At 34.4% G+C, this 144,179-nt stretch overlaps 6 protein-coding genes across 6 annotated transcripts in view; 4 read left to right on the top strand and 2 right to left on the bottom strand.

The window, feature by feature from the left end:
- Positions 1-9,276: 9,276 nt before the first annotated feature.
- Positions 9,277-44,019, bottom strand: LOC150099606 (uncharacterized). The gene is made up of 6 exons (XM_090404205.1): positions 43,806-44,019; positions 27,207-27,262; positions 21,412-21,519; positions 17,176-17,211; positions 10,277-10,312; positions 9,277-9,526 (listed from the first exon to the last, which is right to left on the bottom strand). Exons 1-6 carry the CDS (start codon positions 43,900-43,902, stop codon positions 9,467-9,469), a joined length of 393 nt encoding a protein of 130 aa, XP_090260331.1. The 5' UTR covers positions 43,903-44,019; the 3' UTR covers positions 9,277-9,466.
- A 2,120-nt stretch (positions 44,020-46,139) lies between these two features.
- On the top strand, positions 46,140-74,270 carry LOC150099607 (uncharacterized). The gene is made up of 6 exons (XM_090403347.1): positions 46,140-46,266; positions 57,753-57,808; positions 64,162-64,269; positions 66,750-66,782; positions 73,373-73,408; positions 74,177-74,270. Exons 1-6 carry the CDS (start codon positions 46,170-46,172, stop codon positions 74,222-74,224), a joined length of 378 nt encoding a protein of 125 aa, XP_090259473.1. The 5' UTR covers positions 46,140-46,169; the 3' UTR covers positions 74,225-74,270.
- Positions 74,271-79,439: 5,169 nt separating this feature from the next.
- LOC150099608 (general transcription factor II-I repeat domain-containing protein 2B-like) lies at positions 79,440-80,465 on the bottom strand. Its single transcript, XM_090403470.1, has 2 exons — positions 80,327-80,465; positions 79,440-80,089 (listed from the first exon to the last, which is right to left on the bottom strand). Exons 1-2 carry the CDS (start codon positions 80,463-80,465, stop codon positions 79,440-79,442), a joined length of 789 nt encoding a protein of 262 aa, XP_090259596.1.
- Positions 80,466-89,537: 9,072 nt separating this feature from the next.
- LOC150099609 (uncharacterized) lies at positions 89,538-100,427 on the top strand. The gene is made up of 6 exons (XM_090404212.1): positions 89,538-89,660; positions 89,926-89,981; positions 97,277-97,396; positions 99,120-99,155; positions 99,811-99,858; positions 100,002-100,427. Exons 1-6 carry the CDS (start codon positions 89,570-89,572, stop codon positions 100,050-100,052), a joined length of 402 nt encoding a protein of 133 aa, XP_090260338.1. The 5' UTR covers positions 89,538-89,569; the 3' UTR covers positions 100,053-100,427.
- Positions 100,428-113,569: 13,142 nt separating this feature from the next.
- LOC150099610 (uncharacterized) lies at positions 113,570-122,291 on the top strand. Its single transcript, XM_090404269.1, has 7 exons — positions 113,570-113,647; positions 113,758-113,832; positions 114,109-114,164; positions 116,168-116,278; positions 117,146-117,181; positions 120,671-120,718; positions 122,116-122,291. The coding sequence occupies exons 1-7, from the start codon at positions 113,602-113,604 to the stop codon at positions 122,173-122,175; spliced, it is 432 nt and encodes a 143-aa protein (XP_090260395.1). The 5' UTR covers positions 113,570-113,601; the 3' UTR covers positions 122,176-122,291.
- Positions 122,292-133,167: 10,876 nt separating this feature from the next.
- LOC150099611 (uncharacterized) overlaps positions 133,168-144,179 on the top strand; it is an 18,630-nt gene continuing 7,618 nt past the window's right edge. The window contains exons 1-3 of the mRNA XM_090404231.1: positions 133,168-133,489; positions 133,692-133,747; positions 136,318-136,428. Coding sequence (XP_090260357.1) covers positions 133,369-133,489; positions 133,692-133,747; positions 136,318-136,428 — 288 coding nt within the window. The 5' untranslated portion in view covers positions 133,168-133,368. The remainder of the gene's footprint in view (positions 133,490-133,691; positions 133,748-136,317; positions 136,429-144,179) is intronic.

Here is a 144,179-nt window from a genome sequence, read left to right on the forward strand (position 1 = left end):
GAAAGGTGAGTCATAAAGTGTATCAAATGCCTGCAGGATTTATCGTCCGAAGGAAATCAAACAACTTGTACGATATGCAGTATTATTCTACACTTAAAATATGCTGGCTTTTCAGAAACAACATGGCAACGTAGATCGAATGCAACACACGAGGAATGGAAATGCCTACTCTACAGGAAGAACAAAGAAACACACCTAAGGCAGTCATCGATGATGCGCCGATTATACCGCAGAAGAAACCAATAGATTCAAAAGCAATATATCTCTTCCTTACATAAGTACTGTTTCACATAAATTAGCAAAAGTTCTAAAAAAATACAATATCAGAACCTTGTTCACTCCACTTCCAAAGATCCGTTCCTTAATTAGCCACCCAAAACCTTGTCATCATCAACTCAAATACCCTGGCGTATATAAAATATTATGTGACTGCGATATTCCTTATTTCGGGCAGACAGACAAACCTGTCGTAATGCGTATGGAAGAACACATGAGAGACATTACTTACAAGAGTCAGCGAGCAAGTGCATTATCAAGTCATATCCTCTTCTCGGCTAATCCTAATGATGATAACCAAAGTCACAAAGTCTGCTGGGAAAAATCTACAAACATCTTCCGTTGCAGTGACGAAATTGAGAGAAAAATTGTGGAATCGAGAGAAATCATCTTCAATCCTGTTCATCTAAATAACAACTTAAGCTACAACCTCCCAGATAGTCATTCAGCTGTAATCATATACTGGCGTTCACGTGATGCAGCACGCACACACTCTCCCGACAATACAACAAATGAAAGAACAGCTTCAAATACAACTACAACGTTTTCATGCTAATTATGTATAAAGACTGTCTATGTTGTTCATAGTCTTTTAACCCTCAATGTTTAGTGTTTTTTCTTTTATAATGTCACCTGAAGAAGGCTGTTACAGGCCGAAACTAGTAGTGTGTTTATATTAAAACCTTTTTAATTAAATCTCGGTTCTAATCATTCATTTTTTTTTCATAAAACTATGTATGTTAACCGAGTCAATGATCATTCTGAACAGAATTGAACAGAAAAAGACAAAATTAATGATATTCAGAAATCCACTGACTCGACCAGTTGAAAACAAATCTATAACCATCCAACATTCACTTTCCAACATAAAAAACACGCAGAACAGCAAAACCACTACAATTACTCAAGTTGAAAGAATACGATATACCTTGGAATTTATTTCGATGATGTAGATATGAACCGGAATTGCCACATAAACCATCTACACGGAACAATAAGTGGCAAACTCTACAGGTTAAAAGACATAGTTCCAATACGCCTAAAAACACTAATATACAAAGCACTATGCCAAAATACACTAAGATACGCAATAACAAGGTATGCTTTCTGTGCACCCTACAAATTAAATATATTAATGTCGCTACAGTACAAAATGTAAAACTGATCTTTGGGAACAAAGAGAAAATCACGACCTTATATATATTGCAATGTCAGAACACAAAATACTGACAGCAAAACATTTATGTCACTATGCAGCTTTGCTAAAACATTATTTCGATGACAACTACAGGACAGTAAGAAATAAATACCGTATAAGAAGACCTCTGACTAATAATTATATCACATATAAATACAATAATCAGTACGGAAAGGCCAAGGGAAACTTCTACATCCCAGACATGATAAACAAATTACGTTTTGAATACAGAAACCGTACAAACTATTGTAGTTTGTACGGTTTCTGTACGTTTTCTGTACGTTTAGTGTAGCCTGAAATGAGCTCCAAGGCCATACTATGAACAAGAAACACGCACCCAAAATTCCATACAAATAATGAACCCAGTATATTCGTTCAGGCTTCCAGTTCAGCGACACATCAATACATTCCAAGTTATTGTGTGTGTGTGTGTGTGTGTGTGTGTGTGTGTGTGTGTGTGTGTGTGTGTGTGTGTGTGTGTGTGTGTGTGTGTGTGTGTGTGTGTGTGTGTGTGTGTGTGTGTGTGTGTGTGTGTGTGTGTGTGTGTGTGTGTGTGTGTGTGTGTGTGTGTGTGTGTGTGCGTGCGTGCGTGTGTGTGCGCGCGCGCGCGCGAATTTCTCAATCATAGATTTCGTAGCTTCCCAACTCAGCAAAATAAAAAAACCAAGAAATAATAACCAACTGGTGTCTTACTCAGATAAGCTTACATATAAGCTTCAAGGATGAAAGCAGAGAAATTAATTTTCATCCAAGATGTATCATATGTAACCAAGTGCATGTAATGTACGTGTCACATGTAAACCAAAGTATGTAATGTACTTATCACATGTAAACAAATGTATGTAATGTAAGTATCATATGTAAACAAATGTAAGTAATGTATCATATGTAATCAAATGTATGTAATGTATGTAATAATTGTAGCAAAAGTATACAAGATAGAGTGATTATATCTATTGATATTGTATATATAGAGTGTAAAATTGCAAAGAAAAATCTATAATAATCATCATTATGAATGTTATAATAATATATGTTGTAAACAGTTAATGTTGTTATCATTGTTTAAAAAAAAACTTCATGTACGAGAAAGTATTTGTTATGCATAATTGTGTTCATATAATGTATGTAATTTATCTGTGAAATAATAAAATGTTATATATATATATATATATATATGTTATATGAAATATATATATATATATGTTATTTATATATGTTATATGAAATATCATACGAAGTAGAAAACGTCATAAAATTAAAAACTTCAAAATTAAAAAAAAATTATTATTATTATTATTATTCATAAATTACTATTAATATTAAAAATATTCTTCCTCTTCTTCTTCTGTATATTCTATATTCAAAAATTCTGTATAATCCTTATTGTTAATATTAGAAGAACATGTGTTGTAAATACATAATATAAAGGCAAAAAAGTATTATTAATATTTTAATTGAAATCCAACGTAGAAAATGGCACTTATTACTGAATTCTGTAAAAAGTTGCAATGCTACGCAAGATGTTCATTGTATGTGTAAATATTTAGCAATCACTTTCTTGAAATAAAGGAAACAGTGCCATGTTGTCAAGAGCCCATACATGGACCTGCGGATTAAAAAAATATATATTATTACAGGCAACTCCAAGGGATTCTTATTCATCGATTGATGCCCTGAAAATCAAATCAAGAACTATCCATCATTTGCGCAGTATCTATCATAATTTTCTTCGAACTCATTCACAGCCATGAAATCCACAACAGAATCTGGTTGCGGATTCCATGTTAACTAAACTCTTGTCGGTTTCCAATGATAGCCTTAGATAACCCAGATATCTCCAATCTGTCCTCATGAGGATCATTCCATAGACCTGTTACTACCTTGTTACTCATCTCTCGATTCTCGTAACTTCCATCTCAATGCCAAGGAACACAGGTGACTAGATCTGCGCGCAATATTCAACATGAAATTTTATCAAGGTTCGAAAAAGAGGAATATTTACTTGCTTGTCTCTACTTGTCAAAGTATTCTTCAATAACCAAGTAATTCGATGAGCTGCTTTAACCACTTTTACTGTCTGTCTTCTCACCTTCAACGCCATATCCACGAACATCCCAAATCTCTGGCTTCGTCCTTTCTTAGAGTACAGTTTCATCAATGTGCTTTCTGTCTGATAAGCTTTTCATCTAAAAATGCATAACCTTGCACCTAGCTCTGTTTCTGTCTTTGTCCACATTAAAATGACATCCATTCTCCTTTACTGAGACCACCATCTAGCTCAATTGTCCTCTAAAGTTTTAACATTATCGCTATTCACTACTCTAGCCAATTTTGATAACAACTGATCAGCCTCTCAGAACCTTTCCTTATATCATTAATGTACAAATTAAATCCTTTCTTTTAGGGTTACACGGTGATCAGCATTCATTTTAAAAATTTTATGGAATTTACAACCGTGTTAAAAAAACTTTTTTTATTATCCCGACGTTTCGATCTTCACATCAAGATCATCACCTGGAGCGAACATAAGTATACAGAACAAGCTGAGTTACATCAATTAACTGTAAGCTAGAGAAACAATGATTCTATCACATGTTATTCTACTGGCGTGACCTCTGGTGAAAAAAAAAATTAAAAAAAAATAATAATAAAATAAAAAATAAAATAAAATAAAATAAAATAAAATAAAAAATAAATTTTTACATCAAGCTAAATTCTATTTTTACAATGACAGGAATAAATATTCTTTTAGATGGTTTTCTTTCAGAAACAGTTGGTGTCCTATTTTTAGTATTACAATTCTTATTTTTGATTTACAATACTGGATTTTCTACAGTCCTGTTTATAGTTGTTCTTGGTGAGGAAGGTCGAATATATACCTTCCAAATGTTTGGGATTTTTAAACCATCATTGTTGTTCAGATTGGGGTGGTTGCTGATAATCTCACAGGCTTCCTTGAATTTCCGTTAATACCATGTTCTAGTGTGATGTGGACAGCTGGTGGTTTTCCAGTCAATTCTGTGTAAGGTATTCAGGGCATGATCAGAAAGGCCAGCTTCACCATAATTATTATATTTAATGTGTCGTTTATGTTCTTTTTGTTTAATATTAGACAAAATTTTAGTATTAGACAATACTAAAAATAGGACACCAATTGTTTCTGAAAGAAAACCATCTAAAAGAATGTTTATTCCTGTCATTGTAAAAATAGAATTTAGCTTGATGTAAAAATTTATTTTTTATTTTATTTTATTTTATTTTATTTTTTACTTTATTATTATTTTTTTTTTTTTTAATTTTTTTTTCACCAGAGGTCACGCCAGTAGAATAACATGTGATCGAATTATTGTTTCTCTAGCTTAAAGTTAGTGATGTAACTCAGCTTGTTCTGTATACTTATGTAGGCTCCAGATGATGATCTTAATGTGAAGATCGAAACGTCGGGATAATAAAAAAAGTTTTTTTTAACACGGTTGTAAATTCCATAAAATTTTTAAAATGAGTACAAATTAAACAGTAGCGGCCCAAGAACAGAACCTTGTGTCACTCCTCCTGTCACAGGACTTCATCTGGACTCTGCCCGGGAATAAACTACGCTGTAATATTCTCTCCATTACCATCCTCTTTTCCATCTCAACATCCCTATATTCCACACCATGTGCTGCAGTTTATTGGTCATAATTTCATGTTGTATACTGTTCACAAGCTTTTGAAAAGTTCAGCGGTACCACTATAAATCCGTTACTTTATCCTGCTCAGCTCTCACTATATTATAACACGTGACCAAAGTTACTGATGCAAGATGTGTCCTTCACAAAACCGTGTTGCCCCATCAACATAACAGTATCAAATTTCTGTCTATTCATGCCGTATATTCTCTTGACCAACTTCTCCGATACTTTGGCAACATCTCCAGATATGATGATTGGTCCGTAGTTTGCTGCATCAGTCTTAGAGCCTTCCTTATGCAATGGAACTATATTCCCCTCTTTACACCGCCTATATATATATATATATATATATATATATATATATATATATATATATATATATTTATAAAAATAAATTTAACTGACTAGAACCCGAGAAAGTATAACAAAAACCTTTAATACATCACAACTAGTTTCATCGGTGATCCGACTTCTTCAGGTGAGAAATAAAAACATAAGACATAAAATAACACGGTAAAAAATGAACTTTACAGCTTAATAAAAAGCAGAATAATAACAGTCATATTTGAATAGGTGACCGCGTGCTACCGTTGGCATGAGTAGAATGTGTGCGACAGCTAATTTTTGAGCGCCAGTACTGGATTACTGCGCTATGGGAATCGGGTAAATTGTAGCTAAGATTATTGTTTAAATGTGAAGGGTCCAGAACTATTTCTTTTGATTCGATGATTCTTCTTTCGAATTCATCCTTGCAAATATATAAATTAGTAGTGCGTTCCCAATCAACTTGATGTGGCTGTTCTTCAAGGTTAGAGTTTGCCGAGAAAAGGACATGACTGGAAAGGGCGCTCGCTCGTGCTCTACTGTAGGAGATGTCACGTCTATGTTCCTCAAGACGAAGTGAAACAGATTTGTCTGTCTGGCCAAAATAAGGTCGACCACAGTTGCACAAAACTTTATAAACACCAGGAAAATGCAGATGGTTGTGTTTTGGTTTTGGTCGACTCAGAAAAGAACGAAGTTTTGGCAGCGTAGTATAGTCGGTCTTTATGTTGAATTTTTTCAGAATCTTAGCTAGTTTTGGGGTAAGAGTGCTGATAAAAGGCAACTGTATATGAGTGATTGGGTTGGAGTCATCTTCTTGTCGAGGATGTTGGCGTGGTCTCAAGCGTTTAGTGATGTTACGAGACGAATATCCATTATTTAAGAAGGTGTTTTTCAGGAAGTTAAGCTCTGTTTGAAGGTCTTCTTCTGTGGAAATGAGACATCTTGCTCGATGGGCGAGGGTGGAGATGATGCCCAGTTTCTGAGGTGGGAAGTGATGAGAAGAACCATGTAAATATCTATCAGTGTGGGTGGTTTTTCGAAAAATTGAAAATTTAAGACAGTCAGGAAATCTACTGATCTTTAGATCCAAGAAGGGGAGAACGCCGTTAACCTCTAGTTCAGATGTGAATTTAATGTTTTGATGTTGGTTATTTAAATGGTTTAGGAAGTTTTGCAGTTCCTCTAAACTATGTCCCCAAATAAGGAAGACGTCATCGATGTAACGTAACCACAGTTTAGGTTTCAAAGTAGCTGAGGAAATAGCTTTCTCTTCAAAATCTTCTAGAAAAAAATTAGCTAAGACTGGAGATAGAGGGCTGCCCATAGCTAAACCGCTAGTTTGTTTGTATATTTTCTCTTCGTAGCAGAAATAGCCGGAATTGATGCAGTGAGTTAGAAGAGCGAACACTTTTTTAGAAACCTTGTCCTTAAGAAGACTCAGAACTTCATCTGTAGGAACATTCGTAAACAAAGATACGATGTCAAAACTCACCATTCTGTCCGAGTCTAAAAGATTCAAATTTTTTATTTTTGAGATGAAATCTTCAGAGTTTTTGATGAAGGAAGAAGAATTGCCAACTAAATGTTTTAAAGAAGCTGCAAGATATTTAGACAGATTGTATGTAGGTGAGTCAATCCCTTCCACAATAGGTCTTAAAGGGGTGTCAACCTTATGGATCTTAGGCAAGCCGTACAACCGAGGAATGAGGGGATGGAGAGAGCGGAGAGATAGTCTTGTATGTCTAGGAAGTTCAGAAGTTGATTTCAGAAGATTGTTTGTACGGTTTTGAAGTTCTCTTGTGGGATCACTTTCTAGCATAGAATACGTATTAGAACTTAACAAGTTGTTCATCTTACAACGGTAGTCAGCTTTGTCTAAGATTACAGTTGCATTCCCTTTATCAGCAGGTAGGATAATAATGTCATTGTTGTTACGAAGTTGGTGTATTGCTTTCCTTTCTGTCGGCGATAGATTATATATATATATATATATATATATATATATATATATATATATATATATATATATATATATATATATATATATATATATATATATATATATATATATATATATATATATATATATATATATGTCCTCCTGAAACATACCTTTGCAAAGTGTCCACTTACTAATTCTTCTATTTCAACTGATTCGATTACCTCCCTGCTACGCCTTTCATTAATATCATTCTGCCATATACATTCTTCCTTTTACTTGTAAATTATCGAAAGAACGATTTGGATTATCTTTGGCTTGCCCTGCTAATTTCCTTTCATGCTCTGCTTTTCCATGATTTTAACTATGTTGAAAATAAAACGTCTAACCTACATCTAATTAACAACACAATACAATATAATTCTGACACAATTTTTAATTAATATTGCTATTTTGTTAAACAAAATAACGCAGCTATCGGAGCACTCCAAATACGCTCTTCCCCATATTATTATATTGTTATCTATTATATTATGTATATAATATAAGAATAAAAAATTTATTACATATATATATATATATATATATAATAAATTTTTTAACTTGGGGATATTGTATATTAGGATAACCAAGTTATCTTATAAACTTGGTTATTTTAACTCCTAATCCCAAGTATGCAAACAATTAAGTTTGCGCCTGAAACAAAGTTCAAGTCTAAAGATGTTACAACACCAGAGCAACTCATTGTAAAGTTGGATAAAGCGCTGATCACTGTTCTTAGTATTTTCCCATAATGTAAAGCACATATCACTAAAAGATGTATACTGCAATGAATTATAGGTGAGTTCACTACCCAGACCGTTTTCAACCTTTTTTGAGGTCTCCTCAGTGAGTAGCTAGACTGTAAATACCAAGGTAAAGTTGATAAGGCTCTGTATTACTAAAACCTTGGTATTTAGGGTCTAGGTACTCACTGAGGAGACCTCAAAAAAGGTTGAAACCGGTTATTGAATAAAAACTATTTGATAGTTTTTATTCAATAACCGGTTTCTATCTTTTACTGATAATAATTTTTGATCATACCAATCTGAGTCATTACCAGTATTGAACTATTTGTTTTTTGAAGAAAGAAAGATAGTATTTTTTGAAGAAAACGTGTAGAAATCTCTTCTTTCAGAAATTTCCATCAGTGTTTCCTAATTTTCACTCCTCTGTTCTAGTCCATATTTTGCAACTGCTGATAGATGTGCATCTGGTTGATGTGTTTCTGTCAGGAAAATTTGGAGGGATATGTCAGTCGAAGAAGGGAAATCTGATCATCTTTGGATAGCTTGCTATTACTGAAAGTTAGAGGAGCTGATATCAGCTCCTTCTTGCTATAGATCAGACAGGGATGAATTTTGGTGACGTGGAAGTCTAACAGGCTGTGTTTGCACAATTGAAATAAAACTAGGGGATCACAGTTCAGGGCATTGTCATAGTGGATTTTCAGGATTCTAACAATTGAATAATAAAACATTTGTCAATAGACCATTGACGTATCCTACCAAGATTGTAAAGATGTATCATTGTCATTTACTAGTTGGTGTATTGTTTCATAAAATGTATCCCTTTCTTCTTCTGTGTGGTCTGAGAGTGGTAGTTAAACTTGTATAATTTTTAATTCGTAATGTCTATTTATTTCAACATAGAGTTCTACAATCCTTTTTTGACGTCTTTGATCTCTTGTATTTGATCACTTATGAACGGCTAATTAAGAATACGATGCTTCCCTGGGATCTTGTATCGTCACCTTAACTATAGAGTAGATGACAATTCTTTGAATGGATATTTACTCTAAATAAAACATGAACACTTTTAAAAATAGTTTAAAACCAAAATCTGTATTTCTATGTAATATAAAAAGCAAGTAAAACTCTATAACTGCAACACTGAAATTAATGCGATAGAATAAGGGAAATTTTCATATAGCATAGCATGTATATTAAGGATTACATCTGTCATAATACATTGATATCATATACAAATACTCAAACGATAATCCTGTAGTCATTATTGATGGTTTTCTCTCTTCTTCGCAGGGTGTTCATCAAGCAACGTTTGCATGCACAGCTGTTAAAGCAAAATATAATTTTTCTATTATTTTATTAATCATTTAATTATTAGAATTAAAATAAAAGAGCAATTAAAATCAGATAGAAAATTATATTCGAATTAACCAATAAAAAGTTCTCATTCTTGTTTAATCGGAAAATTTGAAAATATATATTTGTCCATATTTTTAAGATAACCAAAAATAGTTCACTGTTATCTAATGTAATGGCACCCTATATAATGAAACCTTTAAATTGCGCACCTTAGTCGTAAATCATTATTTTAGTGCCCATCTCCAAAATGGAATAAATACATGAAAAGAACTTGTGTTTAATTAAATTAATAAATAGCCAAAGTAGCATTGTCCTTTGTTCTACGCATGTTTTTCAAAAAAATTGAAATAAAATAATTAGGCATCATTTTGGCATATTCTTCACATAATCCACAGCGCGAATATACCACTGGGTTGCAGAAACATTTCTTGGGTGGAAGCCAAATATATGGGGAGTGAGTCAGAGTTTAAATGGATTTAAATGGACAAAAATGTAATTTATCTATAAGAGCGGGTTATTAATTTCAATGATTATTATATACCACTGAGATGCGTTCTATGTTTTCAGTACTCAGTATCGAAATATAAAAGCAATGCCATTCGATGTGCTTTACAGTGTGTCGAAGTATGAGTGTTTGCTGGTGCATGCTCCCCCACATACGGCATGAATCTGTCATGATATTTTATTTAAATTAAAAACTTGCTGAAATACTTACCTCAAAATCTGGTTGGGTCTCATCCCGTAGGTTATACTGAAATTTTAAAAAAGAAATTTCAGTTCTATAATAGATCACTTATCTAGTAATCATAAAATTAAATAAACTACATTTAAACAATTAAATATTAAATATTCAACTTAAATAACTCAATATTAATAATTATAGACTAGAGTGAATATAATTAAATAATTTAGTTTTTATAGTAATTTGAAAGAGAAGAACAAAAACTCACTGCAGCTAGAATTCGAAATCAAAAAATCAAAACCATCTAACGACTTTTATTCCCTTATAAGTAGTAGGAAAGGCCGTTTTAGCTCTAATTCACTTTTGGAGGCTGAGTTGGCATTCAGAGGTAGCTGGCCCAAGGCTATATGATCAACTAATTTTAAGTTGCATGCAATGAAGAGGCGGTTAACAAGTGAGGGTGTCTCGTGGACTCTAACCCTGGCACAATAATTTAATGTTTGTAGGTTCTATAGTCGATTTTCTTGAGTTTACGGAACAAAAAACCCGAGTTTGGAAGAAAAACAAGCTTGCCAGAGATTGACTAACACGAGAACCGGTCGAAATAGGGATAAAGAAATGTTCCACTAGTCGGCAACTAGAATCGAACTCACGACGCTCTTTCTTCAGGTGGTTTAGAGCTGTGGATTGCAAACACCACTTCCACTGAGCTACACAGGAAATTGAAACCTACTGTATTTAAACCTACTTGTTTCTATAGAAGATAGTAGTTATATATATGATAATTGAATGATAACTTAAACAGACATTGGGAGAACATACAGCAGTAGTTGATAGTGTATATCACCTGTTACCTGATGTTGAATTAATCCCGTGATGGATCTTGAATTGATACATCTGGATCAATTTTCATTTATAACTTTCATTTATAACTGTGATTTCATGTTTTTTATCAATTGAAAATTTTGCATCACCCTTACTATGTCATCTCTTGCCAATCATGCAAATGAAAGTCTCTCTCTCTCTCTCTCTTTGTCTTTGTCTCACTCTCACCCTCTCTCTCTCTCTCTCTCTCTCTCTCTCTCTCTCTCGGGATCAGCTTTTCAAAAAGACTAAGACTTTATGGATTGCTATAGCAATAGATTCATCATCATCATCATCATGATTTTACTCGTTAATCACTGAACGTTTCTAGACTTTGAGTTATGCATTAAAAACTAGACCACTCCTCTCTTCTGAAGTAAAAGAAAAAGTATAAGCATGAATTTTAAATTGCCTAAATCTTTTCAACGAATTGAATGAAAATCCGATTGTTACTGAAAGCACACAACAAAGGCAAGCTAATGCAACTAGCTGCAATCTTTATAACTGAAGTTATTCTTGCAATCTTGTATATTTATCCAGCATTTGATTTTCAAAAAAAAAATGCCAAAGCGGCCTAAGGTAAAAATACAGCACAAACATGCTCAATGTCACAAATAAAATATTTCTAGACTTCAATCAATTCACTGCACACTTTTTAACAAAATCCTCATCAGAATTTCTGTGACCAAATAGAGTAAATTTTCTTTATGTTCAAATTGTCTTATAGTCTATTCGAGTACCAGCACAAGCTTATTCTGGTCTATTGAAAATAATCAATTAGTCCATTGAAAATGACTGTTAGACAGAACAGCTCGACTATTTTTCAAGCTATTTTTCTCTCTGTGTGTCTCTCTCTAGTTACAACCACGGTCATATCTCCAAAGGATAAGGTCGACTACTTAGCAGGTATCTTTTCCTTCAACTTTTTTAAGTATTACTGAAGTAATATTAAGAATTTGCGCTCAAGAACTAACACTTAATCTGTATCACCTTCAGAAGCTGTCATACCCTACTGTTGTCTCCAACAGCGGATCAGGAAGTTTTATCTTGGCTGTCTTTAAAATGGAAGACAGAATTATCCAGCGGGTGTAGATGACTCTCAAAAGTGATACAGAAAAATACCTATAACCGCTCTTACTCTACCTTGAAAATGATGAGTTACTTTGTAATCACTAATCTTTTACTACTGATTAATAATCACTAGTAATCATTTTCCGTCGTCTCTTCAACTTCCGAAACACAGGATTTCTCCACCACTCAAATCTTAGTGTAAATCTCCAATCTATCTAATCTTAAAGTATTGATTTAATATTCAGAGTGTTGTAACCAAAACTTCTCTCAGAACTTGGTTGTATCCGGAAGAGACCTCTTGACTTAACAGTTGACTCCCACCCCCTTTTCACTGACTCCATCACTTGCTTTTCCACGATGGCCTTGTTCTGTTTATGCCTTTTCTGTAGATATTTTCTCTGAAGGCGTTCTATAGGTCCAAGGGAGCAGCATCGAAAGTTGCTGGTCATCAGCTATATAAGGTTCAGTTACAAATTCATTCATGCAACTCGCACCTTTTTCATTCCATATACCTCGTCCGTTGGACAGTCTTTCTCATATAATTTTCCTGAATGAGCTCTAGCTACAAATACATACGCACACACAGATTGTGTGTGTATATATATATATATATATAAAGAATACAGAATTTGTGATAACTTCGTAACCTTTCATGAAATTATTTTCACAGTCATACAGGTGAGATGAAGGATTTTTGAAGGGCTCCAAGTACCTTGTTGCAAGCAAAAGAACGCTACGAACGATGAAAGAAAACAGAAAATTTCCAGACGGTATAACTGCCATATGGATTCAGTAAGGTGACTCTTGAAGACAACATCAATAAAAAGACTTGAAGCCTTTGAGATGTGGTTATACAGACGAATGTTAAAAATCCCATGGACACCAAAAACGTCCAATCAGGAAGTACTGAAACAAATGGGGAAATGAAACAAATGGAGAAAATAAAATACTTGAAATTGGAATTTTAGGAATGAGTGAAGTTAGTTGGCCAGGATCAGGCAAAACTCAAGTCAATGACATGACAATGTATCACTCTGGAAGTTGTGAAAACAACCATCAAAACGGAGTTGGAATAATAATAAACAAAGAGATCAATAAATCACTGTTGAGCTTCATCCCTTACTCAGATAGGATGATGTTATTAAAACTGAAAGGACAACGACTAGATGTTAATCTTATACAAGTCTATGCCCCTACTGCTGACAAGAGTGATACAGAGATTGAAGAATTTTATGATCAATTAAAAGAACTAATGAAAAATACAAAAAAGCATGATATTAACATAGTCATGGGTGATTTAAATGCTAAAGTTGGGAAAGGTAGAAGTGGAGATGTAGTTGGCGAACATGGACTGGGCACAAGAAATGAGACAGGTGACTGTCTTTTTCAATTCTGCCAGGAAGAGGAGCTAATAATCACAAACACATGGTTTAAGCTGCCACCTCGAAGATTGTATACTTGGCGATCACCACAGGATAATAATGGGAATATAGTCAGAAACCAAATTGATTACTTACTAATTAATCAACGATTTCAAAGTTCTATAAAGAGTACAGAAACCTATCCTAGTGCAGATATTGCTTCTAATCATAACTTACTGGTGGCAGAGTTACAAATTAGACTGAAAGCTATGCTTAAGAAACATCAACAAAATGGTTTGATTTGGGAAAATTAAAAAACACAGAGATAAGAAGCAAATTGAGTCAAGATCTGAATCAAGAGATGTAGACTTATCAAGAATGATGACATCATGAGCGTTGATGAATCGTGGGACAAATTGAAATCTGTCTTCATAGAGAAATGTACCAATACCTTATGTCCTAATAGAGTAGTAAAATAGAAAGATTGGATGACTGATGAAATTCTTTCTCTCATGGATCAACGCAGATCATATAAAAATCATAATCCAACAACATATACAGAGGTTCAGAAAATTATTAAACACAAGATCAAAAAAGCAAAAGAAATCTGGATGAATGAAAAATGTAAAGAAATAGAAATTCTACAGGAAAAACATGGCAATTTTAAAATACACAAAAAGATGAAAGAGACCTCAGGTATATATAAGAAAAAACAATTCTGTATTCTTCGAAACAAAAAAGGGAGAAATTATATCCAAAAAGGATGACAAAATACAAGAACGGGAAATATATAGAAGAACTCTTTACTGATGACAGACAGAACCCAGAAAATGCTTATGAACATATGGAACGTCCATGCATTTTAAAATCAAAGGTAGAATGTGCATTGAACTCAGCTAAAAATGGTAAAGCCCTAGGACCAGATAGAATACCGGCAGAAATAGTAAAGTTATTAGAAGGTGACAACATTAACATATTAGTAAAGCTATTTAATAAGATCTACGATACAGGCATAATCCCTCAAGACTGGTTACATTTGACCTTCATCATGCTACCTAAAAAAGTAAATGCGAAAACTTGTAATGACTATAGAATGATCAGCCTAATGAGTCACGTTCTCAAAATGTTTCTGAAAATAATTCAAAAAAGAATATACAGAAAATGTGAAGACACCATCAGTGATACCCAATTCGGCTTTAGAAACGGCTTGGGAACAAGAGAGGCCCTTTTCTGTTCTCAGATCTTATTTCAAAAATGTATTGACCAAAACAAGGTAATATTTATTTGCTTCATCGACTTCGAGAAAGCATTTGACAAAATCCAACATGTTAAAATGATTGTACTATTAAAAAGAATTGGATTAGATGGTAAGGACATCACGATCATTGAAAACTTATATTTGAACCAAAAGGCATCTGTTCAAGTTGATGACATTATTACAGACTCCATTACCATCAAACGAGGAGTAAGGCAAGGATGTGTGCTGTCACCTCTTCTTTTTAACATCTACTCAGAAGTCATATTTCAAAAAGTCTTGGAAGGAAGAAAGGAAGGGATTAGTGTAAATGGTGAAATCATCAGTAACATCCGATATGCCGATGATACAGCTCTTCTGGCTGACAATATTCAGGATCTTCAAAATCGTTTGGAGCGAATAAATGCAGAGAGTGAAAAAATGGGATTAAAAATAAATATCACCAAAACTAAATTCATAGTCACAAGTAAGAAACCAATTCTTAATTTAGCACTTTCTTTAAATAGGAAACAAATAGAAAGAGTGACAAAGTTTAAATATCTCGGATGCTGGTTAAATGAAGATTGTAATCCAGAAATGGAAATAAAAGTTAGAGTTGAAATGGCAAGAAAAAATTTTCTCTTGATGAAATCAACACTGTGTAACCGCAGTTTAAACTTAGAGCTTAGAGTACGCATGGTTAAATGCTATGTATGGGCTGTACTGCTGTACGGTGCAGAAACTTGGACCTTGAAGACAACATCAATAAAAAGACTTGAAGCCTTTGAGATGCGGTTATACAGACGAATGTTAAATATTCCATGACAGCAAAAACGTCCAATCAGGAAGTACTGAAACAAATGGGGAAATCACGTGAACTTTTATATACCATAAAAAGAAGGAAAACTGCATATCTTGGTCACCTACTTCGTAATGAAAAATATAAGATACTTCAATTGATTATAAAAGGGAAGATAAATGGAAGAAGAGGACAAGGAAGACGATGAAATTCTTGGCTGTCAGATATCAGACAGTGGACTGGTATGAACTCTGAGAGACTGCTCAGAATAGCTGAGAATCTCTCAAAATTTGCCAAGGTGGTCGTCGACCTCCGATAGGAGATGGCACTCAAAGAAGAAGAAGGTGACTCTTAAAAATGTCTTCATTATATATTTCAAAATCTGAGAAGCCCTCTGCAATTTATTCAGATATTTTAAAATCTTATAGGACGGCAAAATATTTTTTTCTTTATTTAAGAATCAATCCAATTGGAATTTCTTTGCAGTAAAAATATCTCTTCTCCTTTTCCATCTTCCATATTTTCCCAGAATAACGTTTCATGCTGTCTTTCTTTATTAATATTATCTGCGGTATGGAATGATACACTGCTGTACTGAAATAGATGAGTCTTTTCCAGAAAGCGTCCACAATGTAGAATGTCAAAAGTATAAGGGGTTACACTGATATATGGGATATACTCGTATTTCGGGAAATAATCTTTCCAATCATCACACTCAAAGATCCAAGTATTGCTAAATTATTATACTCGTATACTCAACAGTTGGAGAAGAGCATCAGGCATTATTTAGAAAACTCATCAAAATAATTCCGGTAAGACTTAGAGAGCCGTAACCTTTGACCGTTGTGATGGTACTGGAGTGAGTGTGCGCATGGCTGGATGGGAAGGTGGGGATGCAGAAGCTATGCATGTCCGCCACAACACGTTAGTTAGAATATATTAAATCTAAATATAGATCTGTTTTAAAAGATGAAGATTTGAACGAGCTTGTAAGAACTGCTTTGACTAATTACACACCCAATTTTAAGGAGCTTACTAAGAAAATGGATATAAGGAAAGCCTCTACTAGTAAATAAGTAACTAATATTATGTTTTGCCTTTAAAATTATTCTAATTGTTCAAAGTAAACTTCATTTAGTGTGTTTTGAATTACTCTTTTATTTTATTCCTTTTTTTGTTTATTTTTACCTAGTAGAGCTTAATCGTAAATCTTTGAAAGAGATAAGAAAGTTCATTTCTGCATTACGGTTGTAATCATAAATTTAAATTTATTCAGGCTTATATACATTGAATATATACAGGCTTCAGTTATACAATCTTGCAATAATACTTAAATAAAATAACACTGCAGTATTTAATTTGCAAAAAAATATAATAATATAAATAAATCAATAAATATCTCTAAAATAGAATATGCTTGGATTTCTTTGTACTGGATACAGAAGATTGAAAACAGCAAACACAATTCCATGCATCTGAAAATAACTTTTGATTTAAGAAATAAAATCAAATAAAATCATGATCCCAGTTCATTTATTTTTTCAGATTTAATGACAAATGAATGTATAGAAATATTAAAAAATAAAAAAAGAAATTTACTTACGTCATTAAATAGTTTAGTATACACACAACGTTCAACCTTCAAATAATAGAAAATGCATTGGTTACAAATAAAACTTCTTGTTACTCATATTTGCATTAGTTTAACTTTTATTACAAAGTTAAGAAATTGAAGATATAGTTACTGTTATTGTTATATTATTGAAAACAAATCTTTTGTGTATTTAAAATTTAACAAATACAAGTTTTGAAATTCACTCTAATGAATATCAGAAATGAGGCCAAATATATTGAGATTTGTAATAAATATTTCAAAATATATGAAAATTTTATTTCATTCACACTGAGATTTCTACATTATTGGTAGTAGAATGTGAACAACTGTAAAACCTGTTTATTTTTTTTTGTCCTTTATGTAAGAATATATTTTGGAATACACATTCAAGATAAAGAACACTGAAAGATCTAAAAAAGTATGGCATGATATAAATTGATGCTTCCAGTTACTGGCATCTGATGGATTAATGGCAATATTTTAACATTCTCTTATTCTGAAGGGTGTTTAGTTAGGGGACACATTAGTTATTATTATGTATATTTCAGTTCAAATTAATTTCTATTAATAATTTGCAGAGCAGCTAAAGAATATAAAATAAACTGCTTTAGAAGTGCTTATGCAAGTCTGCCTTTTTATACTTCTTACTGCTGCTGAAATGCTATGAGGTTAACAGTGGTTGAGTTGAGCAATTGAAGGTGTCTCGTATTAATCTATGGACAGCGTATGATTATAACCTAAGTACTCAGGACTTATCTCATATTGTAGTTCAACAAGAACCACGCTAGGAAGATCATCCATCATTAAGCAGGTAGATAAGAGTAAGATCCTGTAGAAGATTTCTTAAATATTCAACAAAAAAGGCTTAAAGTAAAATCACATATCACTAATTAATAATCTAGACACAACAGAAGCGCACGATCCTAACACTGTGCATTGTTGTCTGAAACAGTGGAAGGCTTAAAGTCAATTATTTTATTTATGGTATTAGTAGCAGAAGAATCCTACTTGGTGCAGAGAGATCAAGTAACTCGGGAACTAGTCGAATTTCAAAAGGCGTACAGAAAGTTCTCCTACTTAGATTTTTCTTTCTTCACAGAATCGCGATATAGATGCAAATACTATTGCTACTCAGTCCTACTTCACAAATATAATTGATAAGTAAATCTGAGAACATTCTGCAGTTACATCTTTGTTGTCAAGTTCACTGCAAATATAACTATTCCCAAAACAGAATGATGTCATTTGTTCTGAATATGTCTTAAGATGTACAGTAATGACCTTCTCTTAAGTAATTATAATGTACAAACGAATAATACAACTCTTCTCATTTCTCATACAAAACCACAGCAGAATATCATCATGTTCATAGAAACATTTTTCATAAATAACAAAGAAGTTAATTTCATAAATTTCCAGAGCAAGGTTTTTTTCTTCATAGCTTATTAACAAGTGTATCTAAAAATGTAATTAACGATATTTTCTCATTTTTAACTGAAAAATGAACCAGAAAGAAAATATTTCCTATGGATAATATCCACACCTCACTGAATAGGAAATCGCGTTGTTTTTGAGCCAGAAATAGTTTTTAAAAATTGTAAATATTACATCCCCAAAATGACTGGAAATATCTACTTACCATTCACACTTCTGATCCATTTGTTTCTTATAATAACGCACCGAATTAATGATCTTGAAAAGTGACTTATTTTTTTAATAAAATTCAGTCGATATGTATCAGTCGAGGATATTTTTTATAATAAGAGAGAATTTTAAAATCTGTGAGAATTGTTTGCTAATTACACTAATAACGAGAAAATACTTCAACTGTTTCCCGTCACTTATTTCTAATCAAGACTACACAAGTATTGTAGTACTTCACTGTATGCAGTTTGCTAAGGTTAATAAAAGCAGACATTTTAATTAAGCATTTTTCAACTATCACTAGGACGAGAAGGGTTTTGGCAGATATGGCATTATTATTCTGTGTTCATGTTGCTTAAATAAATCTAATTTAATTTTTATTGTTGGTAACACTTCTCCTGTTGCAAATATGCCTTCCTACACACAGTACCGGTTCTTATTTTCTGACGTCATTAAGCAATGCTCGTTATTCAATGCTTGACCTACTGAAATACATGCAATCTAAAAAATACAATAATCACCCTTCAAAACCCAGAATTCGTATAAAACGTTATGATACATCCGATGAATTTCTAATTAACAGATTACGTCACTTTTGGAGTTTGTCCAGTATGATGCATGCAAAAGTGGCCAAATCAACTTGTTCAAGGCTTTCTAACTTTCACAATAATCATGTTTCTTCATCATAACAATAATAACAATAATACACATACCGGCCACTGAATTAGAAACCATTAGGTAGATGTACGTAAACATCACTTAAGCAGCGTATATACAAAGCACTTGGAAACGTGTGTCACCACGTGTTCTAGACAACTATTTTAAAATTCTTCTGGTCAGTAATCGTCAATAGTGTCAATCAGAATGGGAAAAACAAAGAATCGTTTGGTGTTCGATGAAGTAATTATTGTGGGTGTCCATCTGGTTGGAGCTACGATTTGAAAACAGTATTGCTGATTGCTTTCTCAAAAGGTGAGAAACCAGGATAAGCCAGGTGTTTAATCAGTGGGAAAATAACCTGCTTTGCTTGAGTTAGAAATGTAACTCGATACTAAGACAGTCAGTTACGAACGAGATCGAAGTCGTCTGAGAAGACTTGTGTGGACAAACATAACATCCTTTATGCAGAAAATGAACGAAGCATTTAATGTTACCGACACCGAATTCTGCACAGAGAATTGTAGAGATCGATCTTGGCAGTCGCATGAAATTACTGAAATCACCGATGTCTGCGAAGAATCGGAAAGTTCCCCTACTGTGGTCTGAAGAACAGCGTGATGAACACTGGAAGACGGGGCACTATAATTCAATGAACGAATCTCTCCTTCTAAACACAATTCAAGATACCGAAGGTGGTGTCATGGTGTAGCGTATGCTCTCTTCGTACGGAACGGGTCCCTTAAAATTGCTGAAGTTTGGGTGTCCTCCAAGGAATATTGGAACATTGTTGCCGATCAAGTCCCTCTGCAATGTTGACCTTATATCTGTCGTGTTACTATTCTTTAACGTATGACAATCTACTGTCCACCGCTCAAGAATTGTTCAGCAGTTGATCAGTACACATGACTGAGATTTACACCATCTTCCCTAGCCGCTACAAAGCCGGGTTCTGAATCCCAATGAGAATGTATGGATTATGTGCGAAAACCAGATCCGCGAATAAAATTGTCTTCCGTCAAATCTACGCTAAGTAAAGGACCGTCTGGTAAAAGGCTGGTATGGAAAGTATAAATGTAATCCAAATCCTTGTGGAATCTATGTAAATCCAGTTATATGTGTTCAAATTCTGGCTAAAGGAGGTCCAACACAGTTTAAATAAAAGTTTTAACTTCAATGGCCGGTATGTGTAAAAAGTGGAATAGCAAAATAATCAAACAGAAAAAATCAACTAATGCCTTTTATTCCTCTGTATTTTAATATCTGATGGTTCACTTGAATCTCCACCGGTAGCCAATCAGAGATAGGTGGTTAAAGACTGTCACTAATTATGCACGGTCCCGGTGAAACGATGCAGCTGATAAGTTTCGCCATCTCGTGGTCCCAAATCCCAAAACTATGTTTCACTGTCTGAAAACAGTGTAGGTTCTACGGTCGATTTTCTTTAGTTTACGGAACCAAAAACCCGAGTTTCTAGGATAACAAATAGCTTACCTCTAACATAAATCGACTAACTCTGGAAGTGGTCGAAAAAATGGTTAATAAAAGTTCCTTTAGTGGCTACTAGAATAGAACTTACAACCCTCTTCCTTTGGGAGGTATAGCATCATCGATGACACACGCCACTCTAATTTTAAAGTTGATCACTTTAAAATATTCAAGTGAAATAATCTGCTTTAACAAAAGGCAATAACTAGCCATCAACCAATTCGAAATGCAAATTTATAAATCCCTTTGAGAATATGTCTGAAGAAAACACCAGCCAAAGTCCATTATCCTTTCCATGCATTTCCATTTTGATTATTAGATTAGAAAAGCAGTAGAGAACTTGGAATAATTTCAAACCCTTTCTCGGTCTCTTTTGTTTTATTTATTTCTTTATTTGGGAATTTTATAGGAAATCATTTAGTTTTAACAACTTACCAATATATGGTTGCAGTCTTCATTGCAAAATCCATTTACGTAATCCACTGCCTTATCTTTGGCATCGGGATAAAAGCGAGCTGCACATGCCTGTGCAGTTTCATTCACCTGAAGAAATGGCAGTTATTCAATAAAACTTCATAGCAATTTTAATAAAATAATATTTCGAAGAAACGTATTAGTGATATGCAATATAATCAGGATTAAATGTATATTTTAATAATGGGATTGGTCTGTCTTATTTAAAATGACTCATCAATCACCTAAGGCCACATGATACAATATTATATTTCATTTCGTATAATCATATAATTGGAGATCGATTTCATCTCCTACTGAAAGAAACTGAAATTTGTATTTTCTTAATTAAAACAACACGTAGTCAAACAAAAACTACAGTTTGGATCATTATGTGAAACATATTCTATAACATGACTCCTGTCTGTATTTAATTCTCAGACTAACTGGTTGACTGTTCATAATACATGACAGAAATTACACAGTGGATAACATCTTGGAAAAGTAAAGTGATCAGTCTGCAAACAAAACAAGGAGTACTGGAAACATGCATCTTTAGCGGTGTTCTTTATGGACCTGAAACGTGGTTAATAAATAGGGAATCAAGAAAAAGAATTTCTGCATTTGAAAGAACCTTTTCAGGAAGATTCTAAGAACAGGATGGGTTCAGAAAATCACAAATGAAGAACTCTAGGGGAAGATACAACCAGAGGAGAATCTTATGCAGATTATACAACGATAGCCGCAATTATTTGGACACATCTGTAGAATGAGTGAGGACCGAAAGATAAAGACATTCATGTTTGGTATTATGGATGGTGTAAACCATCCATAATACCAAATTGTCTACCTATGATCAATATGGTCTACCTATGATCTACTTTTAGTATTATGGATGGTGTAAACCATCCATAATACTAAAGGTAGATCATAGGTAGACCATACAGGGAATGTATAGACGACATAAAGGACTGGTGTGGAATAGGTGTACAGAAACTGCGACACTCTGCACTGCACAAAGAAAGGTGAAGAAGATTGAAAAGGAGGCATCGGACACCAACGGGCAGTGAGCCCATGGTTCGTGATGATTATGAATTGCAAGGAATTCAAATTTTCTAGGAAAGCTGTAATTAACATTAGATTGTAGCTTACCTATAGTTGAAAAGTCCTTAAATATTCCTCAAATTCTAGATAAGACGAAATTTATGGTTTCCGACAAATCAAAGAATCCTTCCAATCGCAATATGTGCGATACAAATCCCACATTATCTTTTAATTATCTTTTATCTTGAATGCAAAACAGTGTTTCTTAAATTAAAAACCCATTATTAATCAACAAAACATTTCATTTTAAATAGATTGTACTAATTTAATTATATTTGCATTTAGAGTAACCTATATTTCTTATCCCCCCCCCCAAGTCCTGCTATGCTGCCTCACTGTGGTGGGGGGGTGGCCCTAGGCGGGATGTGTAAAGCACGTCGGGAGTATCATTACTTCTGGTAGGGCTTCCCAAGGCGTGAAGGCCATCCCATTATGACCAGATAAATGCTAGCAGGTGAAGACAGAAGAGGAGATTGGCACTATCTGTCTTAGTTTATGGCCCATTAGATATTCATGGCGAAGGATTTAACACAGCACACCATGCCGGCTCGGACGTCGCCATTGTTCAACAAGGTCCGCGTTGCCATTTGGTAGCAGCTCCAGGGTGGCAATGAGAAGTTAGCGACTGGCGTTACCACTATCACTGACAAAAATAATGGAAAACCTGGATCCAGATTCAGACTCCGCAACCATTTAATGACCGGAACTTAGTATATTAGGACTCTACTACAATCAGGTCAACTCAAATTACTACAGCACGAACTAAAAAGATATGAATGGACTGTTATGGGACTTTGTGAAATTCGATGGCCCAAAACAGGAGAGCTAACAACAGATGAAGGACATTTGCCTCTTTACTATGGATGTGATTGCAGCGGGAAAGAAGGTGTATGGTTTTTGATACACAAATCATCACGAAATTCTGTCATGGAATTCAACCCTATCAATAGCAGAATTGCTCTAGTCCGCCTGAAAGGAAAACCACTCAATATCACCATCATACAGGTCTATTCCCCAACCACAGATCTCGAGGACTGCGAAGTAGAGGAGTTTTATGGTCAACTTAATGCAACAATCACCAGAGCGAATAGAAAAGACCTTTTGATTGTACAGGGCGATTGGAATGCCAAAATTGAAACAGACTTCGGCAAGGATTATCTCCAATTTGTCAGACCTTATGGCTATGGGGAGACAAATGAAAGAGGATTTTGAATTGATCAATTTTGCCTCACAAAATGAACTTACCATTACTAACACTCTATTTCCCCATAAACCTTCCAGAAGATGGACAGGGACTTCCCCTGATGGTAAAACACATAACTAAATTGACTTTATCCTTGTAAGCACAAGATTTTAAAACCCCATCAACCTCACAAGAACCAGATCATTTCCTATAGCCGACATTGGCAGTGACCACAGCATGGTCATTGCAACTATGAATATGAAAATGAGGGAAAGATTACGTATAAAATCAACTCGTAAAAGATATAGTATAGAAAAATTAAAAGATCCCCAAAGAAATACAAAATATAAATACAAATTAAAACACATTTTTGAAACAAGCTTCAAGAAATATAATAGTATCAAATCTAAAACCAAATATTTCTCACAAAAGATAACTGAGACAGCTGAAGAAACCCTTGGATATAAAAGGAAAATAAATAAACCATCGATAACCAAAAATAGTTTGGACCTATGCGACAAAGGAAAATATTTGAAATCTCATATTAATAGCGGTGATAATATAGAACATTATAAAAATATTACTAAGATTATTAAAAAAAGAAATCAAACATGCTAGATAATAGAAAGCAGACTATCAGATGAACAAACAGATTTCTGGAAGTCCAGAAGTACAATTGACCGTATTTTTACAATACACATACTAGACGAAAAATACATAGAACATAACAAAATAATCTGTCACAACATTTTAGACATTCAAAAAGCTTTTAACTCAGTATGGCACAAGGCATTATGGAAAATGTTAAAACATTATGGTATCGACAACAAAATAATTAGGATTATTAAATCTCTTTATTCCTCATCTGATATGAGAGTTGAAATTAAAAATTACAGCAGTGAACCGTTCCGGGCAGAACGAGGGGTAAGACAGGGATGCATCTTGTCCCCCTCTTCTTTTTAATTGTTTTCTGTAATATGTCATAGATGAAGCTCTTTATGAATATGACACTGGAACTGTTCACGGAGTAAGAATAAATAACTTATGTTTTGCTGACGATATCGATCTTCTGGCAGAAAGTGAAGAAGAATTACAAGAGATAACCAGGCGTGTTTTCGGAACATTAAAAAAATATGGATTATACATAAACCTACAAAAAACAAAAACAATGATAACCTCAAAATCAGACATTGAATTCTTAAAGATATAAATTGGAAAAAATAAACAAATTGAGAATGTAAAGCAGTTCACTTATCTAGGAAGCACGTTGAGTCAAGATGTTTGTTCAAAAACCGACATTAAATATCGAATTACTAAGGCAACCATGGTCCTACAGAAGTTAAAACCATTGTGGGGAGATAACAGAATAGAAATCACAACCAGACTAAGACTAATTGACACTTTGGTGAATTCTGTCCTCTTGTATGGTTGTGGGGCCTGGACTTTATTGAAGGAAGATGAGAGGAGACTCCTGTCTTTCGAAATGAAAACTTACAGAAGACTTTTGAGAATTCCCTATACCGCTCACGAAACCAATGAAAATGTCCGAAAACTGATTAATTCAATAGATGGGAGAAAAAGGGAATATATTCTGACAGTCATCAGAAGAAGACAGATAGAATGGTTCGGAAATGTGGAGAGGGCTAATGGCATTCCAAAGGAAGCACTAGAAGGAATCATTCCGGATCAAAGGTTAGGGGCCGACCGCGATTAAAATGGAACTGATAACATCAAAAAATGGACAAATTCCTCCCTTTCTCAACTGACATCAAGAAGAAGAGACCGAGACGACCGGAGGAGGCTAGCAAAGAGTATAACCTACCAGCCATGAATGACCCAACGGTTCATTTAGGACTACGGGAGAAGAAGAATATTTCTTATAAATAAATAAATAAATCAGCTAATGCCTTTTTATTCCCTTGCTGGGAGTAGGCGAAGCCTGTTAACTCTGTCTAGCTTTTGGAGACTGAGGGCAGTTCAATCTCCACCAGTATCAATCAGAGGTAGCTGACCAATGTCTATCACTAGTTATAGGTGGTACTGGCATCTGCTATATTCTTAAGAAAATTATTTAATTTATCATTTCTATGGTGATGTATGGAGACATATTTTACTCATTTCAATTGATTTGATATTAGTTACTGAATTACTTGGTTACTTTGAGAGTGTTCCGTGGACTCATTTAATTAACAAACTGAAATTTTACTGAAGACTGCCTTTATATTGTTTTTATTACTGAAACTAATTAATAATTCACATTATTCAGTGATGAAGTTTTAAATTTTAAATTAAATAAGTTGCTACAGAATTAATATTACTAATTTTGAAAATTGAATTATTATCAAAATGCAATAGATCAAATTGATCTGTTGCATAGATCACTTTGAAGACTCATTAATCATTATAAAAGTTCTCTAGATATTCTGATGATATTGAACCTTTTCCCCTTTTGTTCTTAGCATTATTTTATGATATGTCTTTAACAATTAGGTCTAATTCGCAATAGTGGGTAACAGAAATCGTTCTCTTTCTCTCTCTCTCTCTCTCACTCTTTACAAGTTCTGCAAGTGTTGGACAGCAACTGATTGAGTTTGCATTCATTCGACCTTGCAATCTAAAATTATGAGGATTTGGATACTGATAATCTCACTTATATAGTTGGTGTATTTCTGTTTATTCTGTGATCATAAAACTAAACTATGATTAAAACAAAACTAGTATTGAGACAAGAAACGTAGCTAGATATCGTTATGTAGATGAAGGTACCACACACACACACACACACACACACACACACACACACACACACACTGGTCCAAAACTCTGTTATACTCCGATGCATTGAATTTTTTCCGAATTAATATGAAATATACGAATCTACCACGCACACTCTATCTTGAAAGTAACTTGTTAAAACAAAAGAACAAATATATTAGATCAGTATGTATTACAAAGAATATCCTCATTCTCTTCCATAAAATTACATCCAGCATACGGACATCAATAAATGTACGAGTCGTATTGCTTTAAATACAGTATGATTTTAAATCTTAATATAAAATTTTAAACTTGATGTGTATAATGATCAGAAAATAAAAATCAGTAAGTAAATATCCTTTAGTGCTTTGTGGTAAACAGTATATAAGTATTATATAACTGATAAATTACCTACATGTGTACACTACACTACACTACACTAGTAATAGAATAGAGTTCGTGTTGGGATTTGTTACGCGCCTATTCTGTACTCAAGAAATTCGAAAGGGCTCAGAGTTTCATGCTACATGAATAATAATACCACAAAATAAATACTTCACTGATTTCATCAACTCCGTAGCAGTCTAATTAATCTATACATAAATGTATAGATTAATAGAAAAAAAAAGGAATTATCATACACAAAAAATTGAAAAGCGGTGAAATATTTAAACATAATATGATGGAAAGTCTTATTAAAGTACATCATATTCAAAAATATTTTTAAACTTACCCCTCCGGTCAGTAAATTGAAACATCCAGTATATCGTAACTTGATATCTGTGTTATCTGAAACAAAATCAGAATTGTTATTGATAACCATATAAGTTTATTATACAATTTATCATTACAAACACTTAAGATTTCAAAAAAAAAAAAAACAGATTAAACACTTATTTTGAAAAATGATTTAATATTATATGTAAATAACTTTTAAAGTTTGATAGATTTTATTGTCTCATAGATTCTTGAATGAATTCGGTCAAGAATGGCAATAAAAATAGATTTTTCTCTCATAATATTGCGATGATGGGAACGATGCCTTTGCAAACCCAAAGACACCACTTAGAACACAGTTACACAATATCATTAAATATTTTTTTAAAAATAATAATTGTTTATTATCTCTCAAATAATTACATGAATATACTGAAATTTAGGCAACAATGCAACTTTTTCTTGCAAAATGGTTCAGTAAAAATTATAATTACTCGTAATATCATTATCATTTGCAGAATTTCTCATTGACACAAGAGTAAAAAGCGTGTATTATTCCATTAACAATAATCATAGTAATACTTTACACTTAATAACTCACAAGTTAAACAATATTACTTATGTTGCAGTTTACATAATAATATTTTTTTTAATTTAAATATGTAAATTAAATATATAATTTTATATTTAAATATATAACTGAAGTATTACTATCACATTTTCTGTTTACTACTTGTATTCGTTACAGAATGTTAAGTAAATAATGTTAGATAAATACTACTACTGGGATGTAACTCAACTGCACCCTCGAAGCTTTGTAATTAGCTTATCTGAGGATGATACTGGTTATATATATATATATATTTGTTATTGATTTGGTTGCTATGTTGGAAGTAGGCAGATGTTTAGGATGTTTGGGAGGTCAAATGAATGATCTGAAAGGTCTGATCAAAATGAAATTGCCGATATATCCTGTGTTATTGCATCTGTCTTGATGGTTCACATTCTTTTTTATTTTGGGCTTCTTTTTGAACTATTTAGGAGGCCTTGTTCTTCACTGTGGCAGCCTTTCTATGTCTTCTGTGGTTTTAATTTGTATCGGCTTTGAAGTTTGTGACTTCCTTATGAATATCTTGGCATCTCTGGTCCACAAAAATTGGTAATTTTTTCCATTTTTGCTTTTCTTGCTTGGTACAACAGATTCTGGTTGAATGGTGTTAAATATTCGGATAGGAAGATTGGTGTATTGTCTTGCTGTGCGTTCAAGTCCTTGGCAACTGGTTTTTTCTGCCTGCTGGCTTTTATGAGATTGTCTCTTGTGCACTTTCTCTTAAGACGAATTATGACTGGTGCAGGTCATGGCAAGCCTTGGGTTTTACTCTTCCTTGGAATCCGATTTACGGTCTGAATGTCGTTAAGCTGTAGGGGGATAATAATTACATGGCCTAATTTTGAAACCACGTCTCTGATGTTTTCTGTAAATGCAGTTTCAGGAAGACCGTTTATGACAAGATCTTCTTTATGTTTTTGCTGATTTAAACGTTTGTATTGTAGTTTTAGAGAATGAAGTTCTTGACGGAGTTTGGATGTCTCTTTCATCAAATTGTGTTGCCTGTCATTTAGTGCGTTAATTACATTCTGCATTTTGCATTTTATTATATACAGTACATTTTTTTCTTTTTTAAATTTGACAAAGTGTTATCATTATTATGCAAGTTATCTACATTTAGACTATTCACATATTATATTTACGGTTTAGTACAGAATGTTATATAATAATAATAATAAATATTATTATTATTGTTCTTCTTGTTATTATTATTTTATTCACATAATTGATATATAGTCAAAACAGGATGTCATATCAACAAAAATTTGATTGGGGATACAGAACAATTCAAATTCTATCCAAGAATCTAAGAATAGTCCGTCAGGTAGCATCGTAAAATATGGACTTTTCCAAGTAATGCTGTTTTTTGTAGGTCATATGGGGTCACTTCGTCGATGTTATATTGCTGTAAATAGTTGGATAGCTTCTTTGAAGTTGCACCAAGTGTACCGATAACTATTGGGATGACTGGTTGTTTAAGCCACAGTCGGCCAACTTTGATTGCCAGATCTCGATAATTAGTAATTTTTTCCAGGACTTTATTGTTAATGTTGTTATCACAGGGTACTGCGATATCGATAATCCAAACCTGTCGATGTTCGATAATTGTGATATCAGGTTTATTGTGTTCCAAATGCCGATCAGTTTGTATTCGAAAGTCCCAGAGAATTTATGCTGTTTCGTTTCCCAATATTGTCTCTATATTATGCTGCCAACAGTTATCAGAAGTAGGAAAGCCATATATTTTGCATACATGAAACGAATTATTTTGGCCATTTGATCATGGCAGTATTTATCGTCAGTTTGAGGTATTTTGCTGCAGGCTATGATTAGATGCTCTACAGTCTCATCTTTCTGATTGCAAAATCTGCATTTGCTGTTCTTATTGATGTTCAAAATTTTTGCTTTCATTACATTAGTTTGTGATGCCTGTTCTTGAGCTGCTAGAATAAATCCTTCTGTTTCTTTTTTTTAATAAATCCGTATTGTAGCCATTGCCGCGTCTTGTTCACGTCAATTGTGTCCGCAGTATCAAATTGGCCATGCAAGGGTTTATTTTTCCATCGCACATATCGATTATTTTGTTGTTCCTTTTTGTAATCGGATTTGTTTCCTGTTGCTTTTAGAATGCCTTCTTGCGTAATTGCTTGAATCATTGGCTCAGGGCTATTGTCGATGTAACTTCTTAAACTACTTTCTTCTTCTTCTTCTTGCAGCTGACCCAGTCCACCTGTTCTCCTCGGTAGATACAACCGGTCAACATCACTTCGTGGATGTAATGCATGATGCATGGTAAATAGTTTTCTAGTTTTGCGGTCTAATTTGTCCAGGTTTTCTCTTGGTCAATCTATTATGCCAGCTGTGTATCGAGTCACTGATATAGCCCAAGAATTCATTCTTCTAATTGTGTTTAATCTATTTAGTTTTGTCTTCAGAATATGTCTAACTCTTTTGGTGTATTCGTTTGCTTCCTGTTTTTTAACTTTCGAGTGGAAAAAATCATTGGTTTCTAATATTCCTAGGTATTTATAGTGTTCGTCAGCTAATTGCTTTAATATATTTCTCTTGATCAAAATTAAAACTGCTAGTGTCATAAATGTTTCCTCTTTTAACAGATAAAATTGCACATTTATCTACACCACATTCCATTTTGATGTCCTGACTGAAAATACGAACTGTGTTCAATAAAGAGTCAATTTTCTGGGCCGGTTTTGCATATAACTTGAAGTTATCCATATACAACAGATAGGAAATTTTAATATTACATTTAGGAATTTCATATCCAAGTTTTTTTTCTTCAGAATCATAGACAAAGGTATCAAAGAAATGTTGAAGAGCAATGGTGACAAGGAATCACCTTGGAAAATTCCACGTTTAATGCTGATATCACCAAATCGTTCATTATTCATTATTAAAGTTGTTTTCCATGATTTCATAGCAGCAGCCAGATACGAACATATGTTTTTGCTAATTCCAAATAGTTTTAGTGATTTTAGGATCCAGGAATGTGGGAGGGGAATCGAATGCTTTCTTGTAGTCTATCCATGCCATGTTTAAGTTACGGAGTTTTTCATCTTTTTGAGTTTCTGAGAATCATTATTAATAAGGATCTTTTTTATTGTTCCTCTAGATTTTTGAAAATTGCCTTTTTTTTCAATCTGATAAATCTGATTATCTGATAACTAGTGTGATATGGAATTTACTATGATTTCAGTGAACAGCTTAAGAATAGTTGGTAGGCATGTTCTTGGACGATAGTTACTTGGATCTGCACTCTTATACCTATCTTTCATGAAGAGAAAAGTGATATCATCCAGTCTTCCACTGAGCCTGACTGCAATAAATAATCAAATTTGATTATTTGTTGCAGTGTAATTCTTATACAAGTAGTCAAGAAAAAAAAGTCACACAAATAATCAAATTGTTCTGCCATTCGATCATGTAGACTGGTTAGATGTTTTAACCAAAATCCATGTAGTTCGACTTTGCCAGGTGCACTCCAGTTTTTTTAATTTTCTAGCTTGAGCACTGAACATTTCTTTACTGATAATGATATTTTGCATTTTTTTTGTTTCATTTCTGATTCTATTTCCTTAATCCATGAAGCATCTTTTTTGTGTTCAATAGGATTATCCCAGATTGACTTCTAAAATTTGAATGCTTCTACGTTTCCTGGTGAATGATGGTTTGCATTTGTATTTCTCTGGAGCGACTGAAGGAACTAACGATGATTCTGTCTAAATTGCATATTTTGTACATAGTGGTTTATTCTTGCTTCATATCTTTTCATTTTCGTGCAGTCGTGTGCAAACTGATTAACACATTTACATGTGTTAATCAGTTTGTTTTTGATGTTATTATTTTTTAGCCGTCCTATAAAACTCTTTAAGTTTCTCAGATCAGCTCGATGTTTGTTGACTTTTCGTTCTAACCGGATTTTCCATGGTGCAGACTATTTCATCGTTGGCTTTTGATATTTCGGTTTGCAGCCAAGCTTCACTGAAGTGATATGGGCTGTGCTGTATAGCAGCTGATTTGTTTCCTTTATACTGTTGGTTGTGATGGTGTCAAATATAGCATTTGCGACTAAGAGGAATCATTTTAGCTTAGATTTTTGTAGGGCTTTTAATAGTGGTAGTCTTATACGGTCATTTATGGAGTTCATATGTTCCAATATCCCTGTCTTTATTTTACACTGCATTTCTGTAAAAACATTGTGATATATGTCGTCAGCATGATATTTACTGAGTTCAATTCTAAAGTCTGATATAGCTACCTGCTGATGATTTGCTGTTACTGGAGTTGTTAGCTTATTACGTAACTCTTGCTGCTTCAGTTCAGTGAATATTTTTTTACGGAAAATTATTTTTTTTTTTTGGTACATAAGTTTTTGTTCTGTTACTGCATTTTCTGGGAATTTTTGTTTCCAAAATAAATACATATGCTTTCTAAAACCTCGTATTTCTGGAGTTGATCTGTAAAAGCATTTTATAACTTCTCTGTTTTCTTCTACACACCATTTTTTACGTTTAGTTTCTTACAGTCACTTTTTAGCTTCCTGCCCTGATTGCCCAGCAAAGAAAGCTGGGTCCTGTAGACCACTTGTCGCCTGATGCCCAGGATCCCAAACATTGGACACAGTCCTTGTTGACCCAGGCGTCGACTGATCCGGAATAGATCATTTCTTCATTTCACCATTAAGATGAAGGATGGAACACTGCTAGCCTGGCTCCTCAATTGAGACCTGTCTGACAAGGGTGGCCTGCTGCCATTTATGCTACCGTCAGAATAGCTCTCAACATCACTGAAACACGCAAGCCCAACAACCACGACAAGGCCGTGTTCCTTCGGGAGAATAATATAATAATAATATTTTTTTTTTAACATTTAAACATTTTATTATTTCTCAGATAAATTATATATATTATATGAACACAATTATGTATAACAAATACTTTCTCGTACATAAAGTTTTTTAAAAATAATAATAAAATTATAATATTCATATTGGTGATTAATACAGATGTTTCTTTGCAAGAGAGTGATTATATCAATGGATATAATCACTCTATATTGCATTATTTTTTTTACAGTTATTACATACATTTCATACATTTGATTACATATGATACATACATTACATACTTTGGTTTACATGTGATACATATATTACATGCAATTAGTTATATATGGTACATCTTCGATGAGAACTAATTTCTCTGCTTTCATCCTCGAAGCTTATATGTAAGCTTATCAGAGGATGACACCAATTGGTTATTATTTATTGGTTTTTTTTGATGTGCTGTGAAGCTACGAAATCTATGGTGGAGAAATTCACACACACACACACACACACACACACACACACACACACACACACACACACACACACACACACACACACACACACACACACACACACACACACACACACACACACACACACACACACACACACACACACACACACACACACACACACAATATAACTTGGAATGTATTGATGCGTCGCTGATCTGAAGCCTGAACGAATATATTTTGTTTCATTAAGTTTGTATGGTATTTTGGGTGCATGTTTCTTGTTCATAGTATGTCCTTAGAGCTCTTTTCAGACTATTGTAGTTTGTAACTTTTCTGTATTCAAAAGGTAATTTGTTTTTCATGTCTGGGATGTAGAAGTTTCGCGTGGCCTTTCCGTAGTAATTATTGTATTTATGTGTGATATAATTAGTAGTCTGAGGTCTTGTTATACGGTATGTATTCCTGACTGTCCTGTAGTTGGCATCGAAATAATGTTTTAGAAAAGCTGCATAGTGACATAAATGTTTTGCTGTCAGTATTTTGTGTTCTGACATTGCAATGTTTATAAGGTCGTTTTCTCTTTGTTCCCAAAAGATCAGTTTTATCATTTTGTACTCTAGCGACATTAATCTATTTAATTTTCAGGGTGCACAGAAAGCATACGTTGTTATAGCTTATCTTAGTATATTTTGGCATAGTGCTATGTATATAATATACACATAGTGTTTTTAGGCTTATGGGAACTATGTCTTTTAACCCGTAAAGTTTGCCACTTATTGTTCGGAGTTTGTCGTGTGGATGGTTTATGTGGCTATTCCACTTCATATATGCATCGAAGTAAATTCCAAGGTATCGTATTGTTTCAACCTCAGTGTTTGTAGTGGTGTTGCTGTTCTGGGTGTTTTTTATGTTGGAAAGTGTATGATGGATGGTTATATATTTGTTATCAACTGGTCGAATCAGTGGATTTCGGAATATCATTAATTTTGTCTTTTCTTAGTTTAGGTGTATGGAGTTTTTCGTGAGCCAGTCTATGATCAGATTTATGCAATGTTGCATATTTGTATGGACTATGCTTGCGTTATTGTGGATAGAGATTATTGCTGTATCGTCTGCGTATTGGAATATCTTATCTTTGAATGGCAGCTGATTAATATCGTGAGTTTAAATGTTTAATATAGTTGGGGAGAGTACAGCTCCCTGTGGTACTCCACAAGTTACTGGTAGCTCACTGCTTCAGTTTGACCGGATACGTGTGATATGCTTTCTATTTTGAAGGTAATTTCTAAACCACCTGTGAAGAGGCCCGTATATTCCAACAAGCCTCAGCTTTTCTAACAAGGTTTGTTGTGTGAGAGTATCGAATGCTTTAGTTAGATCAATAAAGACTACCATATCATTTTTGTTTTTGTCTGAGGCGATATTAATTACGTCTGTAAAGTCTTCCAAAAGAGATGTTGTTCCCTTATTTTTCTGAATACCATATTGTGTTTTGGGGATAATATGAACGGTTTCTGTGTATGCTGTGAGTTTCTTCAATATGATCCGCTCCATAATTTGATCGATAATTGGTAATGTAGCTATGGATCTGTAATTGCTGATTAAATTTCTTTTTCCATGTTTGTATATGATGTGATTATGGCAGTCTTTATCATACTTGGAATCTTTCCTGTTTTAAATATCTTATTTATTGATTTTAGTAGGATAGGACTTAAACTAGTTGCATGTTGCTTTATATCTTTAGGTCTGATACTATCAATTCCTGGGCCTTTGTTTGGTTTGATTTGATGTATTGCAGAGAGAAGTTCTGCATCTTTTTTGATTGGGAACCATAATGTCTGTTTTGATTGTGGTCCAAGTGGAGTGTCACGTTTTGTGATTGGAGGAACATATCTGTGCAATTCTTTGATGGAGTCTGCAAAGTATTGGTTAAAGTCATTTGCTAGTTGTTGCATAGGTTTTGCGTCTTTCATGAAGCTGTGTTTTATGCTTTCGGAGGCGATGGTGTTGGGAACAGAATCTAGCATCTCATTGATCAGATGCCAGATTTGTTTCATGTTGTTTTGTGCGGAGGTTAGTTTGTCTCTGTAGTAGCTTCTTTTTGCATTTCTGATTTGTATTGTAAGGCGATTCCTTGTTATCTTATATTCAGTTTTAAAGCTGTGTTATTTGGATATCGTTTAATTCTTTCCATAAAGCGTCCTTTCTGTGTATTTCTAGGATTAAGGTTTATGTTATCCATGGATTGTGTGTTGTTTTGAACGAATTCTGACTTTCTTTGTAGCTTTCTTATATATTTCTTCCAGTGTGAGTTTAATGTTTTTGTATAAGATACCTGCTGAATCTGAATCTGATGTTCTCAGTCTGTTTTTCTTATTTCGTGGTTGACTATTTCTTCGTCTATTATTGTTTCTTGGTGTACAGGTTTAGAACGGTGAAGTAATGGTCTGCTACTTTGCACTTTATGACTGATGCAGTGTAACTGTTTGGTGGTGCTCGGATGTTTATATGATCTAGACAGGAGGCAGTGATAGTTTTTCCGAATATTTCGTCTCTAGTACATGATGTTAATGTTGGTATTAGATTATACATGGATAGCGTGTCAAGTTATTGTACAGTGTTGTTCTGGTTTTCGTTTGCAATATTTATGTTTATGTCGCCAATTATCATTAGGTATTCGGTTGAGCATATTTCTTGGCTTGAATGCCAGCAATTGAGTGTGTGTAAGAATTTTATTATGTTTAGGTTTGGTGGCCTGTAAAGGGCATTTAGTATTATGGGATGCTGTCTAACGGTGGTATTAGTGATTTCGAGGCAAAGGGTTTCAAATTGAGTGAATTTGAAACCCTTTGAAATTTCAAACCCTTTTGTTATTCACTCAATTTGAAAGAACTTCAAATTGAGTGAATAACGAAAGAAAATACAGAGACTTAAGCAATATAATGCAACTGATCGGCAGCAAAATTGGAATTCAAATCGCAACCACAGATATCACCTATATCAACCAAGGCCAAACAAAAATAAAGATAGACCGCCACCAATCATCGCTCGTTTTACCAACAGAAGTCAGAGAGACTCCATTCTTACAGCAAGCAAGAAAACAAGGCCGACAACAACGATCCTAAATGATTCGAAACTCCCAACCCCAATCTATATAACGGAACACTGGACTCCATACTTCAAAAATCGACTATACCAAGCAAGGAAGGCAAAATCAGAAAAACTACAAGTTCCTGTGAACAAAGAATTCCCAGATATTTTTGAGAAAGAATGAAAACACTCGAGTATACATAATTACAAGTGAATCCGACTTACACAGCCTGCCAATATAGAACACTAACTCTTTACATCCTTAAGAATAAGATTAGAACTCATTTAAAAACTATATAATTGAGATCCCAAACATAGGCGAACATATCCAGTCAGACAACATAAACTTCAAGGTCTTTGACTCTTTGAAGACATGATCAGACAACATTTCCACCAACACCGACTTCACAATCATACATACAAACATAAGAAGTATAAAAAAACTCTGGCTTACATTGATAACACAGCTCAATTATACCCTGATAAACAAAGATGCGCTAATACTGACCGAAGTTGCAATAAACGACACAGAAATTTACGCATACAACATAAATAATTATCAAACCTACAACTTATGCAGACCAAACAAAAAAGAAGGTGGCATTGTGGCATTTATCAAAGAAAAATACAATGTGACAGAAAAACAAACTCACTTCGAACATGCGGAATCACTAATTTTGGAACTCACAAATTGCCTCAATAGTATCAAATACACAATAAACACAATATACAGATCCTCAAATAATAATCCACTCAGTTTTCTTCACGAGTTAGAAACATGGCTAAGCGGCATCGAACCGCATACAACACACAGGCTCATCCTAATAGGAGACATTAACATAAATACTCTTGACCACGCTTCTTTAACCACTAACACATATCTTGATATACTAAGTCAGTATAACATAAACCCTACCATTATCTCCCCAACAAGAGAAGAAACATTCAATAATTCACTAACACAATCATGCATTGATCATATCAACATCCGGGCTCCCATCCATACATACACATCATCAGTAATTAACATAAAAATTGCCGATCACTAATTTGTCTCAACTTCGTTTTATTACGTATCCTATCCCCCCTCCCATTACCACAAAAGTCGACAAAACTTTATCATACTAAACAGCATTGTCGATAACCAAGTAATAAATACAGACTGGAATTCCCTACTTAAAATAAACGATCCTATATCATTATACGAGAATTTTCAACTAAAGTTCACTGAAATAAACAAAAAAGCAAGAAAACCCACACAAACGAGGCGACAAACAGACAACAATCCATGGATAAATGACGACATACTAAATACTATTACTGAAAAAGAAAATCTATGGAAAAAACTTAAAAAGTCACCAGTAACACACACTTACAAACCTTAAACAAAAACACAAGAAATAAACTAACAACAAAAATTCGTAGGGCAAAACGATGATACTACTTCCAAAAATTCATGGAATATAACAACAACATTAAGCAAACATGGGCTACACTCAACGAATTAGTAACCCGAAAAAAGAAAACTTAAGCACAAGATTTTATAGCAAAAAGCTTCGGTCAGGACACAAACCAAGAGGAACTAGCAGACTCATTCAACCATGTTTTCACAAACAACATCACACAACTCAAAAAAGACAAACTACCAACGATCAACAAACTACCAACACAAAGTCAACAACAATCGATGTATTTTCCACCCATAACAAAAGAGGAACTGAAAGAAGCACTCCTAAAACTAAAACCAAAGACCACTCCAGGAATAGACAAAATAAGACTCACAGACCTTATAACACACTTTGAACAAATAAATCCAACACTTTTGAAACTCGTCAACATAATATTCGACACAAGCATTATTCCACAACAACTAAAAACTGCAGTAATTACGCCAATATACAAACACGGCAAAAGAAACGATACTCAGAACTACAGACCAATAGCTACACTACCAGTCATCTCAAAATTCCTAGAAAAAATAACACACACCAGACTACAGAACTATTTAATGAAGTACAACATCATCTCACCAAACCAATACGGCTTTCAGAAAACAAAAAGCACCATTACGTTATTAGAAGACATCGCCGACACAATAAACAAAGCTCTCGACAAAAACAAATACGCCGTCTTTATACTGCTGGGCCTAACCAAAGCATTTGACACACTTGAACATGACATACTACCCACCAAACTATACTCAATAGGTATAAGAGGAACACTGCATACATGGTTCAAGAACTACCTCTCAAACAGAACACAAGTAACAAAATTAGGTACACATCACAGTCGGAGTATACAAGTAAAACACGGTGTACCTCAAGGTGCCATATTATCACCCACTCTATTCAACAAATACATTAACGATGTTCATAACATATCCATAAGAAGTCAAATATTTCAATACGCAGATGACACTGCACTACTAGCAATCCACACAGACATTAACTCAGCTCTCTGGAAAGCACAACAAGACCTAAACGAAATCATAACATACAACGCAATTCTAATCAACGGCACCAAAACACATATTCTGATAATACACAACCCAAGAATCATACGCCCCACATCTCTATGGATACAAAATATATAGAATACCTACATACCAAACTCCGGATCATCGCAGCAAAACTCTTCCAAGTTAAAGACATTATTCCACACAACATAAAAAAAAAAACTTCTATATCACGGTATCTGCGAATCGCTATTCAGATACGGAATAACAGTCTATTCAAATACATCGAACAGCCACCTGACGAAATTAGAAACACTACACAGGATATTCGTGTCAACAGTGATCTGGACACCTTACACGCAACAACCAGTATCCGACAAGCACATGGAAATACACAGAATTCTGAGCATTAAAACCTGAAACACTACACGACATTAACAAGGAATTACTTCGACATCATCTATCGAAAAAACAGAGAGACATATTGTTTAACACGACCTACAACAATCTACATCCCCACACCCTTCAACAACTCATACGTTCTTTTGTGAGATCACATCAGATACCCACGCAACTTAACCACCTACCAAGAAAGGTAAAACACGTAGATAACTACAGAACAATAAAAAAACGAACTGTGGAAAATATACCAACAAAGTTAAGAAACCATTAACACTAATATACACCTCACAAATTACTAGCATCCAATGCCTACATCCCATACATAAACAGTAGCAACAACACAAATAGTGAAGGCTAAATCCCACTCTCTTCATAAAAAGCTAACCCAAGCTTCGAAGTAGGTGGGATTACTTTGCCTCACTCATCTACATGTAATCCTTATAAGCAAATGCAAAAATTTGTATGTATAATCATTCTTTCTCAAACTTAAAAAAATAAAATAAAATAAAATAAAGTAAAAATAAAATAAAAAAATTAAAAAAATACAAAAAGGTCTGTATAATCTTCATTGTTAGTATTAGAAGAACATGTGTTGTAAATACATAATATAAAGGCAAAAAAGTATTATTAAAAAAATTTTAATTGAAATCGAATGTAGGAATTGCAGCACTTCGTGTTGAACTCTGTAAAATTATAAGGTGAAATGTCACACACAAGATGTTTATTGTGTGTATAAATATTTTAGCAATCAATAAAATATATTTATGTTAAAAAGAAAAAATTATTATTATTATTATTATTATTATTATTATTATTATTATTATTATTATTATTATAAACGAACATTCTCCACTAGGTCCACGAGCAGCCCAGTCGATGTGGTTCCCCACAGTAATAAAACAACTATCACTGATAATTCAACAAATTAACCCTAACAAAGGGCCAGCGATAGACGGATTCAGACCAAAAGACATCAAGAAACACTCAACCAACCTACTTCCAGTTATACAAAAACTGTTAAATAAAATCTTTGAAACGGGACACATACCTGAAATACTGAAGACTGCATTAATCACACCCATACACAAACAGGGAAAAAGAAACATTATAAGTAATTACAGACCCATCACCACGATGTCTGTAATCAACCAAATCATGTAGCGCATTTGGGTATGATTTGAAATTTTTCAAATCATACCCAAAACACAATATGGATTTCAAAAAAATAAACCAACAGCAACACTTCTGGAAGATTTCACAGACCTAATAAACCGCTGCATTGGATAAAAACAGAATAACATTAGTGGTATTCATTGACCTAACAAAAGCATTTGACACCCTAACACACAAAACCTTGTTAACGAAACTAACGCATATCGGAATTGGAGGTCGTCTACTCCAGTGGTTTAAAGCATACATGAAAAACAAAGCACACCATACGTATAGGATCAGCGTACAGCAAAGAGGTACATGTAACCTGTGGAGTACCGAAAGAAGCTGTCCTATCTCCCATTCTATTTAGCATATACACACACGACATAAGCCAACTCCCCCTAAAAAGTAAAATCTTCCAGTACGCAGACGACACGGCCATAGTATCAATTCACAACAATGCAAATATCGCTTACACAAATATGCAACACGACATCAATCAAATCACTAATTGGTTAACCAAAAACGGCATATATATAAACCCTGGTAAAGCAAAGCTAATGGTATTCAAAAACCCCCAAAACCTGCCCATAGAAACTAAATATCTCACTATCCAACATTCATCCTCCTATACACAAAGCGCAGAACCTAAAATCACAACAGTCACACAGGTGAGAACAACACGATAACTCGGACTTCACTTCGATGATGATCAAAGTTGGAATAGTCATACAAACTACCTACATACCAAGCTTAGGATAATAGCAAGCAAACTATACAGATTAAAGACATTGCCCAAACCCACATAAAAATACTAATCTATAAAGATTATGTGAAAACATTTTAAGATATGCAATCACATCATACGCATTCTGCCCAGACTACAGACTTAACAGGCTACAATGGTTGCAAGATAAAATGGTAAAACTGATATTCTGGGAACAACCTACTCTTACGCAGGAAGCACGGAGAAAACAAAAAAATACTTAAGGTGAAACACTTATGCCACTACACTCTCATGTTAAAACATTACTACAGCCCAACCTACAGAGTAACCACAACAACATATCAGATAACAAGACCACAGTCAACAAACTACATAACATATAAGTACAATAATGACACGGCAAAGCCACCCAAACTTCTACGTACCTGACACGATAAACAAACTACCGTTCGACAACAGAAACCTAGGAACATACAGAGAGCTGAAACAGGCGCTATATAAATATTATAGCGAGAATGAAAATTAGAGCAATTCCTGTTTCTTTCTCTCCCCTCCTCCACACGCACACACACACACAAACCTATGACAAAACCCCCTCTCAAAAACCATCACTACAAGAACACAAAGAAACAAACACACCATATCTAAATCCAACCCTATTTGCACACACACACACACATACAAAAGTTAAACTGTAATAGCAGTTGAAGTCTCCCAAGCATGTACCAACAAACAGTAAAATCAACACCTGGCTTGTGACCTGTATAGGAACATAACCATGAAACCACCACCATCTATCATCTATTATCTTCCTCAGACAAGCACTGCTAAGCTTCGAGGAAGAAAATTATTAACTTGCAAGTACCTGTTATTCACAATTTTAATGTGTTATAAATATTATATATATATATAATTATTACAGCATCTATGTATGCAATTTATCTGAGACATAAAAAATAAATAAATAAAATAAAATAAATAAATTATTATTATTATTATTATGTATATTCTATATTCAAAAATTCTGTATAATCTCTGTTTAATATTAGAAGAACATGTGTTGTAAATACATAATATAGGAGCAAAAAATTATTTTTAAACATTTTAATTGAAATCCAATGTAGAAAATGTAGCACTTTGTGCTGAATTCTGTAAAATTATAAGTTGCAATGTCACTCAAAATGTTTATTATATGTGTAAATATCTTAGCAGATCAACAAAAAATATTATCATAAAAAAATAAATAAATAAAAATATTATTATTATCATTATTATCGGTTAAGATATTGTTACCTGGAAATTAATGGTAGTGATCGGATAATGAGGATTGGTTTATTAAGCCGTTCTTGATAATATTAATACTGTAATAATAATAAGTCTGCGCCAGATGGGTTTTTAAAATTTCAGAATTTGCTCTTTTTCCGTCAACTAATTGTTTGCGTTTGCATTTTTTTTTTTTTTTTTGTAGAAATCAAAGAATTATCGGTCGTTCAATCGATACTAAAACCGTTTGTATATACTAGTTGATTCTTACTTTTTTTTTTACTTATTTTTCTGTGCAATTGCAATTCTTTGCTTTAGCTCATCATTTATTTCAGTAATTTTTACGATACGCGAATTATAAGCTTTCATTTGATGGTGTTATTTAAGATTCTTTTGAAGTCAAGATGTGTTTAAAGTTGATACTCTACGTCGGTTACTTGTAGAGTTAACAGGTAGTCTTCGTTCAATCGAATATATATAATGGTTATTCATCTCCTAACATCACTAAACGTTTGTGACCACGTCAACAACATCTACAAGAAGATGAATCCAACCCTATCACTCACATACAGTTACCAGTTGTTAGCTCTCTTACCCCAAAACTATCTAGGATTATGAATAAACTTTCAACATAAAGACCGGCTATACGACTCTGCCAAAACTTCGTTCTTTTCTGAGTCGACCAAAACCAGAACACAACCAACTGCATTTTCCTGGTGTTTATAAAGTTATGTGCGACTGTGATCGACCTTATTTTGGTCTGACAGATAAATCTATTTCACTACGTCTTGAGGAACATAGACGTGATGACATCTCCTACAGTAGAACACGAGCGAGCGCCCTTTCCAGTCGTGTTCTTTTCTCCTCCACTCTAACCTCGAAGAACGGCCACACCAAGTTGATCGGGACCGCACAACCAATTTATTTATCTGCAAGGATGAATTTGAAAGACGAATTGTAGAATCCAGAAAAATAGTTCTGGACCCTTCACACATCAACAACAATCTGAGCTACAATTTGCCTGATTCCCATAGCACAGTAATCAGTACTGGCGCTCTAAAATTATCCACTCACTTTCAACTCATGCTAACAATAGCACGCGGTCACCTATTCAAATATGATTGTTACTATTCTGCTTCTTTTTATTAAGTTGCAAAGTCCATGTTTTTTACCTTGTTAGTTTTATAAGTTTTGCGTTATTTCTTACTCACCTGAAGAAGTCGGGACAGCGATGAAACTAGTGATTTATTAAAGTTTTTTGTGTTATACTTTCTCGGGTTCTAGTCAGGTTAAATATTAATTTTATAAATATATATAAATACATATATATATATATATATACACACACACATATATATAAATATATATACACACATACACACACATTCTGGCGTAACGAAAATGAAAATAATTTAAACTCAAATCAGATTTCAGATTTGTAAGTTATCTTCATCGCTGATTTAAAAAGAAAATGAAGTAAGGTATACTAGAATATGAGTCCTCGTAACTGCTACTTAATTATAACTCAAAGTAATACAAGAACGGTTGGTTATTTATTGTAAAATTAAAACTCTTAACTGATAAATTAAGTTAGGAGAGTACTGTTACCACTTACTGCATATAAACACGAATCTCCAGGAGAACGTTTGAGCCTGAACATTTACAGAACACATAAATGGTGAAAAGAACAGTATAAGAAATATAATGCTCATCGTGCTAGGTCTTCCTGGTATCTATGAAACAAGCATTAAGACTGTGCGAAAACTTTTATTAGATAATTATAAATTTAATCTATTAAAGTATTTATTCTCTACTGTCGATAAAGAACAGGACAAGGTACTGCGAATCTCATCTTAGTTCATATTTTAAATGACCTTCGCTCCAATGGCTAAATAAAAGATTATTTTCTAGCAAATACTGTTATCAGTTTTAGCCAGTACTTCTTAGAATACTTTATCTTTGCGGTTATTGATCTACAGCTTCTCTAGTACGTCTATGTATATATAAAATCACCTTTGTACTCTTGGTAAGATAATCACTTGTTTTTTAATAAATGCACTGGTTTATCATTGCGACCACTATGTTAACTTGTAATTTTTTTACTGCCTGTCATTTATGCTTTGTGATGTTACATTCAATATATTATATTGAATTGAATTATAATTAAAGCAGCCTCAGTCGTTACATGTGTGATTACAATAATTAAATAATGTTCATTAGTCATGGCGTCAGTGAAAATGAATTAACGTAAACTTTTCATTGAAGTTATTTGTTTTTATTTTTGTATGTATTTCACATACTAGAGAAACTGTACGGCCAGAACAGGAAATGTTAAATATTTTTTAAGAAACATCATCTTCAATTGAAAATTGAATTTCTCAGAAAGTAATGTTTAATTTTATCCATGGCACGTAGGTAATTTAAAAGGTGCTATTAATAAAGAATGAGATTGCGCAATAAGTCGTTTTGTACTTTATCATCACTAGAATAAAGTCATATACGTAGCAAGTATTTGATCATTATAAACTGTGTATTCACTTCATGACAGCAAGATCTAACGTAACAGGATGAAGATTATATTTGTTTTGCTGATATGGAGTGTAGATAATTTTAAAATCTCTGAATAGAATACTGGCATAGAATTTCTGATTCATCATTAGTCCTTCAATAAGCAAGCCTTTGATCATAAAATTCTTTTGCTCTATGAAAAATCAGTTTTCGGAAGCGAAATTCCTGCCAACTTTGTATTGAGACAGACGTGCTGTTGTTCTGACCTTCACTTTTTTTTTTATTTTTTTTATTTTTTTTTACAGTTGAATGATAATGCCATTGATGCAGACTGTTGGTGGATCGTTTTCAGAATAAATTACTTCGCCGTTATAATTAAACTTACAATTACAGTTTAAAAAACAAAGAAGAAATTTTATTATGGTCCTTCATTCCTGGATCAAACCAACTAGTAATTATTGCACTAAATCAACTAATTGAGAAATATCTTCTTTCAAGGGTTCACGATTGGCAAGTGGTGCATTCGCTTTTACAGATACTTGTCCTAAAATTAATTCATTGTTTTTCTCTTTCCAAAATGTATAAGACATTTTTGTAAACACAATTTTTGTATATATCTTTGGTTTCACAAAAAAAACAGAAGAAAATTTAAGATCTTAATTATCTTGGAATATTCCAATATTTATGGCATTGTAATTTCCATTAAACAAGCTTAATTTAATTTAATAATTCAAGTAATAAAACTTATATCTCCGAGAATTCGTTAGTGAACCCTGATGAACTTAAGCTCTTAGGTAATACGTATAATGTCGTTATATTTTTATTTTTATTTTTGGGTTAAATAAGTGAAATTAAAAATGTAACGTGATGTAATGATTTTATTTTCATTTTTGCATTTATTTTTACTTGTAATTATATTCATGATTTTTATTTGTAATTTCGATGATGCAAGCGAAATATGTAAGACATTTTTGTTTGATTTAAAAAAATAAAACATATATATATATATATATATATATAATTGTGAAGTGCAATTGCTTATCATATGGAGGACAAAGGAAACAATCCCACAACAAGGTTAGCCTAATTTTAGTTTTCGCATACTTGCTTTAGTAATAATAGTGCAATAAAACAAAGCCTTTATTAGGAAGTAAGTTTTTATCTTATTAGGAGAATAAAAGGTAATTTTTATGTATTTCCCATACTAGAGAAAATGTACACAGGAACAGGAAATGTTAAGTTTTCTAAGAAACATCATCTTCAATTGAAAACTGCATTTCTCAGAAAGTAATGTTTTATTGTATCCATGACACCAAGGTCATTTAAAAGATGTGCTATGAATAATGAATGAGATTACGCAATAAGTTGTTTTGTACTAGCGAATATCATTCGATAGAATAAAATCATACGCAGCAAGTATTCGATCATTCCAAACTATTCACTTCAAGATAGCAAGATCTAAAGAAACAAGATGAAGATTATATTTGTTGTGCTGATCTTGTCACCATTTCTGTACTCTGTAAATGGTCGGACTCCGATAAATTTTTGGGAATTCGAGTTTGTGTGTAGTAAGTTGTTAATACTGTCTTCTATCATTCAATTTAAAAATTTAAAGAATTAAATAACCGAATTTCTCAAATTTCTACCAGTTTATGTTTAAGTAGCAATTATGATCTCATATTCCATAATATATATATATATATTGGTTTTTTGTTGATTTATTGGTGTTTTGGATTTAATTTAATGGACTTAAGTGTTTAATTTTGGTATATTATTGGAGCTTTATTAGCGTGGTTAGTGTACTAAAGTGTTTTATAACATAATCTATGTCGGGAAGTCGCCGCTAGATGAATTCGTAATGTGTAGTGTTCGTGCAAGCTCCAGATAAGATAAGTATCATTTTCAGTTATCGATACAAATTACTTAATATTGTGTAGTTTTGTTTTGTTTGCCTTGCGTATTTTAGTGCGTCTATTTTTGGTGTGTTATAACGTATAATTTGACAAAACACGTTACAGATAAGTATGGCACTGTGCGAAGGAAAATGGCGGCCAGTAATGAAGGTTCGCCATCGTTATCAAAGAACGGTAGCATAAAAGAAATGAGTCAGTGTACTAGCTGTGAAATGTACGCTTTGCGGAGTGCGGTCGGAGTGTGGTTAGATGTTAATAAAGGATTGAATGTGTGTAGAAAATGTAGGGAGAATGAGGAATTGAAGTGTATTTCGGATCGTGAGTGTGATATTTTTGTCAACCTTCAGAATGAAGGAAATAGGGATATGACAAGAAACGGCAAGGTTGTACATGAAAATTGTGAGAGTGTGAATGTAGAAAGTGTGAATGATAGTATAAATGGTTTCTCAGAGAACAAAAAAGATGAGATAGATGCATTGAGTGAGATCGCGTTGTTGAATAGTGCGATAGAAAGAGCAAAACAGCAGCTAGAGTGCATGAACAAAAGTAGACTGAATGAACCAACCAATAATAAAAGGTATGACAGGAAAAATAGACGTATGAATGTGAACATGAACAAAATGAAGGATAGAGTGCTGTATGGAGACTCGTTAGTACGAGGTGTGTTAGTAGAGGATTTGACAAAATCGTACCAACCTGGTGCGACCATAAAGGACGTAACTGCGTCTATTAGAGAGCAAAAGGAAAGGGTGAAAGAAATGATTGTTGTGGCAGGTACGAATGATTTGAAAGGAGATAAAATGGAAATGATAGAAGACCTGAATGAATTGTTTGAGGTAGCAAAAGAAAAGAGTGAGAGAGTTAGAATGATTAGTCTTTTGCCACGGTATGACAGTGAAATGTTTAAAAGGAGGGCTATAATTGCGAATGACTTTATGCATGGGTTATGTATGACGAGTGGTGTGGAATTTGTGGATGTGTGGAGTGAGTTTGATGGGCGAAAGGATCTATATAAGATGGATGGCTTGCATTTGAATGGTTACGGTGTAAGAAGACTTGAGAAAGTGTTGCTGAATGTAGTGGATGTGCAAATTCAGGGAAACTAGATTTGTTAGGGGGGGGGAGTAGAGATACAGTCCTTATGGAGGCAGTTGAATGTAAGAACGAATATAATATGCCAGAGCAAATAAGGACAACAAATCTGAGTGGGATAGTTAATATAAGGCATCAAGGTAGGGTTGGGGATAATGGGGGGTCTTAAATTCATGTACACTAATACTAGGAGTATTAGGAACAAGAAGGAAGAGTTTTTGGCCATGGTTGGCACTTCCAGACCACAGGTTATAGGTATTAGTGAAACATGGCTGACTGTAGATGATATAACTAGTGGGATTGAATGTGATGGGTATAGTGTGTTCAGGAATGACAGAGAGAATAAAATGGGGGGAGGAGTATTGTTGATGATAGCTGATGAGCTCCAGCCAAGGAGAATTGAAGTTGAATTGCAGGATAGAGAAAAGAGCACATTTGAGGCCATTTGGTGTGAGATTGTGGCTAGCAGAACTAAATATACAATTGGGTGCTGCTATAGACCAGGTGATGGAAAAGATGGTGGTGACAGTATGCACAAGCAAATAGAAGAAATGGGTGGAAGGAGGGTAATTATTATGGGAGATTTCAACTATGGTCGCATTGATTGGAGTGAGGAGAGGACACACGGGAGGAAGGAACTGGATTTTATGCGGTTATTAAGGGATTACTATCTGCGACAGCATGTAATGGAAAATACTAGGGGTCAGAGAGTGCTTGACCTAGTAATTACATCTGAGGATTTGGCTGTAACAAATATGACCACATTGCCACCAATCGGTGAGAGTGATCATAGGGTCTTAACTTGGGAGGTGGCTAAAGGTGTAGAATTTTCAATTAAGACAGGGTACATGTGGAATTATCGGGCTGGAAAGTATGACAAGCTTAGGAGTTTGATTGGTTCAGTGCCATGGCATGTACAACTGCAAGGACTAGAAGTTGATAGTGCATGGGAGGTAGTTAAGAAGTGCTTGCATGAAGCAATGGCTGACTGTATACCTAGAGTCCGAATAATAAATCAAGTAGGGGTTAAATGGATGAAAAACACCATTAAGCTTGAGTTGCAAAAAAAGAAACAACTATGGAGGGAATTTAAGGAGGAGGGTGACCGGCAGGCACATGAACGGTATAAAGCGCAGGCCAGAAGGGTGACGAGTGTGGTAAGAAAAGCAAAAAAGGATTACGAAAGAACATTGGCCATGCAGGCTAAAGAGAATCCTAAACAGTTTTTTAGATATGTAGCAAGTAAAAGGAAAAATGTACATGGCAGATTGATTTTAAAGAATGCCGATGGTAGGGAGGTAACTGAATCAGTTGAGATAGTTGAGTTACTGAGTGAGCACTTTGCAAAAGTATATCATCCAGGTGGTGACATTGCAGAAACGAATAAACCAGTAGATTATACTGGAATTGTGGTTAATGAAGTGGAGGTGAGTAGTCTATTGCATAACCTCAATGTCAATACATCTGTGGGATTGGATGGTATACCGGCTCGTGTTGTACAAGAAGCAGCTAAAGAATTGTCAGTACCCTTGACCATTTTGTTTAATTTGAGTCTCGGATCTGGGTTAGTCCCGAGCGGGTGGAAAGAGGGGAAAATAGTTCCACTGCATAAAGGTGGTTCCAAGACTGCTGTTGTAAATTACCAACCGATTAGCATATCAGGAATCATTGTCAAGGTCTTAGAGAAAATAGTCAAGAGGAAAATACAAGATTGGATAGAAGAAAATGGGATACTGTATCGGGGACAGCATGGTTTTGTGAAGGGTAGATCATGACTCAGTAACTTGCTCACGTATTATAACACAGTGACGGCTGAACTGGATAAGGGTAATGGGTTTACGGTGATTCTACTGGACCTTGCAAAGGCCTTTGACAGGATTCCACATGGAATTCTAATCAGTAAATTACAGCATATGGGAATGGACATAGGGTTGGTGAGATGGATAGGAGGGTGGTTGACGGAGAGATATCAGAGAGTGGTTTACTCGGGAGTAGAGTCTACAAGACGGCCTGTGACTAGTGGTGTGCCACAAGGATCTGTTCTTGGTCCACTGCTGTTTAATTTGTTCATAAATGATATAGGATATGATCTGAGAGGAACAGTTCATTTGTTTGCGGATGATGCGAAGTTGGGTAGGGCAATAGTGAATGTAGATGACGTCAAAATTTTGCAGGATGATTTGGATAGATTGGAGGTCTGGGCTAAGGAGAATGGATGTCAGTTTAATGTGGCAAAATGTAAGGTTATGCATTTTGGGGTGAAAAGATTGGCGGCAGTTTACTGCATTGGTGGAACCGTGCTCCAGAAAATTGATGAGGCACGAGATTTAGGTGTTGGTAGATAAGGAATTGAAATTTATGGGACACATTGCAAAAGTGGCCAAAACAGCTCATCAAATCACTTGAAGAATACGTTGACAAGCAGAGACAAGCAGGTTATTGTTCCTCTGTATCGAGCCTTGATAAGACCCCATCTAGACTACTGTGCTCAGATTTGGTCACCTAGGTTTCTTCTTGATGGGGAGGAGGTGGAGAGGATCCAGAGGCGAGTGACCAAGATGATAGCAGGTCTGTGGAATGAACCGTATGAGAACAGGTTGAAGATCTGTGGGTTGCAAAAATTGGTTGATAGGCGGAGGAGGGGAGATATGATTGAGACATTCAAATTACTGAAGGGTTTCTATAAAATTAATTCAGAAAATATTTTTGAGAACAGGACTGGTTGTGGGAGGACTAGAGGACATCCATGGAAACTGGGCAAAAGTGTGGTTAGTAAAGGTGTTAGAGCTGGGTTCTTTACTTTTAGAGTAGTGAATGAGTGGAATGCGCTCCCTGAGTCTGTGGTGGATGCTGTGACAGTGAATGAGTTTAAGGCGAGGTATGATAGATACTGTATGAATGTCAAATAGTTGTGATGAATATGATTTGGGGCCTCCCTCGATGAGTCTAATGACTCCCTGGAGTTGCCCGTAATAATAGTAATAGTAATAGTAATATATATATATATATATATATATATATATATATATATATATATATATATATATATATATATATATATATATATATATATTGCGATCTTGTGCACGTGATCATCAGTAAAACACAGTCCTGTACCAATAACCAAGACCTTCCAACAAATCAATTGCCACTCTTGTAATGTGTAGTTACAAAACGTTTCATATTTTGCTTCTTGGACTAAAGTAGCCATGTAAACTCCCGGCAAACTTTGGAGTCTAACGGGCAATGCTTCCTCATCCTTAAAAAAAAGTATGTGTACTTGTCAATTTAAAATTCAACCATTTCCCTATACAAATTAAAACAATCTAAACATTTCAAACTGCTCAAATCTAGCATGCTGTTCTTTTGCACCACCTTCAGTTGTAACATTTGTTACAACTGAAAGTGGTGCAACTACATAATTCACAATGTCCGTAAGAGATTCACTCCATTCACTTTATTGAGATGAGTTATTTCTACTTTATGTACAGCAATTTTTCACGATCTCCTCAACCAGTTTTCTTCATGTTTCCAATTTTGCAGTAATTAGGTTGTAAAATTCCGCTGGTATCTATTCCGTCTAGCTATATAAAATACAAGGAATCTGTTTGAGATTGATTTCTTCTGAATCTGTTCTTCCGAACAGCATTTCTTACACCACTTTCCCAAAAGATTGCAACATTCAGCTGATCAACCAAATAAAGCAGATTACTTCTTTCACTATAGCTGTAGATCTTCATTGGTTTAATTTATATACGTGCGTCGGATTGATGAAAGAAATCCGTTCTGCATAATGCATATGGATTACACTGAGATTGTTTATAACAAAAGTAAAACTATGAGTCTGCCACTGCATTACTGTGTTTCTACAAACTAACTAACGGTTATGTGTTATAGCGACAGTGTTGTGTGTGTGGATGGGTGAGTGAGTAGATGGGTGGTTCACTTAATGTGTGACTGCGCAACTACTTTCAATATCCACAATTAATATTCCTCCGAAAACAATTAAATCAATAATGTGTGAGTGTAATCCCAACGCTTGAAAGTACTTTCAATGAAACAATGCGAGTAACCTATTTTGTACTCCTCGAAAAGTACAACCCCTAAGGGAAATAAATACATCAAAGTATATTTCTTTCAATCATGTTTATGAACTGCACGTTTCTTAATATGCATTTATGGTTAATATTGTTGTCATTATTATACTTAATGCCATTATTTCTGTTATTAGCAAAGTTTGTAACTACAGTATTCAGGAAAATCAATAAAGATGATTAGCACACAGTTCAATAGTAATCATTATAATAATAATAATGGAAAGATTTAATATTAATATACATAATTTCCGCATTTTGCCCTTAAGCACAAAAGGGCAAAAGACAGAAATTATATATATATAAATTCTTTCGTCAGATTAACGTGTAGAGGCGAGTACATACATTGACTACAATGGGTACATGTACTCATGGCGTAGTTTGTTTTTTATTTTTTTATTTTTTTTAATTTTTGAAGGAGATGGGAGATCGGATTTGGATATGGTATGAATTATTATTATTATTATTATTATTATTATTATTATTATTATTATTATCGGTTAAGGTATTATGATCTGTAAGTTAATTGTAGTGATTAGATAATGATGATAATAAAAATTATTTAATTAAGCCGTACTAATCCCATCTACTTCGAAGTGAGGATTAGCTTTTATAATACTAATATTAAAACTAATAATAATACTACTGCTAATAATAATAAAAACCTCGAACAAACTGGACGCAAATCTAGAAACTTGATGACTATGTTGACTGGTTCTACCTACCGAGAAGAATCGGTGGACGGCGTTTGACGTTCCTGATTACAAAAAAGGAACCGCAAAATAACGATATGTCCCCTCAAAAAGTAAACCGTTGCATGGCCAATCCTTTCGCGATACCGAGGAATGAAACTTACGTGAACAAGGCATGGTAATGACTACAATATGGATATATTAAGAAAGAAATGGGAAGATTTATTTAACCACTCAATAACAGGCGTTACAAACTAATGCGATCAAAGCAAAAAAATTGAACATCAATAATAGCAGCAAATGCATATTATGAGTTAATAAAGATGAGAATGTAGAATATCTAATCAATGCCTATATATATATATATATATATATATATATATATATATATATATATATATATATATATATATATATATATATATATATATATATGATTTCTATACTTCGATAACTGGTGGCAGCATAAAATAGAGACAGTATTGGAATACGACACAGAAAAAAATACATATTCCTGACTTAAGTCTTCTCATAAATATATGAAAATCTTCAGTCAACTGCAGTTACAAATGATTTTTTTCTTTTTTTATCGTTCAGTATTACTGAACGATATAAAAGGAACAGTAGTGAGTCCAGTATTGGTTTAATATCAGTGATATTCATAATATAAGTGTTGTTCTGAATAAGAATCTTTAATTTAAGTTCTGAATATGCTGTAAGAATATTACCTCACAAGTTTTTGATCTAAATCTTAATTATCATCTTTAATAATATCACTTAAATGTGTGATTATTTAAGATTATAATCAATCGCTAATTTTAGTCCTCAGCTGAAAGAAATGATATTTGTTCAAGTTATAAGAATTACAACATAAAGAATGGCCATGTCTTCTGCCATCTTACTCTGGATGATTTATATTGATAATTCTGTTTTATTCTTTTTTTTTTTTTCATATTTGTATATTTGTATTATCTATTTGCATTATGCATTTGTATAATATATATATTTGTGTTTTTAGAATATTTACTTCATTTCTGTTTTGCAGTGAGAATAGAGAATATTTATTCCACATTATTGTTATTAAATTTTAAAATACTTTTCATTTTGGAAGTTTTTTTTTACATCTTCCATGTGGGAATTCAGTAAATAATCTGTTGTGCTTTAGAACCCATCTGATACTGGCGTAGAATACGTCAAAAAAGTGTCTTACGTTGCTGGTTTCCACAACTTTTCCGGATTGCCTTTTGCATGCTGTATTTCTCTACAGTGATGTATGCCACTCCATATATTTGCGTGTATCTTTATGTTTACACGTTGATTCCGATAAATAAGATCACTGACGGAATTTATGTTTACAACAATAGCAGTAAACATCATCTTTTTCATTGCTCAGTAATTAGTGCACCTGTTGCAAGACATCCTTCGGTGTTTTAAAATATCCTTGACTGAACAGTAACCATGTTCTTGTACATAGAGTTAACTTCCTTATTGTGTTAGTTTCCATGATCAGATGTATGTACATTCACAATGCAGCCAAGTGCCGGTAGCTGTATAGCTCTAAAAAATCGCAGCTAATACTAGTACAGCGCTATCATATGCACCAAAAAGATAAGTTATTTTCTTCAACTCTAGCCTCTGAGGAGCTTGAAAAAATCCAACAAAACACTGACTTAATATATCGTTCAAATTTTCAATTGCACTTCTATAATAGAGATTAGTAGAAAACAGTAAAATTTACTAGAAGTGGCCATGTTCTTTCACTTGGGCTGACTTCAGCTCGACGTTCTAAATTAACTCAAAAATATTTCATCCATTATTAAGTTATTTGGCACATACAGAATGTACTTGATGTATTTATTAAATAGTTGCTACTTAAATATATCACTGCATTTATATAGAGTGTAGATCTATCAAGGGGCAGAAAATTTTCATAAAGATGTGCGAAAAGACGACGCTGCTCACTATAGGGTTGAATGGATTTGAAAACGTTCCACTGTTGCCTGTAGGACGATTTTCGGATTACGCGTTTTTCAAAACATCTCTATTAATAACGAAAGATAGATTGAATATTTGAATGGGTGAAATTCCCATAAAAATTTCATATAAGCTTACTCTCAGCTTGTATACCTACTGAAGCATTTCATTTCAGTGCATCATACGTGTGAAAGGTCTAATATCTATCAACCTTTATCAACTAATTTTATTTATGTTCATAAAATATCAGCTTCTTTTATCTAAATGAGTGTTTGAACATTGTGTTTACTTTAAGGATGAAACTGTTCATCGAAAGTCAGTTTACCGAATGACAATTCATCGAAAAATCAATTCGTCGAATAAACAATTAATCGAACAACAATTTAAGAAGCGGCGATTAATCGAAAACGCAGTCTATGAAATAAACAATTCGTCGAACGAGAGTTCATCGCTCGACATCACAAATGCAATTGATCGAAAAAAACAATTCATCTATAATTTTTCGATGAATTCTTTCATAATTCATCGAAAGATGCATTTTCTTGAAAACTATCCTTTTAAAGTGTTCGGAAAGGATTCCTAACGTCATCCAACATGTAGACAACATATGTAGACGGCCATTAAGACGTTAAAAGTAATTTATATTTTGTTTTTTTACATCTAATTATATGAAGAGCCAAAGGCTTCAATTCGGCGACATGAACTTAAGTTAAGGAATATTACATCCCATATTGTTTTTTAGCCGAATAAGAAACTCAAAGAGTTTCATGCCGAATATAGAAACTATATAATTCGGCGATTCCAAGCGTAAGCAAATATCTGGATAGAGCAGCACCTGACCCATTTGGTAATGCAAGCTGAGGCAACTCATAGTAACGGTGGAGCAAGCCCCGATCACTATTCTTGGTATTTACCCCATAATATGAACTTAGCTCCTAGGAGCTGTATTACTGTTCTACATTATGAGAGAAGGTCACTATACAGACCGGTTTCAACCTTTATGTATAGGTGAAGCGGGTTCTAAAAATAAGACGATCCCGAAAGATCGCCCAACTCAGCGTTGTTCCACTCAGTGACAGGTCACCCTATCACCAAGAAGAACTTCTCAGCATTGGCTCTACCCAGTGGCAGGCTCACCCACCACCAAGCAGAGCCATAATCTCAGCGGTGGCCCCTCTCAGAGACAGGCTAAAACCTACCTCCAAGCGGAGCCTCTCAAAGCCAGATCCGCCCCGCACCGGTCTCCACCCTCATTGGGGTCTCATCAATGAGTAGGTAGACCTACTTAATATCAAGTTTGTAGCGAACAGAACTAACATCTATTATTTATTATTAATTTCTATCCAGGTATAATTTATTACTAATTATACCTGGATAATGCAAAACCTGAACTTTACGATATAAACTTAAATAAGTTCATGTCGCCGAATTGAAGTCTTTGGCTCTTCATATAATTAGTAATTTATTAGGACACCTTCTTGGCAATTCTCATAGAAGGGATGTAAGTTCTCTTCGCTACAAACTTAGTATTAACTAGGTCTACCTGCTCACTGATGAGACCTCAATAAAGGTTGAATTTGGCTAAGAAACAATATGGGATGTAATATCCCTTAACTTAAATAAGTTCATATCGCCGAATTTAATCCTTCGGCTCTTCACATTATTAGTAATTTACTGAGATTATGGTTCTGCTTGGTGGTGGGGGTGAGCCTGCCACTGGGTAGATCGAATGCTGAGGAGTTCTTCTCGGTGATAGGGTGAGCCTGTCACTTAATGGAACAACGCTAAGTTGGGCGATCTTTCGGGATCGTCTTATTTTTAGAGCCCGCTTCACCTATACATAAGGTCGAAACCGGTCTGATTAGTAACCTTCTCTCATAATGTAGAAGAGTAATATAGCTCCTAGGAGCTAAGTTCACATTATGGGTAAATACCATGAATAGTGATCGGGGCTTGCTCCAGCCTTACTATGAGTTGCCTCAGCTTGCACTACCAAATGGGTCATTTATTTGCTTACGCTTGGAATCGCGAAAATTTATATAATTTCTATATTCGGCATGAAACTCTTTGAGTTTCTTATTCGGCTAAGAAACAATATGGGATGTAATATCCCTTAACTGAAATAAGTTTTTTACATCATTATTTGGAAGCATACCTGATACTTCATTATATAGAAAGTAATTTATCTCGATGAAAAAAAGTTCCTTCTAACTAATATATTCACAGCTACAATAATCACATTAAGATGAAAAGTGACAAATTTTAATGTAGCTCTCAAGTATAAGTTTTGATTAAATTTCATATAGCGGAATTATTAATAACATTTCGAAATTTCTTTACCAAAGTTTTAAATTAAAGTGATCCTGTAAAAAAAAATAAACCAAATCGCACAGGCGTCTTTTGCGTTTCAAAAATACTGACGTTTGTGCATATTCCGCTAAGTCATAGAGTTATTGTGATATAAAATGTTGAAAAGTTTTCCCTTTGTAGCCACGACTTTGAATTGAAACCTTTACATAGTTTCCCTTTGTAAAAGTTCAACTACCAAATTCGAGTAAATTTCATCCCACATTACTTTGTGTGTGTGTGTGTGTGTGTGTGTGTGTGTGTGTGTGTGTGTGTGTGTGTGTGTGTGTGTGTGTGTGTGTGTGTGTGTGTGTGTGTGTGTGTGTGTGTGTGTGTGTGTGTGTGTGTGTGTGTGTGTGCGTGCGTGCGTGCGTGCATGCGTGTGCGGACGTCACCATACTACCACTATTACTACTAATAATAATGGAGGCTTAATAGTGCATAAGTTTTTTACATCATATATATATAAAAGCAATTCGTAGGAAACCAACAGTTCATCGAAAAATGAATTATAAGACATGTGAGGTGAAGTGTATTTAACAAATAAACCTATATATATATATATGATGATATATATATATATATATATGATATATGATGATCTATATATATATATATGATATATGATGATCTATATATATATATGATATATGATGATATATATATATATATATATATATATATAGGTTTATTTGTTAAATACACTTCACCTCACATGTCTTATAATTCATTTTTCGATGAACTGTTGGTTTCCTACGAATTGCTTTTCGATACTTTGTGCTTATGATTAATTGCTTTTTCAGGAACTGCCTTTCGATTAACTGTTGTTGAATTTTTATATTAAATGTTTTTTTATTTTGATAAATTGTCTTTCGACGAATTGTTTTCTGTGAATGTTTGGATACTATGGTTGTCAATAATAAAATTCCTCATTTTGCTTTAGACAATACAGATCTGAAATCACGATTCGCTGGTTGTTTCAATTTACTGACTGGAGCGGTAAGTATTAAAATACTTTTAATTATGCAGCACTTTAATAGGACTTTCTGAAGGCTCTTCCATATTAAGAGCAAATACGTCACTGCCCTATTTTCCAATATATCCTAAGTTTCTATTTTTTTGTATGATAATTGCCGACCTCTTTCGCCGAGTAGTTAGCGTATCCGCTGTCCAGCCAAAAGCTGTGGATGTGAATTCCGCCGTGAGCATGGATGTTTGTGATTGTCTGTGAAATTACTGGTGGTGGTGGTGGTGATGGTTGTGGGCAGTAGATGGCCATGGTGTAAATGACGATGGTGGCTGAGATTCGCTATATTTGGTGGATAGAGTGAGTGGTGGAGACGGAGAGGTGTAGAGTAGGACTTCCTTCGATGAGTCTTTATACTCATTGAGGTGTCACGTAATAATAATAATAATAATAATAATAATAATAATAATAATACTTTCTTCCTGCCATTTTCCCGTTTACGTATATATACCAGAATGGGGATTGGGAAATCAGTGATTGTATATTGTGATGGATCACTGTTAAAATAATGAAAGAATGCCCATAATTTATATGGTCTGCTTGGTGGCGTAGTGCCTAATGGTTGTGCGAAATTGTCCTCCGTTATAATTAGTTTTAATTAGTAATCTTATTTAAAAATGTAGGATAGTAATTCCTGAAGTGTAGCCTGTAACGTGTTCTACCAGGTAATGTAATGCATAGCTCTATGAATGTAAACCTCTTCAAGCAGCATGAAAAATTGCCTATCCAAATTGCTGTCCGTCAATGGTCGCGATAGGGTTAGTATAAAAAATGGGTATGTAGAACAAAGAAGAGGATTAACTTAGCACTAAACTCTATCTAACATAGACCGCTTTCAAATGAAGACTTCAAAGAATTAGCCGAACAATTAAGTCAACATCCAGAAGAAGAGAAAGAAAACGAAGAAGGTCCTCTGATATAAAAACGGCCGATTTACAGCGTATTCTTGCAAGCATAGAGACATTGACTGATGAATTCTGCGAAATGGATCACGATTGGGAACGGAGTGCGAACGTAAAAAGGCGTGAAATCGCATCTATTCGACCTTACACTGAACTCCTTACAGATATAAAAAGAAAATCTAGGTAGTTAACACTGGATATTTAAAAAAAAATGCAGGTGATCCGAAACCAGGAACTTCAACATAGAAATATGTAATATCTTTTCGGAGTTTTATATTTTTTTGTATATAATTTTGTGTTGTTTTCGTTATTAATAATTTTATTTTAACAAATTTATATGTATGTATTATCAAAGCTCTAAATATAATAATGTTACACATACTTCATGTGCATATTTTTTGACTACGCGGAACATAACTTTGTACCTCCCATTATAATTGGGTTCGTTTTACGCCGATTCAACTTAGCCCGTTTTTTTCAGGAACGGAAGTGAGGCGTAAATGGACCGAGGGTACAGCACAGAGCGAGCACAACCGAAAACATCTCCTACTCAACAATTGAATACAGAGTATTGAAGAATAACTTGAGCACTGTCTCTTTGGAAGAGATAACGATGGAAACAAATATATATTGATACCTCATTTCACAAATTTTTTGACATATTAAACAGTAAAATATAAGACTCAAATTTTGCAAGATTCAATTAAGTTAAAATAATAGACAAAATGAAAGAAACTAAGCCCTTGATTACCAAGGAAATCAGACGCTACGTTAAACTTAGAGTTAAAGTGTATAAGAAGTTTAAAAATACCTGCACAATCAATATTATGAACAGAGTATCGAGTACTATAGAAATCCAATACACCGTAGATTAAAAGAAAATAAAAATGAATACTACAGAAATGAATTCCTAAAATGCCAAGGAAACTCCCGAAAACAATGGAAGCTTGTGAATAAAATAATCGCAAAATTATACCAAAACATACCCTTACCACACATAAATATATCAATAGAAATATAGAAAATGGAAACAGAGGTTAGTTGAAGAATTCAATGATCACTTTGCCACGGTTTGTGAAGGCATTCTGAAAAATGCTAAACCCACCCCTCCGAACTGCACTCCCAAGAGATAACTCCATATATCCTTTCACCACTTGTGAAAACGAAATCAAAAGTGTCATAGCTAGCTTAAAAACAACCAAAACTTCAGGATACGATGGTATTAACATTACCATTGTTAAAAATGCCAAATGTACATTATGGAAACACTAAAGTACATTTTAAACTTATCACTGATGACAGTCACGCTTACATCGGATTTTAAAAAGGCCGTAGTCGTACCGATTTACAAAAAGGGAAAAATAAGGAAATACTTGAAAAATGACAGACCGATCTCTCTTCTACAGATCTTTTCGAAAATATAAGAGAAAATGATAAAAATTAGATCGTGTTTCAAGTAAAACGTTAGCACAGAACATGCTTTTCTGAACTTTGGAAGCACAATTTACATCTCCATAGAAGAATATGAACTAATGTTAGTTCATATTCATTAGCACTATTTTAGATCTACGTAAAGCTTTTGACACCGTATCACAAGAAAGTCTAATAAAAATACACACTAAAAATCACAGGAGTACGACGTTCTGTCCAAAACTGTTTCAAGAATTACTTAAATGCTAGATCACAAACTGTAAAAATGAACAACAGCTATAGCGGCTCCAAAATGGTAGACAGTGGTCGTAAGACAAGGATCTGTCTTACTATAGGACCAGTTTTATTTAGTATTTATATCAATGATTTCTGTAATCTTTAAATAAACAGTATAATAAATGCTTTTGCAGCTGAAACCGTCCTAATTTTATCTATATACACAGCTGAATAAATACAAACTATAGTGAATGCTGATCTTTTAAAAACAAGAAATGAGTTACAGCCAAATAAACTCAGTCTGGTCTAAAAAACTAAATATTTAAATTTTATTTTTCGAAATTCAACAAGTAAAATGAACTTCACTGCAAAATTAATTTTGTATGATTGGAATTGCAGGACAAATTCAAATTGCAACTATTCGGAAATGGAAAAAGTCAGTGTAATAACTTACTTGGGATTAAAAATTATTAGTAATTTATGTTGGAAACCGCACATCACCGATGTCGTAAATAAAGTAAGTATTATGATAAACAGAATATGTTTAACATAATGCTTACTTTACTACCTAAACAGATTCTTAAATTTAATATGTTAAAAATATTATACTCGGCATGGATTGAAAGCTCACTACAATATGATATTTTAAGTTAGGGATGAAACCTCTAGTTTCGACTCAGAATAAAGTAATTCAAACCTTAACCAGAAACAAATACGAGGATACTACAATCTCCAAATAAATACACCTTACTAAACATACTACCCCTTAGATATTTATAGGCTTATAGGGTACTGCTATTCATAAATTAAAAAATAAATAAAAATAATAAAAAACGATAATGAATACGTAAATATAGAACATGATTCTTTCGTTAGTAGACATGAGTGCCTAAAATATATAGTTCTTAAAGCAAATAAAGAAGCAATACACAAACATTATACTTATTTAGCGACAAAAATATTCAACACACTACCTTTAACAATAAGAAATGAAACTAACCTAAACAAATACAAAACACACTAATAAAAGAATATTTATTTTCCCCACAGAAATCAGGAAGCTCTGTTCAGAATAATTGAATAAATGATTAGTTTCTGTACATTTGTATTATGAGATTCAGTTTTTGAAGCGTAAAATGTAAAAAAATAAATAAATAAATGCTATTTAACTATTTTGTTTTATTTTGTTCCAAAATTTAATTAATGTTACACAACTTTTTCTGTACATATTAGCATGCCTCCTTTGATTTTATTATGTTATTATATTTATATTATATGCATGTACATATGTGTATATAATTATGAAGCATTTCATAACTTTTTATGACTTTATGCATATCGTAACCTCGACGAACTGTTACTTTTAGGTTATATTTAGGATTGTTCAAAATTTTGTATTTTAAGATGAAGCTTAGAATAAATAAAACGTTCAGCATGAGTGCAATAGTATGTACTTTTACACGAAAATACAAGAATAGGTTCAAGGAATGTGCGCTTCCTTCAATTTAAACATGAAGTTATTAAGAGACCCAAGAATCAATGATTTTATGAAATACAGATGATGCGAAGAGTTAAGCCCATTGTCCAACTCTTCGCATTGAGGATGCATATACCCTGAATGCAAGCATTGTTTTATCGTTCCTTCATAAATTGAATAAAATATGTAAAATTAAAAACAAAAAAGGTTTTTGGTTGTTATTCTTGACGGTTTTTGCTACCTTCTGAACTTGCAGCTCCTAATCATTGCCTTCATTGCTTAGAGAGTTTATGACAGCACTACTGTGTAAGAATGATCAATGGGAAGATGACTTTGATCTGAGATTGGACTGAACATTAGATATTGTGACTGGCAAGTGTGAGAAGGGGATTATGCAAATGAGGAGGAGAAGAAATGAGTGACGTGAGGAAAGAGTGAAAATGGGAGAACGTTAAGAGTTTACAGGAGCGAGGGAAAGAGAGAGATGACAGGTTACAGATGATGAAATTTATTTTCGGAATTTGTTTTACATCGACCTTGTTTCCATGCTGTATGAGGAATATAATAAAATGAATACGTGATGAAGAATTGGCGTTATTTCAGGAATACATGTCTTGAGCACTCTAAGTTGGATTCTTTTAGCAGCCACTACCTTTTTCGAGCCCAATTGTTGTAACATTCTTCTGATGTTCTTGGGGAAACAGGAGGGGTTCGATGTAATTCTAGATAAAGAAAGGAATTTTTTTTTGTCTTGGTAACCGTTCAAAGATTGGAAGAGAAAAATGAAGCGAGGAACCCAACCTTTTCTTTAGTTTATGATACAATGCTGTTATTCGGATGAAAAAGAGGAGAAATTGCAGATGGATAAAGTTTATCCTAACAGCTGGCGACTGATTTGAATGCATGGCTTCCACTGAAAAAAGCCGCTAGTTTTCGCCATTTTCCCTGTCGAAGGCAAACATCGCCTTTATATTATAGTTTTACAAGTTTTGTTGCCGACAGATATGAAGGCTAAGAACAATTTTTTTTTTTTTTTTTTTTTGTTTGTTTGTTTTTTTTACAAGTTACTTACAGTAGGCTGTTTTCTTTTTTTTTTTGGAACGTCTTGGCACACTTCTCCGAAAACTATGGCATAGATATACGGGGAAAGATTTGAAAAGAGTGAGAAATGAAAGCGTACATTTCAACATGGATTATTTCTCAGAGAAGATAATAAGAATGCCTGTATCTAAATTATGAAACCAGTTTTTTCTAAACATGGAAAGGAGGGGTATACGTCACCTAAATCCTCCCACTGGCTTTGTCGTAGTGCCACCAAATTATTACAGGTGATGAACATGAATGGCTGATAGATGCTCCATTCATCTGAGGTCTTGAATGAGATTGTGATCGAAGTCATTAGGCGAAACAGTCACGGAATATAGAGTAAAGAGCATAATCAGGAATTCTGGTAAGAAGGTGAATGATCAACTTTAGGTAAGTGTTTAGAGTAAAAATCTCTGACTCTATTCAGCATGATTAGTGAAAGTAGAGAATGGGCATCAGTTACAGATGGTATCACTAAGCGAGATTAATTTTTATTTTATTGTTTCCGAATTTGGCAGAATGAAATCGATCTTGAAAGACAGGAACTCAAAGAGGCCCAAAAACTGAGAGAACAGCAAATGCAGCATATAGACAATGAAGGTCAAGGAACGGTAGATTCTAGATTAGCCTAATCGTTTGGAAAGGAATACCGAATCGCAAAGAGGCAAAAGCATCTGCAAGGTTTTTGAAAGGAATCATTCTGTTTGTAATTTGAACAGTTAAGTTGGATTATGGTTGTTGTTGTGTTGGTGGTGGTGGTCGTAGAGATTTGGGGTCGGTAAAAAACAGAACGCATGCTCTGGACATCCGTAAGTCACAATTCACATCATTGAATGTAGCTTGAAAACCAGATATGGTGGTAGTTGAAATGGATGTTCTCATGTAAGAAATTTGTTTTGCTTGATTTTTAAGTTTTTTTTTAATTTTTTTATTTTTTTGGAAGGGAAGGTTAACTGGTTTTAGAGAGGTTTATTTTTAAGTTATCAGCAGTGATATTATTATTATTTTTAGATTTAATGCCATTCATGATTTATGATTCTAGACTCAGTTGTAAAACTACGATCATTCTCTATTCATTCCAAATAACATAGTTTTGTCCATTCTTCAAACTTGTTTTTAACTCACGATAAATTGCATATTCCTATTAAGATTTCGAGTAAACCTTTTCTTGAAAATAATTTTGAATTTTTATTACATAAGTGGTGTTTTTCAGGCGAATGACACTGCACAACATTGCGCAGCTCGTTTTTACCCGGATGAAGAAAATAAGGCAATGGCATACGTAAACGGATTTTGCAATGAAGACTGCTATCATGTGCTGGTAAGTTCTTTAATCCAAACAAATTTGTGCAGTATAGAAAAAATTGATGCGTATGAGATTATTCATGAGGTTATTTTCATGTTTTCTTAAGCTGAGATTCACTTCGAAAATATAAAATAAAATATTAAAATAATTCGAATTGTGTTTTCGTCAGACAGTTCTGAGGAGGATTCTAAATTTAATCTCTGACCAGGTGATGTCTGTTTTAGAGTGATGGTACAACTATGGCCTTTTAAATATATATATATATATATATATATATATATATATATATATTTAAATTGTTAACACAATTAACATTTCACTTACTTAGAGATAAATAAAGAAAATTAACTGTTTACTCACAGTAAAGAAATACGTCTGAGTCCAATAGTAGTTTGAATCCAGAACGCGGTCGTCGTTTGCTATTTGGTATAATTGTAAGGGCACAAGGGACTTTGAACCTGAATACCAAAATTAATTCAGGATCTAAGTTTGGAATCAGGTTCAGGCCAGACTCAAAATGCGCACTCGGTTTTTTTCAACAACTGCAACCAGGAGAAGCATAAGCAGCAGTAGACCGCTGGCATTGGCACTCATCGCTAATTCAGTGCAGGTAATAATCAAGAATTGGAGATGGACATCGATTTGCTTTTACTAATATAAATCAAAGTGGATGTCCTCTTATTATCACTTGCCCTAAGCTATAACTAAATTTGCTCATAGCGAATGAGTGAATCAGTGAATCAGTGAATGCGTAAACTCGTTGCTGCCAATTTGTCAGCTGATTTTTTATCCATGGCCCGATTAACCGTCAAAAATTAATGGGTGAGAGGTGACCTGAACACAACCTGTAAGGTATACACAACATATGCTTTGGCTAAATGTATGACCTTCCGAAGTGGGTAATAAAAGTTAGGTAGCGTGATTTTGATTATAGCTAGTTATAGAAAGAGAAGGAGAGATTGAGAGAGGTATTGTTTTACCTCAGTTTGATTTCCTAATTATTTGTTAGCAGCAGGGATCCTTTTCATACCCTTCTGCTTCACGGGCTTCCCCGTCTCTGGAAGGGTTAAGTATTTTTGTTGGTAGAAGGATGTATTTCTGAAGAGATGAATATTTCTTATTAGTGTAGATAAGTGAGCATTTGATTTCACATTCTTTCGAATATTGTATCTAGCTGCTCGTGTGTTATATGGGATGAAAGAAATATCTATGAGATAGTGTTGTGTTTAGTTAGGTGATGTCTGCGCGGTTAGCCTAATGACTTTGCGCTTCGCAACCATATGCCTGGAGAAGGAGTGTACTAGGTTCGATTTACGTAGACGACGTTAGGAGCTTAAGGATCTTTCTCAGCCATAACCAAATTAGCCGGTCTTGTGGACAACAAGGTTTTTTCCCCTAGTTTATTTGGGGTTTTTCATCCCACAAGAAGGCAAACCGGACCCGTGAACACACAGGCTACAGTCAAAAAGTATATACTTAATCCCTGATTGGGAGAGTTCAACCAGTCTTCAGGGGCGGTCGACCACACGAATAAATAAAAGCTTCAGTGATTAAAGAAGGTATCATTTTTTTTTTTTTTTGTTTTGCTGTGGCGGCTTTTTTGACGCCGAAAGCATGTTCTTTGGTTTCTGCATTTTTTAGAAGAATTTCTTGCTTGTCTTCTTTGAGCTACCAAATCGCTTTTACTTTTTTTCCATTTCCTACTTGAAATTCGTGTTACTTATTCTGTAACCTTACGAAAATTGACAGTAGAACTCGCACTATATCTATGAACAACATTGAGTGCTAAGTTTATCGAACATGAAAGAGTGGTGATTGTCTGCCTTACACTCTGTTCTGGATAACAATTAAAAATCACTGATAGTCTTTACCCAACTATTCCGTGATTGGCTAAGGCTAAGGATGTAGGTTAGCTACCCACTAGTGTTCATAAACATTTAAATAGGGATAGATGACCTCTTCTACTCATTTTGGAGAATAAAACGTCCTTAGTTAGCGGATTTATTTATATTTATTTTATTATATAAGTATATTCTAATAGTATGCCTGTTTAAAATCATAGCTACGCTATATTATTCTGTAAGGACGTGTAGGATATATGGTGTTTTCTCATTTTCAGTAGTACTGCCTCCGATATGGAAATACCAATGGATTTTTGTAAGAAAATAAACAGACAAAAATCGAAATCTTTCTTTGAATTGTTGGCTTCAAAAAGAAATGTGCTTTTAATTTTATTTACGTATTATTGTCAAATAAATAAATAAATAATAAATGAAAACATTAAAACATATTTGAACCTTGTCATTTAAATGTTTTTTTTCCAGTAATATATTTGTAAACAAAGATAACTGCATTTTCTAAACATGTATCATCTGTGCTGCTACTCAAATTAACATTTGTTTTTAAGTGTTTTATTAATTAAAAACCGGAAGTATTACAAACACATGAGTAACAAGTTTTTATTTGCAAAAAATGCATTTTTCTGTTATTTATAGGTTGAACGTTGCGCTTATTCTAAAGTACGAGAGGTAAGAATGAATTTCTTTATTTTTATAAATATTTCTATAAATTATATAAACCTCAAAGATGAAGCACTAAGGCCTGTGTGTAGTTCAGTGGAAATAGCCAGTGCTTTAACAGCATTAGCCATTTGAAGAAAGAGCATTCTAAGATCAATTCAATCGTCAATAAAAGATAATTTCACTAAATCATTCTCCGACTGGTTGCCGAATTACTTGAACTCTGCCATTGGCAAGTGGGATTTTTTCTAGGGTTTTGGACTGTTTTTGTCGTAAAAAAGATAAGAAAAGGATCTCGACCATAGAACCAACACGATTTCAAACAATTAAAATGTAGTGTTAGGAATAGAGATCACAAGATGGCGCCACCTGTTAGCCGTCTCTATACACCGGATGTGATGTATGATTTGTGATAGTCTTCAGCTGGCTGCATCTGATTGGCAACCGGTGGCAATTAAACTGCTCTCTGTCAGTCACCAAAAGTTAGGACTAAAAATGCATCTCCAGCTCACTATAGGAAAAGAGAATACATGCATTTAAGTTTTTTTTCATGAAATAATCATTTCAAAAAAGAGTTAATCATCCGGAAACACTTCATTATTACTGAAGCAATTTCTGTTTAGATGCACAGAAATACATATTCTATATGCTGTATTACATAAAGAAAACTTCGTTCCATATTTCTATTATTCTTCAGAAATTTTCATTTGGCTATTTGTAGCTTTATCTGAAATTGAATATTGCATTGTTCTTTTCGTTGTCCTTTTTCTGTTTCCTTTTTTTTTTTAGTTTCTGTTATATAGTGGTATTGTAATAATGTAAATTTCCAATATACATTCAAAATTTACAGATGCAACAAAAATACAGCAGAAGAATTTTACAGCACAATGAATTACCCGGATAATGTGCTCTTTCCTTAGTTTTTTTTTAAATAATAATATAACAATACTAGAATGTTTAGTTCTGTAACTGGAAAAATGATTGCCAACGACATCGACATATCAGGGTTACTGCTCCTACATTCGATATTCTACATTGTACAAGATTCGTTAAAGGAACTTATGTCTCTTTCAGTGCAATGAACCATTACAAACTGAAGATGCCAGTGTACATGAGTTGAAAGAAAATTGACTTATTGGCACAAATGCTTCTCCATCTGGACTCAGTAGAGAATACCTGATTACTACACAAAATCCGAGTATAACCCCAGGTTTATTCAAAAACTCTATGTATAGATTGATCATATTTATTACAAAATGATTTCAATACATCACTCATAATATGATTTTCATTTTGAGAATGAACCTGGAAAGATGGAAAGTGAGATCAGAAATAATATATGAGACTCTGAAAACAATGTGTCAGGGAAATTTTGAGATACGTAAAGTGAAGGAAGCATCCACTCTGAAAGATTCTGAAACACATGAAATTTATTCTGTCTTTGTATAAGATTTTCATACTTCAGAATAAGTTTCAGAACGTAGTCAGAATTTTGGAGAATATATTAATAACGAAGTTTTTGATTGGCTTATTGAATATATCTATAATTCGTAATATCTGAACAATATCTGTTTTTAAGATGAAAAGCCAAACGGCTATTTTTTTTCTGGCGAGGTTGATCAGTTAAGGGGATAAAAATCCCTTATTGTTATTCAGCCAGTAAGCGAAACTAGATCGAAAACTACGATCTGAACGTTTCAAGCGGACGAACTGTCAGCGTGTCCAAGCGTAAGTGACCACTTGGTAGTGCCACACCAGGGCAACTCGCTGCAAAGGTGGAGCAAGATCCCTCACTGTTCTTCATATTTTCTCATAATGTAAAAACACACAGCTCCTAGGAGATATAGTACGGTTTTACATTATGAGGAGAGGTCACTACCCAGACCGGTTTCAACCTTTTTTGAGGTCTCATCAGTGAGTAGCTAGACCTAGAATATCAGAGTTTAAGTGAAAAGAACTTACATACTTTTGTTATACGATTGCCAGAAAGTTATGTCACTATATTATAGCATATAAGGGTAGTATATAGTATATATTATAGTATATTATAGTATATAGTATATAACAATAAGGGATTTTTATCCCCTTAACTGAACAATATCTGTTTTTATTCCATCTATGAACTCTTCTATTGTTTCTTAGAAGGTATGAAGTAATCTGCAGTATTACAATATTTTTTTTTTAATTTTTCTTTTTCAGATTTAATTTAGTTATTCTTCTTTCTTTACGCAATCTGGTACAGATTGCGTTCAAGTGATATGTACGTTCAAGGTACATATCCCTTGAACGTACTTGTTATATATCATTCCAAAGTTCAGGCATCAAAAACCTGAAATGTGAAAAGGCAGCTGAAGTAGATGATATTCGACCAGAAATACACAACTATGGAGTCATAAAATTTTGCAGTGGCTACACTGAATATTTCACAGGGCTTGGTCATGAGATCAAATTCCAGATAATTTAATACAGGTCTCGCCGGTCCTGTACAAAAAGAGGAACAAAGACGAATGGAATTAAAGAGAAATTTTTCTCGCTGAGTGTTCCTGGTAAGATTTTTGATAGTATACGTGACAATAGGCTACGATAAAGTGTATAAAGAAAGCTAGGAAAAGACCAAGCTGAGATTATTCTAAATAAGGGTCGTGTGCATCAGATTTTCTCTTCAAAACAAGACAGTTCGGAGATCATGGGAATAAAAAAGCGTCTGTTTTTTACACTCTGACGATCTGAGAAATGCATATGAGAAGGTTTTAAGAGAAAAGCCATTCAAGACGCTACATTTATATTTTGTAAATAGAACATTACATCGAGCAATATGTAACGTTCTTCTGGGATGTTTGTCCACGCGCTGTCACAAATGGCATCGCACGATTGTTGCAAATTGGATGACGGCACGTCGCTGCCGCGAATTGCTTATTTACCTCATGTTAAAGACGCTTTATTGGGTTGAGATCTGGGAAATGAGCTGGCAACTGTTTTAAAGGACACTATTTCCTTTATGTTCCTTGAATCACTTAACATGCTGCGTGCGTTTAGCCGCATGGTGCATTGTCCAGCTGGAAGTACCCAGCTGGACAATTAGTAAATTCTAGCTGTGAATGGGTGAACATGATGAGCACCGATGATAAGATGGGCGTTGTCATTTAGGAGGTGGTCAGCTGTTATGAGAGGGGGCACATGATGTGTACCAAATAAACAATTATCACACCATTACCCCTGCGATAGCAGTCTGATCTGTAGCTACTTGGCAGGAAGGGTCCATGGCCTCATATTTTCCAGTCCTATTCTAGTTTTACCATCAGCATTTTACACTGCAAACCGAGAATCGGTAGACATTTTGCCAATTATCAGCTGTTCAGTGATGTGATCACGTGCCTACTGACACTGCCTCTTCCTATTCTTAGCTGTCAACCTTCGAAGATGGGATGTTCGTTTACTCCTGTATCCCATTCTTGTCAGCGTGCTACGAACCGTGAGCTCCTCGATATGTTCTGATCAACCCTATTGTGCTGAGCTGTGATTTCAGATGAGCCCTTCCTGTCACGTGTCATAATCCTTGTCATTCTTCTCTGATTTCATGCATCGATGAGCTGTTTCGGTCTAAGGACTGTCTGTGGCTTGACGTTGTCGGGTTATTAACGCACTGCCTGCAATTAGGCATTAAGCACTGTCGTGCATGAAAAGCCCATAACGGTGGAAGTTTGTGAGATACCAACACCAGCAAATTTTGCACCAATAATCATACGACGCTCAAAGTCACTTAACATTTTATTGATTTTAATACATCAAACACATAAAACGGAACCGTGAAATGTCTGTCGGACGGTTCTGTTTCATGTGTTTTAAAGAAACAACGTCTTATATGATCCTATCCTCAATCGAAAAAAATTTAATTATTGAATCCCTGTACTATATAATTCTTTGCTCTAACTTTCAAATTCATCTACATTGTGGCTGTTGTTATTATTATTATTAATTAGGCAAATACATTTATTTATTTAAACAAATAATCAAACCAATTAATATGAGAGTTAATTAACACATAAATACATAAATAATAACTTTATACCAGTCATGTAGTAACAGTTACATGTACTATATTTGATTCCCTTTCGATGAAGGAACAGAAAAGTACAATTATTTCAGTAGAATTCATTATTTTCCAATTATTCATTCTACTGTCTTTGTAGTAAGGTAATTTATTTCGAAACGAATTACAAATTAACAGTACATCGCATGAAAAAATAAACTAAACTTATAAACACATATTCAACAATGCATCATGTTTTCAAGATGGGATTTGCCTTTACTTAATTAGTACTTAACTTAACTAGTAGTTCTCGTCTTCACGAGTTAATTCCGTAATATATCCAATGCACGTAAAAGCGGGAATTTATTTTCCGGAGGCACAGTAAAAAACGTCCGCGCGGTTAGCCTAGTGGCTATGCGCTTCGCAACCATATGCCTGGGTTTATTTAAATAAACAAATGTCATTTAGACCAATCCAAATTAATAACGGCGATAAGTACCAAGATAAAGGACTGTTTCCTCCAATCGCGTGTACGTGCTCGCCCTGACATAACTTTTGCACAAAGGGAAAAAAGGCGCCAACTCCGAAGACAGCTAGAAGAAAAACGCCAAAATGGAGACAACAGCTGGACCACAGACTACAAACAAACCAAACTAGTGCAAAAACCTATGCAGTGCCTGCATACTAAACGTGCAAAACACTTGCGGTCAAAGCCATGCCTACAAACCCTTGCATATCCACTACACCACCATCCGTGGTCTCAACTGCAACCTTAATAGTGTCCACTATCATCTGCAGGCAACCAAATCCCACCTACCCTTCTTAACACAAACTCCAATTTCACCTTCCCCCACCACTATTTACCTCAACCATCCAAACTATACACTATTCAACTCCTTTTGACCCAAGGCTGGTGTGTGTGTGTGTGTGTGTGTGTGTGTGTGTGTGTGTGTGTGTGTGTGTGTGTGTGTGTGTGTGTGTGTGTGTGTGTGTGTGTGTGTGTGTGTGTGTGTGTGTGTGTGTGTGTGTGTGTGCATATATCCGCTTCGGCATACCCTTCCAGAGAGCACCTAACCTAGAATTGTCCAACTTTGACCTTCTTTGGTTAAAAATATCCCTCCCCCACTCAGTCAAATTCATTTGCTGTCTCTATCGCTCTCATAATACCACCAAACACTCCGAGCTCTTTAATTTCCTCTCCTCGAAAGTTGATTTTCTCCAGTCCCACTCTCCTAATAGAAACAACCTCCTAGATGATTTTAATGGCCATAACACCAACTGGCTTTCCTCTTCCAGTTGTACAGATCCTGCAGGCAGATATGCTGAAATATTTGCCACCACCAACGACCTTACACAAATGTTTCACAAGGAGACCAGAATATCAGATAACCCAAATCACTCCCCAAATAGCCTAGATCTTTTCCTTACCAATGGCGCTTACAAATATACAGTGAATGTAGTGGTGACCCCCCCCTGGGTAATTCTGACCACAACCTAGTGCTCATCGCCTTCCCCCATGCAACAACGCTTACACAGCCACACCTGCACAAAAGTAGTTTGTCATTATAATAGTGCCAAATGGAACAGCCTCCGAGACTACTATGGTTCATTCTCATGGTTGGACGATTGTTTGCCGTCTTAATCCAAATATATGCACCGAATATCACCAGAGTAATTCTCACTGGCATGAAAATATGTATTCCCACACTACTCAGACCTGCCGTCCCATGACTAAACCCTGGTTCTCCAAAAAATGTGCCAAAGCTGTACAATTGAAAAATCAGACATACCACAACTGGCTTGAATGAAGAACTCCATCCTCATTCAATTCCTGTACTGAAGCCCGAAAAAGATGCAAGAAGATTATCAATACTTCCAAAACAGAATCTGAACGGGCAAAAAGAAGGAAACTTGCAACCTGTCCTAGCGGCAATCATGCCTTTTGGTCTCTTGCCAAAGCAATTGGTCGCAACTTTTGCCTTACACTACTCCCATTCCATATCATACCCAGATGGCTCACATTTCATAGAACTGAGTCTGGCAGATTGCCAAGAATAGTCAATGCTGAAGGGGAGAAAGAAATAAAGGATGTACGAATTGGTCACCAACACGCGAGATCACGTGCTTTATACGTATATTTTTCCTACCGTTATACAAGCAAAATAGTTACTACTTTAAAAATTACAATGTTAATAAAAGAAAAGTTAATTTTCCGACGTGTAATAATAAACAACTCATCCAAAAAGAGGGATTTATTACCCTATTGTCGGAATGGATTCTCGTTCTTCTGACAGGCGCACAAGTGTCGAAGTGTCTCGCATCTGTGGGGCTACGGTACTCTCGTTGTTTGAAATGCAATATTTATGATTGCATAGCATTTATTTATCGCAATTGAATTATTTTCGTTGTTTGATACTAGGAAAAAAGAACTCATAAACCCAAGAACTCATAAAGCGAGAAATGTCTATATTTAAAACTAAATTACAGTATTTACTTTTTTTTTCGGTACATATCTCTGTGATTCCATGAATTAGTCTAATACTTTATGTTTATGTTTCTTTAATTTCAGGAAAATCTATGGAATTCCCCTCAATCTGATTATGGAGTAAGTATTTCAATTGGTTTTAAATTTAATCAAAATACTATTAAGACACACACACACACACACACACACACACACACACACACTGGCATGCACATTAAATCATACTGCTTCTGTGTTCTAAAAATGGGTACTACCGAAGTCATTGAAATTAATAACTGTGTAATAAGTAAAATATTAACGAACGAACATAATTATGCCACCATTTAGAAATGCAGTAATCACCAAATTTGAACTGCCATGGATGCGCTTTACAGGAATTCTTCAAGAGAAAAATCAAGAGCTACTTTTTTTTAATCTCGCTTCCATCCACATTGAAAACTTATATTCACACCATGGGCTAAGGAATATGCCGATATTTTCCACCATTGTTTTAATTTTTTTTAAACAAAAGATGTATAGAGTATTAGACAAAGCACGTTTGCATTTGTATTAATTTCAAGTAACTTCTCGTGATGCACTCATTTATTTTATTTTTTATCGACAGCTATGAATCTCTTAAAGTTTACGGCTGAATAATTGAAATTATAATTCAGCTATGCAATTCAGAAGTTACATGACGTAGGGAATAAGTATAAATTATGACGCACCTATCTTACAAACATGGACAAATACTTATTTACAAATCTTAGATTAAATTTAAAAGAATAAAACCAGTTCATTGGTTATTTAATATGGAATTATCTGGACAATTTTATTTTGGCTTTCGTTTTAATTCAAACAATTAAATTATTAATAAAATAATAGAAAAACTATATTTTGCTTTTACAGGAATGCCTCTCGAAGTTATCGAACCAACCAGAAAATACTCCTCAGTAATAACTACAGATTCATCATTTGAAGATGCAACTATTCTCGGAATATGACTAATATAACCTTGACTAAATATTGCATAGTAATGCAATATTCAAAGTGCGCTTTCTATAACATATGGGTTTACAAAAATTTTTAAAAATAAAGATTTGTTTACTAATTTCAAAGGTGTTATTTATTTTTTAATAAAAAAAATTAAAACTTAATTTTGTAGGAATACTTCTGAAAGTGATCCATGCATCACATATCAAATATTTTAAAACGTAGATGGTGCTCTACAAACTAACTTTTCAAAAAGTTAATTTGTAGAGCATCCTACTTTCTTGGCTGAAACATTTCATCCAAGAAAGTAGGAGAGAATCGTATTATATAGAAACAGTATAATAACCAAAATTATTGGATCCGAATTTGATCCAAAACTCGGTATAAGATCCAGCATTATTTAACACGTTCATTGCCAATCACGCGACATCGCGCGATGCGAGTTCTCACTAAACGGCCGATCACGCGTTATCGCGTTGACGTCGCTAACTAAATAAAAATAAAAATAAAAAAAAATGGCCACCACACGAAATTCCAATTTTCAGCTTGGCAATGAAAGTGTTAAAAGCCAAATATATATAAAAACTTTGAATGCTTTTCGATATTTTGAACAGAGAGCTTATTGCGAATTTTCTACATATATTCGGCTTTGAAATAAGGACTGATCTTTAATATGTCCAATTTCTAAATAATTAACATCATTTTTTAAGAATTATAGGTCGAATATAGAAAGAACGGGAATACCATTTACATATATTTACGGTCCACATCAATTGAGAAAAATATATAGAACATAATAATGAGCGATATTTTACTGACCCACAGCAATTTTTTTATTCTATTTGGCATAATGCTCTTTGGAAAATTCTGTAAGATTTCTGAGTAGACAACAAAATTATACGACAGATTGACTCTCTTTACTCGTCTTCTGAAATGATGGTTCAAATCAACGGGAATTATAGCACATTCCGTTTCCAATGGAGCGTTGAGTGATAATACAGGAAGGCAAATCATCAATGTTATTTAACTGCTTCCTCGAATATGTTGTAAATGAAGTCCTGGATAATTGTGATATTGGCCTGACGGTAGGAGAAAGAAGAAGAATAGAACATCTAAAGTTCGCTGATGATATCGATGTTCTTCCCACAAAGAAATCATATCTTCAGGAAATTACAACTGAATTAGATTATACTCTTAAAAATATGACTTAACTACAAGTACCTACAAATCAAAAACAAAGACAATCTGTGTTTCTGACCAAGAAGGAAGCGCATAGGAGAAAAACAAAAAATAAATAAAACTCCTGCTGAGAATACACCTATAGAAGTTGATCAGTTTAGATACCTAGGCAACGTGTGTAATGAACACAGAAGATAAGATAATACATTAGAACAAAAATTTCTAAAGCAAAAACAGTTATGTGTCTCCAAAAACTAAAAGCTTTATGGAGACACATAACTAGTTAAAAATTACAAACTGATTATGACTTACAGAAACACGCATTAATTCAGTATTTTTACACAGAAGTGAAAGTTGGACCCTCCTAAAAGAATAAGAAAAACCTCTGCTAGCATTTGGACATATCACTAGATCGAATGATCTGCCTAGAATTGCAAGTTCTTGAAGGACTTATTCGAGAAACTCGAAAAACAGGCAGACCAGGAATGACCAGAATAGATACTATTAAAAAAATGAAGAAATATTTTTACAGAACAGAAAGCAAAGTGTCATTCAAGTACTGAATGGAAGATTTCTGTGATGAATATTCCCTAATATATACTCTACGGTACTTCTGAGGCTATAGGATGAAAAGGAAGAAGATGACAATGTCGGAAATAAAGCCTTCAGCCCTATGGCTCTTTCTTCGATACATTACTTCTTTATGTTAGAATTAAAACGATAGTTATAACTGCTGAATGTTTTTTTGCTTGCTTAATGATATTATTATGCTTGTAAAAATGTTACATTCTATTATCATCAAAACGCAGCTATGTGTAGAGAAATGCAGAATATATTTCATCCAAAGTAGCATGGATATCATCAAAGCAAAAAGAGAAGTTAAGTTAACAACTTTGAGAATGTGATTAGCAAAATGAGTCACTTTTTTTTTCAAAAATCGATTTCCTTGGAAACATTATGAAACACCAAGAAGCAGTCAGTTTTACTTGTCGGCATATGTTGTTCAAAGAGATTTATGTTTCGAACAACGACAGATAGACCTATCTCCATCTTCACCCTTGACTGACTATTTTATGAACAGCTAAAAATCAAAATTGAAGGTTCAGTTTTAGCTCTGTATAACTAAAAAATCATTTTGTAACTAATGGCTATATGAAACTACCATCAACAAAATTATTATTATTATTATTATTTTATTATACTGACATCTCAATGGAGTCAGACAGAAGATTCATCGCGGATGATCCATTATTCACACAATATCTATCATACCTCCCCTTAACCACATTCACTGACGAAGCACTCAAAAATCACCTTTCCCAAAAACTCCAATTCATCACCCTCCAAGCAAAAAATCTAGTTGCAACATCCTTACGAACCATACTCTTACACAATTTCCCCAGGAGATCCTTTGTTCTCTCCCTTCTTATCATGTATTTAAAAAGTCATCAGTGTCAATCCTATAAAACCTTTTTAGTAACTTATAATGTTCTATCATGCCTCCTCTTTATTGCCCACCAGCTAGTTTTTTTAAAGCCACAGAATGTCAATCTGTTCTCATAGGGAGAACATTACATAGATCTGACACAATTATTGTCACTTACTTCTGGATACCATTCACATTTCTTCATCGTTAGAGTAACCGGGTGTCCAGATCTGTCAGCAGTAGTCCATGTGTGACCGTAATAAATTATATAAGGGAACAATAACCTTTTTATCCCTGCTTGTTAGTGTGTATACTTCAATAACTACATAATCCGATGTGCTGTTTTGGTTACCTTCGCAATATGCTCTCCTAATTCCTTGTCCACAAGCACACCGAAGACGCAGACCTCATCAGCTTCCTGCAGTTCAGTTTCATCAACATAATACACAGCTTGTGATCTCCTTCCAAATTCCATCACTATAAACTTGGCCACATTAAACTGCAGCCATCTACTTTTGCCCATACTGCTGTTCTACATAAGTCTTTCCCAAGATCTCTTACATCACACTCATTTGCCATTCCTCTTCCAAGTTTTGCATCATCAGGAAATAACAACTGAATATTTCCCGTCAGACCATTTCCTATATTATTCATGTACAAATTAAACAGAGGACCAAGCACTGCGTTCTTTGTTACACCACTGATCATTAGGCTTCCTCTGGACACAACTCTTCCATAAACCACTCATTGATATCCCTCAACCACCCGCTAAACTAATTCACCAGGTTCGTGTCCATACACATCTGCTCCAATTTGTGCAGCCGAGGTCTATGTGGAATGTTGTCAAATGTTATTGCTGAGTCTAGAAATACAGGGTGTTCGGGATAAATTTGACATATTTATAATTAATTATATTTTTCCGTAAGTTACATGTATTAACACACACTTCTCTTCATTTAAAAGTTTGGACCCTTCTTCATTCACATACAAGATGTCAGAAAGGATGGATAGCTGGAACCCACCTGAATCATGGAAGAGAATAACTTGTATCATGATGATTCGTGCCCGCCATCAAAATAAGGATATTACGACTGCTGCCCAATGCTCCCTGAATACAGTAAAAACAATCAGGCATGAACTAGAGACTTGCAATGGTGACTACGAGGATGTAGCAAGAAGAAAGATCCCTAGCAGACGATCTGATTGCGTTCGTACAGCAGAATTCCTCGCAAATCTGCAGGAACAGGTGTTGAAGAACCCTGGCATTGGAATTCGGGCTTTGTTCGTGGAGTTGCTAACTGTAGTCAAGCCCTGGATAACAAGGGTAGGCAATGGTAGGCCGTATGTATGGCAGCAGGATTCGGCCCCTTGCCACACCTCTGGGAAAAGTCAAAAATGGTTGTCTGAAAATTTCTACGACTTCACCAGTCCAAATGTTTGGCCTCCAAACTCCCCAGACCTTAACCCCATGGATTATTTTGTATGGGGCGCAGTTGAAAAAGACACCAATCGCACTTCCAGTAATACAAAAGCCCAGTTAATGGATAAAATTAAAACAGTTTTTGCGGCCCTTCCCAGGGAGACTGTAGCATCAGCTTGTTCGAGGTTCCGAAGCAGAATTGAAGCTGTGATCGATGCTAATGGTGGTTATTTTGAGTAAATCTTGTTGGTAGTATTGTAATTAACTCTTCCTGTAATGTTTTTTGTCAATTCATTAAATTTAATAGATACAAAGAAGATTTTCTTTTTCCTTACGAAACTGTCAAATTTATCCCGAACACCCTGTATATACAGTATATATATAATCTTACAAAAAGAATTAAAGACAGATGAACAACCATGTTCAAGGACATGAGCTAAAATTTCAGCTCACGCCCTTGAGCTGGGAAACATATCCCAGAAATCAACAAGGCCATAATCATAGACAAACAAGACAACGAAACAATGCTTGGAATATCCGAAACTATTGCCATAAAATGCGATGAAAATTCAATCAACGTCCACCGCCCCTACCTAATTTCCGAATGTTGGATGATCCAGAACTTACAAATTAAGCCACCACGCCTCCGGCCATTTAGCGACAACAAATGCCTTATTTGGCAGATTCAACTTCAGTCATGACATTGTCCTACACCCGGGGTTGGCAACCTTTTGAATCGGAAGAGTCAAAAATTACAATTTACAAAATTTCAAAGTTTTTAAAGAGCCACAAAATTTTTTCTTGCCACCAATAAATAGTACTCGCTTAAATAAAGTTTTTTGATAAAAAAAAACTAATCTATTTATTCATAAGAAAAAATATCTATTTATTCATATATAAGTGGTGTTTTTCACAACAAATTAGATAATATATATATGGCATTATTAGATAATTACTTATTATTTAAGTAAAAAATTAAAACAATTAAATATTTACTTACAACACTAACTTGTACTTCAATAACAAACAATTGAGCAATTCAATGGGAGCGATGGCTTTGCATGGTTATTCAAGTAGAAAATTAAACTTTACTAAACAATGCAACTTGTACTTAAAATAAAAAAAAACAATAACATACATTTGAGCAAACAAATTCAATGGGAGCGTTGGCTTTGCATGGTTTTAGAAAGTTTGGATAAATTTGGCTCATAACTTGTTGTTTTAAGTTTCAAACACGACTCTAAATTTTCATTTGTTAGTTGGCTTCTTACTTTACTTTTAATTATATTCATGCAAGAGAACGCTTGTTCGCACGAATATCTCGATCCGAAGATAGTCAGCACTCCAAATGCCAACTTCTTCACCTCACTGTAGCAATCTGGAAGACTATTCCATGCGTCGAATATAAGTGCCTCAACTCGCGGCATTTCTTTTAAAGCTGTCCACTTTTGTTGCGTTACGTACATACATTTCTGGACCTCCAACTCTTCCAACTTGCTTTTCAACTCTGTAAATTTTCCACTCCACAAAGCTTTACTTTTTAAATCGATCAATTGCATTTCTAGAGATCCAGTATCAATTCCAAATGGCTCAATGTGGATTTCGTTACTATTTGTGTTGAGAGGATTTACTATGAATGCTAGAGTGGTTTTGTTGGTTTTGAATTGCTCAAATCTGTCAGCAAATTCATCTTTAATTTTTTTTATAACTGTGCTGAAGTAATTCGTGTCAACAGTTGCACTGGTTTTATCGCGATATTGCTTTAGAAATTGAAAATGAAGTAATTTACCGCTCTGAATATCTTCTGCAAAAAGAATTAATTTTTCTTCAAAACAAACCAATTCTTCTACCAAAACATAGGCTGGGTTTCCCTTTCCTTGCAGTTTTAGATTCAGCTCATTTAATTACGCTGTGATATCCACCATAAAGTAAAATTTTTGCAACCATTTGTCGTTCTCTAATTCAGGGTGATTAATGCCTTTTTCATTTAGGAATGTATTTATTTCATTCAAGCACAAAGCAAAACGTTTCAACACCTTACCTTTGGAAAGCCATCGCACTTTATTGTGAAGAAGGAGGTCGGAATACTGAGTCTCCATTTCGTTTAAGAATTCTTTAAACTGACGATGGTAGAGTGCTTTTGACAAGATGCTGTTAACAATCTTGATTACCAAATTCATGACCTCAACTATTTCGGCCGGAAATGTTTGGGCACAAAGCGCTTCTTGGTGTATTATGCAGTGAAACGCAAGAATTTCGTGGTTTATTTTGCTCTGAAGAATCGTTGTTGCCCGTTTATTTTTTCCTGTCATACTTCTGGCTCCATCATTTGCTATTGAAACGATTTTATTTAAATCGATCTTATTGTCTTCAAGGCATTTTTGCACGGCATTCGCTATATCTTACCCTCTAGTTTGTCCCGAGAGCGGTAGCAATCCTAGAAGTTCTTCTTTTGGACCTTGGGAAGACATATACCTGACAAAAAGGGCAACTTGTGCCGTGTCTTTTATGTCGCAAGACTCATCTATAGCTAGTGATAAGGCAGAAGAAGGTTGAATATCTTCCGCCTGCAAATATGTTACATTTGAAGACATTTTAGCTATTCTATCTTGTACTGTTTTAGGGATAGTGGCAAATCTTTGATTTTTTTCAAGATTTCTGGTTTGTTTTTGAAATCACGAAACAGTTCTTCAGATGCACGTATGAAGCAATCTTTGACATACTCACCAACTGTGAATGGGTTGCCTTTTTTTGCAATTTCTAGTGATACCGCGAAGCTTGCCAGATTAACATTACTTGTAGATTGCGTCCAGTTACTTAACATGGAACTTGATTGCTGTTTTTGTTTTTGGATCTCGTCGACAGCTTTTTTTCGTTCTTTGCCGGCTGGATATTTACTAGCAAACTGAGTATGTTTTTTAGTGAAGTGTCTCTCTAAATTTGATTTCTTATTGTGTGCGAGTTTTTCGTGGCAAATGAGACAAGTCGGAAGGCCATCTGAGTTGCATATGAAAGCGAACGACTCCGTCCAATTCCTATTGAATTCTCGATGCTCTTCTTCAGTTCTTCTCTTTTTTTTTGTAGATGCCATGCTTGCGGTGAAGCTGTAATAAAGAATTTTTAAAATTATTATTTAGGTATCCAAAACAGCAGATGACAAGTTTTGCAATTATTTATTATGTCAACGTATACCTAAGTAAATACATACGAGAAGCTGGGCATAATGAAATATAATTTATCAAAAAACATTTTACAACGATATTTCCCAATTAAAAATACCTACCTAAATAAAATAAATAATTCTCTAATAATTTAATTATTAAAATAAATAATTTAGACACGAAATACTGTTTGTCTCACTCTCTCACGTACTGATTGACTATAAGTACATAGTTTCGTCGCATCTGTGGTCGCCTCCCGTGTGCGGTGATCGCCGACTGGCACGAACGGACTTGTCAGAACGTGTTTATCACGGCGCAGTCTGCACATTTTAGTTTGTTTTTTTTTAATTTTGGCAAATATTAGATACTTAGTTTACGAGTAAAGGTGTTATGCCCAGCTATGCCGAAATCAATGAAAATTGCCAAACATATAAACAATCTAAAACTGCAAATACCTACCTACTTTGATCCTCAGAGTTCGAAAATAGGTTTATTAAATAACAATTTATAGGTACTTACACTTATAATTATTATTTTAACGCTAATTTTTAAATAATAAAAGCTATAAAATAGATAAATAATAAAATAGGTAATTTATTAAATATATGTTTTAATAAAAACACTTTCGCGGTAATATCCAACAGTAGTACTTTGTTTCTTTTTTGACAATTCTTATTGACTTCAAAAAAGTAGTTAGGTATCTTATTTGGAAAAAAATATGTATAATATGTATTTTAAAAATATAATACTTATTATGTTACCTACCTTTACTTCGGTTTTTTTATTATTATTATATATATATATATGTACATACATAACTTTGAGAAGATAATTCGCTTCTAACTCTTTTACTTGAAACAACAAACTATACGTCACAGCCAAAGCACTGGTGAAGACGCCAAATTGTCTTGCGTCGAAAGCGAATTAAAACCTACACAGAAACATCCGCGACGGCGTCATTCGAGAGCTTCCGACGGACTGACGACAGTGACGATGCGTGTCACGGGGGAGGGGTGCGGTGAAAAGCGAGTACAAGTGGCTGAGAGATAGAATCGGTGCCTAATCCTCGTTAATCGATTCAGAACGATTTTTACATTTTTTTTTTGATAAAATAAATAATATTTGCGTATGGAACTAAAGAGCCGCAGCTTCACATCCAAAGAGCCGCATGTGGCTCGCGAGCCGCAGGTTGCCGACCCCTGCCCTACACTCATTCCTAAAATGTTCCGATGGTGGTCAGTCGACCGAAACGGTCCAAACCCCGTTAACGCTCTCCCCTGCCCCAGTTTCTCCATAAGTAAACCCTTCCCCTTCTCTCCTCCACCCCACAAAAGCGCCCTTAAACACTATAATATATATATACATATTATTATTATTAATACAAAACCGGGTTTCCAATGTATTTTTTTCGCGTCAAAACACCCCCCTCTACGGCTCCCTCCCCCCCTCGTTATATACAACCTTCGGCAGGATCATGGAATTGGAAGACATCCCAGTATCAAAACAAGGTATGTACAAAATTTTTCCACCTCTTTTATTCTGCTATAATTGCCTTCTGTACTCACCCATAATGTCCTAAAATATATATACCCTTTTTTGAGTAATTATAGCCAATGTATTTAAAATATATCGAAAATCTATTCAAAAACATCGACAATATATTTGTAGGCTAATATAGAACTCATCCGTATAGAAAAATGTATTCTTTTGTCAGATTCGGGGCTACATGTTCTTAACGTCATATCGGCTGAGCTGAAGGGGTAAAAGAAGGTAGTTGTTGCATAGAATCCATTTGAATTCAGCCTGCTTAACACATTTCAGTTGGAAGTTCTTTCAAATATATTCACAGAAATCTCAAAAGACAGTTGGTCGCATGACATCATAAGGATAAGGCTTTCTGTTAGAGCAAGATGCTGGATAATATACGTTAATATCTGTGGTTAATGTATATCTGTAGTTAATATATATATATATATATATATATATATTCACATTTGTATATACTGACTATAACCGAGACTAGAATAACAATTAAATTTATTCAAAACGCAACATGTTTCATCGGATTGTCCGACATCTTCAGGCGTGGGAACATAGAAAGCAAATAAAAAACACTACAAGAAACATTGTATCACTATAAAAACGACTATTATAAAATTCAGTTAGCTTTGAACTGAAGCTACAGTCCGTGTTGAAGTTCTACTGTTAGGCAGCTGCGTGCTTCTCACTTCAGGAGTGTGCCAATACCGGATAGCAGAGCTGAAAGAGTCCGGTGATTATAGCTAAGGTTATTATTTATGTGATGAGGGTCCATAGGAATTTCCTTAGACTCGAATATGCGGCGCTCCACCTCGCCACTGCATATATGAAGTTTGAAGTTGTTGTCCAATTTATCTCATGTTGACGGCCTTCTTCATTTGTGTTTACTAAAAACCGTACATGGCTTGACAGGGCACTTGCTCTAGTTCTTTTGTAATAACCTTAGCTTTAATCTACCTGACTCTTTCAGCTCTGCTATCCGATATTGGTACACTCGTGAAATCAGACGCACGCAGCTGCCTAACAATAGAACTTCAACAGGGACTGTAGCTACAGTTCAAAGCTAACTGAATTTTATAATAGTCGTTTTTATAGCGATATGATGTTTCTTATAGTATTTTTTATTTGCTTTCTATGTTCCCACCGCGGAAGAAGTTGGACAATCCGATGAAACATGTTACGGTTTGAATAAATTTAATTGTTTTTTCTAGTTCTCGGATCTAAGTCAGTATATACAAATATGAACATATCCCAATAATTGCGATTTAATACCTGCAAATTGTTATGTGTGTATATATATATTACTGAAATAAAGAACCAAAAGGCTTCACTTCGGCGATGCAAACTTATTTAAATTAAGGGGGATATTAAATCCCACATTATTTCAAAGCGGAATAAGAAACTCAAAGATAGAAATCAAAGAGTTTCATGCCGAATATATAGCAAACTATAAGTTTCGGCGGATTTCAATACTCGGGCAACTCGTAGCAAAGATGTTATACCTTCCACCATAAGGTATAACATCATACCTTTCCTAGGAGATGTGTTTAACATTATGGGAAATACTAAGAATAGTGATCAGATCTTTACTCACCTTCGCTACGAGTTGCCCGAGTATTTAACCATGTGTTTTAGCGTACACTACAATCCGCCAACACACTACAAACTTTTATAGTTTGCTATATATTCGGCATGAAACTTTTTGATTTCTATCTTTGAGTTTCTCATTCCGCTTTGAAATAATGTGGGATTTAATATCCCCTTAATTAAAAAAAAAAAAAAAATATATATATATATATATAGTTAACTTTTGTTATACGCTCTTTCATCATCCGCAATTTTGCATATACGGGTTTTCATTTTGGAAATTGAGCTACTATGCTCAGTGTCTCAGTCTTTTTCTGGTTATGAGTCCCTACTGCCTTATTGGTCTATACGGTATTATATTTATCTGTAAATACCTTCTTCTCCCTTTAGGCAAGATTTCTATCAAGAGTGAAACAAACGAAGCTAACAGTGAAAAAATAATGTAAATAAACACAAAGTGAAAATTCCGTAGGAAATTTCATCCTTCAGATGCAAAGTTGGAAGGTCTGAATCGGTTCGACGGAGGCAAGCGGCATTGACTCCAAGGCCACGGGAGTAAATGATTCAACAGTGAGAACCATTAGTGATTGCAGATACAGATCGTAAGATCCCTCGATCATCTACGAATCGCATCGTGACCATAGTAACGAAATATCAATCTCATGCAACTGAGAAAATTGAAAGAATGCTGATATGTGGATCGAGCATCATCAGAACAAGCAGAATATGCCTTTGTTTAGGGTGGTCATACAAGTGAAGCCGAAACATCTCTATGAATATCTGAGGAAAGAAAAAAATAGTAATTGACAAGTTTTTTTTTTGGGGGGGGGGAGTTGTGGGTGCTTCCTTCTATAAGAGTCGCTGTATGTTCCACATTCTGAACATGACTGGCGAGATTGCATCTGCAGATCACGTTCCTGCTGAAGAATTTCATGATCTCTTCAAACTAAAGATAGCCGATGGAGGTTATGCACCGAAACATATTTTTAAGAGAGAAGAAAATGGCTAATTTGGATGCGTATATCTGGTCATAAGTACATATCTATCGAAGAGAAGACAGCGCCTGAGTTTAAGGTCGCCAAAGGCAAGCGCCTTCTGTTGAGCGGCAAATTTCCGGTCGTTACAAATAATAAGATTTCACATGGTTTATCATAAGAAAACAAAAACCGTTGCAAAAAGGGTCGGTAAAATCAAGGTTGTCTGGACACCCCCGAACACAACGCTACCGCAACGCATTGATCAACGTGTCACCGCAAAGTTAAAAACCTATTATCTGCGACAAACAACATTTTTCAGACTTATCAAGTCTGAATATATAAGAAATGCGTAAGTTAATCTTAGCATCAAGGAATTCTTGTTGCAATTTAAGATCAAGATGACGATTGAATTAATTGGCGATACACGCAATAAACACACTCATTGTTGCATGAACCGCGTGTGATAGAAACAGTAGTCCCATGCTCTAAACATTGGTAGAGGTTTAACTTTTAAGATATTACTAACACCACAAATACTATTACAAACATGGCTCATCAATCTTGATTTGAGAATTTAGCGAAGAAAATGTATTAGTGCCTTGAATCGGTCTAGGAGAACCTAGGCAATGAAGAACTTCTGGCTATGGAAAAACACATCAGTAAGTAGTCTGAGTCAAGTTCTGCGGATGTTGCGCTTGGGATTACTCTCGTTGATGACTTTCGTTGTGAAAGTCATGCGTAAGGTTTTTGAACTGAGAGGCAGTGCCATTGTTCTCTCTCTGAAGAATATGACTCGGGCTACAAGGAATTCTTAACTGAACAGGGTGATGGAAAACGTCCTTTCAATCCTACAAGGATATCTGCAATCATAGTTTCTACAAACATTCTTTAACTAAGAAGACATAAACATCCACAGCTGTCAAAACCTTCGACAAATTTCTTAAAAGTTGCACTGACTTCGGTCGATTTCATTTCTTATAAATGCTTTAGGAAACATTTCGGAGTGTGCCCGAATTACGCAGGTAATTCGGGACCATGTATAGTAGAATTTTACTCTTTTTTTTTTTTTTTGGACTCCGTATAATATTTTTTCTATCTCCTAAAATTTTTGTTTTAATAACTATTTAAATTAAGGGGATATTTAATCCCACATTATTTCAAAGCCGAATAAGAAACTCTAAGATAGAAATCAAAGAGTTTCATGCCGAATAGAGCAAGCTATAAAGTTCGGCGAGTCCAAGCGTAAGCAAATACCTGGGTAGTACATGTGGGATTAAATATCCCCTTAATTTAAATAATTTTTACATCGCCGAAGTGAAGCCTTTTGGCTCTTTATTTCATTAGTTTTAATAACTATTGGTAAGAGAACGAAGGGATAAACACGACAAAATACATTGTGATAACTTCGCTCTTGATGGATAGAATTCCATAAAAGATTCAAAACCTAATCATATTTTTCCTTGTGGTAAAGTTTTCATTTCTTTGAACGTACAATAATAATTCCTAACTGGTTGCAAACAAGATAATGCATATTGCTATTTATGAACTTGGGTAAATGTATGATATCTGAGTTCGACATATCCGATTAATACATGTTTATTATTAATTCTGATATCCGTGCTAATTCTAAATACCAAAATAAAATATTTAAATTTGTTTTCCAAACCCATTTGTTTATTTCTCTATCTATATTTAGCCCATTTCATATTCAGTTATCATTTTTATCATCTATACATCTGTAGAAATTTACTGTGAATCAAATGATGATTATATTTTCACGACTTTTGCAAGATGTCGTGAAAATAATGAGGAAAGTTATTTGATATTGTACACAATTCTGTGTTGAGAAAGTGGTGAATATTTTTTGTTGAAATTATCCATTTATGCATCCTTATTATACCATTTGGCTGGTATAATGACAATCGATTTTTTTTAGTAAACGGAATTACAAAAGTTATACTTACAGCTCAGAGACATCCTATAATCTGAGTAGAGCACTCATAATTTTATTAATTAAGAAACCCGTTGTGTAAGTGCCACCTTGCTTATTTTAATCCTAAAATAGTTGGGTTCAATGTATATTCACTAAACTATAGTTTCCAAAATTTATATATCTACAACCCAATAAATTGTCGATATATCTTCGGCAATTTATCGGACTGCACGAATTATTCAGAAAAATACAAATCAGGTTGAGTAAAACAAGTTCGATAATGTATAAGAGATTATCATTTATCCAATAATCAACGATCAGATGTAGAATAGTTATGTAAAATATTTATCAAAATGACCACATACGATAGCTTGAAATTATAAGATAAAATGGTAAAAGAGATATACACGATACTTGATCAATGGCAAATTAAAAAAATAACATAAGCGGGACAGAAAAATTTTACAAGAAGCACAAGATGAATCCACACAATTTAGTCTTTGAAAATGATCATAGAGATTACAAAAAGAAATGAAAGGAAAAGACAGAGAGAATATTACCTCCTATTGACATTCCTTCACTTTGTGAATGACAGAATGAAAGTTCACATGTTGTACATTCCCTATTGGTAATGACGTCAAATCGGTCTTAATAAATGAATCCCGAATTTAAATAAATTAAATTCAGCAATAAATAAATTTCAGTATTTTAAAAATTAAATACTTCTTACAAGAATCGCTCATTTAGCAGTTAAAGTGGATGCATTTTAACAGTAGAGAAAACTAAGAGTCGTCTATCCTGGGTACGTTATCTCACATAATTCTTTAGAATCGACAAGGGAGAAGTAAAGAACATTTGAAAATGATCAAAAATTTGGAATGTGAAAATGAATCTCAAACGACTGCAGATTGTAACCAAACACAAAGTAAGCTTTTAATAAACATAAGTAAAACATAAATTAATTATCATAAATCAAATGAAAAAAAAATGTAAACTATATGGAACACTTCATTAAGTTGGCTTCAGTAACGCCACTCTTTACAGGTGGATACTCTAATGAAAAAAAAAAAAGACTGTATATGCACCGTCTCCTCTTAAAACTATTTAAGCATTATATATTTCTGTTCGCCTATTCAATATAGCTTGAGATCCTTACAAAATACAAGAAATTCGCTGTGGAAATCCTGTTATGAATAAACAGTAGGATAAATAGTGGAACCGAGGCTGCCACCTATTTTTCTTCGCCCATGACATCTTTGTCATTTATAACATAGTTAATATTGACTCATTAGTAGATGGAATTCTTCGGAATACAGCAAAAATAAACAAATGTTTCATAACAATACCCTAAAAATTAAAATTTAATTTAAAATAAATCATTCTACTAATCGTACAGAGATTCAACGATGACTTGTTCATTTTGTAAAAAAAAAATATTTGTTTTCTGACGCACTCTGTTCATTTTGTGATAGACAAAGAGGAATACCCTGATAAAAATGTCCGCTCAGGTACACATGCGACCGGCTAATGTCCCTTGTAGTGTATTGGAAATATTTCTGTCTCCATAATGATAAACGCCGGAAGAAAGACTCTGTAGTTCTGATTCTAGTCGACGAGTAGAATCGGAACAACTTTTTTGAAGACATTGTATTCAGCACATTTCCGTATTAATATATCTTTTGTATAAGTAAATGTGGTCCACTCATTTGGAAACTTCGAACTTCTTAATTTTGCATCCGGGAAAATTCGAACATGGAAATCACGCAATTTCATAAGAGTAATTCCTTCTATAGTAACTTCATACTGTAGCTTTATGTCAGCAATTTACTAATGGCACACGTTTGTTTGTGACCTTCATAACGATCACGAGAATTGATTAAATCGCTTCTCTTTTCTTTTTTTCCTCTCTCTTTAAGTGGGTTGTGATTGATGCAGTTGGAGTACTTTAACCTATATGACGTATTTCTTCTTATGTAATACTGATAAAGAGAGAAAATTTTATTTGCGAGAAATGTTGAATTTCAAGGACTAGTCACTATGAATCAAACTCTTAAATTTTACACAAGTTAATTTTCCTGACTTGCAAGATGAAGCTGGTCGTTATTTCACTAATATTGTTATCTGTTTTATTCTCTGCTTTAGCATTAGAAGCGGAACAACTGAAAAAAAGACTTTGTGGTAGGTTTGAAAAGATAACGTAAGTAATTTAATATGAAGTTTTTTTAGTTTTATTCATATAATTCTACGAAGCAAGAATTCTTTCAGATAGATAATTTATTCTCTCTCGTCACATCAATACGCTAATACGATGAATATAAGAAACAACACATAAATCTCTGATTTTATTTTATTTTATTCGTGGTTATTATTATTCAATTTCGGCATCATTTAATTGGTAATCTGAAAAATAGTTCTGCTCTATATTTTGTCTTTATTATTACAGGAAATGCAAGGGCGTTGACGGATTTCACTTCGTGTGTTAATCTAACGAAAGGAGTTGTGAGTACACATTGCTTATGATGTTATTTTGATTTATATACACGTTTAATTCATTAAACAATAAATCAAAACTAGTATGATATGTTTATTAAATAATTCTGCAGGAAGTCTTAGCTGTTACTCAAAAAGCTGTTGTTTATCTCTGAAATCTTATAGTTTTTCGTTTAGGTTATCAGGACTTTCTAGCGCTATCCAATATGAATTTGTCAAATGTGTAAACATTAAAAACTCGAGTCTGACATTCATCTTCATCTGTTGTAAAACATCATGTATGCGTTTAGTGAAATAATGTCATTCATATTTGTAAAAACGTTAGTCTTTTATGTGCAGATCCCCAAAAAAGGGAATCCCCTTATTACACATATTCTTCTGATTCACTATTGCACAGAAAGTCTGACATTTGGTATTTGAGATCAGAAACAAATTTTAATTGAAATCTCAGTTTTAAATTCAGCAGATCTAGATTAATAATAAAACATTTAAAACACAAACAAATGAATGATAGCCAGTGATTACTGGAACTCAAGACCTCCATTAAATCTCAGCATGGCAGCATTTGCTAAAATGTTCGAAGTGGTAGTAATAATTCGCCTCTGTTCAGTTCATTACTGACACAGCAACTATTTAAAGTGAATTGTTTTCTTATAGTGAGTTAAGTTTATTTTATTTTTTCCTTATTTGTCATACAAGTAAAGAAAAGCGAAGCATTTGTCTAGAAGTTCGGAGGCATATTTGTTGGTTGAATAAATAATTTAAAAACGCGTAAAAGAGATTTCTGACTATGACAACACATTGATATGACGTCTTCAGTAAATCTTTCACGCAAATTCAACATGCCAGAATTTTTGTTTACGACACCATAATCGACAGGCTAATTTTATTAAAACTACTGATTTTCATAAGCTTAATGGAATCTATAGAAAACTCAAAGGTGTTATCAAATACAATATACAATAATACTCGTATATAGAATAATATATTCCATATATAATAATATCTTAAACCAGGATATCAAAAGTTATCAAAATGTGGGCAACGAATTTTTTATGTTATGTTACTGCAAATTATATATATACTGCTACAAAAAAATTAACATCATGAAAGGATTTTCGTTAATATTTTATTTTTATCAGTGTCTGCAAAGACTAACATTTGATCTTGTAGCCTATTTACCATACAGATTCCAAGTATCCAAACGAAATCGATCTACACACACACATATCGTCCATTCATGTAGAAACCTTTAAGCAGATATATGCAGAACACTTGGTCACATGATTTACTACGTGTTCCAGGCAACTATTTAAGAATGTTGCTGGTCAGTAATCGTCAATAATGTTAATCACCAAGGAAAACAAAAGAGCTTTCGGGATTAGATAAGGGTCTTATTGTGGGTGCCCGTCTGACTACAGCTACGATTTTGAAAACAGCAGAGCTCACTGGTTTCCAAAGAAGTGAGATATCCAGTGTGTTTAATCACTGGAAACACAACCTACATTGTTTGTCTAAGAATCGGTACTGTAGTCCTAAGATAGTCTGTCAGAGTCGAGCTCAACTGAGAACGCTTGCATGGGCAAAGAGAACTTCCTGCGTGCAACAACTGTCCGAGGCATTGAATGAAGGCCGTTCCCTCCCCATATCTCACCGAACTATGCTCAGGGAATTGAAGAGGATCGCTATTGTCAGTTGAATTCCTAATTGAAAACCACAGTGTTAAATAAAAGTTTTTAATTCAATGGCCGATATGTGTAGTTGCCAAAAGTAGTCTTAAGCGAAATGAACACCACATTTACTTGTTGTTGTTTTTTTTAAGCAAAACTGTGGCTATGACATGATCTGAAGATCAATGTTTTAACTGTTAATGATTAATAATAGATCGTATCAGTATTCTAACAGGCTGTTATGTCCCCAGGGCCTCCCAATTATTCTAGTATTGGGATTTTACAAAAGTAATTCTAGGATAAGGTGGTTAATTGTATGGAAACTGAAGTATTAACTGTATTATAAGGTATATTATTGTTGTTGTTGTTGTTCTCAACATTCCAGAGATTAAAGGAGAAAGAACACATTGTGTGTAGGTAATGTAGATTGCATTATTCAGTAACTATGTAAGATTGAATACAGGATCATACATATTAAGTATATATATGATCTTGTATTGGGGATAAGGACGAAAAGATAAATGAGGAAATTTTTTATCTATAATCATGTTGGAGGCTTAATGGATTTTTTACAACACTCAAAAACAATTAAAATAGAATTTAATACTTCCTATATTTCGTCCTAGTCACTAGGACATCTACGGGGATTACAAAAACAATTAATGTAACATATGCACAAATAACAAACAATACTAAGCCCAACCACATGGGTGACACTAAAGTCCTATCTAGGTAGAGCGCCCTCTAAGGGCAGTAGTAGGTGGCCTGGAATGTAAGGTGGGAACTCTGGTGATGAGTGTTTCCCAAATCTTCGGAAGCTTAATGCAACCATATTTATTGAGATTTGGTTGGTTTTTGAGAGCTGCTGCTGCTTCTAAGAAAAGTCTCTCTTTCTTGAATTTTCTGTGGTGGAGCATGGTGGTTTTCTTCCATGATACTCTGTGGTGGTGTCCAAAACATGGTCAGCCAAGCCTGAATGGCCATAGTTGTGTTTGAAGATGTAAAACTTGTGTTCCTCTAGACGGATGGATGCTGATCTGCCTGTCTGTCCAAAGTACGCCAGCTTACAGGAACAGGGTACTTTGTAATCTCCAGGCACAGAGAGTGGAGGGAGCTGATCTTTCGTAGAACGGATAAGGATAGCCAGTTTGCGGTGGGGCTTATATGTTGTGTGTAGATTGTACTGTTTTAGTATCTTGGCTATTTTTTCAGATGTGCCACGGATGTAGGGTATGGTGATGGCATTTTTAAAATCTTGTTGACGAGAAGGAAGGGGAATGGGGGAGGAATTGATTATTTTTTTTGATACTGTGATCGCTGTAGCCATTGGAGAGGAAAGTGCTGTGTATGTGGTTTAGCTCATTAGTGAGGGCGGTTCCACTGGAACAAAGATTGTGGGCTCTCTTGGTAAGAGTTTTAATAATGCCATATTGTTGAGAGGGGTAGTGGTGGGAGAGTTTGTGAATGTATCTGCCTGTGTGTGTGGGTTTTCTGTATACGGTGAAGGTAAGTGTATCATTAGGCAGGCGTGTGACTAAGGTGTCTAGGAAGGGTAAACAATTGTTCTTTTCCTTTTCCATGGTGAACTGGATTCTTGGATGTAGACTATTGAGATGACTGAGGAAGGAGTCTAACGTGTCTGGGCCATGAGGCCAAATAGAAAACACATCATCTACATATCTTAGCCAGATAGAAGGTTTGAGTAGGGCTGAGTCTATGGCTCGTTTTTCGAAATCTTCCATATAGAAATTGGCAAGGGGGAGTGAGAGGGGGGAACCCATGGCAGTTCCCTCTATCTGCTTGTAGATTTTGTTGTTCCAAGAGAAATATCCAGAGTTAATGGCAAAGGAAAAGAGATCTAAGATGTCAGAGGGAAAAACGTTTTCTAAGAGAGATAAGGTGTCAATTAAGGGAATGTAAACAAAGAGGAGATATCAAAGCTTACCAATATGTCTGTCTTCTTCAAGGTTAAATTTTCTGTGAGGGCTTTAAAGTGGGTCGAGTTTTTTATATAGGAAGGGAACCTTCCGGTGAGGGGAATCAGAGAGTTGGCCAGCTGTTTAGATAGTCTGTAGCAAGGTGCATTGGTAGCATCTACTATAGGCCTGAGTGGGGAATTGGGTTTGTGGATTTTTGGTAAACCGTATATTCGGGGGGGACGGGAGCGGAAAGGTTTAAGTTTTTTCGTGACATCAGGGGGCCAGGAAGATACTTTTTTGAGTAAAATTTTAAGTTTCTTAACTTGTGTTTTTGTGGGGTCGTGTTCTAGCGGGATGTAGGTAGCGCGATCGCGGAGGATAATGTTCATTTTACGCTTATATTCACTGGTATTAAGAACGACTGTGGCATTACCTTTTACCATCTAGACGGATGGATGCTGATCTGCCTGTCTGTCAAAAAGTACGCCAGCTTACAGGAACAGGGTACTTTGTAAACTCCAGGCAGAGAGAGAGGAGGGAGCCATCACCTCATTAGCCATCACCACATACACAGCACTTTCCTCTCCAATGGCTACAGCGATCACAGTATCAAAAAAAATAATCAACTCCTCCCCCATTCCCCTTCCTTCTCGTCAACAAGATTTTAAAAATGCCATCACCATACCCTACATCCGTGGCACATCTGAAAAAATAGCCAAGATACTAAAACAGTACAATCTACACACAGCATATAAGCCCCACCGCAAACTGGCTACCCTTATCCGTTCTACGAAAGATCAGCTCCCTCCTCTCTCTCTGCCTGGAGTTTACAAAGTACTCTGTTCCTGTAAGCTGGCGTACTTTGGACAGACAGGCAGATCAGCATCCATCCGTCTAGAGGAACACAAGTCTTACATCTTCAAACACAACTATGGCCATTCAGGCTTGGCTGACCATGTTTTGGAGACCACCCACAGAGTATCATGGAAGAAAACCACCATGCTCCACCACAGAAAATTCAAGAAAGAGAGACTTTTCTTAGAAGCAGCAGCAGCTCTCAAAAACCAACCAAATCTCAATAAATATGGTTGCATTAAGCTTCCGAAGATTTGGGAAACGCTCATCACCAGAGTTCCCACCTTACATTCCAGGCCACCTACTACTGCCCTTAGAGGGCGCTCTACCTAGATAGGACTTTAGTGTCACCCATGTGGTTGGGCTTAGTATTGTTTGTTATTTGTGCATATGTTACATTAATTGTTTTTGTAATCCCCGTAGATGTCCTAGTGACTAGGACGAAATATAGGAAGTATTAAATTCTATTTTAATTGTTTTTGAGTGTTGTAAAAAATCCATTAAGCCTCCAACATGATGTCGCACTTAAGCCTCTACACACGTATTTTTATCTATAAGTTAGTACAGACCGGGAAGCGTAAACGTGTTTCATTATATTAATCTATGTGCTTTTAGTAGATTTAGAGGGAAATTATTTGTACATACTTCGAGGAACACTGACCATGGAAATATTTGTAAAAAATGCAACCTGCAAAAACTGGACACTTGTGTTGAAGGATGTGGAGTCATTTGCTAACAGATGGCAATCAGTCAATCTAATGACTTCCTTTTGTACTTAGTAAACAATTATAGCGTACCCTTAGAGGCATAACTCCAAATATCAGAAGATTATTCATTGATTGGATGATTATGATTTGTATTGAGCTAAAAGTAGATCCGACGTAAATTGTCCCCTTAAGTGAACAAGGAAACTTAATTTTCTGTATGCTGAGGAGGCGATATTTATAACATATTTATGAATGGAACGTATCTAAGTTAGAGTAATACCAATAAGCATAATCTCATCTTATCTGGATATTTAGGTGATAACAAATGTAAGCCAAAATAAAAGGTTCCTTTTGTTAGAAAAATGATTGCAGCAAAATTATGAAAGTTTTCACAATCTTATTGAAGAATGGTTTGAATATTGAACATTGGGTTATAAAGGTTAATATGCTGGAGCTTTAAGCTAGGATAGTCAAGCGAACTGTGAACTGTCATCAGCAATTGAATATTCTGGATATATGTATGTTAGCTCAACATTCATCTGGAAAAGGCCTTTTATTTATAACACGAGAGTAGATAAAACCACTCAATCCGGTGGGTAAACAGCACCAGTTGAAACTCAAGACAATGATATCCATCTTACATATTTATGCATCTGATCTGATGACAATCCAAATGCAGAAAACAGAAAACAGATCACATAAAGAAAACCTTCCTATAAACCCTTTGTGCTACTAAAAGACGTATAGATATCAAGAGCAACCATTTATGATTTCCCAAATATTTCCGTGGCATTTTTATCAAACGAGTGTGTGATATAAATAGCACTGAAGCCGACTGTTAATGTTTTTCTACATTACTTCAAAAAGAACAGAAGTATATTGGACGGTGATAGCAAAACTTGCAACACTTCTTAGGAACTGGCTATAAGATAGATGTTAGTGGAAATAAATAGAATAAAGATAAAATCCATATAACAGTATTCGAGACTGGAGCACGAAACTTCAGTAGAACTGAAGAAATAGTTCAGTCTATTAAGTTTGGAAAAGTTCTTTAGATTTACTTTTCTGGAGAAAATTAAATGGGACATTGATATTACGTATTTGGAGTGCTAGGAAAAATAAGAAAACAATTATTATTATCTTCCATGCATGGATTTCAGGAAAATTAAGTTACTAACAGACGTAATTTCTCTCTTCACACCTGCGGAGCATACGGTCTCAATCATTGCTCGCCGTTGAACTCTGTTCATTGCCTCTTTCTTGATCTCATTCCAGGATATTTTATCAGCTCTTTCATTACTGCTTCGATTGCTCTGCTCCAGATTATCTTGGGGCGTCCCTTTCTGCTTCCCTGTGGCGTCCATTCCATAGTTGTCTTTTGTTAAATTTCTTTTGGTCACTCTCTTATGTTTCGGATCCATATAGCAGAATAGTCTTTACGCTTGTGTTGAATAGGCTTTTTTTATTGAGATTTATTTCTTTACTTTTCTGTATATTTTTCAATGTATTGAAGCGAAGTCAATTTGGACTGTTTTGTATTTATTTTTTATGTATTCCTCCTTCTGTGATCCCTACCAATCCTAGATCAACAAATGTGCCTACCTGTGTTTCCATAAGTTTGAAAGTTAGATTTTATTTGGGATTAAGGTTCATTATTTTGGTTTATTTTTAATCTACACTTTGGGGTTTCCAAGTCTAAATTATCTATTTCTCTTTGGATATAATGGTGCTTTTTAGCTAGCAAGTATATATCGTCAGCAAACATAGCCATTTAATTTATTTGTCCGTCCTCATTACATTAATATGAAATATGAACGGATATCGATTCCATCTCTCATCACCTGATCTATTACTTTTAAGAAATAATAGATTAGAAGATTGTAAGTATCCACCTTTGCCTCACATCTCTTGTTGTTTTTATTTATTTACTTAAATTCTCATTACATATTATCTTGATATTATAAAAGAAAACTGGCGTAACTTGTATGAATTTTTCTCTTCTTCCTGGATTAGCTGTAAGTAAAATTGAAAACCTTTCGGTATATCTTGAATTAAATCCTACAGATCGGTAGATAAATCATTTGTGATACTTTGTATCTCCAAGTGATTATATATATATATATATTAGATACTATTTATTTATTTATTTACAGGCTAGGATGGTCACGCTTCAATGTTTCTCAGAATACTTTCCTCATCTCGAGGATAAGTATTCAGCAATCGTTCGTGGAATATGTGAGAAAGAAAAAGGAGATAAAGAAAAAGCAGAACAGGTATTTGAAATAAAAAAAGTAAATTATGTTTAAAATATTATAGAAAGTTCATCGATTATCTTCTTTATATATATATAATGAAAATTTTGGAAGAGAAGTGGCTAGTCATGGAGAAATTTGCGCCAAATTACAGAGAGTGGAATTCATATCGCATGAGGGCAAATGGCCGATAGTTCAGTATGCCAGACTAGAATAAGTCTTCACTTAAATGTGCAGCGTATCAGGAGAATATTCTCGAAACCTTTCAGTGGTGGCCTAAACTGAGTCAAACAAGTTGTATTGGGGATCTGAAGTGTAAGATATACTGGCATTTACTTGTTAACTTGTGGGTATTTAAGTGATAAAGAAGTGGAAGAAATTCTCCCTTCTTTTAGAGAGAAAAATGAATACGCGAATTGAGAACAGGCATTTATTCTTTCTCTCTCTCATCGGTTTAATTCAATAACTAATACAGAAAATATATCAAATAATCATGAAAGTCTGATGACTCTAACAAGAAAACAAGTGTGATGAAGCATAAAATACGTTCCCTGGATTTCTGTTATGGACACATATTATTTACAATATAATTTCGGCAGTTACTCCAATATCTGAGCTAAGCAATTGCAGCTATTCTTTGGCTGATAGGATACACATAATCTGCCGCAGTCTACTATAATTCCTAATTAGAATACGATATATATATATATATATATATATATATTAAATGCCTCATTTAGGAGCATGCATTTCGAAGTTTATTGGATTTCTGTTTTCGGTTCTTTGGAATGAGAGGTATCTGAATCCGAAGCATTATCTTGATTCTGAGAGTGTTATTCAGAAACGCACTTTGAGAACAATAATAAGTAATGTAAGAATATAAAGATTTATTTTCAGATTTTTAAAAGGAACAAGTGATATGCTTTCTTCGAAACTTTAAAACTACAATATTCAAATTGCAATATAGAAACGCCTTAGGAATATCTTGTTCCATAATTTTTAGTGAGGCTGAGTTTTTAGTTATATTTAATTAAATATTTATATTTAATTAAATATTTATATTCAATAAATATAAAATAAATATAAAGAAGGTTATCCAATAAATATAGAGCAGTACGCTGATTAAATACATTCAATTATTTAATTCAATAAATTCAATAGATTCGATTAAATAAATCGGACTGTTTAGGTAATAAATCAGCATTCAGAAAAATTATATATGACAAAAAATTGCGGCTTTATATTTGTTCGCTAATACACGTCTAAGATGGTATTAGCGAAACCTCATTGGGTGCTACTATCTTGAGCCGTAATAAACTTTTTAGTGAACTTTTTCTTTCATTCATATACATTTATTAATGTATTCTATTAAAGAACTATAAATGAAATAGGCTGTTCTTCGTTGTAGTTCCATTCCGTGATCCAGCACAGAATTCTGTTTTGGAGCACGGAATTATGTATGTAGGTATGACTCCTTGTTGCAAGAATGTTCTGATGATATTCTCTTCTCTGCATGTTACATTCACTGATATTCGAACTAGGAAGTTTATTAAAAGAACCAGAAAAAAATTAAAAATGATCTTGTACTGTTATTAATGAGTGTTAGAAGACTTTATTCCTTTCATGTTTTTCATTCTTTCATTAAAATATAATTAAAATCTGTGCTATTTATTTATTCATTTATATTTTTCATTGAAAATCTAAACTTCCTTGTTATATTTTACAATATGAATTTCATTTTTAGGCTATGCATTGCGCCTACCGTAAATTTCAAGAGCTGGTACGTATTTTGATTAAAGATTTATTTAAAATAATTTAAAATAAATATTTAGGGTAAAGGAAAAGATCAAATTGCACTGACTGAAAAAAAAAACATTAATTAGTTCGTTTAAAATAAGCTATTCTCAAAGTTGAAGGTAGTTATTTTAGTTTTCAATAAAAAAATAAGAAACACCGACAGCACTAAGTTAAAAGGGGACGTCCATTTTAGAAAATTAGTAAAAATGAGCTAGACGAATCATAATGAAGATCGTTTATTCTGAAATTTTCTTCTCTTAAATAGTTTCTCATTTATAGTTTCACTTTCTCATTTTGTATAATGATATGAATAGATAACATTTTTTGCTAATGATATGAATAGAAAACATATATATATATATATATATATATAAGGAGGCTTAAAAGTTCTGATAAACACCTAGAACACAAATGAAAGAAAAAACAATTCATTGCAATTTGAAGAAACATGCTGTTAAAGTGTTTAAGATATATTCTTTAGTGTGGTTATATCACTTGCTTTAACATCATTTTTGTTCTAGGTGTTTATCAGAACATCGGAAGGTATTGGTATTTTGCAGAGGTATTTGTTAAATTAATATTCCGAAACATTACTTCGCATGTTTTCTCCTCAATCAATAATTATAAATAAATTGTAGGGTCCAATACACGTTCCAGATATCATCCAAGGCATTGAAGGAGCTAGAGTAAGTATTTATGTACATAACTTTGCTATTATATTTTTAATCTTTATTTTCTTTTTCATATTGCTTTAAACTTATAAATGCAAAATATTCAGCAAAGCAGCTAAAATAATCTACTAAACGAAAATTATTGTTTCTCTTTCCAGGAATGCATTAGGAAATTATTTATTCGCTTAAAAAACTTAATTATTTCTTAAACATATTAAGAGAAAGAAGATGAGAATACATCCTAGACACAAGGCTGTCAAAAAGATTATCAGCTGTTAGAAAACAAAGAAACAAATAGTTACCCCGGCTAAAGAGAAAAAGAAATAATAGAAAAACGAAATTTCAATTTTTTTTTTTTTTTTTTTTGTAATGTGCTCTCTGTATGCTTCTGTGTATGGGTGGGTGGGTGATGATGTTGTCATTTTTAACTTGTCTTTGATTAATAATTTTAGTGTTCATGCTACGAAATAAGACCAATGAACAGAAATGTATGTTACTATCGAAATAGGTTTGTAAATTTTGTGACGAAAATTTACAAATATTTCATTTTGTAAACGAATAAAAATATCACTTTTCGTTTAGAATTACCAGGTGAAACTAATACGAATTCCATTGGAATGGCAATAGGATTTTTCAGGAATATTATCAAGAAACACCTCTGATCCACAAATCATATGTACACATACTCTGCTCGATAAATTAATAAATCACCCATAAAATATGGTGTAACCATGCTTTTTATGGAGGGCAAAATGGAGAACTTTATGAAGACAAAAGCTGGTATTGTGGTGTATGATAGAAAAAATTGAAATTAGAAAACCCTGTGAGAGACAAAGGCCATTACATTAGGGAAATACCATCTAAGAAACACCAAACAGATCACATGACACAAATCGAAAATGCACGAAGATATAGTCACTTTTCACCAGTAATGAATATGGTCCCCTCCAAGCGTTAAACAAGCCTGACAGAGGTGGACCACACTCGATACAATAGCTTGTATAAGATCCTATAGTAAGAAATCCCAGTTGTCCACCAGAGATTTATTTTACCAAGTGGCTGAGACCTTAACTGTCGATGTACAATGTGACAGCCAAGAGCTTCACATTGTACGTCTCAGCCACATGCATATTCACATGCATGGACATCAAACACATGCATGATCAGTCGATTTTAAATCTGGTGATCACGTCTCTAGCGCACTTGTCAGATACTCAGTTTCAATATACTCTTCCACCACTTGTTCTATGGACAGTGGAATTGCGATGCATGAAAAGAAAAAAAAGAACTGGACTAACCGTACCTCCTTAATTAAAATTTGTACATAAAAGAGTATTTCGAGGAACAGTTCTGTTACCTCTTTTATGTTGTGGAATGATGATTAAAGGCCACACTCTTCTTCACATATTTATAAAGAGATACCGTAAGTTACGGTATCTCTTTATAAATATGTGAAGAAGAGTGTGATCTTTAATCATCATTCCACAACACAAATGAATATTTCCGCTGCTGTAAGCGTCGCTCTTTCCAAGAGATACTACTATTCCTCGTTCTATCCAAGTCAAGCAACATAGTGCAGCTTGTAATGTAATGAGACTCATCAAGTAAGAACTGTACATTTGTAAGGGTTTCAAGTGACAAGTTTATGCAACCATTTTCGACGAACTCTGCAGTAGTTTGTGGTTAATAGGTTGCAAACCACTGACTGCCTTGCTTAGAATCAACATAGATTGAGTACCCTTAACAGAGTCCGCTCGGAAATGCTTTCACCAATGTCCGCAGCAATCCCTTAGTGCTGTGGAAGGACATCATAAGCAAATTACTTATGCAATATTTTCATTTTTCCTGAATAATTTGAACTGTGCGGACGTTGAATGATAGATCAGTTTATATTAGATACTCGCAAGTTGAATGCCAGAATGACTGTTATATCAAATGGTCACCTTCTGAAATACTGTTAAAGGAAAATATTCTTGATAAAGATTTGGTTCTGTTAATTTTATGCTGCATTTTATATGAAATTAAACACCACATTATAGAAATGCTGACAAAAATTAAAATATAATCTTTTTAAATAATGCAAGCCTGCTTATTTGGTATAATTTACACGTATTTCAGACAATTCGTCATGAAAATTTACTTTCATTCGTTCTTCGACTCTCTTAAGTTCTGCCTTTTATGTTAGCCTTGTAGACAATTCTTTTCACATTTTCAACTCATCCTGTTGCATTCATTTGGATTAATTTTGTATTGTGCCTATTTAGTGCATTATAGGAGCATTATTATCTTAAAAATCATCGACAGTCGACTTTGCTATGCGAAAGAGAACATTCTCTTATTGAAACAAATATGGAACTTCCACGTAGAATTCTAAAATAACATAGAGTAGAACACTAATTTTCAAGCATGCCGAGCTATCTCTATGATAGTATCAATAACACAATAGATAAATCCTACACCCTCACATTTCTACTGCTTTATTTAAATTTTTTATTTTAGGGTATATCTGTCCTTGTATCATTCGATTTGGTTACAGCCATTCAGCCGTAGTCAAGCGGTATGTCAAACTGATTTGACCTAGTGATTCAGTGCTAATCTGATGAATACACAAAATATTCATCAATCGTAGGAAATGAACAGGACGTATTGCATTTCCCTGTACTGCTTAAAGGACACATGAATTTTTTAGGGAGAAAAACTAATCTCATGCTTAGTAAGCAGACGGAGTAAAGTATTGAAGATAATTATAGTTCTTGATACAAATCAACACGGCCTAACCAGAATGAATTTGTAGTTAGATGTTTAGTTTATTCAACCAAAAATGTCGGCACTAAAGAGTTCTTAGAGATAACACTTAAGTAATCAGAGCTCTTAATGGTGTCTCTAGTCGAGTTAGATTTTAAAGCTAATTTATGAAAAAGACTTTTACACTATTCACCACGCAGCTATCTGTGAAATATTTACAATATTCAACTCCATATTTTACAACGAACGAAAGAACTCTGATTCGTGCAATGAATAAACATTGAGGCGCATGTAATACACGTACTTGAAATCATGGCATTGAAAAAACTATCCAGTACTTATCTCGACATCGCATTTAGCACTTCACAGGTTTCATCATAATTGATATGTTTTTTAAAAAAAGTAAACATTTTGATTTTGTCTACGTGACATCCTCCATGTTTGTGCTTTTCTTTCGGATTCGATTTCATATTGATTACGTTAGCGTAACGGCATTCGAAACATAGAAGATAATATACCGATTAATAACACATTTTGAAATGTGAGTACATTATTTAAGATCACATTTACGAGGCAAGTATAAACATGACCCTCATGTCCTACTGCTAATAAAACCTTGTATTGTACTTAACTTTTTTATCAACAACATCACATGTACCTTCTGATTACGTTTTGAGGATTCGTATGGAGACATCTTAACTAAAACTAAGTTAAGTGCAGAAACGCAAGAAATTTTGAAACATTTTGAATAAATAATCATTATTTGAATACGCAGTGATTCTTACTTTTGAAATTACTACAGTAGAGATTCGCATTCTTTACGGAATTAATGTGAGAATTTCATCGAACTGTCTTATAAAAATAAACAGACCGCACAATATCTATTTTCAGTTATTTCAGCCCTTTTTTTTTTCATACAGGAAACAGACAAATTAGCCAGGAGAAAACGCAATTTACACACGAAAAATTATTATCTAACTATTTAGCCATAACTAATCCCCTTATTTTAAGTTATTTTTGCGAAGGTCAAGTGCATTTGTCAGATCCTCATTCAACAGACGAATCTGCTTCGATCTAGTACTGTTATAAATTACAATTAAGACTAGCATTGCCTTTCAACGCGCGAAGCTATGTGAGTAGATGGGATTTTGACCTAGAGAAATTCAGTCATCCCACGTTGAGAACATAATGGCGCTTCGTCTTCAATACAGGCGTTCAGTCCATGCTCAATTATTGTATGATCTCCGGACTATCAACCGTATTTCAGCCATCATTGCTCATCATTAAGATTGCTGCAAGATCTATCGGCAAACTTTTTAATGCCAGAATCAGAGCCACCACAATGCAGCCAGTCGAACGGACACCTATATCTGATGTTAATTTCTAACTTAAAGGCTAAATGAAATCCATCTTGCTCTAGCTTATCTCTTTATGGCATGCAAACCTGTGCGCACTACCAACCAAATCTATTTACAAATGGGACCGTTACGCAATATATCTTCGGATGAATTTATCGTCCCTTGAGGGTCACCACATCAACCTAACGAAGACAATCTTTAGAGTCAGATAAAGAAGCTCCTACGATTAGTGTGTAGGTTAGAGGTGCACCAGCTCCTCGCAACTGTAACGATGACATGGTTAGAAAAACCTGATGTTCTCTAATATATTAGCTCAGATGTGCCATGTGGACGACGAACTGCAACATCCCTAATGCCCCATGAAAAATCTGCTCGCGAAATGTCCTCTAAGAGTAGGATTTTCAGATGTACAATTTCATGTTCCTTTAATTTCTCCTTATATTTGTATTGCAGATTTTATATTAAAATAGTTTTGGCTACCTTATTTTTCCCAACAACCTCAGGACTCCAGTCCAACATTCACCTATAAGAGAGTCAAGTTAATTCGCTTCTTGATTGATATCCTTTCACTTAAACATTCAGACTACTAGGCAGAAATCACATTTCGTTAACACTTCTCAACATTCATCTTAATGTTTGTTTGTTTGTTTTTTTAATCACTCCGGTTCCACTGATTCGTACCAGTTCAGAATAAATAGTGATTCAAGTTCGGTGTACAAACACCACGGTCAATTATTATTGTTGTTGATGATGTTTTCCATATGATAAGTATTCGTTCCTAATTTTATATCTTTAATGTTTACCATATGTGCGAGCCGATTTCTCTGAGCAGACACAGATTATTTATTTTACTGCATTATTCTTTCTATTTATTAATAGCTATTCATTATCAGTTATCATCATTATTATTTCCTTTTTACCAACTAATCCGTTTTTAAATTCAAAATATGGAGCACAAATAAAAAAGATATTTTATGGCAGAAATTAATCCTGGAATCAGTTTTAATCTGTATTTCATCCTTTAATGTTTCCACTATGCAATAATGGTTTACTTTAGCACACGTTTAATGCAAGTCATCACACACTATGCTGGAATAAAGTTCATAACTCAAATGGAAGAAAATTACAATCGGGAATTTGTATTTTTAATTGTAATTATTTTTTTTTATTCTCTCATGATTTTTCTAGGGAATGATTTGTTTATTAAAGTTTATTGATCGGATTATTTTTTATGTATCTCCCATCCGAAAAATGCTTCTATAAAACCTGCAGTATATTTGAACCGTAAGTGGGCTTAGAACTGTTTTTCATTATTAATAATTTTATATATTTTTTGTATTTTTATATTTTTCGTAGTTTGTTTGTATGCAACCTGTTTCGCAATAAACAGTCTATAGAAGGGCAACGGATAAGGGATAAAAGAACCATTACTCATTGGCTTGGTATCGAAGCTCGGCCTCCGTGAGACTTAGGAACGAGCAGAGCAAAAGTTTTTACCCATTTTCAGAGATGGCAGTTAGACTAGCAGGCTTCAATGTCAAATATGAGTAGATGCTCTGAAAATGGTGAGATCAACAGTCCATGTCTTTAAATCTGTCCACTCCACCTGTCGATTAGTCAGTGACGTAGGCAAAGAAACCTATTATGGAAGAATCCACGCTGATGCTACTAATTAACAGGTGAGAACGGAGCAGTAACCTCTTTATGATCTTCTCGGTTATCTTGGAGAGAAATGAGATGAGGCAACCGGTCTATTGTTTCGCAACAGATGTTTTCGTTCCGAGTATGCCTGCCTCCAAGTATTAAGATAAGCACCAGCTGAGTATAAAATATTGCAGAGACGTACATGAAAGATATAGTTCTGCAGGGCAAAATTTGGGAGATCACAATGCGACCAGTAGCCTCTTTAGTATGTAGTTTATTTCAGATTCCTCTAATGTCTTTTTACTAAAGACCACAGAGAGCATATGGAGCACTGCTTCTATGGTATTATTGTCTGGGGATGTTCTCATGTCTTCTTTCCGTGCTCTATGTGTATGCGATTATTAATATAACACATTTTATGAAAGGAGAATTGAATGTTAATACGTAGGCTGTTCAATAAGTTATAAGACTATATTTATACAGAAAACAGATTACCTTTAATAGTCATCATTTACATGGTCTTTTTCGAAATAACTACCGTGAGACGCGATGCATTTCTCCCAACGTTGCGTCCATTTCTTAAACACATGTGAAAGTCCGTTTTTTGAGAGTTCTTTCAAAACCGCCTCCGCAGCTTTTACACATGCCTTTGTTGCTTTCGAAATGGTGGCCTCTTAGTGATTTCTTGAGCTGAGGAAACAGTCAAAAATCGCACGGTGCGAGATCAGGACTGTATGGAGGGTGTGGTAGGATATCTATGTTGTTCTTCTGCAAAACGTCCACTACACAACCAGCAATGTGTGGCCTTGCATTATCGTGATGCAATAAGAAGCTATTGTTCGGCAATGGACGCTTCCTTTTGACGTGCTGTATCATTGTCCTTAAAACATCCGCATAGTATGAGCCGTTTACTGTATTCCCGGGTTCCCGGGTTCTACAGCGTGTTGGTAAACAATGCCTTCGTAGTCAAAAAACATTATGATCATAACTTTACCAGCCGATTTTACAGTTTTTGCTTTCTTAATAGTTCTTTTTTGGGGGTAGGCGAAGACGGATGCTTCCATCTATTGCTTTGTTGTTTCATTGTAGGGTCATAGTGATACAACCAAGCTTCATCTGCTGTAATGATGCGTTTTAAGTAGTGGTCGCCATCTTGTTCCAGTCTTTCTTTCCATTCTCTGCACACATCCACTCGATGCTTCATTTGTTCCGGTGTCAAGAGTTTGGGAATCCATCTGGCGCAAACTTGTTTCAGTCCCAAATGTTCAGCTATGATTGAGTGAACACTTCCCACAGAAATATTCAGTACAACATGCAGCTGGCGTACTGTAATTCTGCGATCCTCCTTGTTGATAATCGCTGCTATGTTGATCATTGTCTCTGTGATGGACGTTGAAGGTCTTCCCTCACGTTCAAGATCTTCCACATTTTGCTTTTCCTTCCTTAAAAGTTTTATGCCAGCGAAAAACACTTGCCCTAGACATTGCTTAATCGTGGAAAGCTTCGCGTATCATGTTAAAAGTGTCCGATGACGATTTTTGCAAACGCACACAAAATTTAATCGCATAACGCTGTTCCAAGGACGCTTCCATTTCGACGAAAGGTCGCGGTTCCTAAACGCACCGAAACAAGCTTGCGTTTAGTCACGTGACACTCTGGCACATCAGCCCGTATACGCCATCTATCAACCTCTTTTATTAACACAGACAGCAACATTTCTTTATTCCACAGAAATTAATATTGTGATGAGTGGTTTCTCCATAGTAAAATTAGTCTTATTACTTATTGAACAGCCCTCGTAGATTACAACACACTTCTTGCATTTACGACTGTTAACAGTGAAGCAATGGATTCAGGAAAATAGTTGGCTACTAATGTGCGGATCAGTTCTTAGTCTCGATCTAGTTTCTATCGAGCGTCTGTGGATAAAGTAGAATAATGCGAAGAATCGTCTTCAATGTCCAACGACATTACTTAGAATAAAAAACTATCCAACCATGAAAACGGAGACTGATTTTTAGTGGAGCTTGTCACAAGCACTTCGAAAATTTACAAGTGTAACACAAGCTAAAAAGGGCACCTATCCTCTCCTTCTAAGGCACCATTCGGTCTTTGTTTTCATATCTCTAGCGTATTCTAATATTTTCTGACAATAAGGATCATTTCTTTGTTACAATGGTCATCTATTCAGGCGAATGCAGATGTAACATGTAATGTAAATACATAGAATATATTTAAACATTAGCTTATATAACATATTGTTTCAATTTTATTTACTGTGTTAAAAATGGCACAGAACACCAAATAACCTAAATTTTGATTGAAATGTTATCTCCTACTTTATTCTTCTGTATGCTTCTATTATACATTGTTTAGTGCGTTCAGAAAGTTTTGATATTTCTGTGGCTTATGTAACAACCAAGCTGAAAAGAAAGGAACGAAATTCATTTTTCATTCAAAAACAGAATGCCTAGTTCATTCGAATAATGATCAATATGGAACTCATGAATTTTCGTCTATTAAATATAAAACTTTGAATTATATACAAATTCCACGGAACTAGCATCATTGGAGTACATTAAATCTGTAATAATTTCTGAATTTGTGGGTAACAACAAGGAAATAGATATTTACATTTGGCAAAACTATTTCATACAAACAAACTTTAAGATGTGGATATCACAAAAATGCAACTTTTACATATTCGTTTCAGCTCAATGACCATTGTAGAAACAACGCTTCTAAAAATAATGGAGTCATACTACGAGGACTGGATTGGCTATTTCTGTTTTCATGGTAATCACACTACTGTCCAAAATACGAAAAACCTTACTCTGTATAATGCATTTTGTAGAGTTTCAGAAGAGCTAACGGTGGTTATGTTTCCTTATGTTTCATCAAATTCTCTCAAGTTTTGACAACTTGCAAGAAAAACAAGAGTTAACATCTTAATAGCAATGCAAACTGAATCTGATTTAAATAATGTTAGATATATTTTAGAGTTGTTCAACTCTTGAATGATAAAAGTATCATATTCACATAGAATAAATGGAAAACTAGAGAGAAAAAAACGAAAAGAAAACGATGATATAGAGATAGAATGGAATAATTAAAAAATATATTAATAAATCACCAACAGAATGTTTCGGAACAAAAATTAAATGGAAGAGGAGAAAGGGAGTAAGAAACCGGAATAAAAACATTGAAGCAATAAACAAAGACAAATAAAAATACTAAGGATAAATATAAAATCACTGTAAGCGAAACTTAATTTGCAGCAAGGATAAAAATTTAAAAAAGGTGGAGTAAAGGCTATTATCGTCCCAATACATACACAAGAGTTCTTCACAAATATGTATACACACGTCAGAAAAAGAAACACTTCTATAAAATTGTAGTACTAAATTTATACAGACAGCAAGGGATGAATACAAGTTACCCTTGACTTCTACAATTACACGCGGTGCTCAATGTGGTTGCCATTAGCGTCCAGATACTTATCATTATGGCGAACTACGGCTTGGGCAACGTTGGCCAAAGTGTCCAGTGGGATTGTTGTGTGTGCCGTTTCAATTTCTTTCAAAATGGCTACTAGTGTAGCTGGTTGTCTACGATACATTACATCCCTTAGACTCCCTAATTGCCGTTGAATTTCAAAAACATTCTAAAATTTGAAATTCCACTTTAAAATGGTCTTGCGTTCCTCGAACGACAGTCGTGCCTCGGCCATTTTGTTGGACTGGCCTACTGGTCACATGTTGATACTAGTATTCACGTGAGTAACGATATCTTCTAAGAGAACATCATACTACCCATTGTTACCGAAATTCGAACCAACTTCAATCACTCTGGCGATGAGGCCACTAGAATGGAAGCATTAAGGCAGCCATTGAGACTATGCGGTAGCAGCTTCCTACTCCGCACCATTCAGGTGTGACGTGCGGGTAACAAATCATCCGCAGACGACCTAGGTACTGGTCTGGGTGTCGTGCTTAGAAGAGCAGCCACCATACTGCGATCTATTGAGACTCATCTCTGAGGATCTGTCCCGATTTTTTGAGACTCATCAAATCAACTATTTGGTACCCGCACGTCACACCTGAATGGCGCGGCGTAGGAAGCAGCTGCCGTATAATCTCAACGGCTGCATTGATGTTTCCATTCTAGTGGCCTCGTCGCCAGGGCGATCGCACCGTGACAGTACGAAAGCATATCCCGTAGAGCTGCCTTTTAAAGCACGAAGAAAATACTCCTTTAAGACTCATAGCTGAAGGTACCGACTCCTCCACATATAACTTGTCGAAATATCTCGCTGCCTCCTTTAAAGGCCTCACAGGGAAATCTTCTTCTTTCATCAAAAATTCAGCTGACTTTGTTACCAAGATAAAAAAAAACCTAAAACTCAACAATTCAGAAATCATGGCAAGCTTCGACGTAGTATCGTTTTTTACTAATGTACCCATCCAAAATGTTCTTACTCTTCTTAGAAACACGATTTCAAAAAGCATGTTCGCTTTACTTTCACATTGTATTAATTCTGGCTACTTTAGGTTTGAGGACAAGATTTACAAACAAAATAGCGGACTAGCCATGGGAAATCCATTGTCTCATGTACTAGCAAACATTTTTCTCGAAGATTTAGAATAAAAAGCCATTTCTTCTGCTACGCTGAAACCTAAAATTTTGCTCCGGTATATAGACGATGTTTCCCTGATATGGGAGCACGGAGCAGAGAACTTTCATGTTTTTCTAAATCATTTAAATAACTTTCATCCCGAAATCAAGTTTACCGCCGAACTTGAAGTAAATGGTTCTCTGGCCTTTCTAGACATCAAACTTACCAGGATGTCTGATACTCTAAAACTCTCAATCTTCAGAAAACCAACACATACAATAGATACCTTCATACGTCCTCCACCACTATCTACCATACAAATTAGGCATCATATCCACTCTTGCTCATCGTGCCAGTTCCGTATTATTAGACGAAGAAGAGCTCAAAAATGAACTGAAACATCTTAAAAGGACCTTCGTAAAGAACGATTACTCTTCAAAAATTATTAACAAACTACCATACCACCGTCATCAACATACTAATAAGGTTTGTACTAACCCGACTGCCTAAATCTCCTTACCTTACATCAGTTCCCTATCCCCTTAACTGACAAGAATTTTGAAGAGGTTCAATATCAAAACGTGTTTCTCCACTTTACTAAAACTCTGGTCAATCCTAAGCCACCCCAAAGAAAATCATCACCATCTTCAGTTTCCAGGTGTCTACAGAATTCTATGCGATTGTGGGAAGCCATATTACGGCCAAACTGAAAAGTGTATCTTTCTGCGTCTCGATGAACAGCAGAGGGACAGCTAATATAACAGAACCCTCTCCAGCGCCCTCACAAGCAACGCCTTGTTCTCAGCTAACTCCAATGATGAAGGCCGCCAACATCAAATAGACTGGAATTTAACATCAAACATACATAAATGTTACGATGAACTAGAACGTTGTATCCTTGAATCAAAAGAAATAATCCTCGACTCTTCCCACATGAACAGCAATCTCAGTTACAGTTTGCCAGACTCGCATAGCTCTGCCATTCAGTATTGGCGAACACTAAAAGCATACGCTCACATGTGCATAACATTAGAACTGTAGCTCGGAACTCCAATTCAAATTCGCATGTGCATAACATTAGAACTGTAGCTCGGAACTCCAATTCAAACTTCACTACAGTTTTTATGCTCTGTTGTTGTTGTAGAAGTGTAATGTTTTATGGTCTTTTATTTACGTTTTCTTTTAAGTGTTTATCACACTTGAAGAAAACGTAAGTCACATGTAGAAGATAAATTTTGCGAAGAACAAAATGGATTCCGAAAAGGACGATTTCGTATGGAAAACATTATGAATACAACATGGAAACATACACAGCATTTGTAGACTACCAGAAAGTCTTTGAGAGAGTCTTAATCAACAAACTGTGGATCTTACTCAAGAATCAGAACATTTCAAATAGCCGCTTGATGCAATAAATAATATGTATCAGAACAACCAAATATCTATAAGAATCAATGGAAAAGCTACATTGAAAATCAATAAACAGAAGAGTTCATCACGGATGCCCAATATGATCACTCTTATTTAATATCTATATAAATGAAGTAGTAAAAAAGGAAGAAAATATAAAACCGCCATTTAACTGCATTGCGGAACTACACTTAATACCCTTTTGTTTGCAGACCTCCAGATAATCATAGCAGGAAGTGATGATTAACTCCCAAGATCAACGTATGCCTTAGACTTAAGTGCAAAAAACATTTGGAATGCAAACATCAACAGACAAGACAAAAATCATGGCTTTTAAAGGACCATTACTAGTCAGAAGTAAAATTGGGATTGAAAATAAAATTTTAGAACAAATTGACTGATTCAAATAGCTTTGATGTGCTGATTCATATACAAAAGAAGCTGACAATGAAATCAAAATTTCAAACTTTACAAAGATAACAGGAATGATCAATAATATTTTCAAACCTTACCTGTTTCAAAAGCATAGAAGAAGAGTTTATAAAGTTTTGCCAAGACCTTCTCTACTGTACAGAGGTGAATTATGGACCATAAAAGCTGCGGAAGAAGAAGAAAAATAATAGAAGAAGCTGGATAAATGAAATTCCTGTGAAGGACAACGGGCTATACACTCTTGGGCGCAAATGAAACACAGAAAAACCTAAAGAACTAAAAATAGATTAGTATTGGACAAAGTATATGTATACCGGAAAAGTGGCTTGACAATATCGAAAGAATGGATAATTCAAGACTACACGAAAAAATAATCCGATACCACCCAGTTAGAAGATATTCAATTCAGTGATGACCAAGAAAGAGATAGAATGAGACGAAAACAGGTCCCTGGGCCTAAATCCCTGAGAGGATGATGATGACGATAAGGAGGAGGAGGATGATAAAAGAAAAATAAAATAGATCGAAGTCACATTGTGATCTGCTAAGTTTTTGTTGTCATAATTTTAACACATTGTAAATGCAACTATCCCATTGTGGCCACTGAATGGTGTTAAGGATGGCTGCAATGAAATTTCAATTTTGGAAACATTCGCGTTTAAAATTGTAACTATCCTCAGTCATTGTTTCACCACAATGACGGTAGGGCTACACGTTGCATATATTGGGGAAATGCCCTAAATGGAGTAGGTACTGATTAGAATTAATTTTGGAAAATGTCAGTTCTCTCAGCCTTTGGCTGAATGAAATTATTTCTGTTGGGAAGAAATTACTTGTGAAATCCGGTTCAAGTTTTGCCATTTTTAGCAGGAGAATGGGGAGGAGGCGGGTTCGACGTCAAGACGACTTGTGACCCCAAACACTACTAAGCACGTATAGATGCACGAAAGTGTGGCGAAACAATGACCCGAGGATATTTAAAATTGAAGATACTAATAAATCCGAAATTGAGCGAAGTATTCCGACCTAACAGTTCGTACTATTCGAATTTAACTGTTAATTCTAATAGTATCATATAAAATTAGCATACCGATATACAACAATACAGCGAATAGTAGCATTTTACTCCTAACACAGCAATTAGCATTATTCAAGAAATTGTTGACAATTATACAGATTATACAGATCAGTATAATACTCTAAATGACGTGTTTGACAAACGTGTGAGGCAAATCCTGAAAAATTACGAAATAAACTGCGTCACTATTACGTCTTTCTTTCTTTTAATATTGACGTCTTCTTGTTACGTCAGTATTATTTTTTTCTTTTAAATATTTGCGTATCCTTCTTTACAAAACAAGGATGTATTAATGTGGGATTTAGAGTTAGCAGGAAAAATTGAATTATTTTTAGTCCCTAATTACAATTGACCGGAGATGGATATGATTGAAAACTGCTACATGCGTGTTCTCTCATCTGCTTACCGGAAACTGGTCGATCAGCAGAGTTTTTCTTGTTTTTTCTTTTTTTTTATTTCCGCTGCAATCTGACAGTATGAGAGCAATGATTGGCTTTGAGCTATATAATAAGCAATTTACTGGTGGGTATATAACGTAGATCAAAGTCTTGAATCCTACGTAACATAATTATTGCTCCTGAATATCAAGATGAAACTGTGCAGTATTTGCCTAATAATATTTTCTATTTCAGTGTGTGTTTTAGCAAAATCTAGAAGAGTGCGACGATTCAATGGGATACCAGACAGAGTGAAAGAACGACTGTGTGGTAAGTTACAAGATAAATTTCGTTTTAGACTTTATTAAACTCAGTGTGGCGTCATATGTCATATTAAATTTCATAACGTATTTAATAAAATCCGAATTTGGATGATCCTTTTATAAGCATGGATCTCTCACAATGGCTCATAGGTTCACTCGGTAAAACTAACTTTCAAACATAAGCATATTATTAAAATGAATACGGAATTATTTATTAATCTTTGTTTAAATAATCTCTATTATTTTCAGATATAGTTCATGATTTTGTATTTTTCTTTTTAAGGACATGATCCAGCCTTGGCGCGTTTTACCGCGTGCTTTGATTTGATCCATGGCGTGGTAAGTATGCAATCAATTTCTATCTCTATAATTTTATAGAAAAATATTTCAATAAAAAAATTCAAAATATGAATTAATTTAGATTCATGCGCAATTATGTATGCTCTGTCAATCAATTGTTATTTGTGCTGAATTTAATAAAATTGAAATGCTATAAATATAGAGATTTAGCAATCGAAATTGGTTCGATTGTGGGTTAAATTTATCTAGGTCATCCCAATTATTATTGTTAAATGTGGAACAATTTGAAATTAACTATTTAACCATACGCAAGAATTACGCATCAACGATATAACCACAAGATTTGAAAATGAATATTTATTTATTTATTAAAAAAAAAAAAAAACATTACTTGGAACAGAGCCTGTGTAGCTCAGTCGATGTGACGTTTGCACCCCACGGCACTTGACCACACGAAGGAAGACTTGATTTCGAGTCTAGTCGGCGACTAGAGGAAATTTTTCTAAGCCTTGTTTCGATCGGTTCCCGAGTTAGTCGATCTCTGGCATGGACAAGCGGGTTTTTTTTCCAGGAAACTCGGATTTTTTGTCCCGTAAACTCAAGAAAATCGACCATAGAACCCATATTATTTCAGACATTAAATACGAGTGTTAGGGTTAGGGACCACGAGATGACAGTACTTGTCGACCCGTCACGCTTCACTGTGCCTCTTAATTAGTGATAGCCTTGGGCCAGTTACCTCTGATTGGGCACCAGTGGAGATTGAACTGCCATTGAGTCTCCAAAAGTTAGATTGGGTTAAAAAAACGGCCTCGCCAACACTCTATATATACGGAATAAAAAAGCGTTAGCTGATTTTTTTTTACTTGGAACAGTCCATATTTTATGAAGGTATTTGCAAGAAGATTCTTAGATCCTGCTCTTAATGTGAATTGAAATCAGTGGCGACCTGTGAAAATTTTAAGTGGGAGTGCTGCATATACAAAATAAAAAAAAATATATTTTTTCCTAATCAGTAACAAATTTATTAATAAATAAATTTACATATTAAAAATTGCTTTATTAAAAACATTTCACCCTTACCACGAACAAACACCAATAATAAAAGTTTCGTATCTCACAGAAATAACGTACGCATGCATACAATTTATCTGTAAGCGACACTGCTCAAACGAGCAGTATCGGAATCACTTGCAATCACAAGCGCAAACGAATATCGGTGAGTCTAGCTGTAATTGGCCGAACATGATAATTCTGACACTTGTGTCAGATAATTCTGTGTCGTAATTTGTTTGGTATTCCAAAGCGTTAATCGAACAATTCCAATTATTAACTATTCAATCAATGTCAAAACATAAGCTGTAACCTTTAACATGTTGTATTGCATTTATATAATGTTGTAAGCATTGTTATTATTTATAAACACAAACAAAATTTAATTTTCTCATTTTTTCCTTGGGGGTGGGTGCTGCAGTGTCGCAGTGCTTATGTACGAGCCGCCACTCATTGAAATATATCTGAAGTCAAATTGCTGAGATTAATAGGTGTTGTTTTGACTGTGTGAGTAAAGTAAAGATGATGATCGTATCAAAACTTCAATTTAGAAAAGACAAAAGTCATGAGCAAAACATTTTTCACAAGCCTACATGGAAATCACGCTTTTAGGTGATTGCTATGCCAAAGCCAATGATCCAAACTTCCCGTTGATCACTAATTTACGCTTGGTCAAATTATACCCCGTAGGATTGCTGCAGTTATCGCAAAGAAAGGAGGTCTTATATCTTACTAATATGGTCGACATCATTGCTGTTTGTTCTTCACACTATGATAACCGTTGACTTATTTCCAAATATTGTATATACTTGCATATGGTACATTTTATTTGAATATTTATTTTGTATTTTTAATATTTAATTTAATATTTTATTTTAATTAATTAAATTATGTTTTTATTTTAATTAATTATATTATGTTTTTATTTTAATTAATTATATTATGTTTTTATTTTAATATGATATCATTATATATTTTTTTTCTTCCAGGCCAGGGATATAACATATGAATGTCTCTCAGAACACTTCCCCGATTTGGAAAATAAATATTCAGCGATGGTTCGTGGGATATGTGGTATTGATGAAGACAAAGTTCTTCAGGTATTCGAAAATTCGTACGTCTTATAAAGGACACATAACGTGATAATAGTACTTCATTAACAGTACTTCATGTTCTATTAGATAAATAGGATCGCGTTCAACACCGTGGATACGCACATTGTTACAACTAACCATAGGGATTATCTGTATTTATTTTTTTTTTTCATCGTTAATTTTTGATACTTTCGTATAAAAATGAAACGAAAAATTAAAAGAAAAAATAAGAAAGACTTTTAGTTCACTACAGTTCGTCGATTAGGAGCAGTTGTTATGATGTAGTCGTTTTCATGTTAAAAATCGCCATAACATCAGAAAAATATGGACTTTCTTCAGTGTTTAATTTGTTGTTTCTTAAGAAATATAACGTACTTAGCTGGGTCTTAGGTTTTATTGTCAAGCAGTTTTTTTTCCTCTCCGTATATCATTGGATATTTTTTAAACTTCCTCTGGCTGCTGTATATCGAATGGCCTGTTGGGCTTACGCTCAATCCAGGAAATTTGTATATATGAAATTACTGAAATGATGGACAACATGAGTTTCAAATCTGAAGTCGGCTGATTATCAGTCAATGATAAAAATCAATATCTTATTACAAAAATGAATTTGTTTGAATTTTATAAAGTACAATATTAAGATTTTTGAGGAATATATTCTAAATTTAATTAAATGATAAAATCTCTCTCTCTCTCTCTCTCTCACTCAGATAATTTTTACTACATGATCTGCACACGGAAGGTCACAAGCTCTACAACAGCTCACTCTGGTGTGTGTGTGTGTATGTGTGTGTGTGGTAATTTTAGGTAATTAGTTTTATTTGTTATTATGTTTTATATATTAAATATATTAACCTAAATATTAATTTGCAGGCTGCAGATTGTTCTAGTAGAAGATTTCATAGTCTGGTAAATATGAATTCTTTCTTTTGGTTTTATACACAAATCTGAATTTCAAATTAATAAATAAATAAAATAGAAACGTAAAGGATTCAGTTTTAAATCTTATACTTAAATAAGCTTCTTTTAAGTAACTTTAACTTACGAGCTGGTTATTTCTAATCCGAGTACAAAGGATTAGCGACAAGGGTACGACAGCCAGTAGCAGCCCGGAGGTTATTTAAAAATACTGACCTAAAGATCTACAGACAACTGACTGTAGTTTACATACGGCCATTTCTGTTTCATATCAGTAATAATTTTAAAAAATCCTGTTCCCATTCATTGACAACGAAATTTTTTTAAAGTTTGAACTCATTCTGGCATACTTCAAACTTGAAATCTAACTTACGCAGAACATTGAAAGCTTGTCGCGAAACAAAACTAAGTTGAACGTAATTAATGCACCTCCAGAGGAAGAAAGAAAACTTAGTCGAATACCCTCCAAACAAACACAACATCTGATAAGTATTCAGACTACTTGTAAGTCTAAATAATGAAACTTTTTATCCCAAGTTTGTGAAATTCTTAACAACTTCTACATCATGTTCATTGATTTGATTTTCTTTGGGGCATTTGCTTCTCAATTTAAGAACTTTGGTTTTAGTCATGTTTATTATAATCAGCTGTTTTATACTTAATTAAAAGAAACACACGTATTAACCACAGTGAAAATTATTTATTTGTAAATATTTCATCCTAAGTATCTTAGGACATCATCAGTACAGTAGTTTAAAACAATAATAGGAATAACATACAGTTAGGGCGCATGATTACAATAGAATCTCATTAAACGTGCGTAACGTGTTACAGAAGTAAAAAAATAATAATAATAAAAAAATAAAAAAATAAAAAACCCTAATAATAATTATCTAATTAACACAATTTTGCATGACAATTTCCTATACTTTAGGAATAGTAAGAACTGGAACGTCGAATAGTAAGAACAAACTCTCACCTTTGATGTTGCCTCCTGGCGTTTATGAGATTCCATGCTCATGCAAATTGTCATACTTTGGACAGACAGGTAGGTCTGTTCAGAAACGCTTCTCGGAACATCAAGACCACATTCGTCTTTTTAAACCGCAGAAATCTGGCCTCTCTCAACACGGAATTGAAAATCCAAGCCATAGGATCCATTGGGAAAAGTCTAAACTTTTACACAGATCTTTATATAAACACGAACGTTTATACAAAGAAATTTCTGAAGCCCTACTACACAGACCAAATTTAAACCGCAACGACGTTCTTACTATTCCTAAAGTATGGGAAATTGTCATGCAAAATTGTGTTAAATAATTATTATTAGTTTTTTTTTTCTTTACTTCTGTAACACGTTACGCACGTTTAATCAGATTCTATTGTAATCATGCGCCCTAACATGTTATTCCTATTATTGTTTAAACTACTGTACTAATGATGTCCTAAGATACTTAGGATGAAATATTTAATAATTAACCACATTTAACGTATTAACCACAGTGAAAATTAAATAATTTTCACTGTGGTTAATATGTGTGTTTCTTTTAATTATGATCTCACGACAGGTGTCGTTATTTAAAAAAGCTGTTTTATACAATGCTTCAGATTTTCCTTAGTATATTTTGTTGATATTAAGACTATGTGTCCTCTCCATAATCTAAATCTTCCAACAGTATATAAGATTCCATTAATTCCTTTTCTTACACCTGCAAATTTTCTCTTTAATGCAGTCTGAGATAGGTTAAACAATAAACAAGAAATTACACTAAGCTGTCTTGCACCAGATCGTAACTCTAATCATTCTATTGTTGTTTTCTAAGCAATAACGTAACTTTTACTTCCCTTATGCATTTCTTTGTTTATTATCACATATTTGTCAGGAATTCCATAACTTTTAATAATGAACCATAATGTTTCTCTATCAATACTGTCAAACGCTATCAATTCTTTGGCAAGATTGATAACATTTAGGTATAACAAGCTATTAAGTTCTATGATTTGTTCGGTATTGTCGTTAAGGTAAAAATGTTATGTACATTATTTCCATCTGTCCTGAAATCTAGTTCATGCCATAATATGTTTTCAATTTCACTTTAATCAATATTTTATAAAACATTTTATCAATATTTTACAAAACATTTTTGCATGTGCTGACAGTAGATTAATTCCCTCCCGATTCTTACTTCTAGAGAGAGAGATCTCTCTTTTTTTTGGGGGGGGAATTATAATTTTCATTCATTCTTTACACTGTTAAAGTATCGTTGTAGTCGTCTCTAGCACATTTTAATGATCCGTTGAAGTTTATCAGGAGCAGTTTCTTTGGTCATCTTAAGTATTTCTATTGCGATGTCATTATTGTCACATACCTTTTCAATTTTGATCTTCTCTATTATGTCATCATTTCATATTTAGATCCACTGCTTCTAGCGTAATATTTAAATACGTGCGTCTAGGAGGTTCTTCTATTATTGAACTTCTAATATGTCTGATGTCATTTCTATTGTGTTCTATTTTTAAAATTTCATCGATGGGTTCTTTCTGTCTTCTAATATTTTATCTCTCCAGTTAGCAGCAAACCATTTTTCCATTTACTTGTTTGTTTTCTTCAGAGCACATTTCCCTTGCACCTCACATAGCTTTCCAACGTGTTCTAATTCTGCAGCGTTTTGCTTGCGAGCTTTTTCCAGGCACTTCAGCCCCCAATAATAAGAACAGTGTTCTCAGACAGGGAAATAAAATTCATCTTCCACATAAAGACAATTAAAACATCGATCCCCATGCGGGATTTGAGCCCGCAACAGGTCGATTGCAGATCGCGTACGCTAACCACTCAGCCAACTAAGCCCTCCGTTAAATTTTTTATTTGACGCTATTTAATATTTAAGTAACTCAGTATTTATAATTTACTGTTACTTATTCTTTGTGCTCCCTTCCGCATAACTAAATTTTTAGATTTCTTGTTAGATAATGAAATCCACTGTTTCTAAATTTTTCATGAGACAGTTTAATGGTTTGGCTTTGGATTACGACCGAAGCAGTTATGAAATCCTAGTTCCTAAGGTCGTTTATCAAAAAAGCCTTCACCCAGATTTTTTTGAGTCAAACAGCCTGTGTCTTTCGAACCAACGGTAATTCACGCTCCTCTCCATAGATTTGTCAATATTGGTGAAGTAGTTTTGTAATAAATATAAAATATGATGAAAAAAAGTTCTTCACGAAAATAAAGAAAATTAGTTCTTACACATTTGTTTTGTATTTCTATAAACCTGTCTTAATATTCATGCTTGGGAACTACAAACGCATCTAATGAGGACATTGAGTTGATTGAATTCATTTTTATTTTCTTAAGACTAAAATAATTATTATGCTATTGATCGGTTTCTGTTTGGTTATCATGTCATTGAATTAATATTAATATAACTTATTTTTTAAAGATATATATTATGCTTAATATGAATAATTTGAAATAAATTTCAGACATCTGAACAATTACCTGAAATTGCTGAAAGCCTTCGACCAGCTGGTGTAAGTATTGCATCATCATCATCTTCTTCTATTACTATTACTACGTATATCTTTTTTTTGAGCTGCCGTTATCATTGTAATGACACATTATAACCTTTGCCGTCCTTGCGAATAAATCCCAACATGTAACATGGGAATACTAAACACTAACACAGACCAATCGCTCAGATCACTTGGTTTGGCTCATTAGGGCTCACTAGTGAGAGTTGAAATATCACCATGAACATCGATGTTTTTTGAACGGATGGAGGTGAAAGATAAATTTCGTCGCTGATAATGACAATATCCCCTTTTTTATTGGAGACCTAGATTGCTAAAGTGTATTCAAAATTTTTCTGCAAGCAGGTTTCCCATATTATCGAAGAATCAGCCCAACCATGATGCTAAGAATACTGTTGTATAGGACAATTGCTTTCGTTGGTGAAATTCACATAAAAATAAATAAATAAATAAAAACTTGCTAGGACTCAAAGGGACTGTAAACCTGAAACAGAGTAATATTAAATATTACATGACTTATAGGTGAAAACTATAAGTCAACATGCATGAAATAGCTTGATTTAAACATGTTTGATTTAACTAATTAAATTATATGCGTCTCTAATCCCTTCGTCTCTCTCTCTCTCTCTCTCTCTCTCTCTCTCTCTCTCTCTTACTTATTAATCCTTCTCTTCTGCCTTTTTACGTTGTCGAGGTTTTTTCAACTATAGTTGGACTCGCAATCGTAACCGGAACAAGGATAAGGTGGTTAGTCCCTATATCTCTCGGTGTGTCCCATGCCTGTAGATGCGTGTATTCACGGGCCGGCTTTCCTGTTCTGAGGGACGAAAAACTCGACTTTCCAGGTAGAAAATACCCCTACCTCCGTATGAGACCGGCTAATTCACTTTTCATCGAAAGAGACCAGAAAACCGTTCCTCAGGTAACTGACGGGAATCAAACCCAGGTCTTTCCAACCACAGGTCGCCTATATCGACTGAGCTATGGAGGCTTAACCGGCTCTATTGAGAGTAAATAAATGTACAGAGCACGTTGACTCCATTCCATTCTATATGATCCTTGACTTTCATTGAGGTGAATATTTCAAATTGACGAACATTCAAATGTTATTCATTCATGACCCACAAGCTTGATTTAGCGTCTTAGTCCACTATGTAATAATTAATACAGTCCAACAAAAGAAAATTTTAATAACGGATTCATGTGTAATTAAGAGCATTTATCAGGTTGACCCAGTTGATAAGAAGTGCGTGAAGGGTATCATCAGTTTAAAATAACGCAAAATATGTCTGAATGATACAAAATGGCACAAAAAACCGATGATCATTTTTGTGAGTGATTATATATATAAAGAAGTCAAACATTTGTTAATTAATTTCGATTATTTTCCATTTTAGGAATGCATTCAAAATCTCCTTGCACGTTTAGATCGGGATTATTTTATTTTGAAGAAATAAGCAGATAGAAGAACGCATTGTATCCTAGAAAAAGACGAATCAAGTACTGTCACTAAGAAATAATGTAATAGGATATATTGCAAGGAAGAATAAATATGAATTATTGATTGTGTTAATTTTTTCATTGTATGTATTTTCTCTATCACACACACAAAACAAACCTTTTATAGTTATTTTATAGCCTCATCTCTTTTGGAAAGCGAAAGATTACTGCTTTCTGTCATTGTTCATTATCTGTATAAAAATATCGTGTTTAAATATGAATTGTAACATTCCTGATATTTTAGGATACTTGAACTCGCAACGCATTCTATTTAGAAAGACTTACATTGATGGAAAACAGCTGTACTCATTACTCGATTGTATACATCTGTATAAAGTAAAATGCAAGTGGAAAAAATAAGATAAAATATGTCCATGGTTATAGATTATACCATATTAATGTCATATGATTTTGAGACACTGACAGAAGAATTTCTACCTAATATCTGATGATGCTTAGGAAGATCCAGAAAACTAGGAACAAAGGATTACTTGAACGGATAGTGAAGGGTGACTTGTATCATGTTGACGTTGGCAGGGCCGTTGTGAAAATAATCGAACAGGAGTTCAAAAGTCTACATGCGTTAACAAGGTCAGTTATAGACTGAACAATCTTGGCATCGACAAAGAGCAGCTGCATGTAAATCAAACACTGTCTTTCTGAAAGGATGGGCGATTGTGAAGTACGCGTTTCCTATGCTGCAAATATAACGATATGGAAAGGAATACCCTGATATGAGCTTCCAGCGTCTATAACATTTTTCTGTTTATGTTCGAAAGGATGAAAGTTTCGAATATGAATTCTGGAAAATACATTTACATTATTAAAATGTAGGTCACATCGCACAATGTAGAAAACATAGGTGCCAACATTGTTGAGTTTGGCAAAGTACAATCATATCGCTTTCAACACGATAACACTAGATCACGCAGATCGTGATCTGGTGAACACCAGATCACGATCTGCGTCCAATTGAAAACCCATAAAAAGAATTTGAACTTTGAGTGTGGCTCAGGCTATTAAATCCAGTAATTTTCATGGATATATCATCATAATAAAGAATTATCCAACACAACTGACTCGTATTATTTGCAAGCTTTTATCATTGGAATATTGAAAAGATAACGAAAATAGAGCTTCTATTTGGATGGTTTGGTGGTAATTTAGATTCCTATGATAAAAGTGCTGTTCCTCTTCAGCACAGGATATATACTGGTGTCCAAAAGCTAAGAAGTAAATATATTTTTACCGGTATATGGAAACATTTTCATGAATACAGCGAAATGTGGACATAAATTTACTGGCAGCATGCTAGTAAATTATAGTATACAAAAAAGTGTTATGAATTTCTTAAAAATTAAATTGCAATACATATTTGTCAAAAGTTACAAATTTTCTCAGGGCGTAGTTAAGGAATTATATTAATTCCTTAAAGGCTCTTTAATTAATTCCTTATTAATTGCTTAAAGGAAAATATATCTGTGAGACATTACATTATGGAACATATCCACCCCCGATGCAGCTCTGACAATGCCGTACCATGCTTAGTATCAAGTGATTCGTGAGTCTTGAGAATAACTGGTCTACTCCTCCACCTTCACAACAAAGATTAGGCCTTATTTGCTTTCCGGAGAAGAATTTCTAACAGCAATCCTCTCCCTGTTGCGTTCCAAATGTGTACTATGGGGTTGAGATCTAGGAATCATTCTGGTCACTCGATTCGATTAATATCCTCGGTTTCCAGAAGTATCTCCACTGCGCCTATACGATGTGGTGTGGCAATGTCATTCATAAAAAGGAATTATTCGGCTACAGCTTCATGGAACACTAGAACGTGACGTCAAAAAACTTCGTTACAATATCGTTCAACAGTTATACTTCCTTCTTTTTTTTTCAGCATTTATAGCTCGGTCCTTTCAGTAAGCATAATGCCTCCCCACACCATGACCACTGCACCGCCATATTATCCCTTTCGGGAACATTCTCGCAATGTTAAGTAGTACCACTTTCATTCCCAGATCATGTATCATCAATAATAGGAGTAAAAAACTAAAATGACTATCATCTGTGAATAGCATATTAGTCAGTTGGTGTTTTATCTAATTTTTATGTATCCACTGGAAACGTGCTCTACGATGAACTGTGGAAAAAGGGACGCAGACTTCAATCTTTAGAGCGTGTAGGCCTCCTTTATCGCAGTCGTCTTGCTACACTTTGTCGAGATATCCGCGTATCTATGCTTGAATGGAGCCGACTTACAAGCACACCTGCCGTAGGGCGTCGATTTCGCTTTTCTATTATAAACAAAAATCTTTCTTCATGCTCCTTGGGAGAATGAGGGGGGGGGGACCTCTTTGCAAACGTCTGGAACACATTCCATTGGTTTGAAACGCTGACCAGAGCCTGGAAACAATGTCACGTAACATTCCAATCTCCCTGGAAATATCAGCAATTCTGCGGCCTTCTTCAAACTTTCCAATAATTCTTGCCCTCGTGAAATCATCTAGATTATGTATTTCATACATTAAAAAACATCCAAGTTTGCAACTTTATTTCTTCACGAAAAGAGCTTCCTTCTAACATATTTCTTTTAGCGCAGCCTTTTACCTTTTATCCTGATGAGTGCTACCAAGTGACTTGTGCGTGCGTGATTTGAAACTTTGAATGTGTACCTGCTTTATACTCGAAATAATCAGTTATACAAATTGGCCAAAGCTGATTCGTCTGAATTTGCCGTCTTATTCTTAGGAATAGTGCCCCTCCTTTTGTTTTGGATATTATATTATATTATAAGCAAAAATTAAATCACATGCCTTTCTTCTACTTAACAAACTCAATGAATTACAGCTGTCAGTTCTATTACTATAACTACTGTGATAAATCCATCACCCAAACTTTCTACTTTTTGAGTCTTTCCTGAATATCTTCAATTATCTTGATATCAATTAATTCTGGCTAAGTAAAGATGAGAGAAATAATTAAATATTTGCCTGAGAAATGACATATACAACGCTATTTTGACTTATTTTCTCCTAAAGGTAAAGTTTATTTTAATTAAACCTTATTCAATTGCTGAGTTTTCACTATCATGATATCCAACGTATCATGATATCAAGTATCTTGCGTAATATTCTGATACTTAGGAAATCATGTACATACAGAGACGTCATTATATTACTTATATCACGTATAAATGTCAAATTTCGCAGCAACCAAACTATAAATTGTGTTCGCTAAATTTTTTATTATTTTTTTTTTAGACATTAAATTTACATTGGGTAGGTATTAAAATTGTATATCTACCCACTTGAATCCCTGTTAATCCTTTTCATATTTCAAGTACTCTGGATTTCTTTCTGACTAGTTCTTCTTCCATCGAAGAGGTCACCTCTTCTCTCGTCAACTCAGACCATAATCTCGTACAGGTCTCCTCTCTCACAGAACGCCCCTCCTCCAATGACTCCCTAACTCGTATCCTCTGGCACTACAAAGGAGCCATAGATAACCTCCCGGAATTTCTACTACACCTTTCTTTAGTCTGACTATTGCTTTCACTCACCTGACTCCAACATATGCTGCGAACGAGTAATATAAATTATTCTCATTGGTAAGAAGCCATTCATTCCCCATTCAATCCACATCCACTTTCCAAGCTCTAGTTCAACCGAGAATCAAAGCAGTCAAGCAAAAAAAAAAACTCAACTTACCGCATGTGGCTTGCATCAAGAACTCTCACTTCATATTTTGTCTATACCAAAGCACTCAACATATGCAAATCAGATACATTATGCAGGAGGCAGTCAGGGATTATGTTAAAGTCTGTATATAAACGATGTAAGACTATTAATGGTTCTTGATTTGCGTATGAGTAATCTGTCATCGGCATAACGACAGATTAGACTGTATAACCGAAAAATGGTTAAAAGACTTATAAAGGTGTTGAATGGCACGTCGAGAAAATTACCACTGAAGGTTGCCACAATCACATCCGTTTCGGATCTCTTGCTATAGATGGCATTTAGTTTTGTAATATTGTTTCTGTTTTATAAAGAGTGTTCGAACCAGTAGTTGAGTTTCCTCGATGCCTGCTGTTTGGATTTTTTTATTTATTTAGTACTGTGTGGTCTAAGGTATCAAACGTTCTAGCGATATTAACAGCCTATTTAAAACATAAAATGGCTTTTATGAAGAGATGTCCTGTCCTGTCCTGTCAGGTGTCTTCTCCCTCCAGGAGATTGACTACCGTATGTCTCCGCCATGCCCTATTCTGCATCTCTCTGCTTCATTCCTCATATGAGCGATAGGTCCAGTATTTTATATTTTTCGTCCACTCCAGTCTTTCTCTTCCTCTCCTTCTCTTTCTCTAAACAGTTCCTTCGAGAAGTGTCCTTTGTAGGCCGTTATGTCTCAGAATATATCCAAAATAACTGACTTTTCTCTTTTTAATTTCTTTTATGAGGCTCCTTTTTACGCCTACCATCTCTAGCACCTCTTCATTTATCTATTTGTCTTTCCATGATATCCTCATAATTCTTTCTAGCATCCACATTTCAAACACCTACAGTTTTTTCACACTCAGATTGGAGAGTGTCCATGTCTCTACTCCGTATAATAATTCGGGCCATATGTAACATTTGGAAATTCTTAGTCTTGTTTTCAGATTTAATTCTCTAGATGTCAGTATATTTTTCATATTGTTGAAAGTTGATCTTGCAATTTCAATCCTTTTTCTAATTTTATCTTCTGTCCTGCCTTTCTCTGTGATCAAGTATTAGAGGTATGTGTATGTTTGCACCTTTCCTAATTTATTTCCTTTTATATTGATGGATATTTTTGGTATTTCTTTTTCTCTTGAATTTGGCATGACTTGTGTCTTTCTAAACTTGAAAGTGAGGTCATACTGTTCGCTGTACTTGACGGTTTCCACTATGATTCTTGAGGTCATATTTGTTTTCAGCTAGAGAACAGTGTCATCTGCATATCTTATGTTATTAATATTTCTGCTCCCTACAGTGATTCTTTTGAAGTTACTAATTTTATTAAATATTTCTTCTGTATACAGGTTAAAGAGAAGCGGAGACAAGTCACAGCCTTGTCTCACACCTTTCTGAACTGGGAATTCTTCTGAGGTCTCTCTATTTATTCTCAAATATGCAGTCTGTTCCCAGTAAAGATTAGTTATTAGCCTGATGTCCTTTCCGTTCATGCCTATTTTTGAAAGGATTTCAATTGATTGCTTATGTTGAACATTGTCGAATCCCTTTTTGTAATCTATGAAGCAGAGGTATACATCTTTCTGTTTTTCTAGATATCTTTCTATGATGGTTCTGACGTTGAAAATACCTTCTTTTGTACCTATATTTTCTTTGAAGTCACGTTGTGTATCATTTATTTCTATGTTTATTCTTCTTTCAAGAATAATATATAGGAGGACTTTTGATACTTAACTGATGAAGCTAATTGTCCTGAACTCTTCACATTTTGTAGCCTTTGTTTTCTTGGGAACTGGAACGAAAATTGAGTGATTAATATCTTTGGGTAGAAAGCCAGTCTCTTATATTTTATTGCATAAAGTGGTTGGAAATTTCAGTCCTACTTCATCAAGAGCCCTCAAATATTCTGCCAAGATGTTATCTATTCCTGCTTCTTTATGTGGTTTTAGTTTTCTGATGGAGTTTCCAACTTCACAAAGTAAAATGGGTGTCCTTCTAAATCAGTCTGTTGAGGAATGTTATTTCTTTGTTGCTCGTATGCTTTCCTTGTGTATTCAATTCATCTTTCCATGATTTCTTTTTTTATCCATTAGAATATGGTTTCTTGAGTTTCTAATGACACTTGCATGGTTTACTGTATTTGTCTTGCTTGTCATTTCTCTGATCTTTTCATACATTTCTCTGATTCTATTCCTCTTTGGCTTTCCTGCATTCTTCTTTTATTTCTTTACTCATGCTTTTATATTCACGTTTGCTCTTTAATTTTTTCTTTGTTCCATCAACTTGAATTTTTTTTTTCATTTATCCAAGATTTGTTCCCTTTCCATTTTAATTGCGGGAATATATTTTTGGCTGCTTCGTTGATGCTATTCTTGAATGTTTGCCAGTTCTTGTTAATTTCATCAATTCGGGGTTTTATTTTCTGTGTGATGAGGTGAGGTGAAGAGATGAGGTGATTGTATTAGAGATCACCCAAGAAGACACTTATTGGATGATCTCTGTAATATGAAATCCGTATTGCGTAATGGATATTAAATTGAATTTCTTGGAACATGTGATATTTTTGATAGAAGTCTTTCCAGTGAAAGGGGAAAAAATCAGCTGATGCCTTTTTATTCCCGCATACAGGGAGTAGGCGAGACCGTTTTATCCATATCTAACTTTTGGAGACAGAGTGGGCAGTTCAATCTCCACTGGTACCCAATCAGAGATAGCTGGCCAAAGGCGATATTTAATTAAGCAGCACGCAGTGAAGAGAGAGAAGGTTCAACAAGTGCCGCCATCTCGTGGTCCCTAACCCTAACACTCGTATTTCAATGTCTGAAATAATGTGGGTTCTACGGTCGATTTTCTTGAGTTTACAGGACGAAAAACCCGCTTGCCCGTGCCAGAAATCGATTAACTCGGGAACCTGTCGAAAAAAGGCTTAGAAAAATTTCTTCTAGTCGCCGACTAGATTCGAAACCAAGAAGTCTTCTTTGGTGCAGTCATGCGCCGTGGTGTACAAACGTCACATCCACTGAGCTACACAGGTTTGCGTTTCTTTTTATCTATTGGTATTTTTTATTTCTGAAAATTAAATTTAGAAGTTCGTGTATTACTGGCGGTCATATACGTAAGTGTGGTGCATTTTGATATCCCTTTATTGTATGTGACGCAATCCAAGGAATGTTCCACCAGCAAACCTCCACCACATGGAATGTTTGCAATATTATACAATCTTGCTTCAAAATTTTAGTACTGTAACATTGAAAAAGCTGATGAAATAAGACTAATTTATCTTGCCACATCGGATAGTTCCCAGTGTTATAAGTAAGCCTTATAAGCACTGTTTAGATCAATGAAAGCAATCGATCGTGCAGCAGTATGCTGTTCAAATATTGCAGGAACTGGTAAACGATTTTTAAAGAACTTGCTGAGTTGGGACAGAGAAGTACAATAGAAATGAAGAAAAATTTTACCGGTTCTCGACAGTTGCTAAGGAAGTCAGCTGAAAAGCTGACCTCCTTAACAATTCCTTTACTGCTGCATTAAATAAGCGTTAGTGAAAATTTAGATAAGGAGAATAAAATTAGGATTACAATTTTGATCAGCGCATATCTCCAACTAGTAAAAAAAATTGTTAAGATTATAAAAATAATTATATGTTTGATCTCACTTGTCGACGAAAAATGTGTCTACTATTCAAATGACTGAAGGACCAAAAAATTAGGTTTGCAAAATCAATGACAAAGAATATTGTATCTCTATAACGTCATCGTTATTACATTTTACACATTTTACATTATGTTATATTACATATAACATTATTCTTCAAAACGAAACAGTTATATGTGTGATAGGCTTACTTAACTATTTCTTTGATCACGAAAAGAGAATAAAAATATCGGTTTGGTCTGCATGGCGTTCCGTCTGGATTAATGCTAAAATTAGAACACATCGTCAAGTAAGTCGCATGATTGAACAGCTCAAGGAAAAAATAAAGTTCAACCATGTTATTTATTAATTTATACTTAGCTAAGGCAACAAATGAAATGAAATGTAATTAAATTTAATAAAAAAAATATTGTGTCTACATTGGTTATAAAATAGAAAGAAAAATAAAATAAAACATAATTTTTAATTCTGTGAGTTAATAAATATCTTATTTTGTTTTTACCAGTAATAATTCGGTTTTCGCTGCATGTCACACGCTATAATGTGTAGAAGTACTATACCAGCAAGCAAGAGTTAGGCTATAATTTGATCAACAGTTTCCTTTGGTAGTTAAATACGATGGTTTGACAGCTAGAGTAAACTTCATTAATACTTAATATACAGCTAGAGTTGATTGAAATTATGTAATTTTGTTTTCACTTGGCTGTATTCTTAGAACGGGGGGAAGTAAACGTGTACTTGATAATCATAAACAAAACATCTACATTATAATTGTTAATACAATTTATAATAGTGATTAAATTAAAAACATTTTTATGCTACTAAATTTAATTAAATTCTTCAAGAGTTACAAGAGATGAAAACACTGCTATAAACAAACAGGAGAACAGACATAGCTCAGTTGTTATAAAAGAACCCTTTGGTTATAAAGACTAGGTTCAATTCCAGTCTCTATAACACGGAGAACCTTTATGAGAACTTTTCAATCAAATGTTGAGTTAACCAGTCTCATACGGAAGTGGGGAACTTTCCATCCATCAAAATAAGCAATCCCTTGAATTGCCGGGAGTAATGTGTAAAAGAACAGGATATCGTTTATAGTTTTTTTTTAATTATTCATGAGGGGTTCCCCCGTTCCTCAACCGCCTCTTAGGACTGGTTGAGCCCTCCTAATGAGGGATACAGTACTGTATCCCATGTACAGAGCCGATTTGCCTAATTGGGGGAAGAAAACCCTCAGATAAAGTGGGGGGAATCCTGTTGTTCACCCCCAACACCGGCTAACTTGGCTATGTCAGATCCTTAAGCTCTTCACGTCGTCGACGGGTATCGAACCAAGGACATTCCTTCCCCAGACATATGGTTGCGAAGCGCGTAGCTACTAGGCTAACCGCTCGGACTCATTTATAGTATGCAGTTTCTATCGTCGCTCAGTTATAGTCACGGGAAAGAGCCTATTAATTTCAGCAATTAACTCTTTTAGTTTTCATAAACTTCGTATGATTCTTCAGAGGGATTAAGTTTATAAAGGGATTAGTGTTGTGGGTGTTTGAAATTACAGCCGAAACAACTAATATTAGGAAGTTTGTGTAATTTATCTGTTAATTGTGTGTGTTTTTCTTGTATGTTTTCATATTTTGAGTGACCTAGATTCAAACATCTTCGTAAGACAAGAGTTTATTTACCTTCTGATGAAATAATTCTGACAAAGATTCTTTGCTTCCTATACGAGATCAGAATCCATGTCTTACGAGCCAGAGGTATCGTCAGTACTAATTGATCCATAGAGGGTCCGATTTAGACGTGACTTCCATTACGATTGCACTATCCAATTCCACCGTATAATTGTCTCCTTGATGACTACTAATGATACACGCTGGACCGCAATGCATTAAAGGATCTGAAAATGGATTTGCATTTAACTAATGAAAGAGCTATTATGTTGTTTGAGATTGATATAATTTAAAACATTAATTATTTCAACACAAGTTTCCATGTATTGGAAAAACGTCTCGTTATACTGCATTTTATTTTTATTCGAATAGTATTTTGTATTAAGCATAACTGAAAAGAACATCAATATAAATACGAACTGTTATACAGAAGTTATATTTCAATCCAGGAATTATCGCTCTACTCTTTCTGCAATTGCTTATTTCCATATGCAAAGCCAAACTCAGATTCAGATGAAGATGGCATTAATAGCAAGGAAGCGTTGAAGATGTTATGTAGTATGCCATAAGGGAAATGTCTTCCAAATTTCTTTGTCCTCAGCAAGTTCAAAGTAGATGAATATATGATATTTTTTGAGAATCCTACTTTATCTGCTAGCTTGAATTCCTGAGTAGAATCAGCTTAAAATTAGATCATGATGAAACTCTCTATAATCATCGGCAGCAGGAGCAACGTCTTCGTTTTCCTTCTTTCATAATGAATCAATAAAATACTATTCCTTGTGCCAATAGTTGCTTTTTTGTCCACTTTGGAATGTTACGTTTTACTTCACATTGGTAAAAAGCATCTATCATGGAAACCAGGGACCATAAAGCTTCCGCTTTTATGGATATTACTTATAACACAAGTTGTATTATATTTTCACCTCGAACTACTAGGTACTTAATTCTTATCAATATTTCTTTAAGCCATTATCGCTTATATGTATCCAAAATATTTTTCATTTGTTATTAGATGTTCTCCTTTTCCTTTGCAACAATACATTTTTTCAGCAAATAATCTCAGACTTCCTTTCCTATTGGTACGCTCATTCCACTCCATTGCCTGTTTCAATTCCTTAATGCCGCTTATAAGCCGATCATAAACAATCTTGTGGCATATAGCATTCCTATTTGATCCCCTCGTTACTACTAAATTTCTCCAAAAGATTAGCACCAATCTTTATAAATCCCTGGTTCATTCTCTGCAGTAACTCAATCCTTTAGCCATCTATTGCTGCTGATCTCTTGAGTGCCTGCCACATTGTATTCCTTATGAGGGTATCGTAAGCATTATCCAGATTTTCAGAGACCAATAGATATCGTAACTAGATATTAACACTGACATCAGAGGTACCTGTCAGTAGCTGATCGGATCGATTGTGTGCTTTGTAAATTCCTTACATCTAAATCTACGGGCGTGATTGCATTTGTGCCACAAATGTGATTGCATATTAAGGAGCCTGTTGCCTGACGTTTCATGTGATATGAAGCATTCTCGCTGTCCAAAAAATTAATATGCTTTTAGTAAATAATTTTGAAAACACCGATAGCAGAAAATAATAGCAGAAAATTGATTTATTTATTGATTGATTGATTAATAGCAGAAAATTGATATAACAATTTTATAAAACGATGGATCTATTTTATTCATTTTGCAGAATAAATAACAGAGTACTGTTTCTTTTCTTTTCACGAATTCCAGGAAGCCGGAAAATTAGCTTTCCCCTTTTTATCGGAAGTGTGCTTTGAGGACGCCCTTCATGGCCTCTAATAATATCCGTTGCTACGAACGGAAATTGCAATGAGAAAGAAAAATATTGCATGGAACGATTAACTGATTTATTTTGCTAATTGTGGTTTAAGACTGCTATACACGAATCTACTATTTTAACACTGGTTTCCGGATTGTGGAATCGTCTTTAATTTTTTAATTTTTATTTGTTTATAAAATAGAATTTCTTCATAAGCTTGGCAGACCATGGCCATCTATATAAACACCGACTGTTACGCAGTAGTTGCTTTTTGTTAGTTTCACAGCTCTCAGATAATCGTCGCAATACTCAAGATGAATAGAACAATTATTGCTCTTCTCTTGCTGCCAATGACGATTTCCGTATTAGCAAAGCCGAAGCCGGATTTAGAAGAAGAGAAAAAAGACAGAAACATAGTATTGGAGCTTATGTGCGGTAAGATTTAAGTCAAACGTTTTTAAAAATTAATTTTCTTGGTCTTGCATACTTTGTAGTAGTTAAGTAGCTCTTTCATTACAGAAACCTACATGGTCTGCTAAATTTAATCCGAGTAAAATTATGTTATGATTCCTATAAGTTAATATAAATGGATATTATCCATTCGCACATGTGTTTTGAAATAAGGTTACTATTTCAGGAAGTTCCCTTGCACAACAGAGTATTGCTACGTGCTTCAGACTAATAGACAAAGAGGTAAGTACATTATATATATATATATATATATATATATATTATATATATATAATTTTTCAATTTATGGAGGGTGGGGAAAGGACAAGAGGGCATCCTTGGAAGCTGAGAATGAATGTCGATAAGAAGGGGTAAGGGCTAAAATTTTCTCTCATAGGGTGATCTCTCATAGGGAGCCAAATCTGGGGAATAGGGTGGATGCTCCAGCAATTCATAGTGCAGATCCCTTATTTTTCCAATTGTGAAAACGCTTCTGTCGGCAGGTGCATTGTCCTGATGAAATATAATTTTTTTCTTCTGCAAACCGGGTGCGTTCTCAAGAATTTTTTCTTTAGTCTGGTTAAAAGATCTGATTAATATTCCCCAGTTATTTTTTACCCTTTTCAAGATAATTAATAAACAATATGCCTTTAGCATCCCAAAACACCGATGCCATGACCGTTCCTGCTGATGGAACTGACTTTGTCTTCTTTGGCGCTGAATAATCGGCTTATGTTATGATTGCTGTTTGGATTCTGGTGTGTAATGGTGAATCTAAGTCTCAGTAATAAATAGTAATAAATCGACGAACAAAATCAGTTTCATTCTTGTTAAAACGCTCCAAGCACTGTTCAGCGAATTTCATGCGAGTGCGATTTTCATCTGCTGTGAGCAAGCGCGGGACCCATCTTGCGCAAAGTTTTTTCATATGTAATTCTTCATGCAAAATATATCCTAAACATTCTTTTGAGATGCCTATAATCTCAGCAATTTCACGTACTTTGACTCGCCGGTCACTCAATACCATATCTTGCACTTGATAAATGATTTCTGCTGTTGTTACACCTTTTGGACGTGTTTACGTGGAGTATCTTCAAGGCTGGTACGGGCACATTTAAACTCAGCAGCCCATTTCTTAATTGCCGAAAACGAAGGAGAAGAGTGCCCATCGACGTGAATTTCTGTTGGCGCTAAATCTTCTTTTACAAAGAATTTTGTAACCGCACGATACTAAGTTTTATCCATTTCAAAGGATACAGACAACACTTTTGCTTCAGACAGCTCTATAAAACAAACTACTTGATATGTATATGAGAGTCGTTCTTCAAAAGTCAAACAGATGGAATTTCTGAAGTTTGTTCAATAGATTAATATTATGATGAAACGAAGATCTCCGGCCTTAGCCACGCTTTGTTTTCATTGTCAGTTTACTGCCACTCGATATTCACATCAATTAAGAGAATTTGGGGCTGTATCAGGTTGGGTTGTTTTCTGTACTCTTTGTTTAATAGTGGGCGGTGTATTCATCTCCTGTGATAATAGAATCCAAAAATTCATTTACTCCATGCTAATACAGATATAAAGTTCCATATTGACCATATTGCTGATTGCTTTATTGAAACGTGTGTGAGGGGGGGGGGTATATATTATGCCTGTTACTGGCTGCATGTCTTCTAAATTTAGAGGATGAAAAGCTCCAAGTTCTAGTTAAAAATACCTTTGAATCCCTTATACTTCTTATTCTTTTTCTCGTTTAAAAAAATAGCGATTGCAAAGGTTTTTTCCATCGTGACTTGGGATACGATCCCAGATCTTCAACTACAGTTAAATATAATTCTAAGGTTGTTTATATAACTTTAAAAATCATTGTTTTCATGATGTTCTAATATAGACACTGACAGAGAATTTAACAAGCGAGTTTACGAACATTAATTTGAATACAGGCTGAAAATGACAATTAAAAGGCACTGAACAATTTTCCTGTAGCAAAAGATTTTTTTCTTTCTTTCAATTTTCAGACCAGCGAGAATAGTTTCAATTTTATGCTTTGTAAATTAGTTGAAAAATATCTTGATTACTTGAAGAGCCTGGAGGAGTTCAGTATGAGTTTGGAAAACTAATCAGCAAAAAATCACACTTCACAATATTCGGTAATGAAAGAAATATGGATTTTAATAGCCTTTCGTCGAACATCTGTTCAATGCCTATTTGAAGATCTAGGCTCTTCTAATACAAGTAGAGCTTTATGGCTTAGCATTGCTTAGGTATTGAGTTCTAAATTTTTTCTTTTTGGTGAAGTTTCTGCTTTGTGTGTAGTTCGCACTTATATTTCGAAAACAGCTGTCAGGAAAGCGAAACATTACTGTTCAAAGGCACTAATAAAAGTATAGTATACGGATATCTGGGAAGAGTGCGTATGTCTTTTAAAAAGTGCAATACCAAGTAACTGGCTGTCAAAGATTGTCTTTTTATAAGCACTCCAAACTATTCTGGAAAATTAACAATCCTGAGTACAAAATGCTGATATTTTATTAGCATTTTATGTCGAAATATCTGTAAAAACTTCTCTTTTTAAATTCTTTCCAAAGCCTTGTTTTGTAGCAAAATTTCTGAGAGATTCAAAATTATCTGTAATTTTAATGAAAGTTAAATTACTAATGAGCATGGAATAAACCAAACGAGGATAATAAAGGATTCACAGCGACTGCAAGAGATATTTTTTGTTATTATCATGGACTATTTCCACACGTGTTTTATTTAGAGTTTTGAAGAATAGAGAAAACATACTGAAATTAAATAGCAATTTTTTTCAGGCCCTAAATGTCATGGAAAATTGTATCTCACAATGGCATCCGCAGAGAGAAAATAAACTTGTAGTGTTGATCGAAAATACATGCAACGAAGATGAGGAAGCATTAAACGAGGTATGGATTTTATTATTTCAATGTAATAGTGTATTTTTTTATTATTAACTGAAGTGTATGTGAAAAATGTAGCCAAAATGTTTAACATGGTATTCAAGACAAATCATTAAGAAATTTTAAAAATGCTCAAAATACATTCAGAAAATTTTAAGAAGTTTTATGAATATTTAGAGATGATATAAGAATATTTTAAGAATATTTCATTAAGGACTAATTACAAAGATATTTATATAAATATTAAGTATAGCAAATGATTTCTTCTTCTTCTACTTTGAAAGCTTCCATCAGAAGAATCCCGACTCTGTAAATGTTTTCTATCGGTTCCTTATTCTTGCTACTGGTCTTAGCTAAGAAAAATTTTTCTTTTCAAATTCTGATAAAGTCGATCTCCTCAGTGTGTATTAGGACGGTCAGGCTTTTGCTTTCCGTGTGGATTCCACTCCAGGTCTGTATGACAGATTTTTTCGTGATCATTCCTTAGTGTATGTCCAATCCATCTAAGTTTTCGTTTTCTGATTTCAAGGTTGACTTTTTGCTGATTTGTTTTTTCCAGAGGTTTGCAATAATAATAATTTGTGGCCACGAAATTTGAAATATGCTCAGCATCGGTTTAAGAATGTCTGTAGTTTTTTTTTTTTGTATTTCCTTTGCAACGTTTCGCATTCATATAAAAGAACTGATTTAATACATGCATTAAATATTTAAAATTTTTTATATGTGTGAATATTTTTCATTTTCTATGCTCGACTACGTTTAGCATATCGAAGGCTTTTCAAAATCCACCAATAATCCATAATCTTTCTTGCCTTTTAAATCCGTATATCAACTAGTTTTTCCTCCATCTGCAGATAAAACACTGCCGAGATATGTAAAATGTGGAACACTTTCGAATTTTCTATTTCAATTGTACTTGATGCTTTGTTGTTTACATTGATTCTCATTTCGTTTGTTTTGTTTGTATTTATTTTCAAACCAATGTTCAGTGATTCCTCTTGGTTGTAACGTGATTGGTTTATTTTGGATGTCTGCAAGTCTGTGATCAATTACACATACATCATCTGCGTAGTCTACACCACCTAAAGTTTTATTTATATTCCATGATATTCCTTTGGTATGTTTCATAGCTGTCTGTTCTAGAACTTGATCTAGCACTAATATAATAATAAGGGAGATAGCAGACATTCTTGTCGCACTCCAGATACTGTTTGAAAGGGCTGTGACAAACATCCATCATGCAGCAGCTGCCATTGGAATTTTTTACATCCTTCCTGTATGAGGTTTATTATCTTCTGCAGCATTTTGTTATGAAGTGCATTCAACACACAATCTCTAGCAATGGAATCGAAAGCTTTTCATAATCCACCAACAGCAAATATAAAAAAAAAGAGCAAATATAAAAATTCAACCCAGTTCGATTATTATTCTTAAAGTATGTGGTCTATACATGAACTAATTGGCCTAAAACTAGACAGCTCTCTTCCCATGCCCTCATCTAAAATATTAAAGATTCATGAAAGAATAAATTTGCAGAAGAGTATGCTAATGACATATAACAGGTTTATTCTCCTCAAATTTTCTAAATCTCCTTTTTTTGGTATTTATACTATTATTCATGTATTCAAATTCCTAAGGAATGTTTCTTTTTCCCGGATATCTTGGAACAGAGGGTAGAGCATATCTGTGATTGTGTGGTGTCAAATTGTAGAAACTCTGCCATGATACCATAATGTCCTGCCACTTTCCTATTTTTATTTTCTTTAATAGCTTTTTTTATCTGCAATTCAGATGGTGGACTGGTATCAATTTTTAATTCATTTACTCCTTTATTTTTCTGTTTCTATTCTATCACCGCTATTGTTCACGATTTGACGAAAACCTTTGTCTACACCTTTCCAGTTGTTCTTTTGTTGACACTAGAATTTTTCCATTGAGAATCTTCACTAGGAAATTCTTTTGCATGGCTTCTCCAGAAAGTCTTATAATACTGTATAACTCTTCACTGTGATACTTGTCTGCAGTTTGTTGTAACCTCTCTGCTAGTTGTTCAAACCATTTCCGCTTATCTTTTCTAGGAATTCTCTTAACTTTCTTATTTAAAATCTGATATTTATCTCTAAGTTTATTTTCCTGTTGGCGAGTATTTCTTTAACATAATTTCAGCTTTATTTTTCCCCTTCATCCATTAATCACTAAATTTCTGCCGATACCCATTCTTCTATCTTTCTTTCTTTTAGCATATTCTAAAACATGTTTTGCTGTATCATTAAGACTTTTATATCTTTTTCCATTTACCCTCTATATCATCATTCCTTATATCCTGTCCTCAATCAAAATTCATATCCATGATTTCCCATCCATAGCTTTATTTTATACTCATTACGGACTTGAGCATTTTGTAATTTGTCAATATCAAATTTCCGTCTATTAAATTTTCTCTCCCCCCCTTCCCCGATGATTTTTACGAATACATGGGGAAGGAGGGAGGGGCTGAGAAGGTCTGATAAACACCTAGAACAAAAGTGATATTAAAGCAACTGATATAACCGCAAGAAAGAACATACCTTAAAAGACTTTAACCCCCATGTTTCATCAAATTGTAATAAATTGTTCGTTTTCTTTTAGGATATATAAGAAGACATAAAATTTAATAATTTTTGTTCTTGATGTTTATCAGAACTTTTCACACACACCAGTATAACTGCATGGACCCTATTATTAGATGATGATCTGAGCCAATATTAGCAATTATTTTTTATTTTGGACATCTCATAACATTTTCCAGCACCTTTGGCTGAAGGCAATATGAACTATTAGATTCTGTTTTGCCATCTAGTGACGCCCATGTTATTTTACGCATTCCCTTATGCTGGAATATGGTGCAACCTATTACTAAGTTTATATTTGCCACACAGTTCCACCAATAGTTCACCTACGTTTGTCTCTATCGAACCATGCTTGCCCAATACATTCTCCAGCCTCTCATTTTTTGTACCAACTTTAGCGTTGAAATCACCCATGAGAAGTATGCTCTCGTTACCAGACCTTGATGATGTGTCATCATCAAGGTCGTATCAAGTAGACTGTAAAACGTTTCTTTTTCTTCAAAGGATGCATTCTCCGTTAGGGCATAGCACTGAACAACTCCTAACCTTTCAAATTTAGTTTTAAGATTAACTGTTATTATTAATTCTGAAATTGATCACCGCCCACTCATTGTTGACTAAATATTTTGCTCATGAGGATTCCAAATACATTTTAATGTATATCAGTTATATTAGGCATCCTTGAAACACATTCCAACTGCGTAAATGTATTCTACCAATACCATTCCATCTTACTTCTCTAACCTTCAATAATTTAATTTTATATTTTTCCAATCTGCTTTCTTGGTTGTGCGAGTTTTCCTGTTTGGGAGAGTATTTTAACATTCCATTGGCCAATTCGCGTTCTAATTTCCAAGTTTAGTCGATACCAAGGAGTCTGTCCGATTTCTGCATTAATCTGACTTGAAGACAGTATTTAAATTTTCACAGACAACTTCTACCTCGAGATGGTGAGGACGGTATTTTGAGTGGGAGATGTTATAGATATTATAAATCATGAAGTCAAAGATTTCATAAAATTGCGCAATATCACCACGACTTATAACCCATAACAGATGAAGTAGCCTTTTTCTATTATTTGATATACAGTTTTTACGAAATATTTTACGTAAACTACCCAAGAGTCAATATACGTAATCAATAGTCAATACACGATGAAATGTTTGATGATAATAGTCCTGTTTTTTTTAGTGGATATATTCGACAAACAAATCTTTCAATATATGATTAACGTACTACGCATATATATTTCATCATAGTGCTGTCAAATATAGCTTGTTATGTCCGAAAGTATTTTATTTGGAAATAATAGCACAATCGAATATGAAATCATTCATGAAAATTAATCTAAAATTATAAAATTTTAATGATCAATCAATCTCACTAATTGATCTGATAGTTAATAGAGATCAGTTTCAGAACCAAATTTAATATAATTTGATTACTGGAACTAAAGAGACGAGGGCACTAATGCACATACCTATCAAATTCGTATGCGTAAACCTGCTGCTTACTGTTTTGTGGAATGAAATGCGAATCTCCCGGTATGGAATGTAATCCTGCAATTTACTAGAATGGCTAAGTCAACTTCATTTTAAAAAAATAAATAAATAAAAGACAGAAAGCTGTTATGAAAAGTTTTCTCAAAAGGATGAGATTTGAATCCTTGTTTTTAACGAAAAAGCAAATTTTTTATTTGTCTTCGCTTCTGCACAAACAAAGCAGCCGATTGGTTAGAATCCAATTTCTGCATCGAATTTACAAAGCATGGAAATCATCTATTGTATACAAGTGAGGAATGCACCATCATCATCATCATCAAATTCCTGCCATGTACCCTCAAGGGGTGTACAGGATATGATATGATAGTACTACATGAAAAGAAATTACATCATTATTAATTTCCTATCTACAATTTTCCTCCAAATCAGTCTGTTACTTGTCAACACTCCAACATTATCAGATCTTATATTTCTATCGTCTGAAGCACTTTGTACTGTATAAATCCACCTATATCTTGGTCTTCCTCTGGGTCTTTTTCCTGCCAACCTGACAGAGAACACTTGTTTTGCTAATCTTTCTTCGCCCATTCTGTTTAAGTGACCATAACACCTGAGATTAGCTCTGCTAACGCATTCCTGGATACTGACAATGTCAAGTTCTTTCCTAATATCCTCGTTTTTAATATGATACTGCCATTGATGCCATCTGTTCACGCCTATAATCTTTCTCAGGACTCTCATATCTGTGGTCTCTAGTCTTTGGTTAAGTGTTTTACTTCTGACCCAGCTCTCAGATCCATAAGTTAAAACTGGTTTGAACACTGTCTTGTATACAGCTAATTTAGTGTTCCGACTAATTTCTCTCTTATTCCATATGAATTTATTCAATTGACTTCCTACCATACCAGCTTTGCTGATTCTGTTGTCTATTTCTATATTTAATTTACCATCTTCACTAAAAATCGTGTCTAAATAGCTGATATATTTTACTTGTTCCACAGGTTCTCCATTCACAACACAGTTGACATTTGCAATGATTCTGCCTATTTTCATTGTCTTTGTCTTTTTATTGCTGACCTTCATACCATATCTATTACAACAACTATTCAATTTAGTCAGAGAACCTTGCAGACTTGTAGCAGATTTATTTAGAAGTATAACATCATCCGCATAAAGCAAAGAGCTGACATTAACATCTTCAATTTTGACATCATGTTTAATACCACTTTCCTTCATAATGTGATCCATATAGATAATGAATAACAGAGGGAATAATGTACATCCTTGTCTCACACCAGATTTAACATTAAGCCATCTTCCTTTACTTCCTTCAGTTCTAACTGCTGACTTACAACTCAAATATAGACTAAGTATTGCTTGATATAATGCCCCATTGACACCATATAACTGCAGCGTATTGAATAGCTTCTCTCTTAGCACCTTGTCATGTGCCTTTTCCAGATCGACAAAACTTAAATACAGATCTTTGTTATATTCCCATGATTTCTCGTCTATTTTGTCGTAAAGTGAAGATCTGATCCTGACAGCCTCTATTTGGCCTGAATCCAGCTTGTTCTTCACCAAGCTTTTCTTCCACAATTCTTCTCAACCGTTTCTCAAGTATACTTGCATAGATCTTGCCAGGAACACTCAGTAGGGAAATACCTCTGTAATTCTCACATGCAGTTTTATTTCCCTTTTTATATATGGGTACTATGAGAGCTCTACTCCAATCATCGGGAATTTGTCCCTCTGTCCAGGCTTTCTGAACTATGCAATGCAGCCACTGTAAGACTCTTATACCACCATACTTCAGCATTTTTGGTCGAATATCATCTATCGCTGCTGCTTTTCCACATTTCAAGCCTTTGATGGCTTTTTCTACTTCAAGTATGGATATGTAATCCTGACTGCATGCCTGGTCAGTGTTTGTTACCACTGTGCTGTCATCACTGCTTGTTTCATTTAGCAGTTTTTCAAAGTAATTACTCCATACTTCAAGGATATCCTTTTCTCCCGTTTTCATGTCACCTTTATCATCTCTAATTCCTTTTATAGCACTCTTTCCTCCATTCTTAAGCTTCTTCAACAACCTCCAGAATATTTTGCCACCTTCTTGATATTTATTTTCTATATTCTTGCCAAAGTTCTCCCATGACTTTTGTTTAGTTAATTTTGCACAGTGTTTAGTACTCTTGCATTTGTCTCTATATTCTCTAAGAGCACAAGCTGACTTATTTGAGAGTAACATTTGATATGCTTTCTTCTTTTTCTTCACTGCCTCTTTAACTTCCTGTATCCACCAGGGAGTTCTGATTTTTTTATCCTTACAGACAACCTCACCACATGCCTCTCTGGCAGAATCAATTAATGTTTTCTTCAGAGTTTGCCACTGAATCTCCAAGGTTTGATTCCTGTTCTCAAACTCTTTTATTTTTTCTTCAATAATCTTTGTGTATTTTAGTCTACAGCTCACATCTGAGAGCTGCTCAACTTTTATTCGCTTTAAAACTTTCTTACATGTTATTCTTTTCAATATGTAATTCAATTTTATCCTGCTCAAGACTAAATAGTGATCACTTCCAATTTCAAATCCTCTGTACACTCTGGTGTCCTGCACCAGGGAGAAAACATCACTATCAACAATAACATAGTCAATGAGACTTTTCTTATTCCTAGCCTCTTCTCTCCATGTGAATTTGTGCACATTTTTATGTTGGAACATGGTGTTAGTAATAACCAGTCCACGTCCTGAGCAGAAATCCAACAGATATTTGCCATTATTATTAAGCTTTGCTCTTTTCTCCAAATTTTCCCAAAATATTTTTGTATGTCTCACAGTCATTTCCTACTCTGCTATTTAGATCCCCAACAAGGACCAACGTTTCATTTTTCATTGTGTCAGTTGCTCTTTCTAAAGCCTCAAAAAATTCCTCCACTTCTACCTTAGTAGAACCTTCTGTGGGACCATAGGCACAAATAAGTCTCATTGTCCAGTTCCCCGTTCTCATATTTGCCCACATTACTCTGCTTGAGACTGACTGCCATTCAAGAAAATTAGCCTCGTATTTTGTGTTGAATACTATGGCTACTCCTTCTTTTCCTTGATTGTCATTGCCTGAATATAACATTTTGTATTTATTGCTCAGAAAGATCTCACCAGTTTTGGTCTTTTTTGTTTCAGTCACCCCATTATGTCGATCTGGTACTTATCTAATTCCTCAGCTAGCTCCATTTCTTTGCCATTCAGGCTTCTTACTTTGATAGTACCAATCTTTAACTCTGGTGATGTTGAGTTGGGGTATATTTTCAGATTTGTTCCAGTAGCTGACTTTTCGCTGTTCGCCCTGGTTCCCTGGCGATAACAACGGGGGCCTTGTTTAACCGGGCGACGCCCCAGCCGGCATGAAATTTTGTCATGTTGTACCATCATTCTATATTTTGGTTTAACCAATAAGAATACAATTTGTTCGGCTAAATCCCAAATTGCCAGCCCATCCTCGTCCGTTCAGTATCCAAGAGTAGATGCCCAACAGGGTGCACCACGAGAAGGTGAGGATTGGACATTAGGTCAGAAGCCCTGGTCGGTTCTCCGCATTCCGTTAAAGGCTATATAGTGGTCTCCTCTCAGTTATGCAGCTTTGAC

The sequence above is a fragment of the Typopeltis vanoorti genome, chromosome 14, assembly GCF_054136105.1.
Source record: "Typopeltis vanoorti isolate ZY-2024b chromosome 14, IOZ_Tvanoo_1.0, whole genome shotgun sequence".
Lineage (NCBI taxonomy): Eukaryota > Metazoa > Arthropoda > Arachnida > Uropygi > Thelyphonidae > Typopeltis > Typopeltis vanoorti.

Coding starts and splice junctions, on each gene's coding strand:
- LOC150099606 (XM_090404205.1), bottom strand. CDS start 43,902: ATGAGCATTATATTTCTTATACTGTTCTTTTCACCATTTATGTGTTCT. Junction 21,520..27,206: donor TCAATTTACTGACCGGAGGG/GTAAGTTTAAAA, acceptor CCATTTCTTCAG/GTGAATGAAACTGCACAGGC. Junction 17,212..21,411: donor AAGACTGCAACCATATATTG/GTAAGTTGTTAA, acceptor TATTATTTGAAG/GTTGAACGTTGTGTGTATAC.
- LOC150099608 (XM_090403470.1), bottom strand. CDS start 80,465: ATGAATTTGGTAATCAAGATTGTTAACAGCATCTTGTCAAAAGCACTC. Junction 80,090..80,326: donor AGTGCGATGGCTTTCCAAAG/GTAAGGTGTTGA, acceptor TTCTTTTTGCAG/AAGATATTCAGAGCGGTAAA.
- LOC150099609 (XM_090404212.1), top strand. CDS start 89,570: ATGAAGCTGGTCGTTATTTCACTAATATTGTTATCTGTTTTATTCTCT. Junction 89,661..89,925: donor ACTGAAAAAAAGACTTTGTG/GTAGGTTTGAAA, acceptor TTATTATTACAG/GAAATGCAAGGGCGTTGACG. Junction 99,859..100,001: donor AAGGCATTGAAGGAGCTAGA/GTAAGTATTTAT, acceptor TTCTCTTTCCAG/GAATGCATTAGGAAATTATT.
- LOC150099607 (XM_090403347.1), top strand. CDS start 46,170: ATGAAGATTATATTTGTTGTGCTGATCTTGTCACCATTTCTGTACTCT. Junction 66,783..73,372: donor CTTATTCTAAAGTACGAGAG/GTAAGAATGAAT, acceptor CTTTAATTTCAG/GAAAATCTATGGAATTCCCC. Junction 73,409..74,176: donor CCCCTCAATCTGATTATGGA/GTAAGTATTTCA, acceptor TTGCTTTTACAG/GAATGCCTCTCGAAGTTATC.
- LOC150099610 (XM_090404269.1), top strand. CDS start 113,602: ATGAGAGCAATGATTGGCTTTGAGCTATATAATAAGCAATTTACTG. Junction 113,833..114,108: donor AGTGAAAGAACGACTGTGTG/GTAAGTTACAAG, acceptor TTTCTTTTTAAG/GACATGATCCAGCCTTGGCG. Junction 116,279..117,145: donor ATGAAGACAAAGTTCTTCAG/GTATTCGAAAAT, acceptor ATTAATTTGCAG/GCTGCAGATTGTTCTAGTAG.